Source organism: Artibeus jamaicensis, unplaced genomic scaffold, assembly GCF_021234435.1.
Source record: "Artibeus jamaicensis isolate MK-2021 breed Jamaican fruit bat unplaced genomic scaffold, CSHL_Jam_final scaffold_833, whole genome shotgun sequence".
NCBI classification, from domain to species: Eukaryota; Metazoa; Chordata; class Mammalia; order Chiroptera; family Phyllostomidae; genus Artibeus; species Artibeus jamaicensis.
Window position 1 is genome coordinate 22,317,775 of NW_026522056.1, and position 141,123 is coordinate 22,458,897.

General features: G+C 49.4%; 2 protein-coding genes and 3 long non-coding RNA genes across 11 annotated transcripts in view; 2 read left to right on the forward strand and 3 right to left on the reverse strand.

The window, feature by feature from the left end:
* Positions 1–9,199: 9,199 nt before the first annotated feature.
* On the reverse strand, positions 9,200–22,538 carry LOC119036833 (uncharacterized). 4 transcript variants are annotated; one of them, XM_053660034.1, is made up of 4 exons: positions 20,609–22,530; positions 19,790–20,496; positions 18,916–18,986; positions 12,753–13,626 (listed from the first exon to the last, which is right to left on the reverse strand). In XM_053660034.1, the coding sequence occupies exons 1-4, from the start codon at positions 20,687–20,689 to the stop codon at positions 13,277–13,279; spliced, it is 1,209 nt and encodes a 402-aa protein (XP_053516009.1). In that variant the 5' UTR covers positions 20,690–22,530; the 3' UTR covers positions 12,753–13,276. The 4 variants fall into 4 exon arrangements, with proteins under 4 accessions (XP_053516011.1, XP_053516009.1, XP_053516010.1 ...); XM_053660036.1 differs by lacking the exon at positions 12,753–13,626 and adding an exon at positions 9,200–9,290 and having other exon boundaries at positions 19,790–22,538; XM_053660035.1 differs by having other exon boundaries at positions 12,753–15,510; positions 19,790–22,537.
* Positions 10,428–12,758, forward strand: LOC119036834 (uncharacterized). The gene is made up of 3 exons (XR_005080077.2): positions 10,428–10,818; positions 11,181–11,315; positions 11,497–12,758. It is a non-coding gene; the product is annotated as an uncharacterized LOC119036834 (long non-coding RNA).
* IRF2 (interferon regulatory factor 2) lies at positions 20,129–92,280 on the forward strand. Of its 4 annotated transcripts, XM_037128792.2 has the most exons (10): positions 20,129–20,220; positions 46,870–46,959; positions 57,359–57,454; positions 62,554–62,653; positions 63,858–64,034; positions 64,563–64,609; positions 73,014–73,131; positions 83,478–83,642; positions 89,639–89,685; positions 90,957–92,280. In XM_037128792.2, the coding sequence occupies exons 3-10, from the start codon at positions 57,368–57,370 to the stop codon at positions 91,266–91,268; spliced, it is 1,053 nt and encodes a 350-aa protein (XP_036984687.2). In that variant the 5' UTR covers positions 20,129–20,220; positions 46,870–46,959; positions 57,359–57,367; the 3' UTR covers positions 91,269–92,280. The 4 variants fall into 4 exon arrangements, with proteins under 4 accessions (XP_036984687.2, XP_036984686.2, XP_053516012.1 ...); XM_037128791.2 differs by lacking the exon at positions 46,870–46,959 and having other exon boundaries at positions 20,131–20,220; XM_053660037.1 differs by lacking the exons at positions 20,129–20,220; positions 46,870–46,959 and adding an exon at positions 20,428–20,515.
* Positions 92,281–96,474: 4,194 nt separating this feature from the next.
* Positions 96,475–99,129, reverse strand: LOC119036862 (uncharacterized). Its single transcript, XR_005080082.2, has 3 exons — positions 99,046–99,129; positions 96,813–96,905; positions 96,475–96,687 (listed from the first exon to the last, which is right to left on the reverse strand). It is a non-coding gene; the product is annotated as an uncharacterized LOC119036862 (long non-coding RNA).
* A 40,196-nt stretch (positions 99,130–139,325) lies between these two features.
* LOC119036924 (uncharacterized) overlaps positions 139,326–141,123 on the reverse strand; it is a 5,451-nt gene continuing 3,653 nt past the window's right edge. The window contains exon 3 of the long non-coding RNA XR_005080101.2: positions 139,326–141,123. This exon is cut by the window's right edge and continues 1,298 nt beyond it. This is a non-coding gene — a long non-coding RNA (uncharacterized LOC119036924).

The following is a 141,123-nucleotide window of genomic DNA, read 5'->3' on the forward strand; positions in this document are numbered from 1 at the left end:
AGGTAACATACTGAACGCTCTAAGCCTGCAGCTTTACCCCTGGAATGAGGGCGAGGCAAGGATGTCAGTTCTCACTCTACTGCTACTCAATGTCTATGTCTACTCAGTATTGTACTAGCAGTCCTTCCCAGTACACTAAGGCCAGAAAATGATATAAAATGCATATCAGTCTGAAAGGGAGAAGTAATAATGTCTACCCATTTGCCTATCCATAAGCACAGGAATTAGGTGCTCAGCATTGTCATTAGAGAAATGCAAATAAAACCATAATAAGATACCACTCTATACCTATCAGCTTGGCTAAAACTTAAAAGACAGGCAATACTAAGTGCTAATAAGGATGTCAAGCAACTGGAACTGTCATTCATGGCTGGTTTGTATGCAAAATCGTACAGCCACTTTGGAAAACAGTTCGAAAGGTTCTCATCAAGTCAAGCATATACATACATTTTCTACAATATATGACCCATGACCTATGTGTTTATTTAACCAAGATAAAGGAAGACGGGTTTATACAAAGACCTCTAAGTGGGTGCTTCTAGCGGCTTTATTTATAGTGGCTCCACACAGGAAGCAACTCACCAGTCCTTTATCTGGTGAATGGACAAACCAACAGCGACGTATCCATGCAAAGGAGTACTACCCACCTATAAAAAGGATGGAACTATTGGCACCCACAACACCGTGGATGAAATCAAGGGCTTTACGTGAAGTAGCCAGATACCAGAGTTACATACTATATTATTCCATTTACATGGCCTCCTTTAAAAGTCAAGCGTGAATAGAAAAATCAGAATAGTAATTGCCAAGGCTGGGAACCGGGGAAGGATGCTGACTGTAAAAGGTCAAGCAGAATTTTGGGGGGTGATGGAAACGTTCTGTATCTTGATTGTGGTGGTTATACAACTGTATACATTTGTCAGAACTCCTCAACCTACTTAAACAGGGTCAATCTTATTTTTATAAATTATGCCTCTATACACTTGACTTTAAACTGTATTAAAGGTAAGAAAGAAACTCAGAAGAAGAGTGATAACAGAAGACCAATGAAAAGACAGAAGGGATGAGGCTTAACCTGGAGCACCGATTGCTGTTTGAGAGGCACAGGATTTAAGAGCCCTTGCCTTCGGAGTCAGACAGACTTGAGCTTGAATGTTGTCTATGCCATGTACCAGCTGTGTGATCTTCAGCAAATTGTTCCACTTCCGTAGTCCTGTGTGTTCACCTGTAAAACGGAGTGGTAGTGGAAGTGCCCATCTGTGAGTACCTGGTATAGCATCTGCAGAAGAGATGGCCGCTGTGCCGTTGGAGTTGCGTTGAAAAGGTCAGGCGGTGTGGTGCGGATGGGATCTGGGCAGGCGAGAGAGTGGAAGCAGGTAGGGAGAAGCCTACTCCATGGGTTCAGGTTCGGGTTGGGGCGGCTGGCTGCCTTCAGCTGACACTCAGATCTGAAGGAAAGACAGAAGCTCAGGTTTGAGCCCTGGCGAGACCGGGGTGCTGCTCTGACGGACTCCGCAGCGGGCCTTCCACCGAGAGTCGTGGACAGACATCCCACACTCGGTTTACAGTGAAAGGCTGAAGCCCACGTTGACCAAACTTTGAAAGCAAAGAAATAAAAAAATAGAACCCAACATAGAAAATGGGTTCTATTTTTAATTCAGGCTCATATTTAATATACAGGGCCCGGCAGAAGTAACACCTGCTTGAGTGTGGTTCGTAGGGTAATATGGGTATACTAATTCATAGATTTAATTTGAACATTTCACCTAAAATGTCATGTGGTATGCTTGAGTATGATATTGTTATGTTACAGAAGTACATGCTTATGATTTTATAACAAAAGATTTTGCAATAAACAAGGGGTGTTATTTGTGCCGGACCCTGTACATCTCTGGGTTCTTACTGATAGTCCACTGGTTAATTTTATTGGGCTGATATCCAAGACAACTGTTGTTATAACTCTCCGTGTCTTAGTGCTGAAACATGGAAGGTGCTCAGCAAATATTTGGTGAATGAACCTGTTGGATAACTTCCCCTTTGCAAACCAGGGCAGTGATTGCTATTTTGGAGGCCTCTGGAGTCCCTAAGCTCTGATTGGATAGAGGTGGCCTCAGGATGCAAACTCGGAAATGGCTGCGTCACTGCAGCCTCTTTAAATTCCTGTGTCTGTCGATAGAGTGGTGGGAGGGGTGGGTGCCACGTGCTGCTTGGTTTCAGTGACTTTACACAGAACTGATGGTTTCTTTTTGTCCTTTCTTCCAAAAAAGTTTCTCTTAAATCCAGCTGCAATCCTCCCTATTGTTCATTGCATTTGTTATTACACTGTCAGTTGGAACTGTGCAGGGAAGACCCGAACCTTCTCTGAATTTTTTTTTTTTTTTTACTTTCCTTTCATGACTTTGGCAACAGGACCTGGGAGTGTCGCAGGGAGAGTACAACTCAGCATCACTACTTGGAGACAGAAGACCATTTTAGATCATTGGTACCAGCTCAGTCTAGTTTGGGCACCAAAGTATTATGTTCCTAATCACGCAGGAGCCTGTGAATTCAATTAGAATCTGGAGTGGCCTCCTGAAAACCACCAGTCAGGATGACTACATCCCCTTAATTCAATTGGGCAGGATGGCACATGCCCTAAAACTTGCTGTTGTCTCTTATTAGCAGCTATTTCTTACCCGCCCACAATCCAAGAAAACAAGGCTTTGGTCTGCAGTCATTATTTTTTCTTTGGACCCTTGGCTCCTACTGTGCGTTTTCTCAGCAGACCATGCATAGAGCAGGTTGGGTTTGAATGTCATGGTTATTGAGCAAATTTGAAAATAAGTGGGCTTGCTGGAGTCAGAGTGAGAGGAGCAGCGGACCTAGTGAGAGCAGCAGGGAGTTAACGGACGGTGGGAGGGGTGAGTCACAGCCGCTGCAAACTTCAGAAACAGCTCAGCCTGGCCAGCTGCGGTCACGGCAGGGCCATGTTAGCAAGCGAGAGCATCTGCTCCTTCAAACAGGGTGGGACAGGAATGAGTTGGGAGGTCCTGAACAGGAAACTGCACGCTTCAAACCTGCCCCTTAGTATCTCGGTTCCACTCAGAAACAGGCTCTGAGGACTGGCCCTCCATCTGAGCTCACAGGAGTGACTTCAGGGAGGCACTTTGAGATGACGGGGGCTGGAGGACACAGAACCTCACCTTTGTAAATAGAGGTCAACGGAAGGATGGCTGATACTGCATATTCAAAACTAGGACATCCCTAAAGCTTCATCATTTGTCTCAAGTGTGACTGACAAAATGTTTGCATAAACATTTATGTACCACACCCTTAAATGTGTTAGGTGGAAAAATTTTGTCATAAAAAGAAGCTGAAGAGAAGAGGCACAGCAACGTGGTTGGTTAGGTTCCATTTGTACCACTCTAAGACTAGTGATCTCATCGGAAAGAAGCTCGGAGAAGTCAGAGATGTAGAGAGAAGGAAGGGTAAGTCATTGCAGGCCACAGCCACCATTCAGCACAACGAGGGTGGCTTGAGCAGGACTTGTCCCGAGAGACTCCTGGATCTCACAGGATGCCGAGGCTGTGAGGTCTGGCACTGAAGAGGGGAGCAAGCGGAGGGATGTTTCCTCTTCCTCTCCACGGTCCTCCTTCTTTGCTCCATCCTCTTAGCGTCCCTTACAAGGGCCCCAAATTGTCACTCCCTTCGTGGTTGGCGACTCTACCGAAAAAGGCCCTTCGGGTCCTGGCAAATGCCGTCAGATGAGGAGACTGTGCAGATGCCTGTGAGTGCCCCTCCCAGAGCAGGGCCAACCCTTACAACAGGGCGTGTTTAGAATTTTAAGGAAAAGCTGGAACGCAGACAGGTAGAGTTTGTAAAGGAAATACCCCCTAAGGTGAAATATTATTAAAATTATGGGGTGCACTATTTAACTCATTCAATTAGCATTGTCTATCTACTGTGTAACAGCACTCACTAGTCAGGCGTTTACCTCTTCTAGATGCAAACTGTGGGGGCTAAAGAAAATTAATATTTTCCTCCCATCTTCTAAGTTCTTCCACCAGGCTAACAGTCAATTAACAGAGACAGATTAGCAGGATAAAATTAAATTTGAATACATGTACACGGGGAATTCATGTACACAAGAGAATCCCAAAGACTGTGAGGTGACATTGGGTATTGACCTTTTGGACAAGGAGGAAGGGGTGGTGGGGGGGTATTATATTTCAGGAGTGAGAATGGGTGCTTTGCAGGTAGTTGAGGGAGAGAGGAGCTCACAGGGCAGGCACATTCTTGCCGGGGGACTCGGAAACCGTGGGACCCAGTATCGGCTCACAGGCCCCTGCCTGGAGCCCTTGTATGTACCACGCCTCATTCAAATCAGGCTGAGGCTGCATCCTAAGATCTTCTGAAGCAGGTTTCTCTGTCTGAATCTCTCCAGGAGAAAAGGGGCGAGGTTGAGAGGCTCTTTCTGAGTCTTGTGTCTTCATCAACAGCTTCAAGTCAGCACCCCAAGACACCGCCTCACAGGGCAAAACTCTTTCTGACTGTTAGATAACAGCACGGAAAAATCCACCCGCCTTCCTCTCTGTTTGGCCGGAGGGAAGGAGGGCTTCGCTCCCCCGCTTCCCGCAGGTGTTTCCTTGTTCAGAAAGAGGCCTGAAGGCTGCTTCACACTCGGAGCTTTGTCATCTCAAGACCAGCTCTTTTTTTTTTAAGAGCAACGCTGCTAACTTGCTGTCCCCTTTCTCCTCACATTCAAAACTGACTGTAGGTCTGGAGCTTAATTGGAGAAATATTGTAAATTCCACTGGTAGGTGGCCCTTCCGCTGATTCTTGGAAGTAGAAAATGTTTGCTCTGGTCTGAAGCAGCCCCAGGGACAATGTACAACATTTGGCCTCTTGCACAGAGCAGCCAGACAGCTGCAGGTGACTCCGGGAGCTGGAGAACATTCTTTATTTAAAACGGGATTTGGACACTTTACAGCAATTGCAAAAGCATCTACGGCCCCCGTGGACAAGGGCCTTTGAAATGATACACCCCAGGACCAGGCCCTCCTGACACAGGGCAGAGTAAACTTCACCTGCATCCCATAATCATTCCGTGTGCGCTGTCTAACCAGATTTTCAAATTTGTTTTTTCTCCAAGAAAGTGCAGGGTTTGCTTGCCATGCACCTACTCTGGCTTTTGAAAAAGCTTGTCATGTGCTGAACCATAACTATTAGTGGGGAAGCTCGTTAAATAAAGTAATAGACAGGGTCCAGCAGAAGGAAGGCCTGCTGGAGTGTGGTTGGTAGGGTAATATTGTGGGTGTGACAATTTACAGTTCTACTTTGGACATTTCACCTACAATGACATAGGGTATGCTTGAGTGTGATATTCTTATGTTACAGAATTACATGCTTACGATTCTGTAAGAAAAGATTTGGTAATAGACATGGGCGTTATTTGTGCCAGACCCTGTATATATATTTTTAGAATATCCTTGGTGAACTTTTCTACACTAGTATCAAAATGATTAGAAGGATAAAAAGCCATCAGAATTTCAGATAGGGCTTTAACCCTAAAGCATAGAAAACCCAAATTTGTCATATCTCCAACACACTCACGTGCATACCTCCCTTGCCCAACAAAAACAGTCCTGGTCCCTAAGATCTTACACCTGACATTTCTTTTGATTTAATTAGACACAAGACAGGAACACAAGCCAAATTTCAACACATAAATGTGTGACTGCCTAATTAATTTTTGTTACCAGTTCTCTGCATGCTTTTCTTAACATTTGTGTGGCTTGTCACGTCTTACCCACATCATCCTATTTGAATTCCACAGCCACCTGGGGAAAAAAAAAAACAGGTGACCGAAGTGACTGTCACCATTGTGCAGATGAGGACAGAGGCTCCAAGAGGGCTCAGGGCAGAGGATGGGCCCCGAAAGTAAGGATTTAACCTTTGTCACTGTCCAGGGGGACTGGGGACATTTTGGCGGCACCCGTGTGTACCAGCGAGTGTCTGCGTGTGAGAGTCATGGTCGAAACTTAGGGCAAGGGGAGCCCACAGGTTTACAAAGAAGAAAAAGACTCGGGAAACGGACTAACAGGTGAGGAGAACCTGTTGTGCTAAAGTGTTAGCTCAGTGCAGCAGGGTCAGCCCTCGGTGCCTGAGAACAGAAGCGTTAAATGAGCGACTCTAGGTGCCAGACATCGGGATTTCTCAAAATAGGGCCCACGAGAATTCTTTGGTCGGCACCCCTAACAGTATCTGTTAGCAGATACTGTGGCCCATCCCCAGGGCAACACCAAGACACTCACAACTCTGAGATCAAGTCAACCTCTGGGACCAAAGGAGGACGTATCAAAAGATCATGCATAAGGTCAGACTAAAGAATGGTCAGTAAATGATTGACCGAGGAGGTGGGGGTGCCCTGACTAATCAATGTGTTATATCAGGGCAACTGCACTGACTTACTGAAACCAAACGAAGGAAGTGTTGTAAATCTGGGGAAATGGGAATCAGTGGTGTTCACTTTACCTGGGAGAGAATGACTGTTAATAGGAGGGGGGTGGCTGACCAGCACCCTGTCAAGCAAGGAGCTAGACAGCAGGAATGCAGAAGGGGGGCGGGGGAAGGATATAAGTGACAGTCACTAAGCTCCCCGCTTGGGGGCCAGGATGCATCACCAGCTGCCTCAGGGCCTGGGGACCCCCCTGCTCTGGTCTGGTTTACAGTTCAGGTCTCCAGCCATAGGTGGTATGAGTGTTCTCCCACGGTACAACCAATTCTGGGGGTTCTGGGTCAGCAAAGCAGAACCTGGATCTATAAGAGTGATGAGCCTGCCCAGGCCTTTGTTCATTTTGACTGTCCTGTGTGGTGGACAACCCGTTGCCTTGGGCCATAACTCTGCTGGTCCCCCTCATTGACAGTGGACAGGGTGCTTTGTTCTTCTATTTAAATGAATACTTTTTCTTCTATTTAAATGAATACTTTACGTGTAGCACTGGTCTAGTTCAAGGGCAAAAGAAGACCCATACTGGGGTTGGAAAGAATCGGGGTTCTTGTCTTGGTGTTACCACTAGCCACGCCTTTGACATTCCAAGCTCTTTAATCTCAGTCTAGGTTTCTTCTTCCATTCAGCGAAAGGATTTCATCAGGTGATCTTTGTAATTTGCCTGAGGTCCTTTAGCTGACTGGGGACAAATAGCCCCATTACCCTTCCCCTACCTTACGCCAGCTTTTCCTCCTGTATATTTGGGATGGGGGTGGGGGTCAGGCAGTATGAAACGGACTTCCCTTCTCCCTGACCTGGGTGGATTCTGTGTAGATGGTGCATACACGGAGGCCTCGCAGGAAAGAATCGCCTCCAGCTCCAGCCCCGTTTTCCAACCTTCTCCATCTCGTTGGATTCACATAGAAAATGGTAACAGTGGAAAATGATATTTGTATTGTGAGATGAACAGGGTGGGGGAAGTGCCAGGGCTGCCCACAGCCACCCCAAGGGAAGAGAGACTCAATACCTTGGTCCCCCTGTGACTGCGGACCCAAACACCCTGGCTGAAACGTTCTGTCATGAGCACTCCCAAACCAGGGTGCTACCAGGAGCAAGCTAGATTAAGCTGCATTTCCTTCTTAGGCACTGTCTCCGACTGGTAGAGTACTTTCTTCTCACCCAAAACAGATGCAGCTCCCAAACCCCCTCTGTGGTCCATTTCACAGAGCTGGCTTCTCGGACAAAGGCCACAGGGAGGAAAGAACATGCTTCTTCCGGCTGGTGTCTTCATAAAGCGAGCACACGTTCTGCAGGCTGCTGGCTTCTACTGTATTCATTTTGTTATTACTTATCCCTACGTCTATCACAATTGTCTTCTTTTGGCGTGATTTATTTTGCGGTATAGTGTGCTTTGTTCCTTAACGATCCTCAACCGAACAGACGGTCAGGAAGGCCACTCCATCGTTTGATACGTTCTATCGAGCGTCTTGCATGGGGCGCGGAGAGCAGAGTCACCCTCGCAGTGTCTCTTCCTGGAACAGACTCAACATCTTAGGTCCCACCTCCGAGTCTCATCGCTCGGCCTTGGTAGGAGATAATGACTTTCTTGACCGTGACTGTTCACAGCAGGGATATGTGATCAGTGTACAGTAGTCCAGTTAGCACTTTTTCCTCCTTATTTTAAGTAAAGTGTAGATTACATACAGTACAGCACCAGTACGTTTTTTGTACAACACGGGCCGACTGGGAACTCCACTCACATTTTCATGCCTTCAGCAGGGACTTTTGACATATTTCTCAAGTAGCAAAGACTGTGTGTGGTCTTTGTTTTCCTCATTTTCTTTTCTGTTTTTATGCTTACATTTTACTTATTTATTTATTTTTAGGAAGTGGAAGGGAGGGAGAGGGACATCGATGTCAGGGAGAAATGTTGATCGGCTGTGTCTCATGTGTGCCCCTTTCGGCTACCGAACCTGCAACCCTGACTGGGAACTGAACCGGCAACCTTTTGCTTTGTGGGCTAACACCCAACCAGCTGAGTCACTAGGTCAGGGCTTTTCTTCACATTTTCTGTTTCTCAGCTCATGCTCTTTCCCCTCCCTAACTCTGTGACCCTGTATTTATTATTTTTCTTTTTTTGCCCATTACCTTTCATTTCCTTTCTCTTTGTCTTACTTACTCTCCCCCATTTATCATTATTCTGCATTTCTCCACCACATTTCTCTAGATTTCCATAACGTGACACTTCACTTGGAGTAATCGCACTCATTACCCTTCCCCACTTTCACAGGGGGTTGCCGAACTTCCGGCCTGTCTAGGCTTGTCATTCCCCCTCGTGCCGGGCCCTTTCTCCTGCCTTGCTGGTCCCACGTCTCATGGGTGAGGTCACCTCCGATGGGTGAGCGTGGACCTTGGAGGCAATTCCTAGAGTCCGTGTCTGGGGTACAGGGTTCCCTCGTCAACGAGGACAGCGTAACTTCCTAATGCCCAAGATGAGAAAAGTGTAAATCGCAGTGTGAATACAGCGGGGTGGGAAAACTGGAGGAAACATCGTGCAGGGGTGGTGCTTCCCAGTGGGAGGCAGCAGTGACACTGTTGGACGGAGTCTGAGAGTCGATGAACAAGAAACCAGAACAGCTGTTTTATGGTCCCTGTTCCAGTTACCTGTCGCCATATAACAAACCACGCCAACTTTAGGGACAAGAAACAACAAACATTGAGTATTGTCATTACCTCTTGCAGCTGTGGGCGTTGATTTGCCTTTGGTTTGCCAGACTTGCTTGGGGTCTCTCATCTGGTCACAGGTGGACAGTGGCAGGGCCTGGGACGTGGACAGGCCGGGAGGGCACAAAACCAGAGGATTTTCCTTGCGACCCTCTGTCACGCTGGGGTTCCCACTCCTATCCCTTTGGTCATAAAGAGAGGGTTCCTCTTGGATCTTTCTCTGTGCAAGTTCAGTAGTTCTGAATTTCAGGTTTATCTCTCCTTGAACCCTCGTGGGTGCCTCATCACCCCCAAGCCTCACACTTCCACCTCCTTGAGGGAGCAGTGCCTACGTAAAATTAGGTCAAGTTCTCTATGGGTTATCTGCCTTTCTCTCCCTCTCATCATTGATTTACATCAGTATAGACTCATGGGCATTTATACTTTGCTTTACAATCTAATACTTTATTTGTTCAAATCATTTCAGCACGGGTCCCTCTTGTGTCCCCCTGACACACCTCCTTCACTGTATGTTTTGAGGGCTTCCTCACTGTCTGGCACCGGGTTCACCTGCGTGTCCCCAGGCCCAGCCCTGGAATCCACCAGGTCTCCAAGGAGCCCTGGCTCCTCTCATTGGAGGGCGGATTTAGAAACCAAGGTCTGCGTCTGGGTTCACCCCGGGTAGACGTTCCTTTCAGACAGTGTGCGTTTGTCCTAAAATTTTTATTTGGTTCTTTTCAATATCTTTCCTTTCTTTCCTCATTAAGTTCATATTTTCCTTTAAATAGGTTTTCATAATTATAACAGCATTTTAAAAGCATCCCTCTTTGCTGATCCCAACATCTGTGGCTTTTGTGTCCTTTCCAATTGATTTATTTAGATTTTGATTATTGGTTATATTTTCTTAGTTCTTGCCATGTTTACCCATTTTTTTATTGGATTTTAGACATACATTTTATGTTGTTGAATGTCTGGATTTTTGTGTGTTTGTTTTTTTGTCTGTCTTTGATGGGTTTGGGGCTTTTATTAGGCAAGCAGTTTTACTAGCATATCGGTGCTATCCCTTTAAGACCTATCTCTAACACGGAGGAAGTAGCCTCCCCCCTGCCCGCTCTGCGGGAACCTTGGGAGCATTTAGTTTACCAAGCCCCATTCTTTCCCAGTGTTTTGGAGTGCTGGCTTCCGCAGGCCCAACCCAGTATGCGGTAGACGCCATACATGGCTCTGGAACTCATTTTCTGCAGGACTACACCTTTTTGAGAATTTTGCAACTTACAACTTCCAGCTGCTCCAGCCTCTGGGATGTCTGATGTCTGTCCCCTCACTCCCTTTCTTGGTTCCATTTGGCTTCCCCGATCACTGCACGTGCAGTATGAAAACTGCCCTCTACGGAAAGCATGCGTAGTCACAGGCTCATGCAACCCTTTTCTCAAGGATCACGGTCCGTGCTGGCTCAGGGCCTGAGAACAACAGTTTTTCTCATGTTTTGTCCAGTTTTCAAGGTGTTGACTGCCGGAGGTCAAGTCCAGTCCTTGCTACTCTTCCACGGCCAAACTGTCCCTTTGGTTCTCAGTGGTGATGACAACCGTGATACTGGTCTTCCCATGCTATCTTTAGTCACGTGAACTAGCCATTTGGGATGCTTTGTAAGTTTGAAAAATTATGTTCCTTAAAATTTTGAGATTTTCTTATGCCTTTACCAATTTCCTGTCAACTGTTAATCTCAATTCTTTTTTTCTAGAATTTCTACTAGATGTTGGATCTTTTGGATTAAGGATCCATTTTTCTTATATTTTTTCTATTGTCCACTTTTCAAATGATACTTTATGTGAGCTTCACTTGTTTATCTTCCAATTATTCTATAAAACTAAAAAAATACCTGTCCTATTTCTAATTTCTAGGAGCCTTTTCCTATCCTGTTTCTTTTTATATCACTTTGCTTTTACTTTATAAATGCAGTCAATATCTTCTTTCACATCTTTAATGATATTACTATATTTTTTTTAAGTTGTCTGCACCGTCGCCATTTCCTTGGAGTTCTCTAGTGTTTGCTTTCATCACGGCCTTCAGAGTGCCTCTTAGCACCCTGGGCGCTCACCTGTCAGAGGGAGGCATCCACACCTGACCCAACGGGAAGCTCCGGGTACAGTGTTGGGCTGACCCACGTGGTCTTCACTGAGGCAGTGGGGAGCTACGGCGGGGGGGGGGGGGGACTGGCCAGTATTGTCACTGTGCCCTTCGTAATATCACTGTTTGTATTTTCTCTGGGGTAGCATCTTCCTGTCTCCCCTGTGGCAATGTTATTCTGTGCATTGGTTTTCCAGGTCTGAGCAGTGAAAAGAGGATGGAGATGTTGCTGTTTGGCACACGGACCCCCTCAACCCTCTTGCTTCGGAAGGAGCTCTGCCACCGCCCACCTTGGCCTGGAGAGAGAAGCCCGTGAACGGTGGGGGCCTGGGTGGGCTTAGAGAACTGGAGGGCTATACTAGCTTGTATAGAACTTTAATTTAATCCTGCTGCCTTCTGCACAGGTTTTTTTTTTTTTTCTTGTAAACCATTTTTATTGTATTCTTTCTACTGTTACTTATCCACCTTATACCCTTTTCCACTTCCACCCTCAGTTCTGTTTTCTCTATTCCTGTGTCTTTGCTGGGTTCTGTTGGGGGAATTTGGTTGCTTCTCACAAATACCTCTCGAACTCCCTTTGCAGGCACTGAAGTCTGACTGTCCTTCTCTCTGCTCAGTCTTACTCCTTTTTTGGAATTCTGTCTGCATATGTTGTGGGTACAGACATCTATGAATTCCCCAATGACAGACGCGCATGTCTGTTGCCTGTTCTCCTCGCTGCTTCTTGGTGGACTTTGGGAGGAGGAGTTTGGATGAGTGCGTCTTTACTCGGCCTTCCTGGAAACAGAGGCGCTCATGTTTTTATAGCAGAAAACATGTCTCACCACTACTACGAATTCTTATACTCCCTTTTTAAAAAAATTAAGGCCTAGATTTGGAGATGAACTAAATTTTAATCGAATTTGGGCTTTAACCTGGCTAACCAGAAGAAATCAACTGTGTAGTGCAAGGGTCACAAACACACACCACCAAACATCTGGATAAAATACAAGGTTAGCTAGCTCACAGGTGTTCTGCCTACATGACCACAAACTAAACATGTGGCATGAGAGGTTTTCGTCTTTAGTTTTTACCAGGTGTTTTACATCAGAATAGACATAGCCACGTAATTAAAGCACCTTGAGTGGGGGAGCGCTGTGTTAATAACCCGAGGCTGCTCTTCTCTACATCCTGAAGGTGACCACAGAGAGGCCCATCATGGTCACTGCATCTCTGGGTCACCCCAAGGTCGGCTGAGGGCACCTGCCTGAGGGGTCCAAGGAACTCACACCTGAGGGCACTGATCGGCTGACTCTAGCGCTTCTCTTTCCCGCCTAAGGAACCCGTTCAAGGATCCAAAGAAGTGGTTTTCACTCTAGTTTCAGAGGCTGAAGAGCTGCCTCCGGGTCGTATTAACTGTACATGTTTCTCCCACATGTTGGACCCGTGAGCCCCCCCAGCCCCCATCTCCAAATTTTAATTAAAGAACTATTTTCCTAATGCCAACAGTACAGTGTATAATTCAACAAAACCCCTTTGGCCCAAACACAGGCCTTTGCTTTTACTGCAGGACCAGACGAGTGTGTTAGATGGGTGTTCTCTGTGGGAGGGAGGGCGTTTTAAAGTCTGAAAGCATCTGTTGAGGCTCTTTAAAGCTGGCTGTTGCACAAACACACATGCACAGATCTAGTTTTAGTTTCTTTTTAATTTTACCTATTTGTTGAAGGGCAGCTCAGACCCCACTGCCTGTGGGAGGTCTGCAGGGCCTGTCCTTTTTGAGTCCTTGCTACACTTCACTGTGTTCTATCCGGACTTGTTTACTTCTGGCCTTGACTGACGGAGGCGTCATGCTGATAATGGACACCTACTTCCTGGTGAGTAATTCTTCAGAAGGGGTAGGAGGAGAACTGGACTGAGTTACCGACCTCTCCTGGGGCCGCTGTGCTGGCGTCCTGGACTTCCCAGTAGTGCTGAGCAGCGATGGACGCAGCACTTTGTTCAAGCGCGTGCAGCGAGCCAGACCGCCCAGCTTCCTTCCTGTGGGCACGTCCAGCTGGCCTGGGAGGAAGGTGTGCTGGCCGAGATGATGGAGGAGACATTATCAGCATAAAGCAGAGAACTCTTAATGAGAGCAGACCTCATGCAGGCAAGAGAGCACTGGCCCTGGATACCCACAGGGTTACCCTCTGGGACACTCTTCTTTACCATGTGGCCAGCAGGGCTAAGTGGGCCTTGCCCACGGGGAGAATAGGCAGATCCGCAAGGACCGAAATGCCTGCCTGGTTTACAATGTCTACATCGTGGGTCTGTGGGGTGACTTTGGGTTAAAGCACTCTTGCCAGAAGGCCCTAAAGTGACATAAACATAAGGGGGACAGTCAAGAAAAACTTAGTTATAATTAATTATCCAGGGCAGTTATCTCACAAACAAACACCCCCCCCCAGAAAACAGATGCCAAAGTGGTTTTAACTTTTTTCTTTAATGTGCTCCGTATTTCCAAATTTTTATTTTGTTTTAGAATTATTTTTCCTTGATACAAAGATAAGTAAATAAATTAATAACTTGCCTGGCCTTAAGGCAATCAAGATTAACAGCTTTGTATATACACCTTTACCCCCCGAATTCAATTTTGAGGGGATCACTCTCGTCTTTGCAGAAAGGAGATCATAATATGAACATTTCTTTGCATCTTGACGTTCATTCTTCACACTACATCCTGTTCCCTCACAACAGTCGAGGGAAATATGTCTTGGGCCCACGGCTGAATAGATCTCTCACATTCTATTTTTTCTAAAAAACTTTTTAGTTTTTTCTAAAAAACTTTTTTGGGGGGTTACAAAGAATGAAGTACAATTTTGCTTTATTTGTGGAGATGAAAATTAGAGAGAAAGGGAAAGGAAAATAAATATTTTAACTTAGGAATTCGAATACGGAATATAAACAGACTAAGCTGTTCCCTCAGCAAACTCATCACGCCACCACCGAGAGAGGGCAGTGCAAGGACTTGCACATCCCTCTGGAAAATCCACAAATCAAGAAATCCTTGCATTTCCTCGATGGCAAGGAGACAACTGGGGAATTCAGAGCACAGACTTTTACAATCCCATTGCCCTGCAGCATCTCCCCATTGCTCTTAGAATAACCTCCAGACTCTCTGACCTGACCTCTGCCAGTGTCCCCTGACCCTTCTGACCCTCACTGACCCCCCACTAACCCCCTGACCCTCACTCACAGCTCTGAAGTCACACTCACTTTCCTCCAGGTCCCAGAACATGCCAGGCCCTTTCGCTTCTTAGGGCCTTTGTCCCCCTCCTTCCTTTGCCTCGGGGCTTCTGTTGCACAACCGGGACCCTTACGGGTTGAACTGCGTCCCCTCCCAACCCCCCAGTACCCCAGGATGTGACCCCAGGTCTTTGCAGATGTACTTAGTTAGGATGCGATCCTCTGGAGTGCGGTGGGCCCCTAACCCAACGTGACGAGTGTTCTAGAAAAGGGCAAGTTGAGACACAGACCCACAACCAGGGTGAACACCACGTGCAGATGAAGGCAGAGTTTGCGGGGATGCTTCTGCAGGCCAGAGATGGCCGGCACATGCCCAGCAGCTTGGAGGCATGAACAGAGCCCTCCCTGCCTGCCCTCAGGATGAACCAACCCCACAGACACCCGGAGTTTGGGCTTCCAGCCTCTGTAACCGTCAGACAATAAATTGTGGTACTTTGTCAGGGCCGCCCTCGGAAACTAATAAACAATGTCCTCTCATTTGTCAAGTCTTAGCTTACAAGTCATTTCGTCAGTGGTTCCCTGACCATCTAGACCTGCCAGGGTTTTCTACCAAAGCTCAACCCAAATGGAAATCTGTGGCTATTTCATTGGTTGGCTTGCCTGTCTGTCTGCCGACGTCACCATGCCCCGGGAGCACGGGGCGTGTCCTGGCCTGACCCCTCACCGCAGCTCTGGGTGTGGCCCTGGAGGAGCAGTGCTCCCGGGAGTTGGAGCCAGACCTAGGAGGTGGCACCAATAGTGCACGTCGACTGTTACACACATTTGGGATTTTGAGGAGACATAGTTTTTCCAGGAAGTGAGGGAATTTAAAAATACTCTCAGGTTTTTTTTTTGTTGTTTTATGACACTCTTCCGTCTTTCTGGTTGGCAAACTCCCAAACATCAGGCAGTCTAGGAAAGAGGACACACTCAATGTCAGCCACGACCTTCACATGCTGTGAGTGAGGAGCCTGCAGAAAAATTGTGCAAGCTGTAACAAAATAACTCTTCAAATACGCAGATGCAGCGACTCACGTGGTTTGCTGAGTTTGTTACACATTTGAAATTTATTCCTTGTTTAAAATATTTTGATACTCAGATTACAGTAATTCTTTTAAAGAACTTCAAGGCAAAACTATAGATGCTTTTTCCTTCTGACTTTAAAAGTAATAAAAGCACTACTTTATATTTTATCACCTTAGAGAACTAATGAATATTTCAAAGCCATTAGGGATGCAATAAAGAAACCAGAGCACAACACATTTCAAAGAGTATTTTTTCCTTCATCAGAAGACTAGGACAAACCCTGTATTTATTACTGAGGATTGGGCAATCTCTTACTCAATGTAAATTCATGATTTTTAGGGAATAATTGTAACAAAATGAACTTCATTTCAGAGTTTCAATGAAATGGGAGAAACTCTCACATGAGGTCATCGTCCGGAAGTTCTCCGACTTGATGCCTGTCAGCTTTAACCTTTGACAGCTTCTTCAGCGTCTTCACAGTTCTGTGGTCGCAACTAAGGTCTCGCTTGGCCGTGTGGCTGTTCAGTGTGCACTTCACAAGAGTAGTCCTCGCAATGCAGTGCTGTAACCTACGGCTTTGCATCGGCCAACTGCTCTGGCCAGTGCGGCACACTCGTTTTCCATGGCCATATGGCCCTGAATCCCAGCACAAGGGAGGCGAGCCTCTGTGGCCGGGAGAGAGGTGGCATCAGGGACACGGAGGAGAAAACTCGGGCATCAGCTGGCAGAGGGGTTTAATCACGGCTGTAGGTCCTGGACACTCCAGTACTGCACCATCGCAGTCCACACCCTTAATGCACAGCTGTGGTTACGGGAGGAGGTGCCCTCAGTGCCATGCTGAGATGATATGACAACAGCTAGGGGCCAGTTTACTGGACTGCCAGAAAGCTTCTGGAAGGCCAAGGGCTTCATCTGTCTTGTTCGCTGCTGTATTCCCACAGCCGGGAAAAGTTCCTCGGCATGAATCAAGCTTGGTACCTAAATGATTATTTGATGAAGCTATTCTCATTTATTAGAAAAAAATGAATTAAAAACCTACTTGAAAGGGGTTCACCTTGAATGCATCTCTCAATTTCGTGCTTGAGGTGCATTCATGGAGACAGCCGTCACTCCACAGCCAAGTGACCCCCAGTCCTGACTCCGCTCCCTTGGAATCTGTCCAGGCAGGTCTCCTTTTAGGACGTTCCGTTTCACGGCTGCTGCGCACTCAGAAGCTCACTCTGGTTTCATCAGACAGCTCAAACAATGGTTTTCGTATGAGGCCAAGGTGTCCGGCCAGATTTCCTTCGCACGGCGCAGGTTACTTTTCCCAGAGACTTCCAAATGGTTCTATCTTGCTATATCAATCCACTTTCCCTCCAGAGATTTATGACTATACTCATCTCATCAAAGGGCTACGAAATACTTCTCGACGGTACACATCAATACCATGTGGATCTGAGGGTCGCGTTTACACATTCTGCCTGCAGTGACATGTCATAGAGGGCCTGAGGCCAGAGATGAAGTTCATTCTCTGCTTTAGGAGCCCAGGGGCCTGGAGAATTAGAAACGAGAGCCTTTCCTCAGGGAGCTCCCAGGCCTCTGGAAAGGCCGAAGCTGGTGATGCCTCCCAGTTCCCTGGCTGGTCAATGAAGTGACAAAGACAGGGTCGTAGGGAAAGGTGTTTTGAGTTTAGTTTTAGATACGTTTACTCTGAGGAACATCTAGCAGGGAATGTGCCCAGAGCTCAGAAGTCACCCATTTCGGAGCGGGCACTAACTAAAACTCTGGGCATGGGGGAGGGCATGCAAGGGGAAGGACCGTCGAATGAGAAAATACGAGCGTTGAGGACAGAGAGTCTGGAAACGCCATAATGTAGGGGGCTGGCAACAGAAGAGGAGCCAGCCAAGACGCAGGACAGGACGGAGGGATGTGACATTGTGGAAAACGGGAGGCGTGATGAGCATTTTCAAATGTCACATAAGATATGGAGTGGACGAGGAGTGGAAACAGCATTTAGAAAACTTACTAGAAGGAAATACACAAAAAATAGCAACAGGCCTATTCCTGATTGGGGAGATGGCAGGTGGTGGATTTTCTTCATTCGACTTTTCTATATTTTCTGCATTCTGTACAATAAACATGGGTTGCATTTATATATTAAAAAAATAAGCCCTGACCAGCGTGGCTCACTTGGTTGAGGTGTCCCTCCTATACACCCAAAGGGCTCGGGTTCAATTCCTGGTCAGAGCACATGCCTGGGGTGCTGGTCTCCAGTTGGGCACAGGAGAGGCAACTGACTGATGTTTTTCTCCCTCTCTCTCCCCCTCCCCCTTGCTCTAAAAATCAATAAGCATGTCCTTGGGTGAGAATTAAAAATAATGAAGTCTAAAATAATTTATGGGGACCAAGTAATTATTAATTCACAGATATCTGAGTGCGTATGTGCTGGGCACCACACGAAGGATAAAATGATGAACACGAGGCCGGTTCTGTTCTTCGGAAAAAAGCATGACAGCTGCTTTGACAAGGGAAGGGGTTAAGACTCATGGGGCACGAGAGCAGGAGGCACCACTAGAAGAGTAGTTCGGTGGCAGATTATAACAGACTTTATATGCCTTGTCAAACGATGTGGATTTTACTGAGGGGAGAAGTTGGGGTTGGAAGTGTGCCTTGCCTGAAGTTAATTTTCTCAGCAGTGTGGCTGCTTGCCCGGAGGTGTCCCCGTTAGGAGACAGGGAGCAAGGCCAGTGCAATCAGTGAAGGAAGCCATGCTGTGGAGAAGGAGCTAGGTCCAGGCCCAGGGAGACCTGGGAGCAGCATCGCCTGGTCTGCAGGACACTGTGGATTGGAAGGGCGGCAGGTCCTTGAACAACACTGTTCGGTTCCCTGTTCTTCCGTTGTAACATTGATGAGATGCTACAGGAACTTACCCTTCGTTTCCATCAATTAGCTCACAGTAAAATTGGTTTCTTTGCACAGTTTCACTTCAACTCTCAGAACCTGTCCACGACCATGTTAGTTGAGGGAAAACAGGCATCACTAATAGGTTTTTCGTGTGGGCCCACGGGGTGGGTAGAGTACTGTCCTACAGAATTTGTACAGCGTGGCTCTGATGGCCTGCAGTGGCCTTGCTGTGCGAAATGACCCAGTGAGTGGCCGTGTCAGACAGGATTCTGGGAAAGGGGTGGGACATGTCTGCCTGTGAGGTCTGTCTCTCAGATGCCACCAGACAGAGTCCTGAACCGTCCTCTGTCTCATCCGCACCTCTGCACACTTCGGCACTTTTCTTTTTCCAGTCCATAGAATTCAATACTTCTGCGACCAAGAGGGGCGCTGGACTTACGCTTTTATTATAGAAAAGTGTTTACCTCTAGATAGCTGTGGCCTCCCGGGAAAGGACGTTCTCTGGGTAGAGAAGTTTGGGAGAAGCCTGATGAAACTTCAAGGCGGGGAAAGAAACAGGTATACGCGGTTGAGGATCAGTGCTTTTAAAGCGAGGTCCCAAGTGAATGGTATACCTTAAGGTGACAGGTACTGCACCTGTATTCCTGCATTCTCTCTTTCTCCCCCATTTTACAGCCTTGCAAACTGAGCCCTTATCCAGACCAAGGATGCTCAGCTAGTAAGTAAGTTAAGGAGGCCAAAATGGTCTCTGCCCCAGCCAGCCGCGACCGACATTTTTAGGCAACATTAACGCGCATCCTTACTCATGTCCTTGGGCTGTTAACTAGCATCCTTGACCATGTCCTTGGGCTGTAAAGGCAACTGCTGTGGCACCGGCCGTGGAGAGCGTGCAGGGCGCTACTCCCGACTTCCCAGGGGAAGGCCGTCCTTATCTCGGAGTGAGCAGCAGGTGGTGCCTGCGATAGCGGCAGCCCCTCAAGTGGTTACACCCTCAGCCCCTGATAGGGGCCCAAAGGGTGCAGGACGCCCGCCCTGAGTACTGTTGTTTTGCCAGTTAATTGTTCCTTCGAGTGGACTGGGTTACAAAGTCTCTAAACACCACTTACACCTGCCCCACCTACTGAGTGGACGCCCCGTGCGTCCCGGGACACCCCCTCCTCCCCACCCTTCAGTAAGTATCCCCTAGGACGCAGGGTCAGGTGCCCGCCCTCCCTCCGACAGCCACTGCCCCCGGGCGTGCGCCGCGCCCCCCGCGGACCCCCGACCCGGACCCCACCGCGCTCGCGTGTTCGCGCGGCGCGTGCGTGGGAGCGCCCCGCGTGCCTCCCACAGACTCACGAGCAGCCGCTTGTTGCTCCCGCTGCCGCGACGTGGGGAAGTGAAAATGAAATAGACTTTTCGAGAAATGATGAAAGCCGCCGGGCCTGCCAATGAGCGGCGGCGGCGAACTTCCGCACCTCGCGGCCGCCGCGCGCCGCCCTCCGCCCCCCCTGGCGGTTGCACAAGCCCGAAACAAACACGGGGGAGGAAGGGCGGAGGGAGGCGGGCGCAGCGGGGCGGGGGGCGGGGGGATTTCCAGCCTCGGCTCCTCGGTTTCCTCTCCTTGTTTTGCTTTCGATCTGGACTGTTCTCAGGCAAGCCGGGGAGTAACTTTTAGTTTTGCTCCTGCGATTATTCAACTGACGGGCTTTCATTTCCATTTCACACACCCTAGCAACACTTAAATCTTGCGGAATTGCACTGGTAGCGTGAAAAAGCACACTCGAGAGGTAACATTTTTTTTTCCAATAATAGTTGTGACTGCGCGAGTGTGTTTTTCGTGAGGGCATGTTTATGAGGACCGGAGGGGATGTGTGTGTGTGTGTGTGTGTGTGTGTGTCCAGATGGTCTGACATGATGTTTTGCAGACGGAGAATGCTGGGGCTCATAAATATTAATACCGATTTTTGGAGGAACAGTCCGCGCGGTTCAGGATCATCTGATTTTAGGGGAAGCAGGTTCTGCTGGTGTAGCTGCTGCTGCTGCTGCTGCTGGGTCTGCTGAGGCTGCAAGGAAGAGGAGGAGGTAGAGAGGGAGGAGGAGGAGGAGGAGGTCGGTGGAGGTTTAATTTCACTTTTGGATTTGCAGATGCGGAGAGGTGGCTCCATGGACACTGACCTGCTCAGTGTGACTGCGCGCCCCAGGTGCGGTGTGTGGGGGTGCAGGTCCGCTGGAGTCGGGCCTCCTTTTACAACACATTGATCGTGTGCGAGTGTGTGTGTGTGCACAGACGCCGTCGCCCCCAGATCCGAAGGCGGGGAAGCGGGTCCTGCCCCGTGCCCGGTGGCTGCGCCTGTGCAGGCAGCCTCCGGCGTAAATAAGCAGGCAGCCACCGTCCGCCCGGCTGCCCTGCGCGGGGCTGGGAGAGGCGCCGCCCGCCGGGGCCGGAGGAAACTTGATGGGGCGCCCGCCCGCCGGGATCGGGGGAAGGGTCCCGGGCGCGCGGGCTCGGAGCCGGACTGGGCGCCGGGCCTGGCCGGCGCGCCCGGCTTCCGCGGGGCTGGGCCGCTGCCGCCGCCGCCGCTCGGGAGGGACGTCGCGTCCTCCTTCCCGTCGGCCAGCGCCCGGCCTGGCCGGGGGCTTTGTCACTGCACTTGTCCGGGCGCGTGGGGGGCTCTGGAGGCGCGTCCCGGGGGTGCGCCGCGCCTAAGGGTCATCTGCCCTGGCCGCGGCCTAGCGCCAGGCGCCTCCGGGTCCCCACGGGCGCCCCGAGCCGGCCTCGCGCGCTGGGCCTGACCCGCCTCGACTACGGAGCGGGCGAGGTGGGGGCGGGGAGCCTCCGGGGACCGAGCGGTGCCCTGCTGGCACGCTTGGGGGCCCGCGTCTCCTGGGGGACCTGGGGCCGCGGCGGGCTGGGGACATGACTGCCCGCCCCACGCCCTCCGACCCCGCTCTGGGCGCCGTGGGGCACTCGCCCGCCGGCCGAACGTGGTTGGTGCAAAGCCGCGGCCGCCACTTCCTTTCCGCCTGGTCCGCCGGGCTCGTCCCCGAGCGCTGCCCGCCGCGGCCAGTCGTGGCGCTCGGCCGCTCCCGGTGCCACGGCCTGGGGGGTCGGTTCCGGAAGCCTTTGCAAGTTTCCAGGGCTGCAGGATGCAACTCGGTCTCCTCCCCGGGACACGCCGGCATCCCTCTTTGGCCCCAGGTCTTGGGGCATTGGGCGCCCTCACCCCCTTGCCTCTTTAGAGGGGAAAAGGGAAGGAGGCTGGCAGCTGAGCCAGGCGCAAAGGCGCTGCTACTCCGTTCGCCAGTTAGGGGCCCGGGCGGGGCGGCCTAGGCACGACCCTTGCTCGTCACCTGTAAGTGCGACTCCTGGGACAGGCAGTGGAGGTGGCCCCCTGTTGTTAGCGGCTTGGCTCGGGTTTCACTCGATTTTGAACCTCCCAGGACAGAGTTTGGAACTTGGGGACATTTTAGGCGCTGCCCGCCTCCCTGGTCTCCTCTCTCTAGCGTGGGCCGCGCTCCTGGTCCTTGGTTCCTCGGTTCGGGCATGAAAAAAATGCAGAATCTTCCTATATCTGAGTGGCCTTCTGCCACTGGCTGCCCTGTCGCTGTGACTCGGCCTGTTTTGATGAATGGCTCCGGAGGGTAGAGGAGAGTGACATTTCCTCTGGTCAATTTTCAGGAACCACCAAGGTCGCTGTCAAGCCTGCAGTCATTTATTACTTTTCAGACCGATGGCAAATAACGCTGGAACTTCGCGGCCGGCAGTTTCTGGTGCTCCAGGGCAGGTGCAGATGAGTCTGGAGACTGGGGAGCGCCTTGATGTTAGGCAGATGCTCGCTCCCTTACCGGCCTGGAGGGCCGTCTCTGTTTAACGTCATCAGGCCGGTGCACTTGGGCTTCTCTAGTTTTCTCAACCCCCTATCATCCCCCCTTTTTTTAATGGAGAAAGGGGGGGGGAGAAACCTAAAAAATCCATTTTTTAAGGAAACTTCAGGAGACGGAATATTTAGAATGTAAACTGACATTTCTAAGGGGCAACCTTGGACCATCTATTGATTGACGTGGCAGAGCCTGTCATTTGACTGTAATTAGTGAATGATTATAATTTATAACTTAGCCTGTTGTGTAAGAAGTTAGCTTTTGGCCTCTGAGATCAAAGAGTTCTTATCTGTCATGATTTGTAACTGCTTCTTAATATTAAACATTTATATATTTCATTCTCAGAGAGTTGTCCTTTTTTCCCTGTTAATCTTGAAAAGGTAGAGATAATTCCACGTCCCACAGATGGAATCACCTGTGAAATGTCAGCCTAATCAAAAGGAAGGGTTTGTACTTAAATTGGAAGCAAATTCAGGCAAACGGTTGTCTTACAGCTCTGACAGATCTGTGAACTATGGCCCCACTTTTAGCTTTTTGAAATGCTACCTTAGGCAAATACTCAAAATACCAAGGCTAGTTAAAGATGTTTAAACTTCACAGTGGACAATTTGAAACTTTGGGTGTTGGCATTGGGCGTGCGTTGAAATTCTCATGTCCCCAAGGATATCGTACTTCTATTCTTAGTACCATTGAGTGTAAGCTCTATTATAGTTTTTAGACATTTTTCATACAGTTCCCTTTTGGTAGGGGACAGACCCCTGAGCTCTAAGTAGGGCATGCAGGACACAGTTCCATTATGTGCTGTGTACCAGAAAGGGCTTCAAGCAGACAAAGGCCTTTATTCATTTAATGCATTTCCCTAGAATGTCCAGTCTGCCAAGGACACAGGGTTAGGCGCTGTGGGTTCAGCTGGGAACCTCTTCCCCGCCCCCACCCCCACCCAGGAATACTGCATTCTAGTTAGGGAACTGTCAGTACACAACTGAAAAACAAAGGCAGTAATCATCACCTGGGGTTAGTTCTGCGGAAGGTAATAATAATACTCAACCGGCTATCTGATCGGGTTGCTCTGGCAGACAGGTAAGATACTGTGTTTGAAAAGAAGGTCCCGCGAGTTACTCCAGTCTACCAGTGTGTAAGGCATGAGTTTACAGAATTCTATCAGATTATTGTTTATTTTTTAAGTATGCTTTTTAAATTTTTAAAAGATTTTATGTATTTATTTTTAGAGAGAGAGGAAGGGAGGGAGAAAGAGAGGGAGAGAAACATCAATGCATGGTTGCCTCTCACGCGCTCCCCGCCCCCCCCCCCCCCCAGCCTCCACTGTGGACCTGGCCCAAAACCCAGGCATGTGCCCTGACTGGGAATTGAACCAGCGACCCTTTGGTTCGTAGGCCAGCGTTCAATCTACTGAACTACATCAGCCAGGATATTATTATTAATTTTAAAACGCCAGGAAATCCTGACTACAGATGAAACAAACACTCAATTTCTCTTACAGAATTTTCAGCCAGAAGGGGCTACTTATTTTGAGACTATATAAATAATGGTAGGAAATTTAACAGGGAATGACGTTCCAATAAAGCAGCAAAGTGTTTAACAATGAAATATGATATTGTCGGTGAATTTTTTTTTTTTTTTTGTGAAAAGAAAAGTTAGATGGTGCTCATGGAGACCAAATGATGTAACGACGGTTGGACCAGCACAGTTTCCCTCCTTAGATCAGAAAAAGACCTTCCCAAACTCCATGTGCGTTTGTCTGAATCTTCTTTATCAGTGTTTCAGTCTCAATTCAGTATCTTATTACAGGTGTACCCTTAACTGATTTTAGTATTTTGCTCTTACATCTTTAAAGGGACTCAGCTAACTTATATTGCCTGAATGCTTATTATGTGTCCACTGCTATAGATGTGGAAACAATATGACAACATATGTAAAAATAAATAGAATACATAGTATATGTTTATAGTGTCTAACATAAGAATACATAAAGTAGTATATGAAAATAATATGAATGGCTGTGAAATGTCAGTCATCAGTAATAGAGTTGGTTCTTTTCATCTGAGTGGGGCGGGACCCCCGGTGCCTTCCCCTCCGGGGTGGGAGGTCAGGGCTTTTTGACCCAGCGGTACCTTACGTCGGGCCTGAGTGCATGTGACCAGTATTTGCCCCTGGCAGGGCTGTGAGTGGTCCTCGTGGTGGGAATGGGAGCGAGGAGGTTTGATTAAATCTTGAGTTTTCAGCAAAGAACAGTAAGTTATCCGTAGAGTCTAGATTTAAGCCCGAAGCCAATGTTCTCTGTAAAATATCAAGACGAACACACAGGCAGGACGTGAAGCCCACAGGTCACAGCTGCAGTGGCTGAGTTGTGAGGTTGGCCCCAGGACTCCGCCCAGCCTCGAGGGCTGGAGCCTGCGGCAGGCCCTACCAGCCAGCCTTTTACCTCCGGCGGTTCCTTTGAAAAGATTCCCGATCACCAGCTCCGCCTTCCAACAAACTGTATCTGAGAGGAGCTGCGTTTCGTCAGAAGCCTGCACGTGCCCCTGTTGTCTACTCAGAAACACGCACGCGTTCTGGTCAGAGCTCCTGATACACTTGGGGGAACTAGAGGCATCCGATCTGCTTGCTCTAATTCCAGCCCAAAAGTGGGGTTTTGGACATCCCAGGCAGCTGTTTTCTGCGTGAGTGCGTGGTCCTTTTAGGCTTTCTGAGGTTTTGGAACTAGCCCAGGGCCCTCCCTGGCCCTCAGTAACTTTTGAGTTCTGCTTCGGATCCAGTGACCCCTGGATTGGAACTATTGTGGCGACCCAGGGATCATATTATTAAATGAATGCAAACAGAGAGCCTTTATTTTATTTAATGTAATTACATATTTGTGATAGCCAGCCACGTCCGAAGCTCTGTGGCGTGGGGGGTGCCTGAAGTCAAGGGTCCAGAGGCCTGGAGTTGATTTTCAGCTCTTTTATTAACTGGTCAACCATGTCCCCTTTCTGGACCTTAGTTTTCACACCTGTAAAATGGGCCTGCACAGTTCTGTCATCTTTGGAAGGGACTCATGTGTGCATCAAAATTACCTAGGGGGAGGGGCTTCTGGAAACCACACAGGGGCCTTCCGATTTGAGGCTTACCGACAGCCCTTCTTCTCCTTGCCTCTCCAGCTTTAAGGAACACCCCCTTCTCTCCAGGGAGCCTCTGATCCTCCCTGGTGCATCCTGGATCCCTGTCCCTCAGGTGTGTGGGCCACCGCGCGGTGGAGAAGTGCTGAATCCAGGTTCCCCTCCCAGAGCCAAATCTTTGTTTTTCCATTGGCTCAGAGGCTGTGTCCGGCCAGAAGTAAAGCAGATGGAGCCCGACACCCACATTTTCGACAGAGCTTTGAAGAGGGAGTCTGTGTTCGTCCCCGTGGGCCCTCCCCGTGTTGACCCCACGTGTCATAGAAAAGTGGCAGGATGGTCAGGGCTGAGAAACTTTCAGTTTTCCGTTGTGAAGAGGCCAGAAGGTCCTCCCATCATGGGTCTGTCTCTTTGTCCAGGAAGGACGTACAGAGGTGGGGGTTGGTTCTGTGTGTTTCTGTTTTGGCTGCGGTCCTCTTTTCCATGTAGTATTTAGCTTCAATAAGCAAGGAAGAGTTAGAGTTGGACAAAAACGTCTCTGGGAGCCTCAGGCCCCATGTGCCTGTCTGATGCCCCACCTTTATGAGAAACTGGACGATGTGGTTCTTTCTGAGGGTGGATTCAAGGCATTTTTATCTCAAGGGCAAGGCCCACTTAGTTCAATAAAGTATCTTACTTTAGAATTTTGTGTGGTAAAGTCCTGTCCAGGTTTCATTCAACAGACACTTTTGACAGTTAATTATTTGCTGTGTAATTTTCACCAATAATTTCAGGCGCATGTGGCAGTCTGTTGCTCTCTGTGTAACAGCATGTGCTGCTCACACACCTAATGTGACCAAGGGCAGGATGAGCTTCCACTTTGATTCGTTCTTACTGAGCTTATGACTGTCAGGTTTTTGTAGGATCCAAAGAAAAACCTTCTAGATGGAATACACTGTCCTGACCCCATCAGCTTGGAATCCGAATGACTTTCCTGTGTCGTGAGGTTGGCATCTCGAGTGAGAAAGAACTGCGTGCAAACTGCTTTATTTCAAGTAGTATCTCACGTGTTAGTTTTGAAGATAGCTGGTTTCTTTGTTGTTGTTCTCACCCCAGATTATCAAAGCAATGAGAAAAATGACCATGGTAGGAAGAGTGTCCCCAACCTGGGAAAGGCGCTAGTGAGTGTGAGGAGTGGTGGGCAACAGTGCGGGGGGGGGGGGTGTCACTGAACGGTGACCCTTGGTGGATGAGGTGAAGAAAACAGAACCAGGTGGAGAGTGGACTGGTGCCTCCCGAACTCTCAAGGGAGGGAGGAGGTCAGGCGGAGGTCAGGCGGGCTGACGTTGTCTTGCCAGGAGTGTTGTGGAAAGCGTTCTGGAGGTGGGGGAGGGCTGGTTGCTGGTCACCTGACAGGAACTCAAGGGCAAGTTGAAATGCTGGAGGACCCTCCACTTCTGACTTTGGAATTGGGCTTTTTTGTGGGTGGGATGCTGACGTCTGATGGGGAAACCGCGAGGCTGTGGCCTTCACACAGGTGAACAGCTGGCTCTGAGTGGCTGTCGCCGGGGCGTGGCCAAAACTACCTGAGAGGTAGCATTAAAGCCGGAGAGGATGGAGGAATCCATCTCCCAACCTGAGGCCTCAGACTGAATCCAAAACTGCCCCGGGAGGCGAGCCTGGGCCCCGAGAGGAAGGCACGTGTTGGTAACATAGGTGAGAGTGCTGCCCGCACTCTCCTGCGCCCTCCTCTCTTCCCCCTGCCTGCCTGTCTTCCTGCTGCTGTTTTATTTTTGTCAGGTTGTGGGTGGGGGCTAGGGAATCAGGTGTGTCTGGGTCCTGCGGGTCCCTGACTTTAAAATGCTCCAGGTCACAGTTGGACTTGAGCGTTGACATTAACCTTCTGGAATTTTTAGTGTTATGAACTTAAGGTCTAAAAATGTTCAACTCTCTGTTCCAGGAATTCCACTTCTAGGAACTTACTCACATGGGGTAACCAGAGATGGGACAAAGATTTGTGTACAAGGATGTTTCTTGAACTAGCTTTTGTTATAGTGCAAACTTGGAAACAACCTAAATGCCCAGCCGGAGGAACACATTTGAGTGAAACACAGCACACCCAGACCACAAGTGCACATGTCTTACCAAAGTCAAGGGCTGGCCTTTAGTGACAGGAGAAGGCCTGTGTCATGTGTTGAGGGGAGGAAAAAGAGGCTAGTGAGTTGTGACCTGAATTTTATTTTTAAAGTGTGTGTGTGTGTGTGTGTGTGTATACACCATTAAAAAAAAAAGCCTGGAAGAAAACATTTGGATGGTGGGATTGTGGGTTTTTCAAAACCTTCTTGAAACACTTGCATTTTCCACATTTAATACAGCAGCGTAGTTACTTTTATAAGCAGGAGGATATTCTGGAGTGGACTGTACTGCGTCCCGCACGACCTCACCTCCGGCAAGTGCAAGACCAGGCCGAGCGCCCTGGTTGTGGCCCACGAGGACGTTCTGCGTGGACCAGGCCCCTCCGGTGCTCTCTCTTCTTTGATGCGTGAGGCCAGGCTGGAGGGTCCGGGCTTCCCCAGCCCATGACAAGAGAAGGCCCCACCCCAACTGTTGCTAGTTCCATATCCTTGGATGGATCCTTGATGCGGTTGGGACCCACTGTTTTCTCAAGGCCTGGGAGAGGCCTAGGCGTCGTTAGCCCACTTCACGTGTGTCCTTTATGTGCGTGAAGGCTGCCGACACCCAGGACCCGGGGGTAGGAGAAGAGAGCTCTCCCCCAGCCTGCAAAACCAGGTCGGCAGCCAGAGCGGTGCAGCCGCGCTGGTGGTCCCCAGACCCAGGGGACGCTGTGAAAACTGATGGACATGCGTGTGGGCCGCACACCATAGGTTCTCATCCTGACTCTTCACAATGCAAGCTTTTTACAACCAGGGGTGTCCCTGAGGTCTGGGCTTCATCTCTTTTCAAATAGACGCGTTAAGAGACACGGGGCTTCCTGGCACCTTGGGAATGGAGCTGAGGGACCTATCTGTAACTGTGCAGCCCTCCTGAGAAGGTAGAGACCTTCAAGGGTATGTTTGGACGAGGGCAAAAAGGTTAGGCAAATGGGTACAGATCCGATTGCTGGGGCGTGGGAGGAAAGAATAACTGTTTCCAAAGGCAGCGAAGGCATCTCGGGGTCAGAGGAGCCGAGAGGACCCTGGAGTCGGGGCCCCGCTCCTCCCAACCTTTACCAGGGCCCTGCTGGAGACTGAATTACCTGACTCCGTGTACGACTTCGGACTTTTCATAACTGAAGAAGCCTCTCCATTCATAATGTGTGTCCGAAGAAGTTTTTAGAATAGTTCTGATCCTTTTATAGATACCGGAGCCATTTTGGGGTTGTTTTGAGATTGGGGTTGGGTGGAGCTGTTGGGAGTGCAGAGGCGGGATGCCAAAGCGCAGCCAAAAAGAAACAAAAAGTGCAGCTGAAAAGAAACAAAAAGTGTCGACTGGCCCAGTGCCGTCCAACGCAAATAAATGTGAGCTTCATGTGTGTTTTTAAATCTTCTAGTAGCAATGCTAGAAAAGGAAAGTGGGTGACATTCATTTAATAATATTTTATGCTACCTGGTATGTCCAAAATATCATTTCAACATGTAATTAATGTAAAAACATGTTGTTTTTTCATTCTGAGTCTTCAAAATCAAATGTGTTTTCCGCCCACCGCACATCCCCGAGTTCCGCCTGCTCACATTCCAAGGGCACAGTGGCCTCGTGGCTGCTGTGGGAGGCGGGGTGGGGGACGGGGAGGCCGAGCAAGGTGTGGTGAAGAGCTCCGTGGGGAGCAGCTGTCCTGCGGGGACTGAACCCTGGAAGCCCTGTAGGGAAGCGGAGTCCGGGCGGTCGGTTTGGTTACAACTGCCCGGTGTCCCTGTGCCTCCCCTGATGAACCTCACCGGCCGCTTCAGCCGACAGTGACAAAACGCTTCGAATGGCCTTCGAAGCAACACACTGCATGTGTCACTAGGGCAGTTTGCCACGAGCATCTCGACTCTTTCCTGGCGTCTTGAGCTGTTGGGGAAATTGTCCATCCCTCGGATTTTTCTCTTTAGAACACCTACGTAGCAAGTGATTTGAGAGCTAGGATCGCGTCGGATTTCTTTGCATTCCCACCAGTGCTTGATACGCAGTGAGCCCTAGACAAATATTTGTTGATGTGATTTTTTGCTGTAAAGCAAAGTTAGGTAGGGAGGCTGAATTCCAGCTCGGAACGATGACACAGATCTACTTCAGGGTAGAAACCAAATAGGACATGTGTTGATTGAGCACATAAATACTGGAATTTGTCACTTTGCATTAGGGTTCAACATGCACGGGATGAAAAATTGTTTGGTTTTTCTCTTTTGCACCTAGGCCTTTAAAAAAATCTTTTATCAGTCCATTCCTTTGACATTTATGTTTCAGTGATACTAATGACCTTCTTGGGCATATAAATAAGCTGTGTTTATTGATAAACTGGAGATAAACATTTGGGAGCCGCTGCTTTCTTGCTGGGTTAGTTAGTTATTAACAATAACTGCTATTAAACTCTCAGCCCATAGCCTATGTTCAGTAAAATTCTTTCGAAATCAGATGTGGTGTTTTACAGTTGCCTTCATTCGTTCTCTTTGGCTGTAATTGTTGGGTTGAAGCAACAAACTTATCCACCGCACCCAGGCAGTTTATTTTTACTGAAGTCTACCTAAGAATGCTTAGGTAGCATTTCTCTGCAAGATTAAATACGACCTTCACTGGGTCGTGGTAGCAAGGCCAGCAGCTAGAAAAATAAAGACTAAACCGAACCTTCAGCAAAAAAAAAAAAAAAGTTCCCAGCTGCTCAGTGGCTCGGGGCTCGCCTGATTGCTTTCTTCCAGTGAAAACACTCGAGTTTGGTTTTAAGTGAATTCTGGTAGGTTTGGGGATTTGAAACTGACAGAATAGCAGGCGAGGATAATCTCACTTTGAAGTAACAATCTGGGAGGTGAATCCTATGGACCGTTTTCGGAGATTCTGTTTGTGTGGAAGAACCTGGCTCATGCGCACTGTTTTCCTGACCTTTAAGGTCGATGTCCTCAGGCAGCAGGGTCAGAGAACTAGACCCGAGGCTGTTGTTCCGCCAGGACGCCTGGGCACGCGGGGTGTTCCGGGTCCTCCGAAGGACCCACACTCATGGGCCAGCTCCCCTCTCTTCTCTCCGTCACTAGAAGCACGGTGGGAGCTTGGGGAACCTGGAAGGGAGGCCCCCATTGGGAATGTAGATGAACTGCTATTTCCACTTTTGGGGGCCATCATCCTGGTGATTCGAGAAGTCAGGATGAAGTTAAAATATTATAGGAGAGGATTTGCATCTCTTACAGGTGCTTTTAATGCATTAGGCTTCTTTCTTTCTTTTTTTCTTCAAAGGCTGGTTGCAATTTGGCACATGGGGTAGAGGCGGTCCCTCAACTGGACTTTGGATCATTCATTCAGTCAATTATTTAACAGGTATTTACTCAGGGCTAACTGTGTGTAGAGGGAGACATTAAAAGGTAAAAAGGCACCCAGCTTGGATCCGAGTGGTCTCTCTGCATCGCTTATAGTTAGGTGGGGGCCTGACTGAGAAGCAAGGTGAAACAGGACCAAGTAGTTGTTAACTGGCCGTGGTTCAGTTACCAGGGTGATTTTAGGTACCTGTGTTCTGGGGTTCTTCTAGGTCCTTCCGCAGGCCACGTGGGGTGTCTCAGGTTGTAGGGGAAACAACAGTGCTAATATGACCAAGTTTTGGCCAACTGCATACGTTTCATTTTCTAAAAGTCAGATTCTTAATACATCACATCACAGGCATAAAACAGCATATTGTGGTGGTGTTGCTGTTGCCGTTTTCCTACAATTCCTCTGCCTGTGGCTGGGCAGGTAGAGGTCAGCTGCAGCCTGGTGCCCTTCGACATACAGGGGAACCACGGGGGTGAGTCCTGAACCCGGTACTGCCGCTCCAGATCCCTCCCCGGATCCAGATCCCTCCCCGGAGGTCGGAGGTCGGAGGTTGGCGCTGGGAGGCTTTCTCTTCCTGCACTTTGAGATGAGCTCACCATGAAGGGGAAACTGGCCCTTATTTAACTTTGAAAACCCGTCAATCATTCACAGACTCTGTGTGTGTGTGTGTGTGTGTGTGTGTGTGTGGCCAGTGAATGCTTCGAGTTGCCTAGAATTAAATAGTGATTATGACCCATCACAGGACTGGAGGAGACAGTGGTGGCAAGTGGAGAATACACACAGGTGTGCCGAGTGCCTTGTCTCTTGTTGTGGTGAAGTCACAGCACACACGGTTCATTGTGATCAGCTTTGCACGGTCCATCCCGTGGCGGGCAGTGCACCTGCAGCATCGTGCGCCCGTCGTCGCCACCCACCTCCCGGGCTTTGTCACCACCTCAGACGGAAACTCGGGGTGCGTGGAACAGTAGCCCACTTCCCTCCCCACGACCACCTTCCTGCGCTCTGTCTCTGTGAGAAGTGCAGTCACACAGTGTTTGTCCTTTTGTCACTGGCTCATTTCACTTACCAGAATGTTTCCCAGGTTAATCCACGTAGCAGCATGAGTCAGAACCTCACTCCTTTGTAAGGCCGAATAACAACCCACCGCTTTTTTTATCCATGGGTCTGTTGATGGGTGCTCAGTTCGTCGTTACCGTTTGTGAATCATGCTGTAACGATCATTCGTGTGAAAGTGTCTGAGTTCTTGCTTGTGAGTCTTCTAATTCATTGGATCGTATTGTAAGTTTAACATTTTTAGGAACTGCCAAACTGGTTTCCACAGCGGCTGTACCGTTTACATTCCCATCAGTAATGCACGAGAGTTCCAGTTTCTCCATATCCTCGCCAAAATGTGTTATTTTCTGGGGTTTTTTTTGATAGGCATCTTCATTCATTTAAGTTAGGATCTCATTGTGGTTTTGAGTTGCATTTACCCAATAGCTGGCAACATTGGACATCTTTTCATGTGCTTCTTGGCAATGTGTATGTCTTCTTTGGAGAAATGTTTATTCCAGTTCTTCGCCCATGTTTGAGTTATTTGTTTTTGTTGTCGTTGTTGAGTTGTAGGCCTGAGTCATTCTTTTTGTGGGTTTCCAAAATGACATATGGGTATGGTCTGAAAAAGGAATGAAAATTCTCCCTCATCACAGTATACGTAGCATGAGGCACAAAAGCATTTTTAAAACTTTAAGATGTTGTAAAGCTGTTATGCACCTGTAGAGGAAGTAACTTATTCTGAATGAAGTGCGTCACTGTGGGTTAGTAAACGGGGAATCAGATCAGCAGGCTTGGCCCTTTCACGGAGGATATGATCGGAGGTTTCCTGGGAGATTACAGTCGGCTCCTTCACTTCTTCGGCAGGAGAAGTCAAGGGACCTGGCCAGGGTCTTGTGTCCAGAGTAAGTACTCAGTATGTGGTGTTGGACTCTGTAGTAGAGAGGGGATTTTTATCTGTTGTATTTTGACTCCTAAAATTTCTGGCAGCGCTCGAGCACAGTAGTGAATTGATCCTAGTGGCTGCCGACACGGTGCCTTCAATTCTTGGGCTCGTGGAAAAGATCCCAGGGTTCATCAGGGTCGTGGTGTCAGGATAAAAGGAAGTAGAAATGGTCTCAGAGCCACAGTTGCGTCAGGAGAGTTCACACTCGATACATTCAATGACAGTTCAATGCTAGAGTGGATGGAAAACACTTATTGCTGTAATAAGAGCTGTTAAGTCAAGTGAATGAAAGCATTTGTGTATTTATTGTGAATTATTGATAGAACGAGAAACTGCTTATTCATTCTGATAAGAGCTGTGTGGTAGGTGAAGAAGTTCAGTGAAACATTCTTGGTTTACCTCCATAGTCTGCCCAACTTTTCCATTTCACAGTCCTTTTGAAAAGTTGGTCTTTATTGAATAATACCGCCTGGCAAAATAATATACGGATCACAACTGAGAGTTATAAATAATTGGGAAGAAGATACATAATGTCTGTGTTTGACATAAGGCAGAAGGGAAGGAGGAATTGCAAAAATTTTATTCCCCTCAAACTTGGGGCCAAGGCTTTTTAAAAATGTCCTGAAAGTTGGCCTCAAGTACTGTGAAAACAAATGAGATAGTGATGAAATTAAGTGGAAGACTTCTTTCTGCAAGCAGGTGTGTTAAACTCTCAGGAGGGTCAGTTCCTTCGACAGACAGTTCTGAACCGCTGTGGCGTGCCCCGTGCGGTGGGGACACAGAGATGACGACTTCATGTCCTCAGGGAACGTCTCGTTTTGTTTCCAGGCAGGGCGACAGCCATCCGTAGGAAGAGAAGGAACGAAGTGTGTGCATAAGGGAAGCGCGGCCTGCCGGGAAAGGCCGCGGCTGCCACCGGCCCAAGGAGGAGGGAGTGTCCCGCGGTGGCCCGTTGGTGAGCAGGCCTCTTCCTTTGAAAGAACAGCGAGAGCGAAGGCACGAAGGGTTGAAATTCGTTCCTCTCTCAGTGCAGGGGAGCTCTTCCGTGTGCTGGGAGCGGACGCGGTGTCCAGACAGACCCTGGTGGCCCAGATACTGCCTTCAGAGTCCTCATCCCTGCATTTACCAGTCAGGCAGGGCTTGGCTCTGAGGGTAGAACAAGCTCTCCAGGGAGGTGGTTATTGAGGGTTCGGAGCCTTCGCCCCCTTATATTTGAGAAAAGGGTGGCGGATGACGCTGCAGGTGTCAGCAGGTGGGTGCGGGCGGCAGAGTGGGGTGCCTGCCCCTTAAAGAGGAGCTCCGAGGGGGCTGCCTTCGTCCTCCCTGATGCAAGGGGCTGTGCCTTCCCCAAGAACGAGGCCCATCCTTGAAGTGCTTACACACGTCTCTAGGAGGAAGTGATGCACAGGCACAAAAATATTTTAGTGCTCTCTTTGGTGTGTTTAGATTTGGTTTCTAGAGTGACGTGGTTGTGAATAGGTTTGCAGTACTTGGGTGAGGGGAGGTAGCGACCGCTCTCTTGAATTCAGAGGAGAAACCCAAGTCGGAGCCGAGAGCAGGGCAGGGCACTCTGGAGCCACACCTAGGCATGGCAGGCACTTTCAGGATGCGGGGTCCCAGTGGCTCAGAGAGGGCTTGGGTCTTGCTGGCGGCTGAGCAGCGGGCCTGGCCTGCTGGGCGGGGAGGCTCCTTTCCCTGGGCAGGAGGCAGGCTTGGCGAGGCTGTCTGAGTGACACCCTGGGAGGGCCGGTCCCTGGAGCTGTGGGGTCAGGCCTAAACTACAGGGACTCTGAAAGCCCAGAGGGATTAGGTGGCATCTGTGCAGCACAACTGGGGTGGGAATGGTGTCACCACCAGGTGTGCGGAGCCTGGAACGGCTCAGCCGGCTGGCTGTGCAGGTAGCATTGGTTGGATAGTTTGCTGGGCTCTTCAGTTTGTCCTCGGGATAAGGTTTTAAGGTCTTATCAAAGGCTCTGGATAGTTCGTGGCCATATTTCAGTATACCATGTTTTACATCTGTTATCAGTGACTGCCTTTTTGACTCACACTATTTTGGAGGGCCTGCTCTGTGAGGGTTCAGCAATGCCCAGGACTTGATAAATGTTGGTTGAGTTAAATCATAATGATTGACCCAGTTGTCCATTTGTTATGTCCTGTCCAGACATGGACCCCTCCCTGTCCTAAGGGACAGGACCAGAGAGCAGGCGTGAAGCTCAGCGACCTCTATTGCGACGCCCTGGGTGTTGTCAGACAGCAGGGCCCTGTCAAGGTGCAGCTGTTTCTCTGCCACACGCCCCCGTGTGCCCAGGGCACAGTGTCCAGTGTTCCTGCTGGTTCACACACACCAGGCACACGCCCGTCCGGCCCGCCGGCCAGCTGTGGCTCCTTTGCGTGGAATGTCTTTCCTTCTCAACCACCTGAGACTGTCTTACCTTTCTGGGCCCAGTTCAGCTGCCCCCTCTTTGAAGTCTTCCAGAGTCCTCTCTCTCTCTCTGTTCTGGGTTTTTGTGTAATACGGTGAAACTCTCCCAAAATGCCTTCCAAAAACTTGACCTGTATGAAATGCACGGCCCCATCAGCTGTGAGGCTAGTGAAATGGGGGGTGAGTCTGATGCAGAGAATGAACCCAGACCCCCAAACCATGTTTCATTTGCACAGGGTACATATACCACCATCAAGAGCGTTGTCTGAAGTTCCGGCATCCTCAGCTTGTGTCTCCCCTGTCCGCTTCAGGACCGGCACCCTGTGTTACAGGGGCCATTTGTCACCGTGCAGACCCTCAAGGACAGAGATCGAGTCCTTGCCTTTGTATCCCCTCCGCCCCCCACCCTGCAGAGTGCTTTTGCCTAGTGCTTGGCACAGTAAGGACTTGGCTCAGTAAGATTTCTTTAAAATAAAATAGTGAATGAGTATAATTAAAAAGTTTGTTATCATACTGAGCTTGATTCACCTGGAAAATGTCTTGACTGTGGTAAAAAGTTATTCTTTTTCAGGTTGTGTGTTTTGCAGTCATTTCCTGCTACTTGTTCATCACTTGTTTATAATCAGTTTTATCCGTCACAACATACGATTCATATAATCCGCCTTTTGTCCCCCACTCCTGGCCCCAGTGGGTTCGGTAGGAGACCTTCATCCACCTTCGTAGTAATTACCACATACTGTGGGCAAGGTACTGGGCCTGATGTTTCGGGAGTTGAAAGGTGAAGGAGGCGGGGCACGTCTGTGTTCCAGGACAGGAAGCGGTGAGCCAGGCTGTTTGGAAGGTGAGGGGACTCTGGGGGGACGAAGTGAGACAGGTGGCCTGGGGCTGAGTGACGGTGGCCGCGAGCCCAGGTTTTGTTCGGCGGGTGTTGTGGAGCCACTGAACGGTTCCGACGCAGTGTGTCGGGAGGATCCACCTGGCAGCACCGTGCAGAGTGGAGACGAAGCTCACAGTCCAGGACGTGGACCTGGGCACCCTGCTCCCCCTGAGCAGGGGGTCTGCGCAGTCCGCTCTGCTGTGCGAGATTTCTGGGTGGAGTCTTAGGGGAGACCACAGCCGTCGCCCCGTCCCTCTGCCCCTCGCAGGGACCCTCCTTTACGTCTTTCTCGCAGTAGTTCTGCCGGGTTGCTGTGAGGGTGTCTTTACAGATGAGGAAACTAAGATTTGGAGAAGATGTAGGTTGTGAGTGGGGAGGTTCCAATCGGGGTGTGCTTGACACCAGACCTGAGCTCTCTGCAGCACCCTTTGCTCCCACGAGGACAGGGAAGGACCCGGCGTGGTCCTGGGAAGGGCAGGCAGAGGGGATGGAAATAGTGATGATACGGCGAACGCCAAGTCCAATTTCTGGGTACTGTTGGGGACTTGCTTAGCAGCGGTAAGTAGCATTTAAACATGTTCGAAGGCGGTTCTGCATTGGGCCGAGGAGAGATGGGCTTTTGCTTCACAGGTGTTCCTGGACGGAGAATGTGTTAGCAATTTTACCATCTTTTCTAGTTGGAGATCCTTGGTAATCAGGACGGGTCATCCAGGGATAGAACCAAATTCATGAGCGCTGTAGTTTACAGTTTGTGTGTCTGATCTGCATATAAAAAGTTGAATTGGATGGAGTAGTAATAGTAATATTAGGTAACTTTTTTTTGGAGAGGTTACTGCCAGAGGGGACCACTTGGAGGAAATCCCGCGAGGGTGAGGGGCAATGGGAAGAAGGAGGCTTCAGGCCCAGCCTGGGGCTGTGGCAATGTGCGGGGCAACCGATTGTTCTCACCCAGGGGAAGAGGGCGGCCCTGCCCTTCCAGGTCAGCCTCTCCAGAGCAGCTTCTTTGGGCGGCTGTCTTCTGAGAAGGCACAGTGCTGCGCCCGTAATGGACTTGAAAACGGGTGGCAGCGAAGAGTTTTGCCATTTTATGCAAATAGGTTTTCTTGGAAGGTTCCAGTATGCTGTCCCTTCTAAGAACCCCTGTCACTTGACTTTTCAAGCTTAAGTACCTAAAAGCGTCGCCATTTCCTCTTTCCTTGTCCTCTCATCTTTTCTGTGTTCCTGGTGGGACCAGACACACCCCCTGTGGGGCTGGGCGTGGAGAGGGAGCGGAAGGGACGACTTGGGTGACTGGAACAGCTCAGGTCCTGCCGGTTGCCCGCCACGCCCCTCCGCCCCAGGCCACTGTGCGTGTGTCGTCTGTCCGAGTGATTGTCCACACTTTGCTCACACATGCCGACTCCTCTCAATTTCCCCACCCTTCCCCAGGGTCCATGAGGACTAAGATGTTTTTTTCTGGGCTTTCAAACTGCTGACTTTGATGGATGGCCCCAGGGATGCCGACCTATTTGTGGAAAGAGGGACAGTCTTGGTTTCGTTTTGTTTTTTTAAAAGATTTTATTTATTTATTTTTAGAGAGGGGTGAAGGGAGGGAGAGGGAGAGAGGCATCCATGTGGGAGAGAGAAATCAATCGGTTGCCTATCATATGCACCCCCTGCGGGGCACCAAACGCACAACCCAGGCATGTGCCCTGACCGGGAATCCATCCAACGACCCTTCACTTTGAGGGACAGCACCCAACCAGCTGAGCCACACTGGTCAGGGCAAGAGGGGCCGTCTTAAATGGACCCTCCGCTTAACTCCCAAAAGGAGAAGCTTCGTCTTTCAGAGTTTGCTTTACCCTTGAACTGCAAAGGGAGTCTCCTAGGACATGCTGATTCAAGGACAAACAGGGCCCCTTCCTTTCCCATTGTCCACGTGGGAAGAAGGTCTGAACATGAGGTATGAGTGTGGGTCCATATGCTTTGAAATCTGTGCATGATTCTTGCTCTGCTGAGTTGCAGAATCTGGTGTCGTCTAGGGACTGAGGCCCCAGCGTGATTTCAGATTTATGGAATGTTCTTAAAAGTCAGTCTGCCCTTTTAGGTCCTTACTACCTTTGATGAATTCTAGAAAATGCTCTTAAGAAGGTGGTGATTTAAACATGTTGTTACATTTTCATAACCGAGGTATATCTGGACAACCTCGTAAGTCTTTCTCTTCTTTTTTATAAGACAGGATATTATATTTGTATCTGCATCAGATTTAATGACCTTTGAAGTTTGTTTTTTTGTTTATTTATTTGCAAATAAATAGGGGAAAGGAGGGAGAAAGAGAGGGAGAGAAACATCAATTGGTTGCCTCTTGTCTGCCCCCAGTTGGGGACCTGGTCCGCAACCCAGGCGTGTGCCCTGACTGGGAATCAAACCAGTGACCTTTTGATTCCCAGGCCAGTGCTCAATCCACTGAGCCACACCAGCCAAGGCAAAGATTTTTTTGTTGTTGTTTTTTAAAGAAAACATGCATCCCTCCCTGGCTGGTGTAGCTCAGTGGATTGAGCGCAGGTCTGCAAACCAAAGCATTGCCAGTTTGATTCCCAGTCAGGGCACATGCCTGGGTTGCAGGCCATATCTCCAGTATGGGGTGTGCTAGAGGCAACCATACACTGATGTTTCACTTCCTCTTTCTCCTTCCCTTCCCCATCTCTCTAAAATAAATAAAATCTTAAAGAAAAAAAGAAAACATGCATCCCACATGATTAAATTCCTTGGGAAACAGTCTGGGAAGTGCTATGGCTGGGTCAAAGGAGGTCATTTAAAATCTTTGATACCCATCGCCAAGCTGCCGTCTGGAAATTGTGTACCTGCTTATATTCCAACCCACAGAACCGGGGAGAGAGGAAGTCCTGTTGTAGATGTCTGGCCTGTGTCTTCATCTGGTCCCGGTGCAGCCCCTGGGGACAGATAGGTCAGTAGCCCGCTTGAAGCCTCCCTGCTGGTAGGTGATAGGCCGGGCTTGGGACCCTCAGTGCGCCAGGGCCCCCGCTGCTGCCTTTCCTGCCCCTTGCTTCCTGCCAGCAGGGTCTGAGGAACTAAAACAGGTCTGCCTTGATGAGACCCTCTTTCTACTTTGGGTTCCTGGTTGTGGATTTGGTCGCTTTTTAACTCGTTCTTGATTCATCAAATAGGGGCAGAAGGGTTTCTTGGGGCAAAACCTGTGGCCTCTTCATTCTTTATGAAAACTTGGCCGCTGCCTTTAAGAGAGAGGCAGCAGCAGTCCTTTCAGAGAGCGGCCGCTTTCCTCCAGTCTTCCGCACCCCATTCTGCTGCCTGCAGGCTGAGGACTCGGAGTCAGGGTTGAACCTTGTACCTTTGTGATGTTCTCCCTACCTAATTCACTGGGGTGTTGTGGGAACTCGTGCCTGCTGGGAATCTCAGGTGGTCACCAGCATCCCTGTTGGGGGTGGGCGGAGGTCAAGTAGAGATGGGAAGGTTTTTACAAAGTTTTGCTTAGGAACTTCGAGTTTTCAACTCATGCTTATCTTTGCTGCTGGATTGGGTGAGATCAATCACTTAAAAAATAAAAGTGTTTTCTTTAGTGCAGCCCCGGGGTCATACAGTGTCAAAAGACTTCCTCTTTTAGGAAAAGCCCCGAGGGCCACTTGTGTCCCAGTTCCATTCTTGTTTGTGGGGGATTTGTATTCTTAATAGCTGCCTCTCCCTGCACAAAGATCGGACCGAACAGAAAGTGTCGGGAAATGCCACATCTCTGACCCGTAGGCCTGGGGGACTTTGACACTCCTGTTCCCGAAATGTTCCAAACACGAGGAAGCAAACGTCAGAGCTAGCTTGCTGTCCAAGTGCAGGTTGGGAAATCCACCAGTTTTCTAACATTCACATTTGCGGACCCAAAGGGCACATGGCGGTGAGTACTGTCCGCTGGAGGTGAAAGCCCATTTTTAGACGCTTGTTTTCATGATAATGGAGCTGCTACGTGAAGGGGAATCAGCCTGGGGACAGACTGAGCCACAGCTTCCTGCTCTTCAGACTCCGCAAATAGTATTTATCTGGGGGTTACTGTGAAAGTTAAATGAGCTGATGTATAGGAAGCACAGAGCTCAGTACTAGGCGCCTCTTGACGTTCTGCAAACCATTACCGCCATCCTTATCCCCACTGCTACCCGTAGCTCCTGAGCAAGCAGGAGACTGCTCTTTGGGGAGCAAGTTTTGCCTTTTTTATGCATCTGTTTATGAACAGTTCAATGCGTGTGATGTAAGCGCTGGTTTACGGGTCTTGGCCCGTAGACAGGAAGGTAGGGTCTGCGGGCTCCTTCCCCTGGACCATCACTGGCCTCGGCACACTTCCTTTCTTCACACCCGCAGGCACGTGACCAAGGATCTCTGAACTGAATTTCTACCCAAGTCCCCTAAGCAGTTCAGTGTGTGTCCTTCTTCCCACACGGCAGTGGCGGGAGCGCAGGGGCCCTTTTGTTCAAAACTGTTTTGAGTAAAACATACGTATTGCTAGGCAGACCTAATTTAAAGTCAAGACTAATTTTTAAACAGCAATTTATGATTTCGAGTTTTATAAAAATATTCAGCGAAAGCACTTCCCCACTTCCCAATATGAAAATGCATATTCGCATTCAACCTTTCCATTACAGGACTAAAAATGCGCTGTTAATTCACTAATTTAAGCGTAGTGTGTGCCAGATTGACTTATAATGGAAGTACAATTTAAGGAAGAAGACGCTGATTTTCTTGTATAACATGGGAACGATAATAGTTGCCAAGGATAGAAATAACTTGAAATCAATGACAGATCCCACATGTCTCATGTGCCATCCAAACAGCTCTGAAAACTGGAAGTTCTTGTGGTGGCGGGGTGAGCAGTGTTGCCTGCCTTGTATCGGCACAGAGCTGCTCGCTGATTTTCTTAATTCCAGTCAGTGGGAGTGTTCATGTTTTAGGGCAGAAATGTTGCTGGACTGGATTGAAAGGTTCTGCTCTAGGTGTTGCTGGGGGTGGTATGTTCTATGTGATACATGCACCACATTATCTCTCTAAAATCCAAACATTTCTGAATTCCAAAACATATACGGTCCAAGCATTTTCGGTAAACGGTATTGAGCCTGTACTCAGAGCAACTGTTTCCTGTAACCAGAGGACTGTCCCATTCTGGGTTTTCCAGGGACAGCCCCTCTTTACACTGACTTACAGGCAAGGTATAAATAATTACAGATAAGGCCCCATTCACATGCGAAGGAGGGCCATTTGGATATGGTCGCCATGGTGGGCATTCACTGAATTCTGGGTAAAGGGCAGCACCATGTTGGTCAGCATCAGTACTTTGAACTGATGAGTTCTCATAGATAAGCCTTTGAAATAAGCAAGATCCAGACGATGTCTTGAAATCCTAAAATAGTAGACTGTGTTGTTCATGGGAAGTAATTTTTTAAACGTACACCCCACTCACTGCTTTCTTAGACGGAATTTCCTTGGTGTTTATATACACCTGTTCTTTCTCATGCTATGTCTTCATTCTCCCCACGGTAACTGCCTTACCGGGCTGTGCTCCCCGTGGACGGTCACGATGCCAGCACACACAGAAATGCGTGCTTTGTTAATGAAGCACCGGCCTTCACCACGCTAGGCCCTGAGAGCAGAGGGGTGAACAGACAGAACTGGCCTTGGGCCTCACGGATCAGCATTAGCGTCTAGTTGGCGCTGGGCGGGCTGCGGGGACTGAGGAGGCTTGCTGAGGGAGTGATTTTGAAGCTAAGACTGAAGAATGTCAGAGCTAACCAGTGAAAGGGGACATTCTTGAGGCTAAGGGACAATGGAAGCAGAGGCCCAGTACAGACAGCTAACTGGTTGGAGGCTTGGGGAGTGAGGACAGGGAGGGAGGTGTAGCTGGCATGTGCCACCCGTGGGCTTTGAGCGGATCACGCGTGTACTGTTTACACGGGCACTCTGGCTTCAGGGCAGGTGACACAGCTGTTGGGGGTGGCTGTGTTGAAGGAAGGAATTGTTTTTGACCCGCTGGTTTCACTTTCTGTTCTTACAGTGTGCTGGTGACTCTCTGGAGAGCAGTAAGCATGTGCTCTGTATGTTCTCCCAGGCCAGCGTCACTACTAAAATCTTCAGCCAAGTTAGAGAAAATAGAACTGAAGGTTATTCAGGCCCTGGACTCCACCAGTGGAGGGAAAGTTGTCAGCGAGAAACAAAAAGCAGAAACCCTTGCTCACGGTGGGCCTTTTCTCAGCCCAGCTCTTGAAAGGCTGTGGCAGTGGGAATATTGTCATGAAGGGAAATGAAACTGTGCTGGGAATGCCAGCTTTGGGAGCTCTGGTGACGGCTCGGAGCTGGCCTGAAATGCCCCACAGAGAGCAGCCCGGTGGGGTGACTCGGGCCTCGGAAGGCAGAGTGTCTAATGAACGCGGTCAGTGGCGGCCCAGGGATGGTTCTCCCCCCCCCCACATTTTTTTTTTATTCTAGTAAAGTGCACATAACATAAAATTTGCCATCCTAATCATTTTTTGTACTTTTTAAAAATTAAACTTATTGGGGTGACATTGGTCAATAAAATTACGGAGGTTCCAAGGGAGCAATTCTATTGATACATCGTCTGTGTGTTGCGTTGTATGTCTGCCACCCCAAGATCAAGTCTTCTTCCCTCATCGTATCTTTGACCCCCTCTGCCCTCCAGCAGCCCCCGCCCCTCCCTCTGATGACCACCACACTGTTGTCTGTGTCTTTGAGTGTTTGTGTGTCTGTCTTGTTCGTGACAACATGGATGTGTCTTGAGAATATCATGCTAACTCCTTTCCTTTGCTCGAACTGAGCCTGTGAGGGGAGCCCACTTCTCTTGGTCACCAACCTTGTGTTTTAAACTTTGACTGTGATTAGTGCAGAAGTCGGACGGGAGGGGATAATCTCTGATGCCTGCCTCTGAGAGCCTTGCTCCAAACATGCAGGGGAGCTTTCTGGTCGTCTCATTTCCAGTTTCCCACCTGACCTACAATGGAAACGAATCAGGGGCCGTCGCTCCTCATCCTCCCTGGGAAGCGAGGCTTTGCGGCTCCTGGTTCAGGTAGTTGCAGCTCGACTATGCGGAGGGCTAAGGCGATGGATGCACTTAGTACCGTCCTGGAGCCTCGCTTCAGAAGAAACTGCCAGCAACGGCATTTGAGTACCACGAGAAGGGATCTTCTGGAGGTTGTTGTGTTTACCGATATGGAGCAGTTTCCCCCTCAGAACTGTAGGTGTAGCGTTCATGTACTTTGCTAACATCTTCCTCTCCAGGGCTCTTTCTTTGCAACTAATTTCAGTCTTACACTAAAGTTGCAAAAATAGTACAGGTAATCATTTTTCTGAACCTTCGGAGAGTAACTTGCCAATAGGAGGTCCCATCACCCTTGAATACGTGAGTGTGCCCTACCTGCAAACAAGGACACACTCCAGTGTGGCCACAATGTGACTGTCACAGTCAGGTCATTAACACGGGTGCCGTCTCATCCCCGGGCCCCATCAGGTTGGCCTGTTGTCCCTCCCATGTCCCTCGTAGCAAAAGAAATCAGTGCAGGCTCAGGGGGTCATGCCTCTGTAATCGCTGCTTAACGCCCATGGCTTTGACGTTTTTGACAGTGACAAGCCACTTGTCTTCTAGAGGGCCCATCAGTTCGGGTTTGTTGGTGGCTTTCTCATGATTAGGTTCAGGTTCTGAGAATATCCCAGATGTGCCTTGAGGTTCTTCCTGCGTCCTTTCGGCCGGTGTGTGACTGACTTGTTCCTCAAGACCATTTCCTTAAGGAGCTGTCGGGCGGGCTTCTCCATTGTCAAGTCACACTTTTCCCCTTTGCAATAAAAAATGATCTGTGGGGGGTAGGTTGCGACGACGTGAGTGCCCCATTTCTCGTCGGCCTTTCGCCCGCTGGTTTTCGCGTCTGTGGAGGTTCCTGGCTGAATCGTGACAACTCTAATAGCTGCCAGACGGCGATCTCCCGGTTCAGGCGCCTTCCCACGTTCATTAACTGGCATCGACTTCACAGAAAAGCTTTCTCCTCTCCCTGTTTTCCTTTTCCGTAGCCCCTGCTTTACTCAATGGGCTGTGACACATTTTTATCATTATTTGGATGTGCAGATTAACTCAGAGCTGGCCAAGGGGCAGGCCCTTTACCTTGGCTGCTGTGTCTTCTTGCTGTGCCCCCAAGTTCTTTGGGCACTTCCTTGATTTCTGGCCGAGCACCCCCCCCCCCCCCAGTGGCTTGGGCTCATCTTTTGCTCTCCTGGCCCCAGCCCTGGAATCAGCCATTTCCCAAGGAGCCCTGGTTCCTCTCAGTGGGGAACGTGACTTCAAAGCTAAGATTTGGGCACTCCACATGCTCATCACCCTTGGAGTATTGCTGCCCCCGCCCCTCTGAGTGGGCCGGGTTAGGGACTGTGTGTACCGACTTACACGCATAGGCTTACACAGACACATGCTTTGTCGTATCTGGGTTTTTTCCTGTATTTACTGAGATGTATGAAAAACCATGAGTTCAGTTCTATTCTAATCCAACACCGGGGTTAATCTAGTTTTGTTTTGTTTGTTTTTTTTTCTGTATTTGAGCTCCCTTCTCCATCCACGGCTCTCATTATCCTCAGTGTATTATTAACTCAGCTGCCTGCATGTGCCCAATCTCAGGTCCCCACGGCTGCCCCACCTGAATGAGGATGCCTTCTCCCCCCACTGCTTGGGCTCCTACCCCCAGGTGGGGCTGTGTGCCCCTGCACTGTTCACTCAGCTGGGGCCCTGACACCCCACTTCAGTCTGGTCTCCCTCCTGCATCTGTCCTTGCTGCCCCGCACGGGCCCGAATACTCCGCACGACAGATGCTTCTACCTCCGACCCACAAAGTGGACACCCTCTTTATGCCAGTCCCCCATAGGAGATGTCACTGTCCCCCTCCCCTAATGCCCATGATGTTATGTCTGTCGTGGCTGCCGTAACAGTGCCCAAAGTCAGAAATCACCGTGCGGGCAGGGTTGGTTCCCTCAGGTGACTGAGGGGGGGTCCGCTCCATGCCTCTGCCCTGGCATCCGGGGCAGCTGGTGATCCTTGGCCTCCGTGCCTTGTAAATACGTCACTTCAGTCTGCGCCTCTGTCCCCAGGTGGCTTCTCCTCTCTGTGTGTGTCCCTGTCCAGCTGTCCCTCTTGGTGTCAGGACACTGGTCATGCTGGAGTGAGGGCCCATTCTAATCCAGCGTGGCGTCATTTACACACAGGTACGTCTGACCTGTTTCCAAATGAGGTCACATTCACAGGCTCCAGGTGGACATGGACTTGGGGGAAGATTACTCAATCTAGTATGTCTCCTTTGCTCCATTTCACTTACTGGGCTTTTGGACTAAATTATTCATAAAGGGAGGGAAGGACAGAGGGATGAAGGGTAAAAGGAAGCCTTCTCAGTTGTGTGGAGAAGAACACTCCCTACTGCCGTGTTGTTCTTATTTTCTAACCTGAAATGAGAGTCCTCGGCTGACATCAGCACTCTCGGAAATCTCAGGGCTTGGAGTGAACTCAGGATGGCACTCACCGGTTCCTGCTCCCTGGGGTCAGGGTGCCCATCCCCCCCCAGCTGCCCATCATCAGTCTCGTTCTAGGTGGTACTGGCCGCCTCTGCGAGCTGGCTGCAGTGGCTGCAGCTCTCTGTCATCTGCATTGTCCAAGGAGCGCGGACTGTGTCAGCGCCCGGACTCAGCGGCCGTGGGGCGGCCACCCCTGGCCCAGCAGGTCCTCCAAAGGTGTTGCCCTGATGATTGACATTGACCCCTACTCCCTGCTTTTTCTCTATGTATTAACTTGTATTATAATCTGGACTATGCTAACTTACATAGTACTAATACGGAATACAAAAAATGTATACATAGAGTATATAATTATATATATTCGTTCTGTATTAGCTTATCTATTCTGAGCATTTCCCCTCACAGTTGAAATCGTCTTTTATAGTCTCAATATTCCATTATTTGAATGTACCACATTGTATTAGTCATCTTCCTACTGTCTGGTAGTTGGATTGATTGAAATGTTTGGCTGTTATAAGTCATGCTCCGTTGAACATCCATGCCCATGACTTTGTGTCTGTGGGAAGCCCTGGCCTTGGCTGGGGCCCCTTCAGGGAGGACTCTGGGTCAGACTGGGAGGCCTGGGGCCTCCATACCTCATTAAGGAGACATCACTTTGGCCTCAAAGGCCACAGGCTAAGACTCCCGTTTAAATCTGAGCTCTGCCACCCAGTACCTCTGTGGCCTCGGGGAAGTTACTTCACTTATGTGCCTCAGTTTCCTCACCTGTAACATGGGGATTTATCTCAGTAGCCCCTAACTTGTGGGGCTGCTGTGAATCAAATGAACTAACGGTCATAATGAGCTTAGAACTTGCCCAATGCCTGTACGCACTTAACACTTGTTGCTACTGTTCCTGTCGTTATGGGACGTGTGCCCTGTGCTTGCCAGCTGCCGTTGTGTGTGGGTCTGGACCAGGGTGGGAATTACTCTCGCAGAAGCTCACCAATGGGACACCTTCCAAAAGGGGATTAAAATCGCTGGAGGAGTGTGAGCCAGGCTTTTAGAAACCAGGCTATTCTCGAAATAGAACAGTTTCAGTGTTGGGTGGGGAACTGGCCTCTGCAGGGACCCTGCAGGGTGTTCAGTGCAGATACTTTGTTTTCACAGAAACCCGACCACTCGCTGTGATTTGCAAGGACGAGAACCAGCCTTGAAACTGGGACAGACGGTTCCTCATTCACACTGGCCACATTTCAGGTGCTCAGGAGCCACACGTGGCTAGTGGCTACCTCGTAGGGCTGCGGAGATGGAGAACATGTCCAGTACAGCTGGACAGGGCTGGTCTGTGTTTACTGGGTGCCTGCTGGGTGCAAAGTACAATGTAGTCAATGTATGTGGCATTATTGGGTTTCCAGTAGGTTTGCAGCTGGATGAGAGTGTTTGTCCCCGTGGATTAAGGCAGGGGAAATGACAGGGAGACAGCGTAAGATACGTGTTAGAGGCAGTGTGTGTTTTGAATTCAAGGAAGCTTTGTGCTGGCCATGACAGGCAGGGGGAAAGATGGCATTTGAACAACATGTGAAGGGGCGCTTGGCCATTTTCCTGAGCCTCACATACCTCATTGCCCACCCAACCCCTCTCTTTGGACACTACAAACACATTTCAAACTCAGCAGATCTGAAAGGAATCCAAGCATTCCTCCTCTTCATCCTGCCCCACGCCCTGTTGCCGAGAGCTGTCACTGCCCACCTGGTGGGGAGAAGGGCAAAGGAGGGCACAAGAGTCCTCGTGGGTGTGAAGAGGGAAGGGCGTGAGAGGGTCGGGAAGAAGGGCCTGTGGCCTCTAGTTTGCTCTCTGAAGTTGGAGGCAAGACCATCCGCAGGGGCTGATGACTGTGGGAGTGAGGGAGGGAGGGTGAGGGTGGGGAGATCGGAGACGGCTCCCGTGGGGACTGAGGGCAGGAGCTGGTGAGGGAGAAGCAGGGAAGGGCTGCGGGACCTGAAAGCGCAGGAGAGGAGACGCTCCCCGAAGAGCCCGTGGTCTTGGTGTTATGACTGGGTCTTGCCTTGAATTGCTGCACATGAGCTGTGAGAACGGGGCAGAGAGTGGGCCTTCCAGGGAGCGGGGCAGGGTGGCCGGTAGGGTTGGGGCCTCTGGGGAAAGGGCACGGCCCCCCAGATGGCACGCACTCCCTGGAGGGAGCACCGTTTCCTGGAGAGCCCATTGGGTCACCACGGCTGAGCTCCCGTGATATTTTGGTGTCTTTGGAGCATACATGTGGAGGCCAGATGTCAGTTTCAGGGTGTGGGGCCGTGCAGTTGCTACCAGAGGCTGAATTGCACGGTTTCGGGTACCAGAGTAGTTTGTGGTCAGAGCCAGGGTCATTTTGGTAAAGTAGCTGCGGGGTAGTGTCTTCTAAACGAGTATAGAAAACATGCCTAATGAGAGCACAGGGGGTAGAATGGCAAATATGCAAAACTCTCATTTGGGTGATTCTCAATTTGAGAAACTTGGTCTGCGGTTTTTAAAGGCATTTTAGAATTTAATTTAATTTAATTTTTTAACTTTTTAAAGATTTTATTTATTTACTTTTAGAGAGAGGGGAAGGGAGGGGGAAAAAGAGGGAGAGAAACATCAGTCCATTGGCTCTCACATGCCCCCATCTGGGGACCTGGCCCACAACCCAGGCATGTGCCCCGAATGGGAATCAAACCAGGGACCTTTCTGTTTGCAGGCCGGCGCTCAATCCACCGAGCCACAGCAGCCAGGGCTAAAGGCATTTTAGAATTTTAATTTCATACACACTTATATCCATTCATAACGAAATCTATTTGCCATTGCTCTCCCTGTTTGTCGTGACCCAACAGGAGGCATTTGTTAGCCGTCAAATTCGGAAGACCACCAGGCAAGTGGGCACTGAATGGTAGCACTGCCCCAGCAGCAACCAGACTTTCCCTGGGACAGTGAGTCATTCCTGGTTTCTAAGCCCGGGAGGTGCTTATTCCGTTCGTCTAGGAGAGGGCCATGGAGTGTTTTTGTGATTCCCCAGGTAATAACATTGCACGTGCAGTTTCGGGATGCTAGTTTAGGTGAACAGAGGAGTGTAATAACTGGATTACGATATATTTAGGGTAACCATTTCCGGCAATCCTGCCACATCATTCAAAGTTGGGTTTCTAAAAGATCCACATAGTAGGAGAATTCATGCCCAAGGTGCTTAGAACCTTGAGCAAAATTGGGTTAGAGACTGACATGCATCTTTTTAAAGGTCCAGTGAAAGAAAACAATACATGTGTGAAATAAGCATCACATCAGGGAGGGAACGGATATCATACAAGTGGTTCCCATCGTTCACTAACTCTCCTGAGGCGCAGTAAAGCTTTTAAACCTGCTTCTGCATCAGTGTGGACAGTGTGCACACTGAGAGGTGGGCCTTCCTCCATGTCCGGCGTGCCCTTGAAAGGTTCGATGTCTCCCTGACTTCGTGACTTCGGCTCGGTGTTGGCTCCGGCCCCCAGGGTCCCCGGGGGAGCATGTTGTGATCTGAACACTGTAGGCAGAGAAGTGCTGAGTGGAGCTGGCTGGGCAGGTCCCAAAGCCCTCCCCTAATACACAGAGTGATATTACTGTATCTCAGCTCTGAACATGCTATTAGTCTGCTCATACATTTCACTTCTGTCTGCCAGGAGTCAGTACAGCTCTGAGTGTTCGCTGCTTCTCCTCCGCTTTCCACTTCCACTCGCCACCCACATGCTCACACACATCTGTGTACACATCTGGCAAGCAGTTCTGCCCCTCGCGATGCGCGTTGTACGTTTTTGACCACAGAGCCAGTATAATGTAAATTTGAAACACAACTTTAATAAAACCAGGCGCACTCTTGTTTGGGGGCCTCTCATAGTTTCCAGTCTGTATTCTCATACGTTGAACATTAAAGTGCCAATCATAATCCAATAAATTGATTTCATGATGTCCCGTTGGGTTGCAACGTTGGGTTTCAACCTGTTGGGTTGAAAAACATGCCTCTGCAGGGTTGGGGCGTGTTCTCCAGGGTTTGGTGATCTGGGTTGGAACCCAGACTTCACCAGGTCAGAGCTCTGAAGCTCGGGGAGCAGCTCCTTCGCGTCCTCACCTGCAGGCAGGAAGTAAGCGACTACACCTCCTGGAGCCGGTTTGAGGGTTAGATGGAGTAGGCGGGGGAAGGCGCTGGGCCTGGTGCCCGATGCCTAGGCAACACTTGAATGAATGTGATGGTGGCGATGATGATGAGGGTGATGGTTTTTCAGTTTTCAACTCAGTTCAGTTTCCTCTCAGTTCACATAATTTTTTTTGCTGAAACTCTTGCTTTTGCTAAAAAAAAAATGCACAAAAATCCGTGGGAGGGGTGTAGCATGTCGTGTAAGAGGAATGTCTGTTTGGGGAAGGATTTTATGTTCTGGAGAAATGACTGCTGAAAATTGCTACTGCATCCCTCCAAGGGTATTGCCATTTGCATTTTCCCCGGGCGTGCCCACAGCCTCGATCCCGGACCAGAGCAGCAGCGTCTAACTTATCTCCTTGCCCGCACTTGCCTGTGTGTGAAGTGCTGCTTGGTCTGTGGCAGTGAAACGTGGGCATTAGGACTCTTAGTGGTCACCACGATCGAGCTCAGTCTCTAGCTGGGCGTTTGAGACCTTCCAGAAAGATTTGGGTTCAAACCTTGGTTCCCCATCTGGGGGCTTGGACACATTTTTCTGTTTTTTTTTTTTTTATTGTTGTTGTTCTAACCTTTTCAAGCTATACGTTCTCTCGTCTCCAAGCTGCGGGTGATAACATTGAACTGATTGGGGCTGTTGTGAAGCTGAGAGATGATTTAGGTAAAATATCCAGGGTGTGCTTGTCTTGCATGCCAGGTGCCTTTTTCAAAACCCCACCGACACCGGCACCTTTGTCGCCTGCTATGCTGACATCAGCACACACATCCTCCTCTGCCCTGCTCTGGCTGTGTCCATCGACCTTCACCTTGCCTGGCCCACCTCTCTTACTTTGTCTGGACAATTCCTCTCCACCCTGTAAGCTCTTTACCACAAAGCTTCCCCTTACAGATGCATCTAATAATGTTTATGTATTCTTTATGAACTAGTTTTCTTAATTGGCCATTAATCATGCATTGCCTTCTGATCTCCGTTGCAGTCTTTTATTATTATAATTGTAGCATTAGTTATCTTTATATGACTTATGCCTCATATCCCCAGTTACCTTGTTAATTCCCTGAGGATAGTGATCATGCTGTACACATTTTTTAATCCTTCCTCCACTGCACTTAGCACAGTTAAAAAAATTGTTTTGTATTTATTGATTTTAGAGGGAGGAAGGGAGAGAGAGAATGGGGGGGTAGGAGAGAAAGAGAGAGAGAAACATCAGTTCGTTGTTCCACTTACTTACGGATTCACTGGTTGTTTCTTGTGTGTGTGCCCTGACTCGGAGCTCACACCCGCAGCCTTGCAGTATCAGGACTGTGCTCCCACCAACTGAGCACCGAGCCAGGGCCACCGGTTTTCTTTTGTAACAATGATGTATTTAAGGGACATTTATTGACACTCTGGATGACTGCATCCTGCAGCTAATACCTGCTGTGGGAGAAAAGGCCCTGGTGGCTAAAGCCGTGAGGGAAGTTTTCATGGATGAAAATGGACTTGAGCTAGCTTCTGTAGGGAGGGCAGCCTTTCTGCAGGTGGGTAGTTGTGGTGGTCCCATGGCCGTGTAGGGAGGGCCATTAGGCAACAAGAAAGGGCTTATTTATAACAGATAGTGCGATTTCAAGAGGTGGGGCCGAGCACTGCTGGGGGCAGCTTTTGAGGCGCAGACTCAGCCTTTAGCCCTGTGCTTAGCATCCTGGTGCCCGTATTTTCGCCTTCTCTCGCGCTCAGTTTTGACCTACCTCCTGTGACCCTGGGAGCATGACCTTCACTAAGGAGCTATAGGGCAACTGGTGGGAAATTCTCTAAGGTTTTCTTTAGAGAAAGAAAGATGCCTTAATTTCCTCTTTATTCGTGAAAGAGATGTTCACTGAATATACATTTTTTGAGTAGCAGTTACTCTCTCGCAGTACTGTAAAGACATCTTTCCATTGTCTTCCACCTTCCATTGTTTTTCATCGAGTAGTCATTGTAAGGTTCTGGGGTTGTACCAGAAGCCTCCCTCTCTCACCCAAGGATTTTGTTACCTTGAATCCAGAGGGACGTTTGGAAGTCCCTTGAACAGAACATTAACATGTTTTCGGAGGTATCTTAGGAGGATTGACATGTCAGTGGCAAGCCAAATAGAGAGGAAGCTAGGGAAGGCTCAGGGGGGACAGCGAAAAGGCCCTGCGGACCGCTTCCTGAAGTGAGGTGAACGGAGGGTTTCTGAGCTGGGCATTTCAGACAAGCCCGAATGAGAGTCGGGCTCCCTAAATTCCTGCCTCCTGGGGCTGCAAGAATGAAATGAAAAGCTCATAGAAAACCCTGGTTTTAATGCCTAGCATGTACAAGTACCCAATAAATAGTCGCCATTACTGTTACTATACCAAGATCCAAGCCTCAGTGTTTAAGGTTAAAATTCAAGATCACTGTTAGTGCCACTATTCAACTTGGCAGGAGAAGTGAGCCACACCCCGAGAATCACAGCTGATCCAGTTGCGTGTCTGTACGTAGCGGCCCCGATGCCAGTGAAATTCTAAGTAGCTACCACGTGCTGAGTTGATTTATAGTACATGCCGTGGTTTTGAAGATGACCCCAACCCTGAACTCAAAGGTGTCACTGTAGCTGCTTTTAGAAAGCGCCTTCTGTCAGGCTCGAGGGTAGATACTTGCTGTTTTAGATTTATAGAATCATAAAATGTTAGTACTTTTAAAAACAGCACAATGCGCAAGACTAAAAGCTCACAAAAAAAGTGCAATTGAATAATGAGCCTTCATGTGACAAAAGGGTCCCTAGAATCTTAGGCAACCTCCAAAGGTATCTTTAGGAAGCTTCTCACTTTTCTAGATGATAAAAGTGTGGGTTTAGAAAGATTTAGTGACCAGCCAAGGACACGCCATGGTAATGGCAAAGTCAGGACTGGCACAGATGTGCCCTGGTTTCTAGTGTATTTTGATTCTCTGTGTCTTTTCCACCCAGTTCCACGCCTCCTTCAACTTTGTTCGAGTTTCATGTGGCCGGGGCATGGGTGCCTCTGACCAACTTGCCTTCTAGAAAGAAGACCAATCTATCATTTTGAATCCCATTGGTGGGGGTTGGAAAACACACGCCAAGTAATTAAGCCTCTTCACGCAGCGCTCAGTACTCAGTCCCGCGGCCCTCTGTGACCGTCATCCCAGCCTTCTCGTCTCTGGAAACGTATTTTCGGTGCCAAACTAAACGATGAGTTTCTGGCACTAGCGCCATGTAGAATTCCACCTTCGCTTTCTTTCACAGAATTGTAAGTGCACACCCAAATTCTGATCATCACAAGCAATCTGTGTCAAACTACCCTTTGTCCTGTGTCATGTGCCAAGACCACTGGTAGTTCATTCCCTGTTCAGTGAGGGAGGTGGGACTCACTATAAAGTCAAGTGGAAAAGAGGAAGTGCCTTCATGTAAAAGGGTTGGCTTTTCCTTGTGTATCAGCAGGCGTGTCCTGGCTATTAAAAAAAAGAATCTGAAATAAGTGAAGCCTTTATACGAGAGTTTCCCTTTTCTGCTAAGATACTTGCTGTAGTTGCTCTTCCTAAAACTCTGCTTATAATTAATGGCAGTCCTGACTACAGGCTGAGAACACATTTAGCACGTGTGATTTCCATAGTCTTTTGGTTGGACAGTGACCCGTCGTCAGGCCCAGCTGAGCCACATCCTGGTTAGAAAGCTCAGGATGTGCGCAGGGGTTGGGCCAACATGCAGACGATGCAGCCAGATCTGACGCTGACACTAAGGAGGCCTGTCTGCCGGGGGGCCAGGCCTCGCACAGCAGCGCCAGGTGACTCGTCAAAATGCAAGTTAGTCTACAGCCTTGCTCCTCAGTGTAGACCACGGACCTTGGAGCTTGTTCATCGCAAGGCTGACCCAGACTCAGGGAACTGAGATTTGTCTGCACATTTAAGTGGGTGAAGCACTGGTCTGGATTTTGTAATCAGCACTTACCTTTACTGTTAATAAAACCCACCCTCTCTTTCATTCACGTAATTCTCCGGTTTCCTCTTTAGCCTCGGATGACAGGCATCGTCCTCGACGTGGGTCTCCGGACCCTGCAGGGCCTGCCTGGCTCCGGCTCCCGGTTCCTGACGTCTTCTGGCAGCAGGCCCTCCTGCCCCGGGGCCTTAGCCATGTCTTCCACTTCTCCTCACAACCTTGGACGCCTTCACCTGTAGTCCTGGTTGGGACCCTGTGACCTGATGCAGAGTGCCTTCCTCGGGCTGCGGTAACAACAGAAGTTGGTTCACTTCGCAGCTCTGGAGGCTGAAGTCCAAATCAAAGTGTAGGCAGGGCTGCCCCCTCTCTGAAGCCTGCAGGGGACGGCCTGTCCTTGCCTCTTCAACATCACTCCAGTCTCTGCCTCGGACCTCACGTGGCCATCGTCCCTCTCTGTCTGTGTCTTCACCTGGCACTGTCTGTGTGTGTCTCTGGCCAGATTTTCCTCTTCTTACAAAGACATTAGGTTCCCGGGAGCTTCTGCTCACAGCCCTGTCATCCACCAACCGGTAATCTGGTTTTACTTGCTTTCCCTAAGAATCTGCTTATTTGATAATGGTCGATTCAGTAATGTTGAACTCACAGCCAGCAGCGCGGTGACTCATGCCTGCAGCGCACCTTTTCCCTGTGAGGTGCACGAGGGGACAGCCTTCTCGTGCTTAGGGACGCTGGTCCGAGCTTCAGACTGACTGTTCTCGCTGGTCATCTTTAAACAGAAAAGTCACAACACAGCAGAAAAACGAGAGAAATGTTGCACGAACTAGACAGTGAAAGGGACATTTGTTTATACTGTGAGCTGACATGAGGCAGAATGTCATCTTTTCGGGCCGCAGCTGGGAACCTGTGTGTCGGATGACCCAAAGTTTTCACCTCTCTGTGCACATCTGCCGATGATGTGAAAGCACCCCGAGTATTGATTGGGGTGTCACAAATACATTTTAGTGATCAGGCGACTTTGGGATTACGGAATCCACAAATAATGAAGTTGACTCTAACTCCCATGTAAGCTCTTATTTTAAAGACACACGTTTTTGAAATATTTCAGGTGACCATTTTTTCTACGTAGGTCATTTGTAAAAAAAAAAAATACAGGAAGAGACACACGATTGTAACAACGCATCGGAAGTGGGGCTGTTTCCACATCCCTTCCCGGGTCCATGTTACTAAATGTAGGGGCGCCAGGTTGGTGGTGGTCCCCACCAGCTCTGCTTGCCACGTAGCCCCCTCAGAAGAGCTTGTGACTGCTGTAGCCACTCCTGCTCCTCCCTCCACCTTCACTGCTCCCGACCTCTCTGTCCCCTCTCTGGGTTCTGAGGTGTGGAGGTGGGGCTGGGGTCATCACCCTGTGGGGCAGAGCCCTTCTGGTGGCCAGTCACCCAGGGGGATCTTCTGTGGTCAGCTTTCCCAGTGCTCCCAGAGCTCAGCTGTCATTCCTTGTCGTTCTGTGAACAGGGCTCTTTGTGTGGGACAGTAATTCTGTTTTTTCCTATGTTCCGTTAGGCCAGAACTTCCTAGGTGGCAGGGAATGTCTTATCTCTTCCTGCTCCTGAAGTGTATTTTTTAGTAAATGACTTTTGAACAGGTGGATGAATGAATGAGTGGAACAACTTGGGAACCACCAAGAGCTGCTGTGACGCGGGACTCCCTGTGGCCACTCCGTGTCCTTTCAGACTGCCCTTGAGGTCCCTTCCCCCCCGTCAGCAGGGTGGGGAGGGAGCCCACCTGCAATGGCAACTCACCTTCGCTGCTCTTCAGAACTGGCCTGGTTCTCGAATTGAACGTCTCCTGGGTGGAGGGCAGCATCTGGGTTCCATGGAATCATAAAAAGACCTGTGAGAGGTGGAGTTCCCGTTCTCAAAGAGCTTCGCTTGGTTAGGAAGGGAGAGTGAACACAGCTGAAAGTTCATTGTGAAGGCAAGAGTTAAACGAGAATAAAGACAGCTTATAGTAGCTTCCCGGGAGCCAGGTTTGATTTTCAAGTGAGCAAGTGTGTGAGCTCAATGAGTCTTGTGGGGGCTGGAGGAGGAGGGATTCCTTCAGGCTGGCGTAGTCTGGCCAGTCCTGCAGAGGAGGAGGCGGGTAGCAGCTGGGCCCTGGAGGATGGGTAGGAGTGGGCAAGGCCAGGAAGGAGGGGAAGAAGGCTTGGTATGAGCAAGGAGCAGGGGGCGTCTGCAACAGTGAATGTATTTGCACCGGGAGAGATGTACAAGGCAGAGGTGGGCTCTGGAATTTAATTTTGGAATTGACAGGCCTGACAGGCGGAGGGCCCCACACGGTTCACACAGTGATGCTTTCGTTCAGTGATGCTTTCGATGTGAGCTGGGGGCAGCCCACAGAGGAGGGAGGAAGTCCTTTTCTAACTGGAAGATGGAGTAAATGAGACTTTGATCCTCTTAGCCCAAACAGTATTCATCTGAATAGCATTTTCAGAGCTCATTTTTTTTTTCCGAGAGGAAATGCGTAAAAGAAAGAAGAGACAGCTAAGGGCAGAAAGAGGATTCTGTCATGCTGTCCACAAAGTCCTGTAGGACGGAGGCTAGAATTGGCCTCATCCTGGCTTTTGAATCCGCAATAAGTGGAAATGTGTGTGTCAATAGGATGAAGATGAGCAGTAGATAGCACTTTATTAGTGATTCTACTCTGGATACACTTCGATGGGCGGGAAAGACTGTTCTAGAATATAGATGGGAGGAGGGACCAGTGTTATGTGAGCTGGTAGAGGAAAGGTGTTTATCCCAGGAAACAATTTTCAGAGGGAAAGTAGGTTAAAAGGGAAAAAGAGGAGAGGAAGCTGTCAGGCTGGAGGCAGGGGAGGCGTCAGGAAGGAAAGGCCCCTGAGGGAGGGAATGAGAGCGAGCACTCACGGAGAACCGGGCGGAAGCCCAGCAGGATGCCCTGAGAGCAGAGGACCCAGGAGGGGGTGCGATTTGGTGTGGGACCTTGCACCCAAGGGAAGTGATTTCTCTAGAGCTTGAAAGTGGCAATACTGGGGGTTCGATGCATTTCTGTAGCCCAGACACCCCCAAGGAATGAATTGGTTATAGTACACCTCTCCCAGGATGGTCTGCACTGTCCCTGAGAAGGAGCGCCTGGGGCGGTGGAGGTGTTTGCTGTAAACACAGGCTGGTTGGGAGGGCTAAGGCCTAGCTCTAGGCAAGGTCACCAGAAGGTGGCTGGGCCCTCCCGGTGGCTGAGTCCCTGCCAGTCCAGCCACGGTCCCTGGGACCCTGCTGAGAGCAGGCTCAGGCTGCAGGGACAGTGCTCTCCACTGAGACCGACTGCTCACACTGGGGCAGAGGGCTGGGGGCAGAGCCCTTACTGTGCCCCTGTCCCACCCTCCATGGACACATAAGCTGTGCAGTGATGAGGAAGGGGTCAGTAGAAGAGGGTTGGGCCGGGGCGTAGAACTCTGCTGTGTGGACAGGACAGTTAGCGATCTGAGTGCCTGATGGTGACTTTCTCTCCACAGAGGGGCACCATGCCGGTGGAAAGGATGCGCATGCGCCCATGGCTGGAGGAGCAGATAAACTCCAACACGATACCAGGGCTGAAGTGGCTGAACAAGGTGAGTGAGTGAGTGTGTGTGTGTGTGTGTGAGATCCTTATAAAGCTTGTGCCTGTGGATCTCCGAAAGTAGAAGTGTTCAAAATCTTCCATTTATGAATTGTCAAAAAAAAAAAAAAAAGGAAAGATCAACCAAGCAAAAGTGATGGTAAGATGACAGTTATTGTATAAAGATTTTGGTCATCATCTCGTACTGTAGCCTCCCACTGACTTACGGTGCCAGCTCACCGTTCTTTTGCACCACTGTTTACGGGAAGCTTCTGGCCATATTTTTCTCACCCTCTTCCTTTTCTCCAAATTCCTCGCTTGCTTCTCCTGGCTTTGTGGGGTCGGAGGACACGGAGGCCCTAGGGTTTGATGCTGGGAGTGGAGCATATGGGTGGTTTTCCAATATTCATTTTTTGGGAAGAACACTTTTGTATTTTAAAATAGTTTTCTCTTAAAATTTTTTTCACTTTTTATTTTTGAATTACAGTTGAATTTCAGTATTATTTTAGTTTCGGGTGTACAGCATAGTGATATAAAAATGTCTTCTGTTTATCTTTACTGTGAAACCTTGTTTGGGTGCTCACCTGTCCTAAAAAAGAAGCATCATATCATTCCTCCCCATCCCCCATGTAAACATACACTCCTTACTTTACCCACCTCAACCTCTCAGTTTAATTGGTCCTTCCTGGCAGGGGTGAATAAGGAAGACAGTATCCCTAAAAATAAGGAACGTCTGAAATGATGTAGCTGTAATGTAGAAAAGCAGCTAAATGTAAGACTGTGGCTTCCTTCAAAGGGCCAGAGGGAGTTTTCTCCCCGACCAGCAGGAATGTGGCAGTTCTGAGCAAATGCCTTTTCCTCTTCCACCTCCCCCTCATTTTTAATCTGAAGGACCCAGTGAATCACGTAGCGGGTCAGGCCTTATCGCTGTGTCACGTGCCGAGAGCTCAAAGCCGGACTGTGGCTGCTTCTAACAAGCAGACAGGTTATTGCAACTCGATCTTTAAAAAGCTACTATCACTTCTGGTGTCTTTGGATCACTTCAGATATCTCTTGGATCTGATTTCTTTTGGCTCCTTTTCCTTCAATCACCTTATTTTTCTTCACTTATTTTTAATGTAAAAGTGGTATTGGATTTGAATATATTTGTTTTCCTTCTTTCTCCTATTTTGAATAAATTGGGGGCAAGGTGGTGAGGAAAGGGGTCCTTTGGATCCCTCAGAAGGACCAGTGGGGAAGTAGTCCTAGCAGCGCTGTAACTCATGAATGTGGCCTTGGCCGGGGCCGCCTACTTTTTACTGTGAGTGTTTGCAAGTATGCACAGATTGTTTGAACAGCCTCAGGACCAGAAAGCGTGGTGCAACAAATTCTCATCTGGATTTAGCCATTCTCGACATTTTGTTTTACCTTGTGTGTGTGTGTGCATGTGTGTGTGCATGCGTGCATGCGTGGTATTTTAGAGCAACTCCCTGACCATGTACACCTACAAGACTTCACGTTTTCTCAAGTATTCAGAATACTGTGTCAATTAGAAAACTCAGTCATAAGTTCTCAGTATCATCACTGCCCCTTTCATATTCAAAATGCCTCGCATATTCCCCAGACACCTTTTTACAATTCATCTCATCAATGAGAATTTGAAGACGGTCCGAGAAAGGTATGTCTGGTGGTTGTGACTCGGAGTCTCTCCAGGTTGTGGACAGCACACCCCCCTTTTTGGCCTTCTTCCCTTTGACTTGTTGAAGGGACCAGGGCGGTTCTGATTTGGCCCAGATGCTGGCTCGTAACTTTCCTGGGCCACTTCTAGGGGAGGGAAGGAGGCAGCCATGTCCGGGTCATCGTTTCTCTCAGGGCCCCGATCAGAGCCCACACTGGTGTTCAGTGTCCTGCTCTCCCCACTGAGGTCTGCCTGGACCCGGCCACGCCACTCACCAAGCACGGAGGTCAGTGGCCAGGTCTAGGCCTTCCCCTTCTCTTCCCTGAAAGCAGGCTCCTGCTTGGGTAAATATCAGGCCATCTTGGAACAGGGTAAGGAATTCAAACAAAAACAGCAAATGAAATCGGAGAGTCCTGTAAGTATTGGGGAGAGAAGAGGCAGAGGGAGATAAGAGAACTGACTTCCACTTGGGGCCAAGGTGTGTTTGTTCTGCGTTACTCAAGATAATCTTCAGTGTTCCTCTCAACTCAGACAGTGCTTACCTCTCCTGCTCTTGGATGCCAGCATGAGTGGACTGTGGCACATGAGTCCTTCCCTGCGTGCGGGCTGGGCACTTGGGGCTTCTGAGGGCACACGCTGATGTCACAGTCTGCACAGATGCAGAGCAGCGCCATCACCACCCTATGGGACACAGTCACCTACGACCAGAATGTTTACTGGTCAGAACCTCTATTGGTTGTGAAGTGAATTTCACCTTTACCTTTCAGCATGGTCTTTAAAAAAATATGTGTGGGATACGTTCATTAGTGGTTTCTTTCTTTCTTTCTTTTTTCTGTATGAAAAACTAGTTAACAGTTCCGTGCAGTTTTTTTTTTTCAGTTTACCATGTTGAAGTGTCCAATTCAGTGGCATTTGGGACACTCACCATGTGATGTAACCATCGCCACTGGCTAACTCCAAACTCCTTCATCACCGAAGAGGAAACGCTGACCTCATCGAGTGCTCACTGTCTGTTTCCTTCCCCTGGTTCGTGGCTACCACGAGCCTGCTTTCTGGGTCTGTGGATTTGCCTAGACTGGACACTTCACCTGAATGGAATCACATAACGTGGCGTTTTCCGTCTGGCTTCTTGCATAATATTTATAAGGGATATCCATGTTACAGCATATACGTGTCAGCACTGAATACTCTTTTGTTTTATACACACACGACATTTTCTTTACCCATTAGTGTTGCCATGAACTTTCATGTACAGGTATTCATTGGAACACCTGTTTGTAATTCTTTGGGCATCTATCTGAGAGTAAAATTATTGGGTGGTGTGATAACTTAACTGTGTTTAACTTTTTGAGTAACAGCCAAATTGCGTTCCACAGCAGCTGCCCCCTTTTCCATTCCCACGGGCACTGTATGGGGGGTCTGGTTTTTCCACATCATCACCAACACTTACTATTATTATTTTTTGACCCTAGTGGGTATGAAATGGCATCTCGTTACTGTTGTGCTTTGCATTTCCCTGGTGATACTGGTGCTGAGCATCGCTTTACCTGCCCACTGGCCGGGTGTTTGGTCTTCTCAGGTCCTTTGCCTGTTCCAGGAGGGTCCATGCTGGAAATTTGCCAGGTTCCATGAGCACGTTCGTAGCTGGGTAACGTTGGCAAGGTCTCTGTGACACTAGATTAGCTGGTGTGTGTGCGTCAGCCTGCCTGTGCGCAAACACTGGGAAGATCTACCTATCGGGGGTCTGCTCTGTGTCTCACAGATTTCAGACTGCGGCACCCTGGGGCTCCTTTGACCTAGAAAAACGCACAGCAGCCAGTTCTTTCTGAACCTGGAGGCACAAACCTTTAGATTCGGGTTGTGCTGTCCAGGGGAAAGTCCTTTCATGGAAATAAGTGTGTTTTCACTGTTCTTCATTTTTCACGTGAATGTCAAAAACTGCAACAGGTGATTTCCTCTCCGATTTTCATCTGCATTAAAAATGAAGTCTCTTTCAGCCCTTTTCCGAGGGCGGCTCTTTTGAAAATGGCCTGCCCGACGCTGCCTTGTTGGTGGGTGCTGCCGAGGGAACAGGGCGGGTTTATAAAAAGCCTCCCACTTTCAGTTCTTCTTCACTTATGGAGTGTTAGACACAGCAGAATTTTCCCTTTCAGCACTTTTTGGGGAACTCTCAAATGTCCTGACATACTCTTAGTTCAGGCTGTGTAGTGGGTTCTGTGCACAGGCCCCTTTCGGTTCGGCCGGGACACGCTCTGCCTTGTGCGAGGAGACCGACCTGGCAGAAACTCCCAAGTGAGTTTCTTCCCTTCCCCAGTGGGTTGCGCAGGCATCCCCAGACCCGGGGATGATCAGAACGAGCTGGAGAGCTTTAAAAATACCCATTTTCCTGGGCTTTTGTCACTGTAGAATCCAAGTCAACAGATCTGTCAAAAACCCGAAAACCTTGTAAATCTAAACCCTGGGAGACAAGGTGCGCTGTGACGAGCGAATGAAGATGGGCTCACCTGCCTCGCTGTAGAATTCAGACGCTTTTCTGCCCTGTGCACCTGCGCTCAGTAACCCAGTCCTGTGCCTCAGCTGCTTCAACTGCGACGTGGAAGTAATAACATAGATGTAGCTCGTGCGGTCGTTACGAGAAGCAGAACAGACTGTGGGAGCACGTATAGCCACACGGAAGGTGCCGGGACCTTGGCGACTGCCGGCGCTGCTGGTGGAACCAGGCTGCGCACATGTGGTTTTACCACGTGTGTGACCTTGTTTCTGAAATGCTAGTGTCTTCGACACATGAAAGACGGGAAGGCCCAAGGGAAGACGGATTTTATGGAGGGGCTTTGCTCTAAAGACAGAGCGTCCCGGCTGCGTAATCGATGGTCTTTGTACCGCTTGCTGCCGCACGCCGGGCAGTGGGCACACAGACGCTAGAACACCAGGTAGGATCTCCTGCTTCCGGGGGCCACCCACACCCGGGGACGTGTTGGTCGCCGTGACCTTGGCTTCCTGGCCCCAACTTCCCTTTCACAGCACAAATGGGTGTTTTGGAGAGTTGCCTACTTTTTGATTTACTGAGGCAGCTGGAGTTTCTCTTTACCAAATAATGGAAATAAAGGATAAGAATAAGCATGAGACGTTTCCGTCAGGTGCCAGTTGTCTACGGTTCTTTCGAGAAAAATGGCACAGAAAACAGAACACAATGGCATGTCCCAAATTGTCCCCTGGGACCTCGGACTGCATTCCTGTTCTGCCGGACGCTGCATGACTCTGAATCTCAGCCAGGTCGACGGTCAAGATTTGGGGTCCAGTGGGGAATGGGTTGGTTTACAGTAGATTTTACCATGGAAACTCAACAGGCCCAGTGATCCTTAGTGGGAATCCTACTAGTTAGACCTTAAGAACCCTCCTCAGTGGTGGCCTGAAAGCTATGGGTACAGTTCTTACTTACTTATTTTTTTTTCCAGGAAAAGAAGATTTTTCAGATCCCCTGGATGCACGCAGCTAGACATGGGTGGGACGTGGAGAAGGATGCACCACTCTTTAGAAACTGGGCAATCCACACAGGTACTGACACCCCTGCGTCACTTACAGAGGTGGCACCGTTGCTTTTTGTTGTTGTTTTCATGCCTTCTGGCTCAGTGGGTCGGGCATCACTCCACCAAGTGAAAGGTTGCTGGTTTGAGCACATGCCTGGGTTGTGGGCTTGGTCTCATCAGGGTGCATACGAGAGGCAGTTGATTAATTTTTCTCTCTCACATTGATGTGTCTCTTTCTCCCTCCCTCCCCTCTCTCTCAAAACAAACAAATACAATCTTTTAAAAATTAAAACAATTAATTGTGGTATAATTGATAAATAAAACTATAAGATATTGAAAGTCATGATTTGATCTAAGTGAGCCTTGTGAAAAGATGCAGCCCCTTCAGTTGGTGAATTCACTTATTGCCTCACCTATTTCCTTTCCATTATGAGGTTTTTTTACTGGGAGCATTTAAGTTCTACTCCCTCAGCAAATTTCAGTTGTACACTACAGTGTTTATTTTTGTTTGTACTACATATATTGCATCTGCTGGATCATGGTCTCATGAAGACAGCGCTGGAAAACCTGTCCCCAGGCACACCCAGGACACGGGGTCAGAATTCATGGCTCAGAAGTGATGTTCCACCCTCCCCACAGAAACCTAAGCCCTCGTGTTCCCTGTGGTGTAGAACTCTGTTCCCCAGGCATGTACCAGGGTAACCAAGAACTTTGTTCTGCAGCTGTGAACTTGGGTTGAATTTGCCTCCCCCAAAAGTAGCCAAGAATTTATTTATCGACAATAAAATGTAAGTAGGGAGCTATTTCCAGGAGTGGACTTTTTACTTAATATTTGAGAATCACATGGAAAAGAGACACCGTGACCTGGGCTTATTGGCCTTCTTGTCTGCCAGCCTTCTATGGTACTTATACTGATTCCCCATTCTTCTCCCATTATTAATTTTTCTCCCATTATTAATTTTTTCTCAAGCTCTTTGGCAAAGTCAGGGTGACCAGCTTGCACCCACTTACCCGCAACTGTCCAAGTCTTAAAACAAAAATTCCCACATCCCAAGAACCTGCTCCGTCCTGGGCACGCCAGGGCATAGGTTGCTGCAGGCACAGCCTGGGGCTGAGAGGGTGCTCTCTCGGCTTGGCCAGCAAGCAAGCCTGTGTTCCCAGAAGTGTTTACTCTGTGTCTCCTTCCCCAACCCCCTCTCCCCTAACCTTAATTCTTTTGGCTGTTTTGTTAGGAAAGCATCAACCAGGAGTAGATAAACCTGATCCCAAAACATGGAAGGCGAATTTCCGGTGTGCCATGAACTCCTTGCCCGACATCGAAGAAGTCAAGGATAAAAGCATAAAGAAAGGAAATAATGCCTTCAGAGTCTACCGGATGTTGCCCTTATCTGAGCGGCCTTCTAAAAAAGGTAGATTAAGAGATTTGCCGACTGCCCTGGCTGGTGTAGCTCAGTGCATTGAGCGCGGGCCTGCGAACCAGACAATCGCGGTTCGATTCCCAGTCAGGGCACATACCAGGTTGCAGGCCAGTTCCCTGCAGGCCAGTTCCCAGCAGGGGACCCACGAAGGCAACCATACATTGATGTTTCTCTCCCTCTCTCCTTCCCTTCCCCTCTACGGATAAATAAATAAAATCTTAAAAAAAAAGAGAGAGATTTGCCGACTAACACAAGGACCACTTAATATATATTGTAGTACCTTTGGGATTTGTTTCTGCGTCTGTAATTCACCCCGTGGATGATAATTCTGCCTTTACCTGGCTGGGGACCATGACTTTCAGGTCACCGAAGGCAGTAACACATTCGGAGTTTTGGCCATGGACAGATTTAAGCGCATCCAGGTTCACAGAGAGTTCTAGAAAGCCTTTAGCTTAGGGGAGATTGTTTCTCTGTTACGTTCTTTGTGGGTTAATCCCAAACTATTTTCTGTTGCCACAGGAAAGAAACCAAAGACAGAAAAGGAAGACAGAGTGAAGCACATCAAGGTAATCTTCGGTTGTTCGGGGCGAAGGCCAAACTTGGGACCACGTTAGTGATTCATATTCCGTTTCCTAAAAACGAGTAATGTGACCCCTGGGAAATACTTAATCTCTCTTCTGCTGCTGTTGTGTTTTGTGTGCTTTGCACGTCTCTTCGTTGGCCTGCCCCCACCTGCAGACGCATGTACACGTACCCCTGCTTCATCCAGTTTCACTGAGAAATTTAGGAATGAGTCCCAAACTCACACGGAGCTGGACGGTCCCAAGCCTCCCCCTGGTCCCCACATTACCGCCAGCTGGTCACCTAGTACCACCTCCGCTCCAGCAGCCTGCTGCTACCTGATGATACGAAGTACATTTTCAGGCTATTAATTATATTTTAAAGTACTACGTGAAGCACCATCTACTTGTATTAGAATGGGTTACCTGTAGGTTGTAGATACAGTCCGTGGTGGGCTGTTAGGTGGGGGAGCTCGCTGAGATCCAGCACTGGGTTAGCGTGGGGCTCTCAGGAGTTTTTTTCTGCTCCACCGTGAGAGCAGCCTTCCCCAAGGTTTTCCATCAAGGGGTGTGTGTGTGTGTGTGTGTGTGTGTGTGTGTGAGCTTTTCAGGAGGCTGTGAGGTCTGAGATCCCCTTCAGTACGTGTGCAGGTTGGGTAGCCCCTGCCAATGAGCCAGAGGGCAGTCAGACGTCCCGTGTAAAACAGACGATGGGCTTCAGCTGCCAGGAGGGGGGCAGACGCTGCGGCCCCAGGTCCCCAGACCGGTAGAGTCGGTGTGCTCTGTTGGCAGACGGAGAAACTAAGGCTCCAGGGAGCTGAGTGATGTCTGTGGGTCACGTGGCCAAGGTCACACCATTACTTAGAACTGAACTTAAAGGAGATGCCAAGGATCCTGATTTCTAATCTAGAGTCAACTGTTGAAGGAAAAAAACCAAACTGTGCAAGACAGTACAGTGTTTAAAAAACTAAGCCAGTGTGTCAATCTAGGAGGAAAAAATGTTTAAAAACTTAGTTCAGATACAAAGTTAGACTTGTGAAGGTAGAGTTTGAAGGAAAACTTAGGGAAACAGTTAATGTTTCAGACATACTTTCTCTAGAACGGAAAAAAATATTTTGGGCAGAGAATTTTAATAACCATACCCCCAGTTTCATTTTCAGTATTTTTAGTTTTTGACTCATTTTTAACACAGCAACGTAGGAAGGCCCACTTTGTTGTAACTTTTTATTGTAGAAAAGTTTTATACACTCAGGAAGGGGAGAGACAGGTAAAATTTATTCCTGGGCTGTCCCCCCAACTTTGGTATTAATCATGTCTGACCTACGTAAACAATGTCGCGGGGTTTAGCTCAACATTTTGAGACAAATTCCAGACATCCTATCCTTTCTTCCATAAATATTTCAGTATCGATCTTTCAAAGACAGGCAGCCTTTAATTCCCCAGTACCACCAAACATCCGGTGTTCAGATCTGCAGTTGCCTCATCAGTGTTCGAATTTTGGTGCCGTCTGTTCACTGGAATTGAGGTGCGTGTCAGGTGCACGCTGGTGCCGGGTGGGCGTGTCTCTGCAGCGCTTTGTGATACACAGGTCGCCCCTACCTCACTTTTAAAAAACTTTTATCTTTCGTTGTAATTCAAGAAATGTCGTTATTTCTTGTATCAGGTCTCCCAGAGTTTGGAGTTTTGATTAGTGTTGTCCAGTCAGAAAAGTGTAACTTCCCCACCAGTTTGTGACTTTGAAGAAGTTGCTGTAATCTTCAGGGTGACGCGAGATCCTGCTTCCTGCTGCTCTCATGGCGTCTGGCGTGGTGCCTGGTGCAGAACGAATGGCCGCTGCGTGTGTGACCACCGAGTACACGCCCGAGTGTTCGCTGACACAGTAGATGCATAGACAAACACAGCACGTGGGGCAGGAGACGGTTTTACTAGGAGGTAGTTAGTGGAGAAGTGATAATGCAGTAACAGATGCTCGCCTTTCAACAGTACTTTGTGTATCTCTCCAAACAAGAAAAACTGCTTCCAACAAAACCACAGCGCAGAATTGATTACAAGGCACATCCCGTTTCAGGGAGGTGGGCAGGTGCATCGTAGACTAGATGACACGTGGTGTTCTCCTAAGTAAAGGACACTTGGGTCATGTCAGCAGTGGCAGTGTCTTCCACATGGCCCCTCAGATGAACAAGTCATGGGAGGCACAGCCCTGCGGAGCCTCGGCCACAGCAGCCCAGGAAAGCAAGGGACAGGCCCCTCTTAGGTCAAGTCCGTCTCGGCCCAGTGCACACTGTGACATCTTCTGTGAAGATGAAGATGTGGCTAATGCCGGAAACTGTCCTCTGACAGGGACGTTGTCCCCTCAGCAGGAGGCAGGTGATTTCATCTTTTGAATTGAAATTTGTGGGCACCTGTCCTACAGTGGAATGTGGACGAGGGCCCCCAGGTTCTGTGGCTGGTGGCCGCCGATGCCATAGTGTTCTCTTACTGCTTCTGTAGGATGTCTCCAAAGTCCACTCCGGGGAGTCTGGAATCGTGCCATCACACGGCCTTATCTGTCCTCAGCCAGTAGGCCACTACTTTGGTGGTGTTCGAAAACAGCTAAGCTCGGAGTGCGCGTGTCCTGTGCGAACCTGCTGCCGAACGTGCTCCGTGGGTTCCTTCCGCTGAGGGAGTCTGGCGTGTGTGATGTTTCGAGGTGTGCAGTCGGCTGTGGAAGCAAGCTCTTCCCAGTCCTCGTTCAGTGCGAGGTGGACTGAGGTTTCAATAAGCAAAGGGTGTGCAGGGCGTGCAGACCAGTGGTCGGCGTTGTTCTGGGTCCCACGGGCGGCTTGTCTCCATGCCGAGTGCCCTCTCAGCAAACGGCCTCCCTGAGACAGGGAGGCCCGCGGCCCGTTGGCCACGTCACAGGTGGGAGATGCTGCTGCCGCGTTCCCTGGCTCTCCCCCAAGGAGTGCCTCCTGCGTACGCTGTTCTCGCTTGGCCCACCTGCGTGGAGGTAACTAAGGAAGTTAAAGTAAAAGGAGTATAGGAAGGAAGTAAAAATCAGGAACACGACAGTGAGTCAGTACTGGATTGTACATTACCAGTGCATATATGTATTTCAAAAGTGCCACAATGTCAAGATCAACGAGGATAGAGATGAGTAAAACACAGGCATGGTCGCTGACATTTGTGGGCCTTTGCCAAGTGCGAGGCTCAAATGATCATCTCATTTGGGCCCCTGTGATGGGCAGGTTATCTCCCTTCTGCACACGAGGGGGTGGGGGCACAGAGAGGCTGAGTGATTTCCCTGAGGTTGCACTGCTTTGCAGAGCTGGACTTTTAACCCAAGTGAGTCCAACCCTAGAACCTGTGGTCTGTGACCAGGCTCAGGGCCTCCCAGCTGCTTCGAGGCCCCAGGGTCTGAGCCGGGCCCCAGGGGGTGGGTCAAATAAAATGGAGCCCGTTGCCTAGCACCCAGGGGCGTCCTGCACGAGGGCCTGGAGCTTGGAGTTGCTGTGTGGTCTTCTGTGGGTGAGTCAGGAAACTGGCTTCGTCACCGCCGGAGGTGGGTGGAGGGGACAATGGGAAGCAAAGCCACATAAGTAGGGAGGATCAGCAACTAATGCTTCCTGCTTCTGAGGATTGTTCTCAGATGAAAGACGCATGCTTTGAAATTATAAAGAGTTTTCAGATCAAAGAATTGGTGTTATGGTGGAAAATAGAGTGGGGGAGGACCACTCGAGTCACTGGGTCGGGAGTAGGCCTGGCCCGTGCTGGTTCTGAGTGCGGATCCGGGGAGAAGGTGCAGAAAGCAGGGAGTGGTTTAGCGGAACTTCCTAATGGAGCAGTTGGTTCTAACAGTGACTGCAGCTGGATTAAATAAAGACAACAGCTCCTTGTCCCTGTCCCAAGATAAGCCAGATGACCACCTGTCAGGGCAGATACTAGAGCGGTCCCTTCCCTGGTTGCAAGAGGTCTTCAGTTTTTACGTCTTCACCGGAAGGCGACTGCTCAGAGCAGGTGTGCAGACTGGTTGTCTGAAAAACCTCTGTGGGTGATCTGGTGAAGCAAGCCACGGCCGAGCTCCCTGGGGAGGACGTGGAGTGTGATGAGATGGGTGTTTGAGGCCAGTGTTTCTCATGGAGCGAGGAAGGGACGAGGCAGGAGAGGCTGCCGTAAGGAGCTCAGATGAGGAGGGTGGCAGGTGGGCTGGGGAGGAAGGGACGTTGCTCCGCAGGAGGGAAGGGAGTACAGAGGACGAAGACAGGAGTGGGTCAGCGGGGGTCCCGAGTTTCCAGCCCTCCCAAGGGGCTTGTCAGGAATGGCGCATGTTTTGTGAAGGGTGAGTTTAACTTGGAACATAGTGAGTTTGAAACGCCAGGGAGCCTCTAAAGCGAACGTCTGACCGGCGGACAGGTGTGTGGTCATGTACTCAAGGACGCTGTCAGAGAGGCCTTGCCCCCTCCAACAGAGAAGCTGTATCATCACAGACGGAGACTGAGGAGGAGGCGGGAAGAAAAGTGAGCCAGGAGTAAGGTCAAAGGGGAAGTTTCAGTGAGAGCGGGGAGGACAAGAATGAGGTCGATCCAGTTCCCAGGAAAAGAAGGGGGGGGGCAGTTCTAGGACCAGGAGGGAGGCTTCAGCGAGTTTTACTAGAGCTCCTGTTCCCAGTGGTCTCGTGGCCTCGGTGGGCGCACCGTGCCTCCCCCGGACTCCTTTTATGAAGCCCAGCTGTCAGCTCGAAATTGTTGTCAATGAGAGCCGTGGGGAAGCTCTTCAGTGTGGCTTCAAGGAGACTGGCTTTGCAGAGGTGAACCAGGGTACTCAGGAGATGGATTGGGGTGGGAAATGGGCTTATGGCCATTATATCCGGCTTCGGGGATGGGACATGCAGACAAGGGATGGTGGCACAGGGACGAGACAGATGGGCTTGGAGCTTGCTGTCCTGTGACCTAAGCATGTATGGCCTCAAGACCAACCAGAGGTGCGTTATTTGAAAGGGTAAGAGAGGCTGCCCTGCCCCTCAACTCTCTCTGATGCTGGTTTGCTGTCTTCGGAAATCCCTTAACCTGTAGACCAAAACTTGGATTTTATAATGAGAAAAAAAGGTTGTCGGGCATAAGTGTTTGGCAGAGTTAATGCACCAGGGAGGACTCTGAACCCAAGTGCCATCTTTTCCTTTTGGTTTTCTTGGGGTGAGCTGAGAGGGTTGCAAAGCAGGACAGCCTGATTTAGGGAAGAGCCCGTATCTGAAGTAGGAAGGGAACTGGAAGAGGAGGCCGGGTGAGGGTGAACCAGGCCCGGTTAGGGTGCGTCAGGTGGGGACAGGCCGAGTGCACACGTGGGGGACCGGGAGGCACTGTGGACGAAGGCTGTTCTCGACCCGTGGGGTCTCCGAACACATGTTCTGTGGGGAACTGTACAACCCGGTTTTGTTTTGGGTTTCTCCCTTTAAATGCGGAGACACAGGGTTTGGGTTTGGGTATTCCTACGCCAGTCATTCCACAACTTCCCACTGAGTGTAGCGAAGGTCCCTGGTCCTCTGCACCCCGGATGGACACCTTTCTAGGGGAGCCCTGGGTCCAGCTCACTGCGCAGCTGACGACATTGTCCTTCCAGAGTGGTTGTACCGAGGAACTGGTAGCCCTGGAGACTGTGAAGCCGACAGGCTGTGTTTGAAGGGGGGTGGGAGGAGGCTAGTCACGCTCGGTCTCCACCGGGAGACTCTGCTGTTCCGGTCCGGACGCAGGGCAGGGTTCAGGGCAGGGACGCACGAGGGAACCGCACTGGGAACAGTCTGTCCGGTCTCTGCTGGAATTAGGGTGGGACGTGGGCTCGTTCACATGGAAAGCTCCTGGAATGGGACCGTGTCTCACGATCAGAGACAGAGTTTAGTTCCAGTGTCTCTTTGGGCTAAAAGAAGTATGACCTTGGAAAATGAATTTCGTCTCTGAGTCACAGTTTTCTCAAGTGTGAAGTGATAACATATCACTTGCCTCTAATTAAACTATAGATCCTGTGGAACACTGAGAGGTCTTCCGTTGAGCAATCAGAATAATTTAGGTTTTTGAGTATATGCACGTCTGACTGGCTCATTACTTTAATGAGAAACCTAGCAGCTGAGTGAGTAAACAATAACAAAAGAAACCCATAAAAACGAGCAGTTCTTTCCATAATTCCTTCACATGTTCTCTAGTTGCTTTGGAGGGAATTGAGGAAATGGAAGTGAGTGAAACACAGGGTGTGATTGGGGAAGGGACGTGCAGAGGGCACAGCCATCGAGGAACCGGGTGAGAAGGAAGGTGCCATCGGAAAGGTGGGGACCCGCGGCCGCGTCAGGTGTTCATCTCATCAGGAGGCAGCTCGCAGGTCTGCCTGGTGGGCGTCAGAGTCCAGCATTACGGGAAAGGGCCTTGAGGAGACGGCAGTGAACTTGGGCAGGCAGAGTTTTACTGGCAGCAGCACAGAACAGCGAGCACTTTTTTAAGTGAGTGCCAGGTGCGTGTTTATCTCGTTTAGTCTCCATATCTCATCTTTATGACATTGGTCCTGGTGGGTTTTCCTCTGTTGACAGCTGCCCTGCAGGCCCTAAGAGAGGCTGAAAGAGGTTAAGAAAGTCCTGAACTAGTGAGAGGTGGCGGAGCCAGGCTTTGAGCCCAGGCCCACGTGACTGCAAAGCCAGGCCTGTCTTTCCCTGCACCACCCCCCCCCCCCCCCCCCCAAGCCACAGGGAGCCAGACGCTTGAATCCTCAAGCGCAGAGGCAGCGGACTCAGCCTCTAACCAGGGTGCCGGGGCGAAGGTGGAGAGGGCAGATACTTACTCAGAAGTTTGGCTCTGAAGGAAGAGAGGACGGTGACTCAGGTCACCAGCCGGTGAGTTTTTTCCCAGAAAGGACAGCCTTCTTATCTGCAACTTGTTCAAGAGGGGAAGATGTGAGAGGCTGCAGGAGAAAGGGGGAACAGTTCTGCCCAGCAAGGCTGTCCTGGACTCTCCTAATGTTCCCCCTTTGGCACATCGGGCCAGCCATGCAGCGTGTGGTTTCTTTTGTCCGTGTTTGGAACTGAGCTGTTACAGTGAAGTGATGTCTTTGACGTTGCAGCTGTGGTGGTAGGAACTTGCCAGGTGGGATCGGGAAGGAGGAGGACATTTCTCCTTCTTCCCTGAGTGACTTCCCTAAGTCACTTTGGGTGGGGAGGTTCATCGTTGATTCCAAGTAGCGCATAAATAAATTGATAAAAATGCCCCACGTGCCTTAGGAGGTGTTCAACACTCTGGATTTTTCAAAGCACGGTCATACCAGCCTCATGTGATTCTACGCTCTTGTCTTGTGTTCTTTCTGCTCCTCCACCCTCCTCTCCATTTTGGTTTCCTAAAGGACTTGTCCTGTGTGGCTCTTTTTTTTTTTTTTGTCTGGCTCCATCGCTATCACAGACTCAAGTGCAGTTTTACAGAATGTTGGAAGTCACAGCGCACCTCCGGGCCGGGTCTCCCGGGGTTGGCTGGCACTCTCCGAGACCGGAGGGTTATGGCACACAAGAGTAAAGCAGAACGGAGAGGACTGTGTAAGGAAAAGGAAATCTGTCTCATTGTTCCTTCAACGTGAATGTGCGGCCTCTTGAGCTGCGTGGGACATTCGGGCCCTTAGGAGGCATCTCTGTGAAGCCGTGGGTGTGGGTTGCTCGACTGGACTCCATCAGGGGAGGGAGACTTCGGCTGTGAGTCTGGCCCGAGTTACCAGCCGCCTGCCCAGGGCAGGAAGCTCGAGTGGCCAGAGTCCAGGGCAAACCGTATCTGAGGAGAATTCATCCACAGTGTCCTCTGGGTTCCTGTCCTTGGGCCAGTGGTTGAGATCACTTTCCTTGGAAATGCAGGGAAGAGCTCTTCCTCAGACGGCATTGTAAAAGAGGTGGCGTGGCTCCCCCTTTGAGAGAAAGCCAGGAGTCTGCCCTTTGGAGCACCCCCTCCCTTCCAGAAGGACATGAAATCTAGGCGCCAGGCACTTGATATAGACCAGGGGTGTCAAAGTCATTTCCACCGGGGGCCCCAGCGGCCTCCTGGTTGCCTTTCAAAGGACCAAATGTAATTTCAACTCCTTAACAGTTAAGGAGTAGTTCCATTTAGACAGTCCTAAAATTATTTCGGCCTTTTGAAGGCAACCGCGAGGCCAATGTGACCCCCCGGTGGAAATGACTTTGACAGCCCCTGACCTAGACACTCACGCAGCTCTGCTGAACCCAGGCCACTGTGCGCAGGTATAAGCATGTCAGAAAGGCAGGCAGATGTGCTGGTACCACATCCTCGGAGGAGGGACACTGCGCAGAATAAGGGGGTGACCCTAACCTTAAAGAAAGTAGACAGAGGATAGAGTTTAAGCTGAGGAAAGGGAGGGAAAAGGAAGTGTTCTCAATTCTTTTTTCTTTTCTTCTTCCTAGCAAGAACCAGTTGAGTCATCTTTGGGGCTTAGTAATGGAGTAAGTGATCTTTCTCCTGAGTATGCGGTCCTGACTTCAGCTATAAAAAATGAAGTGGACAGTACGGTGAACATCATAGGTAAACTGCTTCGGCATCTCCTTTTCTATACACACGAGCAGCCCTCTGGGGCCCCAGATTTGTGAAACATGATTCAAAAGGACATACTCAGTGGGAGGGGGTCTTGGAACCATCTCAGACCGCGCGTTCCAGCCCCCAGATTTCAAGGTTGGAAAATAAAGGTCTTTGAGGACCAGATCAAGGAACCCTGATGGTTCAGCCTCAAGAAAATAGGCCAAGGGTGACGGAGCATCCAAGGAGACCAAATGGTTTTATTTCCCCAGTGGCTAATGATTAGCACCTCTCAACCTTTCAGCAGGGGCTCACGTGGACAGAGTTATTTGTTTAACTTGGGAACAGGGAGAGGGAAGCCCGAGTACCGGCTCCTGGCAGATCCGCCACCACGGTGGCACTCTTCTCCAGAGGAAGAAACTGAGGCACAGAGGCCTGTTGCCAAAGCGTACACTTCGGTCGAGCAAAGACTCTTGAGCACCCCTCGCTGTGCCAGACTCGGGACTGTGAGCAGGAATTAGGTTGGGGAGCAGCCGCCGGTTCCCAGTTTGACGGGAGAGACAGTAAACAAAGCCACACGTAGCTACGGCTGCCCAGGAAAAGAATGGAGACAACAGAGAACCAGGGGCCGGATTCAGGCCTCTCCAGGCAGTGGTGTCTCCCCTGAAGCCGGGTGGGTGAGGAGGGGCGGCGTGGGGCTGGCGTGGAGGCCCAGAAGGAAGGCAGTGTGGCCACATTGCGCAGTGGCCGCACGTGGTTCCCCTCGGGGCGGGGGGCAGGGTAGGGCAAGGCGGGGTTTTATTTCCAAAATGCTGGAAGGTGTTTTACAAAAAAAGTCGTTCTTAATTCAAGTGTGACAGTAAAGTGTACAAATGTTGGACATACAAGCACAGTGTAAACACCACTTGGGCGGGTTTAGGCAGGAGGGTGACAAGTGTGCACTCTTATCTCAATCTAGTCCCACTGAGATGCTGCTGTGAGTGGCGGGTGGGGACCCTGAGCAACAGTGGAGGCCCAGCTCCAGCCCCAGAATCCACCGGCAGGGCCTCCTTGCTCTCAGGTACCTTCGGGCCCATCAAACTTGCTCCTCGTTGTAAACAGTGTGATGCTGGTAGGAACCAGCGGGATCAGCAGGGCTACAAGAGCCAGCCTCCCACCTGGGCGCCTTCATTCCTGCCTCTCAGTTGGGTGCAGACTGAAGGCCATGGCTCTGCAGACGCCAGTGACCCCTGCTCCCCTGGGGTTGGAGTTTTGGAAGTGGAACCACGTATCCAGGGGTCCCTCAAGCACAGAGGAGCCTGGCAGAAGGCAGAGAGCAGGCTGAAGCTCAGGGCAGGCCTGGCCTGGCCGTCCCCCAGTGCTCACGTCACAGGCGGCATTTCTGCATGGGGCCCGTTTGTTTTGAGCTGGGAGAGGTCATCGAGATCTAGCGTTCTGGTCACTCAGTTCTGGGGTTAGGCGTCGTGCCGGACCAGAAGCCCAAGCTGCTTCCCCACCCTGGTGTGGAGGAAGCAGTGGGCTTTCATTTATTCCGGTCCAGTCTCAGTATGTAACTCCTCAGGGCAATCGTCCTTTGTCCCTGCTGTGAGGGTACTCACGTAACAAGTCGTTCCTTCTGGGGCCACGGTGAATGCAGGTTGGGTCAGGAATCACCTGTTGGATTAAGTGACTCTCTCCCTTGGCTTAATAGTAAAACAATAATGGATGGCGGGAAAATGAGTTTGAATACGTCTTGCTTTCTAGTTGGTGGCTGTTAACGAAGGTTCATAATTACGTATGAAGTGGTGCCATTCAAGGGTTTAGAAGGATGGGTCGTTCGTGGTCATTGCCAACAGCCGCACTGCCTCAGGTTATAAACCGCACGGAGCTGTTGTCCACACGCCCCCTGTGACCCTTAGTGAGCGGCCCCTGTCCTGGGCATTTGGGAACAGGGGTTCTGACTCCAAGATCACTGTGGGATCTGAGTCTCCTTAAAGACTTTTTTTAAGTGACACCGTTTCTCACTTTCAGTTTATTTGTTTCTAAACTCAAGAGCTCATTTCAGTTTCGTGCTTAGGCTCCGAGGAGCTCTGTTCTGCTTTTATGAGCAGATGTTCAGAAGGTTAGGATGGGAGCAGACATGGGTGGTTGTAAGGGCGGTACTTCTTCACCGCGTCTGTAGGCCCTTAGCGGGGGCAGGAGGTGGAGCATCATTAACTCAGTCCAGTGTAGACACCCCGCACCTTTCATTCTGGACAGCGAGGCTGTTTTGTGAACAAATCCAGTAAGTGTGCAAAACGTGAAGGGTGCCCTACCCTGACAAGTGCATTCTTCCCACAGATCAGGGCAAGAAGACAGTGCGCGTGTGCATGCGCACACACACCCACACACGCAGGTGCCAGCAGGCTGCCTCCCGGCCTTGCCTTCTGGCCCAAAACGGCTGCCGGTTCTCTCCCAGGGGCTGGCTGTGCCCCGAAGAGGAGTGTGCCCTCTCAGTGTGTCAGACACGCCCTCCACATCCCGACTTTCCTGTAGAGTTACACGCACAGGTTAGCTCCCCCAAAGACCAGTCCCTGCGTTCCTTTGAAGGGGAGGGAGAAAGCGCCTTACTTTTATTTGTACTTTTCTGTAGCATCGGACCCCCCCCCCTCCGGCACCGTGCCCGGCCTGGCTGAGCTTTTGCTGAGCTCTGAGGGCGTGGTCTCCAGGCCGGGGTGCAGGTGAGCAGGTGCGGGCGGTCAGTCTGAGTCGCCCGGGTGATCGGCCGGGCGGGGCTTTATAACCCATTGTGTGCCGTGATAAGGGTAACCCCACCCTCCCATAGAGCAAAGGTCGCTGCCGAACTAGCGAGGCTGTTGGTGGTGCTCTGTGGTTCGTCAAGCCGCCTGGAGTGACTAGGCACCCAAAAATTAGGAAATGGTGCGATTTGGATTTTGTCTTGATTTTGGCTGCCCAAAATACGCCTCGGAGGATGTACTATTTTATTTTTCTTTTGGTAATTGTTTCCAAATCTGACTAACTTTAAAGTATACTCTGCATAGCTGTTTTAGGCCAGCTTGGACACTCAGATGTCTGCGGGGAGGAGTGAAGTCTCAGGAGAACCCGATTCACACCAGGGAGACCCCCGTGGGCCCTCCACACAGGCCTCTGGGCCCAGAACTCGTGGTGACTCCAGGGTGGCCAGAGGCGACCCAGGCTGCGGAGCTCTGTCTGTCTGTTCCAGCGCCTTTGTTCCCTCTTCTTCTCGCCATTTTTCCTGGTGCTTGACATTCAAAAATCTCCATGTGCAGGATCATGGGGCTTCAGGTGGATCTTTAGATGCAAGGCACTAGCTCTTAAGAGGGTGCACAGAGGGTCGCCCATGCTGGTTCTCGGCAGGCTGTGCCCCCTGCCTTCTCTTGGCAGGGTGGGGGTGCTAAGCCGCTCACCCCTCGGGAGTCGGGGCCCCAGGCAAGGCATCCAAGTTTGCTGGGACCCCTAGAGAACTCAGAACAGCACGAAAGCCCACGTGGAGTGTGAACCAAGAGACCACAGTATATCCAGACTCAGAGCCGACGAGACCCTTACTCTTCTACCACGGACTGGACCCCGGAAAGCCTGCTCACAGCGCTGAGACCGCAAAGGACGCGCTCCTGGCCGCCGTGTGCAGACAGCGCGCCGGGCGGTTGGACTCCGGCCGTCATGTTCCCAACCTTAAGAACTTTTTATTTACCCAAGAAACTGGCCATTTTTTTACGAGGCTGTGCATATTTTCTCCTTTTCCCTCTCTCATGCCACGCCCCCACTGATAATTAACTACGAAATGCCATCTTCCCGAAGCGTATTTCTCAAATCCGTCCCTTTCTTTCTATTCCTGACGCTGCTCCCAGGCACCTCCACCTGCCCTCCCCCGCGCTCTGCTTTCATTCGGTCCCCTCCCCATCCATTCTCCACGCCGAGTGGTTTCAGAAGAAGAGCCCGTCTCACCCTGTCCCCATCGCCCCCAGGTCAAAGACCCGGAGTCTCCCTCCTGGCCCCCCATGGTCTTGATGACTGGGCTGCTGCCCACGTCTCTCACCCAGGTTGTTGGACCGGGATGATTCTGAACCGTTCGTTCAGGGAGAGCACAGGGCCGGCCGCTAGAGCGCTGCAGACACAGCTTTGGACGCGCAGCTCCTCCGGCAGGTCCGGCAGGTCTGGCCCGAGGAGTCCCACCTGCATTTCTGCTCCCAGACCACCGACCCGGGAGACACAGCGGTGAACTCCACTGGGCTTGGCTGGGATACCTTATTTGCTCTCCAGTGTAAGACACTGTGTTCTCGGGTCAGGGGGAGAGTGTGCCCTGGGCATCACCCCCCTCCCAGCACCTGCACCAGCCCGTGGCTGTGGGGGGCAGTCTGCCCGGCCAGCACAGAGCCCCTTTCTCAGAAGTGAGTGGCCCGCAGGCCCTGCCATTGCTCTTGGGGTGCTAGACCAAACCGTGGTCAAGGTTTATCTTATTACTATTTTATTTAAAGTACACTAGATTAGAAGTTAAAAACACTTGGCTTCTAGACCTAGCTCTGCAGTTTGTATTTACCCTGTGACCTTGGGTGACCTCCCTCACCTCGCCGAGACTCAGTTTCCTCATTTTTAAAACAGAAGTGACTGTACTGACCCTGCCTCCCTCACAGGGTGGGTATGAGGATCACAGCAGAGTAATGGAAAAACCGCTGTGGTTATAAGGTGGGAAGCTAATATCATGATTATGGCTATGACGTCATCACAATACATTTCGTCAGAAAAGTAGCCTCCTCTGTGCTGTGTCATCAGGGCTGACGGTAACAGTTCCAAATCTCAAACTTCCAGATTGGACCAAGAAAAAACTCCTCTCCACGGTCCTGCAGGGTGGGCCTCATTTTATATGCCCCCTAGTAAATAAGCCTTATCCTCAACCCTGCAGCTGCCCATGACTTTGACAGTTTTCCTTTTTTCCCACCCTCTCTGGGTTTCAGCTGCTTTCAGCTGTAAAAGAGGACCCACCCACCTTCACAGACCTTTTTGCTTCTGAAAGTCTCTGTTTCTAATGAGATTTCTGCCCTGGCTGGTGTGGCTCGGTGGGTTGAGTGCCAGCCTACCAACCAAAAGGTTGCCGTTCGATCCTTTGTCAACGCACGTGCCCAGGTTGCGGGCCAGGTCCCTGGTTGGGGGTGCGCAAGAGGCAACCACACATTGAAATTTCTCTCACACACCTGATACATCGATATTTCTCTCCCTCTCTTCCTTCCTCCCTTCCTCTTTCTCTAGAAATGAACAAATAAAACCTTTTTAAAAATAAGAACTTTCTCTGAGGCATGGGGGCAGCTGCTTTCTCCAGCGGAGCCCTGTGTTAGGTCAACAATTATTAATAAAGTCAGAATGACCTTTTAAGGAATCAAACCAGTTCCTCAATAACCAGCCATGAGTAATATTGTTGTAATTCTCAGCAACGAGGTCCAGATCAAAGTGCATTCCTGCGTGTGGCTCCTTTCCCCATGTGCCGACCTTAATAATCTGGAGACGCTTAGTGGGTCTCTAGCTCCTCTACCCTTTGGGGACTGTACCCTGGCGCCCCATAAAAAACTGTTACAAAGCAATTCCATTATTGTTATTGTCCCAGAGCCTCATTAAGGTGAGAATCAAGTGTCTTTACCCTACGAGGGGCTTAGGAAGCCGAGAGTCGCTCAGTTTCAACTTAGTAACTAACTGCCTGTTAGGGAAACCATGCTGTGAGGCCCTGGAGTTGAGCTTTGGGGTCAGGCGAAGCTGAACTTGAATCCTGGTTCTGCCATTTAACTGACTGTCTGGCCTTGAATTGGTTATTTCACTCCCGCTGATGTCTGCCCTCACGTCTGAAATGAAGATGAGAACCAAATCTTCATTGTTGGGTGTGGGGGCCTATGAGTGAGTCATGGGGGAGGCAAAAATGTTAGGTTTTGTTGTTGTTATTATTTATCAATTGAGATACTCGAGCGCCTAGCTGGGTGTCACTTCTAACCTTATTTGCTGGAGTGGATTGCTAAAACATTTGCCATTCTGGTGACCTTTCAGTTGTCATGAGTCGTTACCTAATGTGTGGTCACTCGGGGCAGAGATTGGGGGTCCAGGGAAATGAGTTGTCATGGAGACAGAGACAGAGATGGACTAGGGACCGTGGCAACAAGCACGGTCAGAGAGCATCTCAGATTTGGGGATTCCCCTGTTTCTCTCTAGGGCTCGCGACTCTGAGTGGGGGAAGTTTCTCAAGTGCCCACAGTCATGTTCAGGTGGAGAGAAGTGGCCACCCCTGCCCGAGGCATAAAGCAACACGCTCCAAGGGGACGGCTGGCTGGAGAGATGATGTAATAAAGTTAACTGAGGGTGCAGGTTGTAGCCTGGGAAACAAAGACTTAACTTGTGGATCCCGGCCACCAGCAGCCGGAAGAAGAGAGTAAAGGAGGTCAAACACATGGTGAAGAAAGGAGACGGGGCTTCCTGGGGGAGCGCGCAGTAGAGTAGGCAGGTGCGGTATTGTGCGGTCGGACGCCTGAAATTCACACCAAGTTCTTAGCCAACGTTACCCCAATAAATTTAATTTTGAAAGCCGAGCAGAGGGGCTTATCTGCTTCTGTGTCTTAAGGCACACGTGTGAAGCGAAATGCAGTATAAAACGAACCCATCTTAGGCGTGCAGTGCTGTGAATTGTGACAGACGGGTCCTCCTGTTGTGTAAGCACCACATAGTCGAGACATGGGGCCCTCTCACCACCTGAGGCAGGTCCCCCCCTACCCGTGGCCTCTGGAGCTGTGGCTGACCACAACCTCTCCACCTCAAAAAGCCCACTGGCTAGGTGTCTTGAAGTTTTCCACAAAATGTGCGTCGTCACATCCGGTGTTGAGAGCGGCCAGGCCTCTGGCTGCTGCCAGTGAGCCTCCTCCGCCCCGCCATTGCTTCTTCTCGCTGTTTGTCCAGCAGGGGCTCATCGCACTGCTGTCTGAGGCGAGGTGGGAAGACCCTCTGCCGTGTGTGGGCACAAAGTGTCCTCTTGCGTGTCCTCTGCTCTTTTGGGGGCCCTGTTTGGGTCGGAGAGGACACCCAGATGAAAACTTAAGTGAGGATGTGTGGAATTAACTTGCGCTGCGAGGCAGAAAGTCAAGACATGTCACAAGGTCCTGTCACATTGCAGTTTTGGCTGAACAGCGGGGACAGCGAGCGAGAGGCACACAGGAAAGAGAGGGCGGGCTGTTCAGGAAAAGGCTCCAAAAAAAACGGAGGCATTGTAAGGACCGCCTGTCGCTCTCCTCCTCGCTGTCCCCTCCCCAAGCCCTCATAGAAGCCTTTGATTCCTCCAACTGGAAAGAAATTCCACTTCCTCAATTCACATCACGCGGCCTCGCCCCCCACTTCCCTCCCCCTTCTTTTTCTCCTCACTGCTGTGCTCAGCTTCCTCTCATTGCTGTGCTCCGTCCGGCCTGGAGTGCTCCCCGGCACCTGGGGCACCGGGGCCATGACCACATCAGTCTTCCTCTGCCCCTCCCAGTACTCGAGAGCAGTGTCTTGTACAAAGTAGATGCTCAATAAATCTCGGCTTGTTGCATCACAGAGTTGCGCATTGGGGAAAAAACAGCAAGGGGGAGAATTCTTGGTCAGGAAGAAGGGATAAAATTAGAAAGATGCTTGAACTGCTGCCATTGTTTATACTCCTAGTTAGCTTGCTGTTTCGGTTCGGGATGACAGTGCAAAAGAGAAATGCACTTTGCAGTATTGGAAGTTAGCGTGGCTTTGGTCTAAATCAAATCTACGTAAGCCTTTAATTGCCTGAGACTGGGTATGGATTAGACGCACCCCCCTCCTCACACGCACGTGCACGCACACACACACACGTATTCTCACACCCTGTTAGGCTTCTGTCTCTACCCACTCACAGCTCCTTAGCACTTGGAAAATCTTGTTTTCCTGCTGTTTCATTCTATTTGGGAGAAGAGGCAGAAGAAACTTGAGAGCGGGCCATGCCGGGCTCCGTCTGTGTCTAGTGAACTGCGTCATTGATGCTCTCATGCTGAAGTCGTCCAGAGGACGGGGCAGGAGTCTGGGGGCCGCCTGCCGGACTTCGCCTGCCTGCCTTCTCCTCCTTCCTCCCCCCTCCAGGGAGACCTGGGCAGCTCCCGCGTCCCCTCCCACAGTGCACTGCGGCTCTGCGGACTCTTCCATCCCCAGCTCTCCTCTTGTAGCCTCTGCCTGCCCTGCCTCTCTTCACTAGAGAAGCAGGAGTTCTCACTCCTTCTCAAACCTTCCCTGAGCAGAAATCAGGTAGTGTTCTCCCTGCCTCAGGCTGTTCATTTCACACCCCCTCCGCCCCACCCCCCAAAGCGATCAAAACAGGAGTCCATGTATAAACAGAACTACTTGAGCAGTTAAAACGCTCGGAGCAGTGGAAACAGGAACTGGTCCCCAAGGGTTGGCTCTCTAGAAGGCTGACCTGTGGCCGCCGTCCTGCCTGACCTTCTAATGTTGCAGATGGCCAAGAAAAGGTCAGGGACAGTACACATAGCACGTAACCATAGCTGTGTGACTTTGGATGAGTAGTTCTACTTCTCTGTGCCTGAGTTTCTTTATTTGTAACAGGATAACCATGGTGTCCCCTGTCAGTTTCACGGCAGAAAATACTCAAATCACTCACACACGAAGCATGAGTAAAACATCGATTAGGATGTCAAAATGCTGCGGCCCTTGGGAGAGCGCCGCGGTGCCTGTGCGGTTATTGGTGCCAGTTCCCAGGTGCCTAAGTCACCGCTGCCTGAAGCTCAAGGTCAGCTCCGTTTCACAGGAGAGCAGGGCACTAGGGGCATGGACATTGAAGCCACGACGAGCTCTTACTCCACACCTGTCCGTCACCGTGGCTAAAGGGAAACCAGTGTGAGGACACCGACGCTGGCGAGGATGTGCATCAGAGGGACCATCCCCGCCCGCTGGCGCGAGCGTGAAATGGTACAGCCACTCCGCACAGCAGTTTGTCGGTTTTTTGTATAACTAAACATGCAGTTGCCGTAGGATCCAGCAACTGCACTCTTGGGCATTTATCCCAGAGACATGGAAACTTATGTTTACACAAATCCTGTACACAGATGTTCACGGCAGCCCTGTTTGTAATCACCAAAGACTGGAAACGACCCAGAAGTCCTTCGGAGGGGTGGTGGTCAGACTGTGGAACATCCCGCCGTGGAATATTACTCAGCAGTGGAAAGGGACCAGCTGTTGACCCCACGACTCGCATGGATAGGTCTCTAGGGAATTATGCTGAGTGAGAAAAGCCAGTCTCGGGGGGTTGCTGCGTGAGTCAGTGAAGGACACATTCTTGAAATGACAAAAATTGCAGAAACCAGAAACAGATGAGTGGATGTCAGGGATTAGCAGCAAGGGCGGGGGGAGGTGGGGGTGGTGACCACAGAGTAACGTGGGGGGTGCTTGTGATGACGAGCGTGGTAGCAGGTACGGGAAACTACATACGTGATGAGATTGCGTAGAAGTAAGCACACACACACGTAACTGCGTGTAAGAAGAAAGGCAAGTGAACTGGATGACGCCAAGCAAGAGACAGGGATGGCTGTCTGTCTGCTCGCGTTGTCCCGTGGTTCTCCACACTGCCACCATTGGAGGGACCGTGGGTCAAAGGCACACGAGATCTCTTTGTATTATTTCTTACAACAGCTGGTGAATCTACAGTCTCACACGTCAAAGTCTGATTTAAAATGAGGAGGCAGGATTCAGAGCCAGGAGGTCAGAATTCGTCCTGTCGGCATTCTGGGGAGTCGCTGCTACTGCCCTGTGTTAAAACTGGAAATTACTGTGCTCCCTTGTTCTGATATTTCATCCGGTGGTCACATGGCCTGCAGGGCAGGAAAAGGGCCGGGAGAGTGGAGCATTCCACAGCCGGGAGTGACGCCGTGGGGCAGTGCGGTGGTTCCTCCTCTTACCAGCATACGATAAAGTCTTTCCGAAGCCCAGAACATAGCACCAGAATGAGCAGAGAACAGAAGGGAGTCGGGGTCAAAGCACAGTGTGTCTGGCCCTGGGGCTAAGTCTGGACGCTGCCCATGGTCCTACAGCCTTGACCATGACTGGGTTAAGTCTGGGACACTGTCACGTGTGAGCACCATTGGCAGGCCCGCCGGAAATAGCCCTGCGTGCGGAGCCAGGTCTTTGGCAAGCTGCCTCTCTGGAGACGTTAACCCAAAGCTAAGGCTTGTTCTTTGGTTTCGTGGCAGATGGCATGTGGTGACTGAGAATTGGACTCCTGGCTCTTTGGCCTTTTGTGGGGGAAGGTTTTCTGTTGTGAGAGTGTGTTTTAGAATTGGGAAATCAGGAGGTGTTGGTGCATGATGGCTTCCTTTTCTTTGAAGTTGTAGGACCGTCACCTCTGGACAGCAACATTGAGGATCAAGAGATTGTCACTAATCCACCAGATATTTGCCAAGTAGTGGAGGTGACCACTGAGAGCGATGAGCAGCCAGTCAGCATGAGCGAGCTGTACCCTCTGCAGATTTCCCCCGTGTCTTCCTATGCAGGTAAGGGGGGCCAGGGCAGCTCTGGGGCTGAGCAAGGAGTGAGTGGGGCGGGGGCTGTCCTTTAGTCCAGGGTGGCCCATGTCCCTGCCCAGCAAAGGGCCTCTCCTCTCTCCTGGGAACTGTTCTTGCTTTAATTTTCTTGACCAGCATAACTTGGAGACCATTCTTCACAGAGGAGACAGTCCCGGCATTTTTTTTTTACTTGATCACCCATAACGTTTTCATGTATCACTAACGAATAATAATATTCCTTTGGGGAAGTAGTTCACCTGAGTCCATTATATTTGCACAAATTCTTAGAAATTCCGAAGGGTGTTTGGCATGGAATCTGAGTTGGACCAAGCTGGATAGGACCTCAAGGAACACTTCTTCCAGTTCTTTTGGAAGTGAAGGGACTTGTTCCAGGTCACATGGCCAGGAAGTGTCTGGGTCGGGACTCGAACTAGCCCTTCGGACCCCACAGCTCATCCCATTCCCCCCGGGTTACTTGTGACTCCCCCATCTGTTCCTCTTCTTTTTCGATTCGGTCCGGCTTCCCGTGGGGCCTGACAGCTGAGCCCATCTCTGAGCTCCCAGGAGGCGGCTGCAGCCGTGCAGGGATTGGCTCAGACAGTCACAGGCCCGGAGCCCGACCCAGGCGGCTTCCCCTCCTTACAGACCACAGTGACGGCCCCTTTCTTCCACCAGCATCACAGGCTGTCCTACTCGGCGCTCTCCGTTTGATCTGGGGGCACTCGACTGTAACTAGGAAATACAGATTCCAAGTCGGTGTTGTTGCTCGCAGACGTCAGAAACACAGAGCACAGGCCCCAGCTTGAGTAGCTGCAGTCAACTGAGTTCTCCCCGGTGTCCCTTCTGCGGGCTGCCACACCGAGTGTGCTTCGGTTAGGGTGCCGACCCAGGGACAGGTGGTTTGTGACTTACCAGTCACTGAATCCCCCAAACCCCAACTTTCTCTTTTAACTTTTAAATAATGGTGGTAAAATACACATAACGTGAAATATACCAGCTTTGCTCCTCCGCTGGCATCAAGTGCGTTCACGCTGTACAGCCATCACTGCTGTCCATCTCCAGAACGTTCATCACCAGCTCACTCTCCCCGCTCCCCCCAGCGTCTGGGAGCTACCATTCTACTTTCTGTGAGTTCGGCTGCTTCAGATACGTCATCTGCGTGGAAGTGGAGAGTATGCGACCTCTGTGACTGGCTTCTTTCACTTAGCACAAGTGCTCAGGGCCCTCGCTTTCCTTTCTGCTTGGACAACTAAAGCCGTGTGAGAACGGCCTTGGCCACAGGAGGCTTATAACCTGTTGAGCAGGACAAGCTTGTCATCTGTTATTTAGGCATGAAGCCTGTTTGGATCCCTACATGGGAGTCCCTCGCTGTGTGTTTCCTGTGCCTGGGGACCATGCTCCTCTTGGAGCTCATCGGCGTCATCGTCATAAGAGTAATCCCGCTGGCCTAGGTGCCATGATCATTCCCTCGTTGAAATCGGGAATCCAGGGCCCATGTGGCCAAAGCGGTGTGTCCAGGGGCGGAGGACAGGGCAGCACAGTGAGCACCCACGTGGAGCTTAGGCCAAGGGCCCACTCTTACCCCATCACCCCAGTGCTGCCCGGGCCAGCTGGCCACATGGGCTCCGCCATCAGAACACGTCACCTCCCATCCCCCCATGATCTCGGAGAGCCCCCGGAATGAGGCCCAGAGACAGTTCCTGCCTCAGTGTTACAAGCAGAGATAATTGAAGGTTGACCACAAGGCTCCTCTGTTTCTACTTACAAAGCAGCGTGGCTGCCACATGATGCACCATTGTCACTCCCCACGTGGTCTTCGTGACGGGCTAGAGCTTTAGGGTGGGTTTTTCCATGCGTGCGTTCAGTGCGACTTTTCTGGCGTCTCCTCTGGAACGACCTCTGCTGGCGTGTCCGCCCGCAGTGGCGTTTTGCTTTAGCAGAGGAATCCCGAGAACAGCTGACTCACGCAGAGAGAGATGCAAGTCTCATTAGCCTTTCAGGCATTTATTTGCATGGGTTTGAAAAGCAGGCCTTCAGTGCCAGGCCGCGGGGTTTGGTGGGAGGCCGGCCTTGAGTTCTTTCTGTTGTTTTCACTGTCTGAATTCTCCAGAGCCCTTTGGAGGGAGGCCTGTCGGTTGGAGCCAAAATGTTTCATCACTTATTTTTTTCATAAGTCCGTTAGTGGCGATGGCGAGTTCAAGTTTATTTAGTCAGGAATTCTAGAGCATGCTGATAGGAAAGGCAGTTTTTTTGGTCCTTGGTCAACTTTCTACCTCTGTTCCCTGGTGGGGTTGGCTCTTTGCCCGTTTTCCGTGACGGGTTTTTTTGTTGTTGTTTTGATTATTCCACTGAATTTCAGCCCTTTCTAACCACTTCCATTCATGTGTTGCAGAGACTGGTATTTGGAGGCCGCCGTTAGCTATTTTTTCCCCTGCTGGTCACTGAAATAAAATCCCAACAGGATTACAAAACCGCATTCAGTTTTGCAAATCTATCTTCTCTCTAGTCTAAGTAGATGGTGAGCAAGCAGCGATGGGGGTGGAAGTCTTTGCATGGGGTGTTTTTAAGGCACAGCATCAGATTCTAGTTGGATTCGTAAGACTTTCGTCCCAGGGAGGGTTGTCCCAGAGCCCAGCCTTGGGAAACGAGGGGAGAGTTGTTTTGTTTTTAAAGGTCCCCTGTAAGAGGGCCTCTTGCCTGCTGTGTGACACCAGGGTGTCATTAGGTTGTTGATAGTTTCGTAAAAGTGTCACAGGAGCCTGTTGGAGGGGCCTGGGTGAGGGGATGGGGTCGAGCTGGGGGAGGAGGCACGGTACAGGGGATTCACCGCTCACAGCCGAGAGAACGGAGACCGCCTCCCCACCGACAACCGGCAGTGAAGGTGCCGAGTCCCCAGGGACCCCAGTGCCTTCTGTTGGGTGAGGCAGGGACAAAGCTCCTCCGAGATGAAGGTGACTCTGATTTGAGCCTTTTCTCAAGCCTTCTAGTGAAAGTAACTGAGCAAATGATTGAGGGAAAGAAATTCTGTCAAGCTTAATACGACTTGTTGTACAAGAACCTTCCAGAAAAGGTACCAGGATGTCAGAGGGCAGAGAGGCTTTGCTGGAAAACGTACTGTCCCCCCGGCCCCTGAAGTTCCTGAGATGGTTCGACAGTGAAGACTGGGCTGCATCGGAGTGTGAGCCAAAGGTGAGCGTCGCCCGAGCGCTGCAGACCTGGAAGAAGAATCTTCGAGAGCATCTAATCTGAACGCCTTCCCAGGTGCTTTCAGGGAAACCGAGGCCAGAAAGATGAAATGAGTGACTCATATACCTGTTATTACTCTCAGAAATTATTCAGACCATGCTGGGAAGCACCTCCCAATTATGTTTTATTCCACTGTGTTCGAAGTAAATAAAAAGCCAGATCTGAATTAATTGGAAGGAAAAATGAAGTAACTCATGTTGCTATTGAAAGTGGCAATAATGGTGAAGTAAAACCAGGGAAATGGGCCCAAGTACCCCCCCCCCCAAAGTGCTGTGTGCCAGAGCTCCAGGGGTGGCCGTGGGAACCAGTCATTCTGGAGAGAGTGTCTTGGGTCCTAAGGCTGGAGCTTCAAGCATGAAGCTCTTAGGCTGAAGGCAGCCAAGGTCATCATCCTCTTCAAGGGCGGCATTGGAAAGCTCAGTTTTCCAGCGTGCAGAGCCTTCATGACCACTCCGGAAGCATCGGCCCTCATTTAGAGACCATGCTCTCTCAGCCAACATTTGTGTCAGCTGGAGCGTGAGTTCAGAACACGTGTGTCTTTGCGTGTCTCCGGCTGGGTCCCTGAAGCTGAGGACTGGCTGCTCCATGGCCGTTAGCACTCTGACCGCGTGCATGGTCTGTGCCAGGTGTGACCAGGGAGCCTCACCCAGGCTCTGCCCTCCAGCCCCTCCGGAAACTGCCTTGGGCTGCGGTGGGATTCCAGAGCCTTGGTAACAACTGCGCATTTTTGCGCATTTCCAGCCCCGAAAGCACACCTGTTTTGTTTTTCTTTGAAGGGGACAGTTATTTACAGAGGGTAACTGGGGGGGAAGGGCCTAGACATACAGGAAAGGAAGAGAAACCTTGGTCTCTGCAGAACACAGACAAAGCCAAGCATAGAAATGGAAAAGGGGATCTTGAAATTTCGTCAGACACCAGAGCAGCAGGCGTGATACTGAGGCTGTTAGCAGCCGACGGTCTGTGGCTCGTAGTCAGGGAAGCTTCGGGGACACCTGCTCAGTCTGAGGAGAGCACAGGTCATCCTCTCGTCATTCACAGTCCCCCTCGGCTGTCACTCACAGCCTGGAAATCACCGGAGAACAACGGCTGAGAACCCAGCAGAAAGGCTCCAGGTGGGGCCCCTGTGGCCGCTCGCTTGCTGCTTTCTCTGTTAGGGAGAAGGGTGGCTCAGTCTGTCCCCGTGCTCCCCCGCCTTCAGCTCACAGAGGGCCTGGTCTGCGCCCAGGGCTCTGGGCTGCGGCTGTGCCAGCTGCGCCGCCGGCAAGCCGTGACCCTGGAAGCCGGTTCCTCAGTGGGAGGATGACAGCGCCGCCTCCCAATGCGGACTCCCGGGGAGGCCAAGGAGGCCTGCGTCCCCAGTGTGGCCCAGCCCCACGCACGTGGCCGTGCGTGACCGTGTGCTGGGACGGTCGCTCTTCGGGGCCCAGCCTCGGGGGTCTCTGAGGGTCTCTGGGTTTCATAAGTTCTACCCTTGGTGCTTTGCTTTCCCAAAGCTGTGAACTTTGAACAACTTTAAAAAAATCTTGTGTTTTATGTAGATTTGTAATCAAAAAAGTCAATTTGGCATTGACTTTGACGCTGTTAATCTAGCATGTGCAAACTGACCGAGGCACAGTTCAAAGGCACAGCAACCTGCACTGAGTGTTGTTCAGTGAGGCCCCTGCCAGGGCCTGTCCAGACCTGCCCCGTGCCTCTCACTCGGTCAGCACGTAGCCCCGTTGGGGAGGTGTGACCCTGCCATTTGGCAGATTGGGAAACCGCAGCTCCGGGAAGGGAGGTGACTTGTCCCGCAGCTCCCGGCTGGCAGGCTGAATCCGGATGCTGACAGACTCTAGTTTTGCAGCTTCAGACAACACGCATTTCTTATCCTGCCATTTCTGAGGCTCAGGAGGGCAGGCCTGGCTGAGCTCAGAGCAGCAGGGACCGACGTCCAAGCTCAGAGCGCGTGGGCTCCTCGTGTTGTCCCACTGAGGGCCTCCATCTCTTGCCATCTGTGGGCTGGAAGCAGCCCTTAATTCTTCGTCCCACGAACCTCCCCCTGGAAGAACCTCCCCAGACTCAGGTTCAGCCTCGTGTTACATAATCACACACACCTCATCCCCATCGCGGCCGTGTACTGTTGGGTTAAAGCAAGTCACGGGTCCCAGTCACCCTCCCAAGGAGGGAACCCCACAGGAAAGTAATCACCGGGATAAGGATCATGGTGGCCACCCCGGAATATGCCCACCCACAGTAACTGGGTGGGAGATGCAACTTACAGATCCAGGACATACACACTGGGGGGGGTGTGAGGTAAAGAAGGGGTCTGTCTGGTCGGGGTGGCGGAGGAAGACTCTGACACGTGGTGAACTTGTGGACTTGCACCTGAGGAGTGGACCCGTGGGGGCGTTGAAAGAGGGGTGGTGAGGACCAGGCCTGGCGAGGAGGCAGGTGTGAGCAGAGAGCGTGGGGAGCAGGAAGCAGGTGGCACCCCAGCGATCGTCACCCCATCCTGGCCAGTGGAGAGTGAGCTGCCCCTGAACCCTTTCTCTTTAGGGCCAGTGAGAGTGCCCCCATGCACGCTAGCATCTCCCAAGCACACGAGTTTGACCTGACAAGGGGGACAGAAATTACGAGTTTTAGTTACCCATTTCTCTTGGGAAAAAAAGACGTGCCGATACCTTTTTTAACACTGCCCGAGCCCCGAAACCGTTCGTGTGGCAGGAATGATGGCCCTGTGTGTTTCTCTCTCTGCACAGGAAGCGAAACTACGGACAGTGTGCCCAGTGACGAAGAGAGCGCCGAGGTAAGCACGCCGGCCACCACGCCTCCCGATGGGCACCGGGTCCTCCCTGCTAGTGAAGGTTCTTTTCTGTTGGTCGGGAGGGTTACTCTTGGATTTTTGTGTGTGTGGTAAAGTACACGAAATGTGACTTTTACCGTATTGCAGAGTTCGAAGTGTAAGATTAAGCCTTGGGAAGTGCATGGGAGGGAAGGGAGCCCGAGGTCACCCCTGGGAAGAGAGGCTGTGATGGCGGAAGAGGAAACCGGACCGGGCCAGGCGCGCTGTGCTTCTTACCGCTGCCCACAGCTGCGTTTGTGTGCAGAGGCAGGAGTCCAGGTGGCCAAAAGCAGTGGCCGGCCGTAGTCCTTAGAAAGTGCCGACTGAGCAGAGGTGGCCCCCTGTGCACCGGGGCCCCGGCCCACTGTGCTCGCGTCCCAGAGGCCAGGTGTGTGTTCGATCTTGATCAGGAGTCACCTGCCTCTGGTTTCCCTCCGGGCTCACATGAGGGCAGGGAATGGCTGTAATGGTGATGGAAAGCACTCCTGCTTCGTGTCTGTGTCAGAGAGGGGGGGAGACAGACAGACAGAGACACACACACGCTAATGGTGGTTTGAATTAGTGGTTTCCCAGGGTACCAAATACTTCCAAGTACAGTCCAGGAATCCCGAAAAGACAGAACTAGGTGTAGAAACTCATGTACATTCCGACCCTGTTTCTTCAAGGTCAGGAAACCAGCTCCTTCTCTGAATGATGCCACCCTCGGGGCTGGCCATTGGCTTGGCACCCCAGAGCCCTAAGCGTCACCCGTTTGAAAGCAGCCAAGGGGGACTCCCTGTTTGGTACTGAGTTTCTCACTTCCTTCCCTCTGAAAATGCAAGTTGTCTCAAAGATCCGATGGGGCCACCCAGCAGGAACCAAGTCACCACGACAGACCGACCATCGAGGCCTAAGACCCGTCTAATGATCAGGCTGGGCAGCCAGGGCAGAGGGGAGCCGGCGCCATGGGGCTGCCTGTTCTCCTGCCTTTGTAGTCCAGTCCTGGCTGCATGCCTGCCCCTGTGGTAGCAAATGGGAGTTGGTGAAAGGGAGGAGAGACCACTGCGTGGGGTGAGACTAGCTGGACCGGGACTTCGGCTGAGGGATGTGGACTCCCTACGCTTCTGTCCCTTCCACAACCCTTAAGAAATCCAGTTAAACACTAATACATGGGAACGGTAGTCCTCTTTTTTTTTTTTAAAGCTATTTCCTAGAAAGCCAAGAAAATAACATGTTTTCATTATTTCCTTCGAAAGGGACGGCCACCCTGGCGGAAGAGGAACATTGAAGGCAAACAGTACCTCAGCAACATGGGGACACGGAGCACCTACCTGTTGCCCAGCATGGCGACCTTCGTGACCTCCAACAAGCCGGACCTCCAGGTCACCATCAAAGAAGAGAACTACCCTATGCCCTTCAGCAGCTCCTGGCCCCCTTACCCAGACCACCCGCTCGCGTCCTCCGTCGCCCCCGCCACCCCCAGCGGCAGTCGGCCGGACCGGGAGACTCGGGCCAGCGTCATCAAGAAGACGTCCGACATCGCCCAGGCCCGAGTCAAGAGCTGTTAAGCCGTTGACTTCCCCTGGTGGCCGTTGGGGTTTTCTTGGCTTTGTGTTGTTGTTCGTTTGTAGTTTGTTTTTCTCTCTGACACCCGTTTTAGACAAATCTACAGGAAAAGCCTTGGCAGTAGAACACGGACCGCTGTGTCCGACCCCAGGACTGGAGCGTCGCTTTAACTCAGGACTCCAGCCCAGTGGCAGACATGTGTCTCTAAGAGCCTGCTGGATCTCCCAGGGCTGCTCCCTCAAGTTCAAGGACGTCATAGGACCAACACCCACACGGGCAGTGAGGTGCTGCATTGCCTGCAGTCAAGGCCAGCATGGTGGAGTGGATGCCTCCGAGTGGACGAGAAAATGTGAACTAGCTGGAATTTTTTATTCTTGTGAATATGTACATAGGGCAGTACTAGCGACGTTTGCAGTCGGCTTCTGCACCTTATCTTAAAGCACTTACAGATAGACCTTCTCGTGACCTTGCCCTCCTCCCCAGCACATTCAGCACCCCTTCCCCACCCTTCCCCACGCCTCCCCTCCACCCCTCCCGGTTCCTTTCCTCCTTCTCCTCTCTCAGTGGCTGTGTTCCACATCCCTGGGAGGGGAGGAGAAGAAAATGAACTTCTCCACAGATGTCCCATGTTAAGACTGCTTTAAAAAAAGACAAAAAATCTTTCTAATCTGCTATGCTTGAATGCCACGCGGTACAAAGGAAAACTATCATGGAGACCTTATGCAAATTCTCAGATTTGAAGACAAAAAAAAAAGTACTCTAATTCTAACCAGAGCAAGCTTTTTTATTTTTTATACAGGGAAATATTTTATTCAAGGTGAAAATTCTAAAGAAAATATAATTGTTTTTTATCTTTTCTACAGCAAATTTATAATTTTAAGATTTCTTTTCTTGTTTATCAGCAGTTGTTATTACACCCTTGTGGCACATTTTTTTTAATTTTGTAAAGGTGAAAAAGCTTTTATGAGCTCATGTAGCAATCAAATTATCCTGTGGATTGATAATAAATGAATATGATATATAGTTAAATTTTTAATGGGCATCCTGCCTGCTCTGTCTGGGTCTGCTTTGGAGCACAACCATGGGGCAGGGCCCACAAAGCACCATTTCTTCTTGGGGACCAAACAATTTTCCCTTCTTCAGCACGAGACACGCCGGAGGGCCGTACCGTGAGCACACGGATGGCTTCCTCCACAGAGGGCTCGCCCTGAGCCGGGTGCTGTGCTGAACGTTCTGTAGGAGTTACCCCCAGTCGAGGGGGGACACACACAGGGCGGGGATTTACCTCACTTCCCGCGGAGGGAACAGAGGCTGAAAACGGGAGCCCCCTTACTCCAGGTCACACGGGTGGTGAGAGGCAAGGCCGTGAGTGAGGCCCGAGTCAGCTGTGACAATGGGGCGAGTCTTCCCCGCCCCGCCGTTCTGCTCTGCCCTGAGTGCCTGCCACTTGCTTCTGTGCTGCCCCTGTTCTCACTGGAGGCTGCACCTGTGACTAAAGTTCTGTATTGAGTCACACGCTGGGCCCATGGACAAGACGTCTTCGAGAGCCAGCAGTGCTTGCTGGGGTCCGACTCTAAGCCCATCTTCTTTCTAGAAGCCGGGGACTTAGACATAGGTCCCAGAACTTAAGGGCGTGTCTTTTCGAGTAAGAAGCATGGATTTGACGACCCCCGATGCCCCCACCCATGTGGTACTTCAGGGTGTATCCCTGACCTTGGGGGAGCCCCTCCGAGTCACCTCTCACACTCCCATGACAGCTGTGAAATCGGGGAACTGAGACTTAGCTGCCTGCCTCCGACCTTGGAGGTTGTGGAGGAAAGTGTGAGGTTAACGTTTGAAAAGCCTCCTTCGGGTCAAAGACAAAGGGCTGGTTTTAGGCGTCTCACTGTCTGGCTGCGGGGCTGACCGGTGGCCGTAAGTTAGCCAGCCCTGCACAAAAATTAACAGGCATTCGACCCCTGGCTGAGTCGGCGTTGAAGCGCCACAGGTCGCTGACAGCCTGGCCCCGGGAGGAGCGCTTTGCTGACCACGTGTTTTCCTCCATTTCACAGGAAAACCTCCCTTTCTTAGTCACCGGGAGGAAAGGGACGCCCTGGCCTCCGGGCACGGGGCTCGGAGTTAAGCCCCCTTCTCCCAGTTCCCCGTGACTGGCATCTGCGTCATTTTCTTTAGTCGCCCTGTTTTAAGGTAAATTTAGAGAAACAGTAACAGGGGCCCTGAGTCCCAAGGTCAGGCTCTCGAAGGGTTGGGGGTGGCCCCGTCCCCCACCCCAAGCCCAGAGAGAGCACTCGGCTCACTTCCTGCGCGGGTCAGCAGTCCTGCCGGTCCCCAGCGCCATGCACCTGTGCCCTCCGCCCCTCTGGTTGGAGCCGGACTCCCAGAACCTTGCCCAGTGAAGGAAAATTCAGGATTTAGAAACGCAAGGTCGAAGTGCCTGCGATGCTCCACAGCTAATCAGGCCGTGAGAACCAGAAGCACGATTAAGTCATTCCCGAGAAAGGCGGTTTCGTTTCTAAGGGTTACTGGGCAGTAGTGTAGGGAAACCAGCTCTTCGGGGGACAGTGCAGTGCTGAGGGTCGGCAGGAGGCAGCGGAACCAGCGGGGCGTGTCGCGGACCCACGCCTCCGACCTTGTCAGTGACAGGAAGTCCCAGGGACATGTGCTTCCTCGGGCTGGCATCTGAGCGAGCTGATAATGCTTTTATGATGGGCTTGGCTGTGCGCATGTGTGTGCGTGTTAAGTAGCCAGCGGTGTGACAACCACGGGGACAATAGTCTCCATTCTCTGCAGCCGGCACCGAAGCCACTCCCTGGTAATGAGGAACCTGGCACAGCTGTGAACTCTGACCCCAGTGACAGGAATTTCCGCCTCAGCGCAAGGTTGAGAGAACCAGCACAGGCTTCCAGAACACCATTTGCAAGTCTCTAAACAAATCCATGTTCAGCTGTAACATATTTTCCATGTTTGGGTGAAGTCGCTGCCAAAAGAGGTGTTTAGTCTATTTAAATGTATTTATAGAGAAGAAGAAATAGGCATGGATCAGAAATACACACAACACAAATCCAGTGGAAATTAAAACCCCCAAATAGAATCTTCCCCCCACCCCCGCCAGAGCTCAAGTGCACTAAACGATCAAGTAACTGCTACTGAGACGAAAATGTTAGGAACGAGTAAGATTGGTGATTTGGCATGTGCTTTTGTAAGTATTTTGCAAGTGAATGAAAAAGATATTAAGCCCCAAACGGCCTCCCGCTCTGAGCTAGAGAGATGGAACCTTAGACATTCCATTTGCTTGAGGCCATTCTTTGAACTTCGCATTCATTCGGGTTTCAAAGCCCTGTTATTCTAGCTATGGACAAACAGACCCAGATAAAAGGTGAAAATAAGAACCCCACCGTTCAGCCAAATGTCTGCTGAAGAAAGACAAAAGGCATGCTGGAAAGAGGCTGGCAGACAGGTAGCCGAGCCGCGTCGCTGGCACACGGGGAAAGCTATCCAGTGTCTCGGTAGCAGTTCAAGTTTGGAAGGAGAGTGGAGGCAGAACTGGATTATACCTGGTGGTGTCCAGCTCCCTCATCCTGAAATTCCATCCAGTGCCACACCCAGGGCCAGGTGACCAGAGCCAGTGGGACCATCAGCCGAGGGCTGGGAGCCAGCACGCTCGCTCCATCCGTGGTTCCCGAGGCCGTGGGAGACCCCGCCCCCGGGGTTTCACAGTCCGCAGGACTTCGAGCTTCTCAGGGCTGTGTCTCAGCCACCTTTCCTTCCCAACCTGTGGGCCGAGGTTGGCTCCATAGTAGGCAGTCATCCCAGGGTCTCCTCCCCCCCCACCCCGGGATCATCGCATCAGTGTCAAGAGCAGGGCAGGGACCCTTGGCAGTGCCCCTCAGGAACACAACCAGCCGTGGAGAGGGGAGCCCTGGGCTGTGTCCACGCAAAATGGTGGTGGGTAGGACAGTGCCCTGCCCGGCTTCTGGGCCCCGAGAGCACCCCGTGCCTTGGTCATTGCTGGCCCCTCTGTGCAGGCAAACACGGGTATTGTGAAGGTTTCCCTCCGAGGCCATGGCGACATCAGGTGCAAGGGCTCCTGTCTCTCTCTGCTACTGAAAATACTGCCCGGGAGGAAGGAAGTGGCCAGGCCTAAGAGCCGCTTTTAGCAAAAATGTTAAGTCTGTCCAAGAACTTGAGTCATGCTGTGGAAGGATCAAGATGCAGGGTGTTCGCATCAAAGTTCGCAGGGTCTGAAAAGAGCATTTTCTGGAGTCCCGCGACTAGTTTCTTAAGGAGGGAAGCCGCGGGTGCTCCCGTTGCTCCCAGCGAGCTGCCGGTTGGAGGGTCAGCAGTCTCTCTGTTCTGCTTCATGAACGTGTTCAGAGAGAGAGACCACTGGCTCTGTGGGAGGCCTGGTGCTGGACTGTGCAACGCCGGTCCGTTAACCCCTTACACGCACGGTTGGGGAAGTGCCACCATCACACACAACAGCCTGTGTGGCGAAAACAGTTCATTTTAGTAACATGACTGTTTTTTGCAGGTGCAAAAAAAATTTCCCAGGTGACAGCATCTCTAAGTTTCAGTTTTGATTGAGAAGAGCGTTTTGAAACCTAAGTGCCAAACATCCATCCACGTGAATCATCAGGAAAGAGAATGCCCCAACGTCCCTTCCATCTTCCAGAAGCTTGGGTTGAGGATCGGAGAATCCTCGGATTCTACAAATTCTCTCGAATGCACCAGCTCAAAGGCCTGGACATTGCAAACTCAAAAATTTTACCCGAACACACTGCCTGAGACGTCAGGAGAATGTTAGCAGCTACAGGGGTTCCTCACGGTTACTGGTGGCTGAGGCTTTATTTATTTCTAGAACTAACATCAATGAGAGTGAACTCGACAAAAGTTTCCTCTTCTGTCTTCCAACAAGATTACACACTTAAACTGCAGCATTTCCTGTGGGGAGCTCATGTATCGTGTTTTTAATGTAATTATGAAATACAGAAGAGATTTCTCAGGCTGAGCCTTAACATACTCAGGGTCTAGGCAAATAGAAAGTTTAGGAACAATGTGAAATGCAGCCCCGTGTCGTTGCTCAAATTTCACCTGATGGCTTCAGGGGTTCTTTGCAGCTTGGCTGTGGCACGGGAAGGAAATCGCAGGCTGGCTGAGTGATTCATGTTTGCAAACCTTTATTTGCTAGATGGATTTAAAGTGCTGTAATTCCAAATGCCTTGTTTGAGCACCTTGTGGATTTAATCAGGGAAACAATCATCTTGCTTTGCCCAGGACTGAAGGGGGTGTTCCTGGGACTTGGGACTTCAGCGCTAAAAGTGGGAAAGTCTCCTGCAGACCAAGAGGAGCCGGTCACCCTAAATCCAGGACTGAGTTTCAGAGAACAAATGTCATTCTGTGTCCTTTGAGGATTTTCTAAACCTAGGAAAAAGTTTTACAAGGAGGCGTTATTAAGGGCATATTATTGATGAGTCTATTACCGATACCTTAATTTAATAGCAGGATTCTGTTTAGAAAAGCGGATCTATTGGTTCAACTCTACTTACCGAGTTCCTTCCATTTGCTGGAACTGTCCTAAGTATTAGAGCACTTTTCGGAAGTGAACAGAATACGGCCCTGGTTCTCACGGAGCTTAAATTCTAGCAGAGATGGACATTCAACCAATGAATGTTCTTTCCGTGACAGTAAGGAGGATGGAAGAAAACGAAGCCGGAGAAGGCAAGATTAGGAGTCACAGGGACATGCACAGCCTTCATTTTGGAACTTGAAGGACCAGTTAAAGGGCTGGCAGTTGCAAAGACTAGCAGTTAGTGGGAAAGAGGAAAACCGTGTGTATCAGCAGGGTTCAGTTGCAGGAAATAGAAACCACTCTTGCTATTTTAGGCAGAAGGCACCGAACACAGAGAAGCTGGTGTTTACAGCCCCGCGCCCCCTCCATGCAGGTGGGACATCAGGGGGCCGTCGCCGACGGACAGACTGTGGGAACACACTGCTTTAGCTGGAGTCTGAGAATCAGGAAGCCCCTGTCATCCCCACCCTAACTGATCTCTCGACACCCGTTAAATTACTGACCGAGCATTGAGACACAGATTTAGAAAGTCCCAATTTCTCCACAGTCGTGGCTGCCCAAGGTCACAGCCAAACCAGCAGGGAGGTGGCTTTTGCTCCAATTCTCACGTCCCGTCCCAGCAAGTGCAAGCAACTAGTTGAACGGAATTCATGGTTGGAAGCCTCACTGCAAGAAAGTCTAGGAAACATGGTTCCAGATTGTTAGAACATCCAGAGAATGAAGTCTTCTTCCTGTCCACTCCAGGGGAGTGGAGAGGGCTAGGCTTTCAAAGTCAAGTAAACCTGGGTTCAGCTCTCCAGAAATGAGAGAAAATATAAACACCGAAAAGGCCCCCTAGGAAACTGTATCTATAAAAACAACTTTGAGACATCATTCTTGTGAACTGTCAGATTTAAAGACAGACACACAGACAGACACATACAATCTTTAGGGCCTGTATCAATCTCCTAGGCTTGCTGTCACAGTTTACTGTAAACTTGGTGACTTGAAACAACATAAATTAATTTTTTTACAGTTCCTGGGGCCAGAAGTTCAAAACCAAGGTGTGAACAGGGGCATGTTTCCTCTGAAACGCCTGCTTGTCTCCTCCAGTCTCTGGGCCCCTGGTGCCCTTGGGGTGTGGCGACACCCCTGTACTGTCTGCCTCTGTCTTCACACGGCTTCTCCTCCACGTCACCATCCCGCCGTCCATCTCAGATCTGCCCCCCATGTCTATCTCTCAAATGAATGCTTGTCCTTGAATTTATGGACCACCTGGATCATCCAGGATGATCTAATGTGATATTCTTAACTTAATTACATCTGCAAAGAACCTTCTTCCAAATAAGGTAACATTCACATGTTCCAGGGACTTGGACATGGACATGCCTTTCGGGGGACCGCTATTTACTGCACCACAGGGTCTCCAACTGCAAGGTCAAATTACTAACAAGGGCAAGAATGTTAAATAAACAAGCATCAGGTTTCACATGAGTCAAGTTATAAACCTAGTTAGTAATGGGGCAGCATTCTGAAGAGGCTGAAGAGCAAGAACGTGAGCCAAAGATATTCTGTGTAGCCAAGCTGTCCTTCAAGTACCAAGGTTAAAGAAAACAATTTCCACGTGCAATAACTCGGGGGATACCATACACATGTCCAGCAGGGCTCTTCCGGGGGGTGAACTCTATCTGTCATGTGACAACTGGAAGAACTTTAGCAAGAGGGCTGGTGGTGAAAATGTGTTTTATGAGGCAATTGTTTGAAATGTATTATCACATAACAGTTTATATTATATTATGTATATATGATGTATTACATAATTATGCCATCATTTCTATACATATATACATATAATATCTTATTACATAATTATATATTAATTAGATAGCTAAAGCCTAAAACAAGGGTGAGGATATGAATCGTAGTACCTACATAATACACGTTCTGGAAAAGTAAAAATCATACAACTGAAAGAGAGGGGAAGGGAGAGAAATGGAAGCCACAACAGTAACACTGACGGTTGCACAGACAATAGGTGAAGGAGGAGAATATAAATGAACACACCAACAGAGAGTAAAGCCTCCGTAAGAAATAAGGGAGATTAAGGGCCCTGTAAATGGAATGACTGCAAAGGCAACCACTGGAAGAAACATATAAACATTCTGAAATGCCAAAAGGGGTGAAATAGTGAATAGCAAAGAAAATATGCCACATAAAGAAATATACTCAACATAGTAAGTGCAGCCCTGGCCGGGTGGCTCAGTTGGTTGGAGCGTCGTCCCGTACGCCAGGGGGTCGAGGGTTCGATTGCTGGGTGGGGCGTGTACCAAGGTTGTGGGTTTGAACCCAGGTTTGGGTGCTCACAGCAGGGAACTACCGAATCTCCTCTCTCTCAGAAGGAAGAATAATACAACACAGGCAGTAACTGCAGCAGAAAATAACGTGACAGTCTTGAGACTAAACATATGAGTCATCTCAATAAATGGAGTGCATTTTGCTGTTTCTTCTCTTTTCTGGTGATAGTGACAAATGAGCCAGTTCTCAAATTGGCTTACAAGGCTAAACTTGACCCCCGTGCTCTAGTTAATGGACGCACCTCCAACACAGAGATTCAAAAGACCAAAAATAAAGCAACGGGCAAAGGTACACTAGAAAAATGACAACAATAGAGGCGAGGCAGTGACTGCTGGATCCCAAACAAAGTGAATTCAGGCCAAAAAGCTGTGAATGAGACAAAATATGTCAGGCTGGAAACCACAATTCACAATCAAGGTAAGTTATAAACATTTATGGACCAGCTAACGCAGCAACCACCAACATAATGCAGAAGCAGCACGAGATGAGGACAGAAGCGGGTGGAAACCAGTAATAATAAGGGGCTTTTCGCCACACGCAGTGTGGCGGGTCCGATGGAACCAATGGAAAGGAAATAAAGATATGTGTTCTAAACAATTGAATAGATGAGGTAGAAGTTATGTGTATATATATTCGATACTTTGCCCTAATATCTTCTTTTCAATTATAATGAACATGCATCATTTTTCAAAGTTGGCCATAAATTCTTGTTGATGGTCACATTAACTTATCCGAAATAAGTTCGGTCCATCTCTGCTTTCTTTGTGGTATTCCCCTGGTCTGATTCAAAGTGTGAGTTGAAAACAGTTCTCCCTTTAACTTGCATCCCTGGCCCTTTCCAGACACAGCATAACAATGATCTCCTTTTTCAGCACAGTGCGTGGGTTGCTTAGAGTACAGTGAGCTTTCAGACACCAGCGTCCAGAGACAGCAGGAGTCTCTCGGCCTCTGGGGAGAAATCTGCGGCAGCTTCTGCCTGCCGTGGGGCATGCCCTCCCTCGGTGCTGGGTGGGTTGTGACGTGAACAACACCGTCACCAGCCCCGTGGCCAGGTCGGAGGGAAATCAGAGGTTAGCCACACTTGAAATACGTGCAGAGGACAAACGCTGAGCATTCTGAGCATTCGTGCCTTCTGTAAGGTGTCTACAAAGTACCACAATGCTCCTGCTGCAGCGAACACCACGTATCAGCCATTTATTTTGGCAACGTGGTTTTTTAAAAAGCACTTGCTTAATGTAAAATGTATTACTGTGTTTTTGCGTCTCAAGGAAGTAGATGATGAAGATGTAAGTTGCACAAAATGTCTGTTGACATTTATTTTCCAGCAAGGGTCAGTGGTAGTATCATGGACCACAAGAAAACGTGTGGACAAAATCCGCAAAAGAAGTACCAACATCTATCTCAAAAGCTGGTAGTTATGTTAGGATTATGTTAAGATTAACCGAAACAGCGGCCAAAGATGCATTTACACCACCCTATCATGGGAAGCGGTGATGATTTTTTATTTAGATCAAAGGCCATTCTTTTAACTGAATTCTTTTCATTTTCAACGGTGGTGGCCCAGGTCCTTCCAGGAGCTGGAGAGTCCAGTCCTCCAAGAGTACCATGCAGAGACAGTTGGGAATGGGAAATGAGGCTTTTCCCCAAAAATCAACCTGAAAAAGTGAGATGTACAAAATCTGAAAGTTTGGTGATGAGTGAGGGGGTGCAGGTGGAGAATTCCATGGCCAGAAATGAGAGGAAAGGGTTTCTAGTTGCCCCCAACAGAGATGTTGCCCTTTCCTGTCTGGCACAGGAGTGAGGGGCGCGGTGGGGGAGCAGAGGGCTGGAACCCTGTTTGCGGGTCCTCCAGATGCTGGGTGGGCAGTGCTGTGTGTACCCGTGGGGGCGGGGGCTGCAGACACACACATGGGCTTCGCTCACCCCCGCCCTGGGCTGGCCCCACTGAAGCAGACACGGAGTCCCCACGAGGCGACTTTTTTTTCCAGAGCTTCGGGGAAATTCCATGTGGACCTGCGCATCTTGGCCTGGTTTGGCTCCATCCTCCTGGGTACGTTCCGGTCACCGTTTACAGGCTGGGGACACGCTCTTTGTCACAAAGCTGGGGATTTTGTCAGAGGCAGCCAGACAAAACGGGAAGGGAGGGGCTTTGCCCTGTGAGAATGTCTAACCGCGATTAAAAGGTGGTTTGCTTTATAACTTTATTAGAAAGAAACAAAACAAACACCCAAAGCAAGAATGAACACACAGGAGAGCATACAAAACTGCAAAACACTTTTATAGGATTAATTTTTAATTCCAGTATCAGATGTGAGGGTGTTTCACAACAGCTGCGTGTCCATACACAGTCAAATGGGGATAAGAGCCCTAGAACAGGGAGCTTTTCGCCCTTGTTGGGAAAACACACATTGGCCTAGGAGCCTTCAGGAAATGAAGTCTGATCTGGAAGAGATTAGCCTCGGGGTAGTTCAGGCAGGAAATTGAAGCAAAACTATTGTCTTCTTCTTCCTTTTTAGGTTAGTTTTCTCTCCAGGCTGGGACTTGAACTCTGTGTTCTCTAGGGTTGTTTTGGGGGGGTGGGGCAGAGCTGGGGCGGCAGGAAGGGCAGAGGTCAGCTCAATTTGTTAGCTGGTAGACCTGCTCTAGCTCTGTGGCTGAAGTAGAGTTCTCCAGGCCTTGTGATTTTTGGAAACTGCCGATTTCCTCTAGATGAAGATTCACTCCGTTTCTTCACGTGTTAATATTTAGGAAATTAGGACCTGCAATGTCGACAGCTGGGCAGAGGAGCAAGGTGCCATCTCGGCTGGGCCTGTTTGTGGCCACACAAATGTAGCCAGCCTAGGAGCGACTCATCACCTTCTTAGCCACTTCTGTGTCATTATCTGCATCGGTGGCACCACACGCTGTTAACCTCTGACCCTGGTGGCCGCTGAAAATGTCTTCACAGAGATGGCACTGCTGGACGGTGTTGAAACAGAAGTCACTGTGTGCACATAAGCTGCCCGGCCAATGCCAAGCCTTGCAAATCACCTCATCACACAGAATAAAGTTCTCAAAGCCAGGGGAAATGGGTGTGACCACTGTGTAACAGGGCGCAGCCAGGAGGGGGGTGCCCAAGAAAAGGATTTGGAATGATGTCCAGAACTCAAGGTGTATAGGAATATTGGAGAGACATATAAGATGTCCTCACCTGCCCCAAGGGACAAATGGAGCAGGGCCATTGAGAGCTGTTTTGCATAGCAACAGTTTCGCAGCTAACCTCTAGAATGGGCATTTAACATATCTACAACCCTTGACTGGTTTCATAGATATGTTAAATAGCTGTGGCCATGCTTTGAGCCAGGGGGAAGGAAGTGACTTCTACCCAGGATGTAACTGGGGGCTGGTCCCCTGCCCCCCCACCCCCAGTTACAGCGCCTGTGTGAGAGCTTGGAGAAGATTGGCTCTAGGACATGGGGCCATACCTGCCCAGACTAACAATGGCAGCCCAGTAAACTTGTAATAATACAGAAATACTGGCAGGTGTAACTGATCGTGGGAGGAGTTGGAAATAGGGATACAGAGGAAGATTGGTGTGGGGATTTAAACCCAGACATGGCAGCCATTGGGCAGAGAGCCACGTGGTTTTGGGCAGAGTTAGGACCCCCTCTTGGCAAGGTGAAAGAGTGAGCCACGCAGCTTTGCCAGAATAGAGATCCCTGCAGTCAGGTGAAGAAGAAAGACACACGCTTTTAGTGGAGTGCAGACCCCTGCAGCTTTGGTAGAAGAGGCCCACACGGCTTTGGGGGTGCTCCCTTTGGCCACGTTGCCTGGGAAGCAGGAGAGACTTTGCCTGGAAAAATAGGTACAAAAAACTCTTGCCAGTGGACCGTGAGAAGGTGCTACATGGCTTTGCATTAACTAGAGATCCTGCCTGACATGGCTGACAGTCGCAGCAGCTTGAAACACAGACGTGTGCTGCTTTTCCTGATTTACGGTACCCAGAGTTAGGACCAGGGGAGAAGGGAGCGCTGTGGGCGTCTGTGGTTATCCGAATGGCCTTTGATATTTTTATGGGGACATTGGATCACTACTTTAAGTCTGTATAGCTTTAAATAAACCTTTCCTTTCCTTTTCACAAATCTCTGGCATTGAGAGATGTCTTTCCTCGGGCAGCGGACAGATTAGCCCAGTAGGTATTAGTATACCATCCTTGGGAGGGGCCCCTGTTTTCTGTAACAGTTTTTGGAATCCCCAAATATTGACCCCCTTGGACCTCTGTTTGGCAACAACTTCACACACCGTAAAAAATTAAGCAGACTCCCAAGCTGATCAAATATTTCTAGTGACTTTCAATAGAAGCTGCTTAATACTTAAACACAAAGGAAAAGCCAAATTGTAAGTTTGAATAAAGAGGATTCTGCAAGATGCCTTCAAGTGACCTTGTCAATATTAAGAATATGTGGCAAGTGGCCATGCTCCTAAACATGACCAGAAAGCAGTGTGTCCCTACAAAGCTGTGGGTAATGCATGTGTCCAGAATGATATGGAAGACTCTTCAGTCTCTGGTTATGAAATAAGCAAGGGGTTTGCAGTCTGAGTCAGGTGACTGGGGGACAGAGCGTTCTCTTCTTCCATGGTTACATTTCAAAGAGGGGCTGGCAAAAGGCTTCTTTGGCCATTGAAAAGATTTACCCACATCGGAAGAGGACAGAGAAAGAAATTTGGAAAGAATGGGGAGAAGGGGACAGCCTCTTCCCTTCTTTTCAACAGGAAGAATTCAGTCACTCATTTTTCATTTGCCTTTACACGCCCCAGTATCTAGAACAGCGCCCGCCGTAGGTGTTTGCAAAGAGCTGCGAGATGAGGAAGTAAACGAAGCATCGGTGTGACTGTCCAGAGGCTTAATCCATGACTGCAGACCCCATTTGCAAACTGTTCTGTGGGATGGCACCGTGGTTCCAGCAGGTGGGAATGGGCTTTTTCCATTTTTAAAAATTGTTTGGCGCTTGTTCTGTGTCATTTTCTTCTTTTATCCTCATGTAAGACAATGATTGAGATATTGCTTACACGCAGCCAAATTAATCTTTTAAATGCATTCAATTCAATTCTGACAAAGGCACAGCCCTGTAGCCTCCAGCGCAACCAGGACGTAAAATATTTCCTGCACTGTGGAAACTTCCCTCCTGCCTCTGTGGAGTCATGCCCTTGTCACCTCCCAGACTTTGGCAGTAGCTTACCGGCTTTCTGGTCCTACAAGTTTCGCCTACTCCAGGGTGTCATAGGAATGATATGATACAACGCACGGCATTTTGCGTCTGGCCTTTTTCTCTCCACATGACGGATTTGATATTCAACCATGTCATTCAGTCATGCATCAGTAGTTCATCCTTTTCTGTGTTGGGAGCAGTATTTCCTCCTATGGATGGATCCCAGTTTGTTCACCTGTTCAGCCACTGACAGGGTTGGGGAGGAGAGAACCCCTTTTCCTTCGCCCTCCTTGGTTCAAGTCACTGAAGCCCTGGAAACTGAACTGATAAAAGACAGATGAACAGCAAAACGGGGCTTCCTTCATATGCATAAGAGACAGACCCGCCCAGAAATCAAACCCCTACCAAAGGCTGTCAGACGAGGAGCCGCGTCTACCATTTCAGGAAAAGGGCCATACAATTGTGCAGAAGTGGTAAGACAAAGAAAAGGTTTCAGGCTTTCAGGGACGGTAAATGGCGGGAAGGCTCATGTACAGGGGAATGGATGGATGGAAGATAGTGTTCCTGCGTGAGGTGCGTCTGCAAGGGCCCGTGTTGGCGCCAACCTGCCATCTTCTTCGTGGTCACAAAACTCACGAGAGAGGATTTGTGGCCGTCCCGCTTTCTCAGGGGCTTCTGCTCTTAGTCAGATAAGGGGAGGCTCCGAGAAGACGCCTTTCTTCATCTGCAGATTCTCAGTTGACTTCAGCTCAAAATAATCCTTATACCAAAGTGGCATGTTTGGGGGTGACAGAGTCTGGTCCTCTTCACAGGACAAACTGTTTCCAGTTTGGGGTGATGATGCGTAAAATACTTTAAGCATCTGTGTGCTAGTTTTGTGTGACGTTCACTCGGGTAGGTATTTAGGGATGAGATTACTGGGTGTTGGGTAAGGGTATGTTATAGGCTGGATTGAGGGCGGAGAAGAGGTGGCCGTCTGCAAGCAGGAAGAGAGCCCTCACCAGAAACCAGACCGGCTGGCATCTTGACCTTGGACTTCCAGCCTTCAGAACTCTGAGAAAAATACACATCTGTTGTTTAAGCGTAATGATATTTCGTTATGGTAGTCCACGCTGACTAAAACAGTGCGTATTTGACCTTCTTGTGAAAAAACACGGCCACCCCATTTCTGAAAGTTGTGCTGCCATTTTGCACTCCGACCAGCAGTGAACAAGAGGTCGGCCCCTGGCTGGACTATCGTGGGCTGCTGACCGCCAACACAAGGGTTTGCTGGCTATTGGTGGCTGTTTCCCAAGGTTTCATCTGACTCGAATTCGGAGATACATCTCTCAGGCCCTTCCACCTCGACCTTCTGGCCAGGTTGCTGGTGACACCCCTGCTGATCACATCTCCACAGGGCGCACCTGGCCCCCTCCGGTGACCACTCCCACCGCCAGCCTGAGGGAGGGGCTTCTGTTCTCTAACTGCATGGGCTCGGATTTTCATCAGTTCCCCACGGCAGGGCTGAGACCACATTATGAAGTTTAACTAGCAAGTGTTTGGGCAGGGCTTCGAGAAGGTGTGATCCCTGCTCTGACCTCTGACCTGGAGCCGGGGGATCGGAGAGGCCCCACTTGTCCCCCTGTGTTTGGAACGGGTGCTCTGCTTGCTTTACCCACAATAGAATCTGCCCAAGGACACAGCCTTGAGGTGGTTGTGTGCAGATGAAAACATCTGGCCTGGGCACGTGACTAACCCCAGTCCAGGCCTCCACTGGATGTGACTGACCTCAGTTAAAGCCGCCGTATAAACTTTTAAGATTCTGGCGGGCGGGTGTGGGAAACTGCTCATCCAGGGCAAGCCTCGTAGGGAAGTTTCCTTGTTTATGAAACCTGCCACCTACCGAGCTGAAAGGCTCGGCTGTTTGCTTTGGCGTCTCCCTGCCCTCTGCTCCCAGGAGCCAGGTTTCACCCCGGAAGCTCCCAAAGAGATTGCAAAACAACAGGGTTTACTTGAGGTTCAAGGGTAAAGGAAGCAACATAAAACCATACATATACATAGATACAGGCAGAGATGTAGATATAAACCTAGATATAGCCATTCCTGAGAAATCATTTACAAATATTGCACTGACTAAGATCAGCCCTGGGTTTTCGCACCACGCCACCGCCTGGTCATCAGGGCTTGCCCGCAGGTGACCAGGGACAGCCACACCCACTGCCAGAAATACTCCCCTCCTCAGACTCAGCACCAAACTAGGCTATGGCTTCAGAGAGGAAGACGTTGTACCTTCGCCCCAGTTCAGGGTCCTTATTTCCTGTCCCAAAAATGGTCTCTTGCCAGGATGATGGATAGTTGGGACAGTAGGACCTTCAGGAGACCCCCATCCCCTCCTGCAAGAGGCTACTCAATCGTCACACAAAGAGGAGATATCAACCTGTTTGCCAAAGCCTGGTTTTGAGAAGCCTGGGGATGCAGGTCCATCGATGGGCTTTTTGTGACAAACGCTTCACAGAGATTTCAGTGACACGAAGCTCTCAATTATTGATGTGCAGTTGCCACTGTCTGTCTCGACAGAGCCTTGCGGACTGAGCCAGAGGAGGGGTGTCCAGCAGCTCTTCACACAGAGCCCAAGTCATTCCCCTGGGTCCTGCGTGGGTTTAGGGAAAGGGTGAAAGAGTGATACTCCGTGGCAGGTGCACCCTGCAGCCATGAGTTCTCTGACACTCTCCCCATCGCGGGGCTGGGTGTGTGCCCTCTGCCCTGCACTTTGGCTGTTTTGACCATTAGAGAATGACAGAAGTGATGCCCTGTGACTTCCAAGACCAGGTCACAAAAGGCCATTCCCACAGTCCCATCATGTTGTCTAGGAATTTTTGGAGCCCTGAGCAACATTGTAAGTAGCCCAATGAGCCTGCAGCCGGCGTTCAGTGGTGGACACTCACCGGTGCCGCAGTCGACAGGCCCAGCTGAAGGTGAAGAGTCCACGATCCAGGTGTCACCAGGGCCGTGCTTCCTTCTGAAGGCTCAGGGAAGAACCCTTCCTTGCCGCTTCCAGCGCCTGGTGGCCCCAGGGGGTTCTGGGTATGTCTCTTCCTCAGTCTTCCTCTGGCTGTCTCTCTCTGTGTGTCCCTGGGTCTTCCCCTCTGACAAAGGCATCTGCCACTGGATTTAGGACACCTCTTAAAATCAGGATGATTTTATCTCAAAATCCTTAACTATCCTTTACATCTGCAAAGCCTCTATTTTCAAAGTTGCATTCTGAGGTTCTCAGATATGAATTTGGGGGTACACTTGGCAAATAGCAGCTTTCATTTTTTTTCTGCAATTCAGCATGATCCCTCTGTCAAGCCCTCTGTTCACTTGATGGCAGAATGAAGCTTTCAACTCGGCCTCTTTTGGGTCCACTGAATTTTAGGGTGCTCCCCTCTGTCTTTTCTTCCTCGGGTGGTCCGTAAGTCCCAGAGTCGTAGGGGTGAGGCAGTGCCCAGCAGTGCGGAGGACGGAGGACCACGGGTCCCACAGAGCCCTCTTGGTGCTCTGCTGAATTTTTTGAAATGTTACTGCCTGGGGCAATTCACCAGGAAGTGCTTGAAGTTTAAGCCCCATGGCCCTTGACTAGCTTGGACCTCTTCTAAGTCCCCAAGAGGAAGCTCAGAATCAGTTCAAAGGTCATACATTTATAAAATTTGCAAAAGTAAGACATTTAAGCCAGTCGTTAAGACGGCTGGTTTTTCCCAGTCTGACTTCTCTCTGTTTCTGTTTTTCTCGCGTCAGTGTTGGGAGTGGTCCTGGGTGTTGTTTGCATTTGCTTTACTGGAGTTGGAGTTGGAGATATATTTGGTTTGGGTTAAATGGGGTATATGTGTGTGGCTCTCAGACCATGTGGTTATTAATAACTTTCCTGCTGAGGAATGACTTCCAAGAATACTCCCCCAGCCCACTGGGCAGGTTCGCCCCAGCGTGAGGACACGAACGTGCGGCGTTAGAGAATGGGTAGTGCCGGCACGCCAGCGCGTGGGGAGCTCGGGAGAAACTAAGTCTGAAATCTGCGGAGCCAGAAGCTGGTCTGCGGTCAATCCTTCTAGTCCTCCACGAGCAAACCTGTTCGGTAGAGGATGATGTTCTCACGGACACTTACTCAAAGGCTAGTTCTCCCTACTGGGAATGCCCTTGGAAATGAGGAGTGTTTCGTTGTAAGTTCACCATATATATATAATTTTTTTACATAGAATTTGCATGCAATAGAGCATGTCAGACTCCTCACATTCCTGGGGCCCCAACCACAGTGACTACGCCCGATACAGTCCTCTGTGAATGGGAGACCACAAAGGTTTCCCCAAACTCAAAAACAATACCAAATTTTGATAAGATGTCATCAGTAACAACTTGTAAAAGGCTGTATTATAAGTATATTTCTTCTATAAAATAAATAAAAATAGGTAGCTAATAAAAGTCTTTTAAAGTATGGTAGGGGTATTTTAAGCAGTGAAAAACCTTAATTTTCTGAACTTCTTGATGTTTGTGTCACTTGTCAGTTTTAAATTTATATCTCATTTTTATTCTTTTCTCACTTTGTTGACACTCATCCCTATTTTATATTTATAATGTTGCATTTTTTTTCTTCAAGGGGGCACCCCACATTATGTCAACTTCAGGATCTCACGAAACCTGAGTCCACTTCTGTCTTCCTCCTCTTTAATCTGCTCACACCTGTCTGGACTCTCTATGAATTCCTCCTCTGCTTCTCCCTACTGAACACCTGACCTGAGGAGAGGAAGCTGCACCCCTTACCTATTCTTCTTTCCAGCTGTAGCCCAGGGCCAAACGTGAAGAGGGCTTTCTTTGGGTTTGGCTCTTTGAAGCTCAGAGCAGCAGTGAGCTGTCATTTGGAGGGAGGCCATATTCCTCGGAAAGAAAGCTGTGCCTGGTTCAGTCTTTAGTTGGGAGAAGGGGACAGTACATAGGTGTAGAGATAATAAAGGGGGAGATGATGGCCCTGAGTTCTTGGACTTGACAGCAGCCTGTTGAAACCACAGTTATCGTGGGTGTTGGGTGAAGGGAGGGGACTCCTCTTTCCTGTCTCTAAACCATCTGTGTGTCCATGACAAAGGAATACGGACAACGGGGTCTCTTGGGAGTTGCAAACACCAGAAGTTGGTTTTATTGAACATTTTCAGAAATAACCAGGGATTAGGATTTTACAGTGACATTTCCTAGTCTGTGGTCTCAGGTATTATCAAAATCTGTTGAGAACTGAAGGTCAAGACTGCAGAAAGGCCCACTAGGATCCTGAGAGTGGCCGAGAAGATGCTGGCTTCCCTTCGCCCCAGCTGGGATGAGGGCCGTGAATGAGGCTGGCTGGCTCCAAGGGGCCGAGAGGCTCAGTCTTGAAGTCGTGTGTCCAGATAAGAGACATGTCAAGGGACTGTAATAAAGGCTCCAATCCCACAGTGCATAGGAAATTATGGGCAAATTCTTGGGGCTCCACATAAGTGACCTTCAGACTGATGAAACCGTGTGTTACTTCACATAATGGATAGTGGACTTTGGGGAGTTCGGCATGTGAATAAGAAAGGACCATGCGTGTAGAACAAAACAGTCTACAGGTACATATAAGAATCACCTACTTGCTATTCTCCCAGATTCTTATGACGCTTCAGAGAAATAGGAAGTGTGGAGAGATGCCAACGTCCTGTAACCGCTCAGATGAGGAGCTGTGTGATTTCCCTAGAACGTCTCAGCCTGTTATTCAGAGACATGATGAGAGCCTGTCTTTGAAAGCAGTGAGACCTGGGTTTGCATCTGGGCTCAGCTCCTCTGGGTTCTTGAGAAAAACCTCTATCCTCTCTGACTTTCAGTTTCCTCGTGGGCACTGTGGGCATGAGAGCCCTGTCCCCAGAAACCCACCAGTGCTGTTGGGATGAAATCATAAACATAGGACTCAACTCATCTGTACCCATAATGTCCTAAAGACTCGGTTACAGATAAAATGTGATAAAGTATCTATGAGTTTTTTCCATGAGCATTTTCATTTGAAGCAGTTGAAACGTTTCTGGAGGGAAAGGACCTTGGTCTACTCGTTTATTATGTGTGAAGGGATATGCTGGCAGGAGCCCTGCACTGGATCCCACCCTATTGCTTCCCCCATGAGGGCTCACAAATCTTAAATAGATGGCATTGCAATTCACTGTGAATGACCAAGGCCAGGCGAGCAAACCTAGTGAAAATACTTTGATCAACAAAAGTCAGCTTTGGAGCTTTCCTTATAAAGGCTAATCCCAGTCTTCCTCGAAATTTTTAAATAGCTCAACAAGCATTTGAGGCTTGACAGAAGCAAAGGAACTGTTGGCTCAGGAAGAAATAAACTGCCTTACGTGCACAGACACTTGCAAAACTCGGTCATCGCTCTCTACACTTTTTCAGCATTTGGGAGCCAAGCTGCCTTGTCAAATGGAACACAAACGCTTTTTCTGGAATCCAGCTTCAGCAAGGGATTAGCACTGGTTTTGAGAGATTTCATTTGTCTTGTTTACATTCCTTGTGCAACCTCAGAACACTGTGTTCTGTCCCTTAAAATTGCACAACCACAGTGCCACTCAGCACTGCACCGCCTTCCTCTCAGGCCGGAATTGCTTCTGGCTTCCGCTCCTCGCAAGCAGCTGAGTCCCTGGGTGCGCTGGTCGGCAGGGAAGTCCATGGGCTCTAGGGATAACCAGACACACCCAGGCTCAGGCTCCTGCGCTGTCATTTGTGATGCACTGAATTGGACTCTCACCGAGTTCGTGCTTTCTTCTGTGAAAGAGAAGTGAGACTGTTACGGTCTTGGTAGGAACATCAGAAAGGCTGAGTAAGACAGCGCGTGTACCGCGTCCGGTGCGGCGGCGCAGTGCCTGGCCGTCTTCAGCACGCCAGTGAGCCAAGTCCTTGTGGTAACAGCCGCACTAAGGGAGCACGCGGAGTTCTTTTCTTTGTCACGATCTCCAACACCAGATTGCTGTGCCTTTGCTCAAAGTCTCCACAGATGCGCACACAAAAAAATGTTTTATTCAAGAAAGTGATACTAAGTCGTATGGATTCTTGGCTTCAGTAACTCTGGTTTAAAATGTTCTGTGGTGCCCTGCCTGGTGTGGGTTAGTTGGTCGGAGGGTTGTCTCATACACTGAAAGGTTGTGGGTTTGGTCCCCTGGTCGGGGTGGGAGTGGGAGGTGGAAACCTGCCAAGTTTCTCTCTCATATTGATGTTTCTCCCTCTCTCCCTTTCCTCTCTCTCTAAAAACAATGAAAATAAGTAAGTAAATAAATAAAATGTTCTGTGGCTTGGCTAACAGGCTGTCTTGGTGACCAGTTGGCCACTCCCTGAGCTGATGTTGCCCTTGTGACAACATCTCTGGAGGTAGGGCAGGGATTCCTCCCTGTTCACTATGGAGAGCACTACGTAAAGGAAGTCAGCCTCGGACGACAATGAATCTAAAACACCTGCGTCTCCGTGGCCCCCCTTGATGTGGGTGTGGCCACGGACCTTATGCTACCGTCACGCACAGTTACGTACACGAAATCTCACTTTCCAATGAATACACTTTCTTTGGACTTTCTGCACATTGGGGATGACTCTCTCAAGGTGAAGGCAACAGGCGGGCCCTGAGCAGGTTGAGAAAGCACATTTGGGTGAGTCTGGCCAGGGAGGAGTGAATGGACTGGGGTTTTCTTCTGTGTGCGAAGCGTTTGTTCCTGGAAGCTGGTGGAGAGCGCCCCGTGGTGCAATGCTGGGGGAGGTGGGGATACTTGTCAGATGGCGCGGAGAGCAGATGGTAGAGTTACCTTGGGCCAAATTTGAATCTCAGCTCAGCTGCTCATCATTTACTTTGAATGAGCTACTTAAAGAAAAAAAATTCTATTTCTGCCCAACTTAAAAAAAATGCACGAGCTACTTAACCTTGTTGAGGTACCTCAGTTTAAAGTGCAAACTTGATTTCTATCTAGCAGAACCATTATTACTAGTATAGATAGGAAGTTGTACTATACTCCGCACAGTGCCTAGTCTGATGGGATAGCAACAAATGATAATTTGCATTCCCAGCCTTAAAAACCATCTAGGTCTCCTTACAAGGAAAGCAATGGGGCCGCAGAGGAGGCCAACTTGTTACGTAAGTGACTCTCTACACAGGCACATCTGCCCTGGATGTGACGTCAGTAGTAGGTGCTGGCAGAAGAACAGGGCAGTTAGGATCTGTTACGAAGTGAGATCCAAGCCAGGGCCTAGCCCCATAGCAAATCTTCTTATGCCTGGTCCCAGCTTCCCAAAGTTGGATGGTGGGGGGGTGCCCACCCACCACCGAGGACCAGAGGAACACTCTCCTCTTTCCCGAGGTGTTCCCCGTTTGGTAGCCTTCCTGGGGTGCAGGAACTCTGGGAACATAGAAGGCCACAGAGCTACTGTGCGCGAATGTGAGCTGGGCCGGCAGAGCCTCATCTGTTTATGTTCATGGGAAGGACCGTCTCTCAGCTCCGTAGCACTGTCCCAAGCTAAATGTAATGGAGACTAAGACAGCAGAGTGTGAGTCTTTTGAATCTTGGTGAAACTGGTCTTGACCTGCGGCACTGGCCACAGGCCGAGGGATGGGCAGAATCCGCAGTGTACACGAGCCACGTGGTAGAAGGGTTGGTTTTTCACTGAAGAACTATGCTCGTTTCTGTTGCTGGGAAGTCGATGCTCAGCCAGGGATGACATTTCCCAGAAATACGTGCATCTAATTCAAGCCGGGTCTGAGTTCTGGCCATGGGAATGTGGGTGAATGGATGGAGACAGTTCCAGGCCTGGCCAACACGATCCTTGGCTCCCTCTCTGTAGGCCGGCTGGACCACCCCTATCGCGCGTTGAGAATGGCACTGCCCTGTACAGCTGGGGTCTCCACGGGATTATAAAGACTGGAGCTCTGCCTTCCCCTACCTCGTGTCACTTGGACACTACACGAGTGGGAAATAAATTTCATAAGCAAAATTTTGTACTTATAAATCAATAATGGTATTTTGCCACCGAGCTTTGGGGGTTTATGTCTGATAGCAGCTAGCACCCTGTTAACAAATACAAAATAGTGGGACGGACTTTTCTCTGAATGTCAGTCCAGGACTGCTGGAGATTTTGCCATGCAGTGATCGGGTCCTCAAGGGTGCCTCGTGGGTGATTACACTAAATAAGACCACCATACCTTAAAGCAACCATCAGAACATGTTTACACCCCTCAGGACCAGAAGAAAGAAGCCTGATATTTAAAATTCAAGTCTGGAGCCTTGAATGTTGAGCAAATGTATAACACACAATAAGCCCCAGCTAATATAGAAGGAAACATCTATTTATAGATTATTAAAAGTTCCTTCTTGGAATTTCTTTCTCTGAAGAAACATATTTGGAGTTACCTTCTCAGTGATTATTTATTGATGAATTAATTTAATTGGGGAAGAAAACATAAACATTTTGTATTTCCATCCTGCTTTGTACAAAATTCTTCAGATGTCTTAAGGAAAACAATAGTCCAAATAATAACCCTTGGATTCCTAAATGTCTCAACAACATCTATGCATGACTGTTAACCGCCGAGATAATATCACAGGATCCGTTGTTTTTTATTGTAAACCTTCCCCATACAAGGAAGTATCTTGTGAAAAGACAGCTCACTGTAACTTCAGTCACTTTGGCAGGGGTTATTCTGCTTTCCTTATCAGCCTGTCGCCTAGACTTCTGACTGGGACGTTTGCCAAGTTCCTCACATTTCAGCCACATAAAGCAAAACTCACCGGAAGCGGGCACTTCCCCTCTCTTCTGAGCAACAACTACTTTATCCAGCCACCGGAAGTCCTGCTGCTGTCAGCTGAGCAGAGTGTGTGTGTGTGTGCGCACGCTTCTGTGTGCGGCCCACCATGTGGTGAAAAATAATGTCTGTATGTGAGGCAACAGAAAGAGCTTTTCCCAGACTGCCTGGAAACCCCTCACCTATCCGAGGAGCTTCCTTGGTTGCCTTCTTCCCCCAGGGCCTCTCGAACCAGGGCTGGGTGCCGGTCTCTCCCACTCCAGCCCGGCAGTTCACCCTGGAGGATACCAGACAAAGGGTGCTGCGCCTGCCTTCAGGGGTCTCTGGGCACCTATATTCTGCTCATTTTCTCTTCTATAAAAGTGATCTAACCCCCAAAATATTTTTCTTGTTCCCAGTGAAGGAACTCTGAGCGCTGGTTTTTGTCATGATTTTCTCTCGCCCAGCACTGCGTCTGAGACTTGGTGAAGCCGATAATTGTCCTCTAACTGTTCGAGGTGTGACACTCCCAAGCAGTAAATTCAGTGGAAACAATGCCGGTTATTCATCTCTGGTGCCTCAGCTACTATTGCTGCATAAGAAGTCACACTCAAAATGTAGTGGCTTGAAACAATCACCTTATTATGCTCATGGGTTCTGTGGATTTGGAATTTAGGCAGCAGAAAGGCCCTGCCTCTGTCCTGTGATATTGGGGATCCAGACAACTGGGGTGAGGCAGCAGATGGGGGAGAGAGTCAGCTGAAGAGTCCTTTGCACACATGTGTGGTGTTGGGCCTGGGAGCGTTTGAAGATGGGTGCTGTTGGCTGGGGCACCCTTCCCAGGCCTCTCCGTGGGGTGTACCTCCCTCTCAGCACGGCAGCATCAGGTGGTGGACTTCTAACACAGAAGCTCAGGGCTCTGGGTGTGAGTGCACCCACAGCCAAGACCAAAGCCCAACAGCCTCTATGCCCAAGACGTCTGTAGTATCATTTCCACTGCATTTTCAATAGAAATTAAGTAACCCACTAATTTTTGTATTCCACAAGTATAATTTTGGAAGGGTTATTAAACAAATTTCACCAATAACTACTAACTCAATGGACATAGTCAACTGAAAAAGCATTTATTTAAAAATAATTTTTATTAAATTTAATCAGGTGATATTGGTTAATAAAATTATAAAGTTTCAAGTATAAACCCTTGACCCTTTAATACAGAGGAAGTGTCCTATTGTATCACCAATGATAGAGATGCAGGAACAGAGTCAAGGGCATATTAAAGAAATTAGATGATCTCTTCCAAATGCTAGTTAGTTGACAAATACTACAGTCTAAACATGGATGAATGGTTATCATGGCCGCCAGTGGTTTGCAGAATAAAACACGTGAGTCACAAATTTGCCCAGATCAAAGGAAGGGAATTCAACTCTATGTCTTCACAGAGTGGTGATGAAGTTCTAGAACAGCCTGGATAGGGGATGTTGTGATCTTTTCATCTTTGGAAAATACAGTCAGCCACCCTGGATTCTGCTTTGAGGGGCTGTAAGGGGAATTATGTTGCAGAAGGTGAAGCCACACATGGTTGTGAAACCAGAAAAGCCAGCATTCATGCCACCTGTAACTACCAGAACCAATAAGTAGAGACAAGGATTGAATCTTTGTGGGTACTTTATACAGATGCCGGCCATTTGAGAAGATGGCAGGCTATGTACCCTAGAAATCATCTTAACATCTTATCTCGAGCTGACCTTTTTATAAGGAGAAGAAAAGGGTACTAAGGTGTTTGGGGCTAATCAGATAAAAGGTTAAAAAAGTTAATCAGATAAAAAATTGCAGTATGGTGATTAGCCTAGCCCAGCCTCTGTTCATCTGCTGACCAGTGACTATCTGCATTCTGGTTGGAGGGCCGTCCCTCCCTGAAGTTCAAGGGCTCAGATAACCTCCACCACTTGCAGTCCTCCTAGGGCACAAAAATCGAATTGTTTTCAGGCCTCCTGGAGTCAGGGTAGGTCCAGTCATGCATTCCAGTTCCTGGAACAACAGCTTTTTACAGGCATTAATCACCAAGCCTATTAAGTATGACTAAAGCTAAACATGATTAACTCTCGGCACTCTGCAGTTTGCAAACAAAGAGCTCTGGAGTTTGGGGGGGGGAGTGGAATCTTTCCTCATCAGGAAAAATCTGATAGTATTTTATCTAAATCTGGCAATGTGTGGCAGATGGTAGGGAACACTAAGCAGAAGAGACTGTACTTTTACCTACAGTGAGGTAGGGAAGTGTGGAGCAATGTCACTATATCATTGTACCCACAGTATTAGAGAGGGCTGGGGTGGAGGGAGATAAGCTTGAAATGTTGACGGAGTCCAAATTTGTTTCAGCATTTGACTGACAAAGCACAGGACCCCAGGTCTGCTTATATCAGTCCCTCCCACTCTCCCTCAAACCCTAACAGTCTCTCTACATTTCTCAGTTTTGTTCTTGTCACTTTCAATAAGGTGAGAACTCCTTTGCTCCTCTGATATATGAGGTCTGTCTAGAAAAAGTCCAGCCATTGTTAAAATAACCTGGTGGCCAAGGAGAGTGGACTGGAATGTGCATGTATGAACAATGACAACTTCACTGTACTAATCAGTGGATGCTGTAGACATTGAGTGAGCAAGTATGCTGTGTGGCTGTCACATTCTAAATAGAGCAACAAATCTCCGTCAAATTTTCATTAAGCTTGAACATTCCTCCATGGAAACTATTTGGATGATTCAGAGGCCGCAGCTGTGGGCAACTGGTGATTGGCAGCTTCATCACGACAACACACTTGCTCATGCATCACATCTCATACAGAGGTTTTTGGAAAAACATCAAATTACCCAGGTGACTCAGCACCCCTATAGCCCAGATTTGACACCCTGTGACTTCAATTTGATTTTCCCCAAACTCAAATTACCTTTGAAAGGGAAGAGGTTTCAGACTGTTGATGAGATTCAGGAAAATATGAGGCAGCCGATGGTGATCGGGAGAACTGTGTGAGGTCCCAAGGTGCCCACTTTGAAGGGGAATAAGGTCATTTTTCTACATACAGTGTCTCTTGTATCTTCTTCAAGAAATGTCTCTATTTTTCATACTTTGTGGCTGGATTACTTTCTGGAAAGACCTTCATATTTAAGTATAAACACAGTTTACTATTTTGGGGGGGTTCTCATTTTTATACTATTGCATCCTTTCACACTTTTTCTTTTATTTATTTGGCACTTCCCATTACCTTATTCCAAACGGAGAGAGAAGGGGCCCACCCTGACTCTCTCTCTCTCCGGTTGACTTCTCCACTACTCCCAGCTCTCTCTTTGCTCTGGACGGCTGCACTTGCTACAGTAGCACACTTATGTCTACCTCCAGTTGGGCGTGCTATTCATATTTTAGTGAGCCTACACCCTGGATGCCAACCACTTATCTTGAAAATTTTGCCAGGCAAATTTATGGAAACTGGGGGCAATATTTAATTGTTTTAGTGTTCTTTGTCTAGCAAGATGGGAAGATGCCGTGGTTGTCAGCTCAACACAACGTGTGCCTGGAAGCACAGCTGGGAAGTGTTTAAATCAAGAATTAGGAAGGAAAGTTAATTAACGTACCCTCTGAGTATCTGAACTGGGCAATTGCTGTGGGGAGTAAGAAGACAAAGAAGCGGTCCTTCCTCTGGGGGTCGAGGAGGCTTTGCGTCAATTGGGCATGAACTAGCATGGACACAGGGAAAGGGAAGTAAATAACCACAGGCTGGTAGCAGAACAACAGTGTCCCCCATCCCCTAACGGTCTACACCTTAATCCACAGAAACGCTGAATATGTTACTTTACATGATAAAAGGGACTCGGTGAATACGATGAAATCCAAGATCTGAGGAGATGGGGGATTAGGCGGGATTATCCAGTGAAACCCAGTGTATCCCCAGGGCCCCTTATAAATGAGAAGGAGGCACGAGAATCAGGCTTATGAAAGGTGAGGAAGACCTGTTGAGACACTGCCACCTTTGAAAGCTGTTGGCCATGAGCCCAGGAGTGAAAGCAGTGCCTCGAAGCTGGGAGACACAGCCCTCTCCACGCCTGGATGTCAGTCCAGTGAGACCCATTTCGGGCTTCTGATGCTTAGACCATAAGATAGCAAATTCGAGTTGTTTTAAATTCAAGGCAAAATCTTATGGCGGCAATGGGAAACTAATACAGCAAAGTGAACTGGGACGAGAATCCAGAAAATAGGTCAATAAGCCAGAAATTGCCCAATACTGATGTTTCTATTGTAATGTCATGTATGCTCCCCCCATCCCACCCCCCCCAGAAATTAAAATCTTACTTCTGCAAAACCAAACATAACAAATAATTGGGCTTATGAGGAAAAGGAGGGCTGGGACAGATCATTAAAAAATTGTGGTATTTACAACCAGAGCTCTAATAAAATTCATAACAATGTTCATGAAAATATGAATACAGAGATCTGCACCAGTACTGCCTCTCCATCGGTCAGCGCATTCTTGGCAGCTCTGTGCCCTGGCTCTTGCTTTCTTCTGAAGAATGAGGTATGCATAAGGGCACATGTCTCTGAGAGTGAGCCTTTCATCGAAATTAAAAATACAATCCTAAAATAGCCATCTTGGTCAATCGTTGCTTTCCAGACACTGGGGGAAGTGTGTCTATGCATCCTTCATCTTCACTACGTCCACAGACACACTGGAAAGTCCAATTTCTCAAAGTCAGGAAACCAGCTCCAACTGGCACTCATGGAAGACACTTCTGCAAAATACTGATTTTTTTTTTCTTAAAGTTTCCAGAGTGCTGACACTCTCTACTTCATCCTGAAAAGCCCTGCTTCTCACCGCTTCAAAGAGCTCCTCTGCAGTGTGGAGGGACTGTGTGAGAGCAGACTGTACCTGGTGGCAGGAGTGGGTCCCCACGGGATGGCGGGGGTGCAGTCAGAGTGCCCCGAGGTAGCAGTCATCCCGTACATGGGGCTACTGCTCATGACCTCGGCTGGTGGGCATTTAGCAGCTTCTCTCAAGGAGACGGTCCCGCCCTTCCGCTCACACCTACGCACACTGCAGCTTTCTCTCGCCTCCTTCAAGCCTCTGGACCCTGTAATTTCCCCTTGAAAGCAGCCTCCTGTGATTCTGTAGCATTGGCACCCTTGGAGGAAATGAAAATACAGAAAAGCAGGTTCCAGAGATGCACCCTTCCCCAGTATTGCCAGCCAAGGCCCTTCCAATGACTTGAATGCCTCTGCCTATCACAGAGCACGGAGAGAAAAGCCTCGTCTACCCAGCAACTGGAGGACAGGGAGGCCTGCCCATGCGCGCCTGCCCGGAGCTGTGAGTTCCGTGCGTTTGTATCTGTTTCTCAGCCCTGGAGCCGCTCCCAGGCCGGGACTGTTCCTCCTGCTCCGCTCACTCCTGGGCAGTCGGTTCGTTCTCCCCTCTCCAGTCGCTACTCCTGTCCCCCCTCCTTTCTCCTCTTCGCCCTTCAAACCCACCCTCCACATTTGCAGGTGACACTCAGTGGGAAGGGTGCGTCTCCAGCTGCAGCTGCAAAGCCCTGCGTGTGGCCCCCCGGCTGCTCCTCCCTGTGCCCTCGAAGACCTCTGTGTCTCACTTCTGCCTTTGACATTGGCCGCTCCTGTCCCATTTCTGCTCTGCCTCCTGGACTCAGGATTGGCCTTGGCCTTTGTTCTCGAAGGGCTGCACGTTCCTCACCCTACCCCTGCCTGCTGTTTACTCAGGAGTCAGCCTGGGCTGCTAGGGTGGGGTGTTGGCTAGGAAACAAATCCTTAAGACAGTTCAAAGGACAGCTGCGGAGATCAGGGAAACTGAGGCCACACAGCTTGGAGACAGGTGCTGGGGGTTTGTGACTGGGGGTCTTCTGCAGAGGATGGGAGGCCCTTTCTGTCTGCACTCAACAAGAACAGTCAGATTCAGGGGCTGCTCCTGAGAAGTCAGCTGTGAAGAGCTCCAAAGCAAAAGGAACGAGAGCTGCAGAGGCAGCCGGTCACTCCCGTACTGGAGAAATCACAATGAGAAATGACTTAGATTGAGCATGTAACTGAGTTAGATTTAAATTGTGCATTAAGGAGCATTACGAAGGTCAATGATGAACCCTCCTCCAGAAGGCTTTAAAAAGAGACTCCATGCAATTTAGTGTCAATCGGGCAACAGGAGGAAGGAGCTACTTAGAGACCTTCCCTTGGGCTTGGCCCCTCAGCCCCACCCGCTGGGCTGCAGCCCTGCAGGGCTAAATGTTTACTTGCCAGTCGGTCCAGCCACACCTACCTGCTTCCAAGGTATCCGGTTTTAAGCTGGTTTAGTGAGAACGGTATTGGCCTTTGTGTTCTAAAGGAGGGGTTTGAAGTACAATGGACCTTGAACTTCAATGAACACCCCAGAGGAGTGAGCTCCATAATCTGCTGAAGTCCAGTCATCCCACTGGATTGGCAAAACCAGCAAGCAGTATTTTCCCAGGTGCCAATTCCAGGGCCAGGCTCTACAGAAAAGCAGGGGAAGTTGGTCCTAATACAGCCCAGGGCAGGCTGGGGATGTGAAGAGAAAAGAAAGGACTTAGGTTTTTAAAAAATGCTGCCAAAAGATAAGGTTGTTTATGCCACTTCTGACACTAATGGGGGGTGGGGAGAAATCTGAAACCAGGCGAGAGAACTTGAGTCAGCAAATAAATACACAACTCATGTCAGCCAGGGGTGGTGGGGAGCAGGGTTGGGAAGGGGCTGAGTCTATGAATAAAGATAGTTTTGAAGGCCTATTTAGGGATAAATGTCTGATTTAACTTCGTTTGTATGGAGTGATGATTTGGTTGTTACGTTCAGGTAAAGCATTTATCTAAGGAAGTGCCAGAGTGCAAATAGAGGTCTCTTAATAGACCCAGATGATCTGTGGATTCAAATGATGACTTTCCACATCCTGGGTGCCAGATGGCTCTGCCGTTGGCCTCATTGTGACCCCGGGTATCAAGGCATCAGGAAAGGCGCTGAGACTCACTGGGGAGTTACAGAAAGGAGCCAGTCATCCACAGAGTCCTGGCTATTACCAGGAAGTGACTGGAAAAAATGAAAATGAATATGTATATCAGAAGTAGGAACACCTTTTACCAAAGGGCAGTTTGGAAAAGTGCATTCACTTCAAAGTATTAAACCCACTTTCTCTCGGGGTGGGGGTGGGGGGCGGTACCAGACACTGGAACCTCTTCCTGGCTGCTCTGGGCTCTGAGTGTGACCACACCCAGGGACCTCTATCAGGCAGGACAGGACCCAGGGGAGGAAGCCTTTGTTTGAGTAATTTTGTGGAAGAACAGGACTTCAATGAAAGTTCCTTTGACTCAATGACAAGCTATTTCATCTACCATTAGTGTTCAGAAGGCAAGTTCCAAGGAACCTGAGGAGGTTTGTTGACATTGTCCTCAAGCCTAGGAAATTTATCCCCATGCAGATGGACAGGGGAGTGGGCCGTGGGACTCAAAGCCAGCCATGGGCACAGTGTTCTCAGCAGAGAACACCACCACAGGCTCTGCTGGGGCAGCTCTGGCGGGAAGATGCAGCTCAGAGGAAGATGTCAGCCAAGTGTCGGAACATCCATGTGATTGTTGATGACACTGAGGAACACTGTGAGACTTCAGATTAAGGTTTATGTGTTGGCTGACAGTTTATGTGTGAATTTTATTTTTAAGTTGTGACTTCCTTCCTGTGTATTGCGGCCAGTCCATAAGCTAGAAGAAGGAGCATTGCTTATCACCCTACAAGAGAGGTTTCCCTAGATTTCCAGGTGGACTCTTGAGTCAATAGAAGTCTGACACTGCTGAGAGGTAACTAGCTCCTTCAAGCACAGGCTCCTGGAGCCATAGACAGAGAATCATGTTCATCTATCCACATATGCATCCATCCATCCATCCATCCATCCATCCATCCATCCATCCATCCATCCATCTATTCATCCACCCACTCATCCACCCACCCATCCATCTATCCATCCACCCATCCATCTATTCATCCATCCATCCATCCATCCATCCATCCATCCATCCATCCATCCACCCATCCATCCATCTTTCCATCCATCCATCCATCCATCCATCCATCCATCCATCCATCCATCCATCCACCCACTCACCCATCTATCCACCCACCCACCCATCCATTTATCCATCCATCCATCCACCCACTCACCCATCTATCCATCCACCCATCCATCCATCCACCCACCCACCCATCTATTCATCCCATCTTGGAGCTGAAGACCCCAGAACAGTGGGAGAAGGTAACTTCTGACACAGCATTTGCTGGTCCACAGCTGAAAGAGGAACTAAAACTTAAGTCAGGAAAGGGACATTCGGAAATGCCTCCGGAGTTCACTGAGAGTGATAAAGCAATCTGTCTCTAACTCCTCCTAAGAGCCATCGCTCAGGATGTCGTTTTTCAGACCCTCGGGGTGTCTGTCTTGTAGCTGTTGTGAAAGGAGGACTCGCCCAGCACCACTCTTGCCTTTCTGATTACCTGATAAAAATGCGGTGGACGTGAAATACCAAAAGCAGATCCAAACTCCTTGCCAGAGGAAATCCCTTCTTCATTGCCTCCCAAAATTGTTTTTTTTTTTTTTCAGAAAGTGGTGTTTAAAAACATTTTCCTGTAGATGACATTTACCTAGAATGGAAAACTAGGCTAAAAGAGTTTATTCTACAACCTCAGATTGTCCAAGTTTCTTTCTCGCACTCCACTCTGTTTCTGAGCTCTGTTTGGCTCAAGCGTGTGAAGTTTTGACCACTGAGACCTTTCGCAGAACTAGGTTAGGAGGACAAAGTGCTGAGATAGAAGGAATTTTTAGCCAGCAATTTCCCAATAGCACGACTCCCCCTCCCCCACCCCCCTCCTCCTCCTCCTTTTCCTCTTCATCAGAGGAGGAGGAAGAGGAGGAGAAGGAAGCAGAAGGAGAACAGGGCATGTGGGATGAAGACATGACTACAGGCTGCTGGGGCAGGAAGATTCTTCCCTGTAACACCAAATTGTAGAAGGAAGAGATCTGACAAACGATAATGTATTTATAGTTTACTTCTTTCCTTCTGTTTGATGCCACTGACATCTTCATGCTGTGTAGTTGCTCAAAGTGTTGCTGGCAAATCCCATCGTGAGCCCCGGAAATTGACTTGAGTGCCCTCACTTTTCATAAAATGCTGGGGATTGTTTTCAAGGTTAACGCATGTTTTCAGTTGGTCAGGAGATATTTATAGGCCACCCCCTGGGTGCCCCGTGGTGTAATGGGTCCTTAGGGGTACCAATTAGAGAGCGGGCGTGGGCCCTGCCCAGCTCTATTTATGACCTTCTGAAGAAGAGGGCCTCTTAGTGATGAGAGGAGCTTACCCTGTGGAGCCAAGCAGACCCGAGTGTAGGCAGAGGGAGTGATGGGCGGCAGAGAGGCCCGCTGTGGGGGAGATCAGCAGAAACACCTGGCTGGGACCCAAAATTCCAACTCACACTAGGTTCTGGAAAACAATGAGAGGAAGTGGCCTAGGCCTTTCTTGGCCTCTGAGAGATGCTGGCAGGGGAGAGGGGCACAGGGGGTAAGACAGCTGTGACCAGGGCATGGCCATCCCAGTCCCCAGGGCTCTTTTCTCTCCTCTCTGTTTCTACACATTCCTATCCAAACCAGTCGCCCAGCCCTTGTCCTCTGCCCAGTCCACTTCCGGATCTTTAGATGCTTATATCTTCACTCCCAAAGTAGATCGGGAGGCTGCTGGTTCATGGAAACAATGTGGCTTTAGAGTAAGTCAGGTCTGGGTTCAAATCCTCTTTGTGTGCACATTTATAATGTTAGACTTTCTGTTCCCACCCCATTGACTGGGTGTGTAGACTGTAGCTCGGGCTAGCTCGAAGTCACACTTCTACAGTATTTTACTCTTCAGGGTACTTAGGAAGAGAAAAGTACTGTAGATAATGAGTGTCAAACACATAGCACAGGGCCTGGCCCGCGACAGGGTCTCAGTGAAGGTCACTTGTGCCGCAGTCCTGGATTGTACTGAAGTGTGAGTGGAATAGACAGGGCATCAAGTCTGGCTACATTGCTTAGATGTGAGGTCCCCCTAGTTTCCCTGTTGGTAAAGAGGAGATGATGTCATAGGGTTGTTTGCAGGGTGAAAATGACAAAGTGATAGAGTGTATCTGTCGTGCAGCAGGACGTCCACAAACACTGGTTTCCATCTTCAACCTTCTTCGGAACATGCCATCCTCTCACCCACGTGGACCGCACTTTCCGCTGCATCCCTGTTATTACCTTAGATGGAGGCCCTTGGGTGACTCAGCCAGGTATAGAGGCTGACTTGAGGCTCCGTGGGATCGGAGCCTCAAACCAGCCTCCCAAACCAGCCTTTCCCAAACCAGCCTCGCTTCGCTGTCCATCTTTGCGACTGCCCTTGCTGTCTAGCGTGATCTGGTTTCTCCTGTGAAGCTAACTGTGGGACAGAGTTTTTCCTGATCCCTGGCTGTGTCTCATTTGTCACAGTGGCTCTGACCGACCACATCTCTCCTCTCTACAGCTTGCCTTATAGACAACAGCATGGTTTGTACCCCTGAAGGAAAAGCCAGGCTCGATTAACCTGAGGGAAAGGCAAGGAGAGTCTCATGAGTTCAGTGCCTGGGTCTGAAGAGGAAGGGACCTTGTCTCATAGCAGATAGTCACTGCCGGTTCAGCAGAAGAACCCTTTGCATTACTGTGGAACCCTTTGCACATGTATAGGGGAGAAGAAATAATTTTCCCTCCATCCGAGCCGTTACCTGAAACCCCTGTGATAAAATTCAGGTTAACAAGAGAAAAACAAACACAATTTTATGAATGTACACACCTCTTGTGTACATGGGAGAGACCTGGGGGAAAATGAGTAACTCAAAGCAGTGGCTTAGAATTCAGGCTTAAGTGCCATTTTAATGGAGAAAGGGGATGGGGAACACAGGCCCCTTACCGGAGAGGAAATGGTTTTTAGGAAAGGTGAGTGGGCCCCTAGAAGAAAAGACGAGTTATGACAGTTTGTGACAAAGCATATCTAAGTGTGGTATGGACATCTAGACTCCTCTCCTGTGACAAGTGTCAGACCTCCCTGGTTGATGAAATGTCCAAGACGGCATTTGTGACCATTGAGTTCCTCTTGGAGGTTCTGTTTTTAGACAGATAAGGGGACTTTAAAGAAAGCCTTGCCCTGCATTTGCTATTTTTCAAGTGCCTATGGTTTAAAATAATTAATATACTAAAACAGCGTATTTTTGGAGTGGCACATTCTGAACTCCTGCTGTCCTGTTTTGGAGGAGCATATTTTGCTACTCTGCACACGCGGTCATCAACAAGGGATGATGAATGCTTTAGAAGAGAGAACCAGAAGCATCTTGCGGGCCCATTAAAGGGAAAACAAGAAATCTGCCAACCCTCTGTATAAAATGCCCCATCCAATGTACACAACGCATCAGTTATTTGATGAAACCCTTTTGAGTTGATAAGAGACAGGAAACTAGAAAGATTCCACTTGTATTTTGCAAAGTGGAGTGTGAAACGCAAGTTTCTGCCAGCATTTACGTATCCCCTGCCAAACCCGAGGAGGAAAAGGAGTGAATGGCCAGGAGCAAGAGGGGGTGTGATCACCGGATGGTTAGAATGTGTTCTGATAGTGTTCTATTAGAAATTTCGAAACATCCAACATATGTTCTCTCCGCTTCAGACAGACCCAAATAGAAAACATCTGGAGATACCCGCACACGGCCACGCCGTGTGTGAGACATCTGTGCCTGGGTCGCACACTGTGCTGGCTATCTGTCTGCTGGCTTTCCGCTCTATGCCACTCTCCCCAACCTGCTCTGTAGGGGCTAGACGCCTGCAAACTACACTGCCCAGACCCAGCCCGCTGGCTCCCCATTAGCTTCTGCTAATGGGAGACATTGGTGGGGGACTGGAAGGCGGTTAGAAGGAAGAAGCCTGCAGTGATGACGTAGCAGCAGCGCTGGGTGAACGTGGGTTTGTGCTCAGGGAGTCGGATTTCAACTGAAAATCCGACAGCCCGGTGCTCCTGCAGCCTCTGCCCCGGCAGGATTTCTGGGGTCTGGCCCTGGCAGCAGCCCCAGCACCAGGGGCAGGCACTGTGGATGGGAATTCAACCTCCCGGCTTCCCAAAAGATGTTCTAACGACAGCAGGGAAGCGTGGGTTTTTCTTTTCTCGGCTCCAGCCCTGCAGTACATTCATAGCCAGTCTCCTCGGGCACAGGCCCTGCTACTCGAGATTCCTGTAGTAGTTCCGTTTTGCTGACTGGACACCGACCGATACACACATAATAAACTAAAGACAAAAATTGCAGGTGAACCAAATTAAAATTTTAATGTGTTTAATCCCTTACTCCACTTGCATTTTGAAGCTTACAGAAAAGAAGTGATAAGCAAGACGTTGTCCCAAAATTTGACAACAAAACTCAGTTCCTTGTCCCGTGAACTTCAGCCTTTGCCAACCAAAGAGGTTCACACATACATTTTAAACAAGAGGCTTTCCTTTGAGGATTACTTACCTACAACGTTAGTCTGTAAGGACATTTATAGTAGATGTTCTTTCACCAAGTGCTTTTTGGTGAAAAATACCTTTCAAATATGTTATTTTATTTAATCATCATAATAACCCTAGAAGTTGAATTTTATTGTTCTCTTTTTGTGTGTGAGGAAAATAAAATATTTGTAATGGCACTGGTTGCTTGTTCAGTGGCGACATATCCCTTTTTTAGCATGCACACTTTCTGCAATGTGACGTAGCCATTCCTCCCACCCAGGAGTGCAATTTATCTGTTCCCTTCCTAGAGTTTGCAATGACCTTTGGACTGCCCGAAGAATGTTCCAGAAGAGGTGTGTGAGATCCAGAACCAGGCTTGAGCTGGCTGGCAGGTTCTGCCTTCATTCACTTGGAACACTGTCCTGTGATGTCCATAAAGGCATCAGGTCTAGCCCATTGGAGGATGAGAGGTCATGCAGAGAAGAAATAAGATGCCTTAGATGATAGCCAGCACCTTCTTCCAGGCGCAAGCATGGCCATCTTGGATCTCCAATCCATTGTCTTGCACTGAATGCAGCTGCACACACAAGCCAAGCAAAACCAGAAAAGGAGCTGCCCAGGTAACCCACAGGTTTGTGAGAGACAATGAGTCATTCAAAGCCACTGACTCTATTGTGTGCAGTATATAATTGGTAAAGCGACCATTTGTTTTTGCAGGAAGCATCTATTCATCTTCATTTGCTGGCAGTATCCCAAATCCTTTCAGCGTACTTGCTAATAAAATGCTCATCTCTCCCCTAGTCCAGGGGCAGGCATGGGGCTCAAAATGATCCAACTGGATGCTCTGTCTCTGGACTTTAATTCAGGACCCGAGGGAGGAAAACTGTGGGTGAAACTATTGAGCCCTGCTGTTCAGATGCCCTGGCGCTGCTGGTTCTAATCTGTTCTACATCTCAGCCCGAGTCAGTTTCCGGTGACCAAGTGCTTCTAAGTAACACACTATGACAGATTAAGAAATGTGCTCGAAGTCACACCTCTCTAAGCACCAGTGCTACCCCTGGAACCCACATCTGTCCTATGCACTTTCCACCGATCCATGTGGCCTCCCTAATTCCTTCCGATCTCATTTCCTCATTCCTTTTAGCATCTTGAAGATGCCTGGCCTTTCTTAAGAAGCACTTAGACGGGCCAATAATCAAGCTGTGGGCCGTAACTGTACCTCAGCATTGAATCTCTCACCCAGTAACCACGTTGGCAGCCACCATAGAAGGGACTTTCTAAACTGGAGGAATCGTGTGTTGAGCACAAAGTGGTGAACTTTTCTGAGATTTGTGGAAGTGTAATTGGCACATGATACTGTGGAGGAAACGAAAATTTCCCCTTGTTTTCCTCTTAGCTCTTCTGGCTGCTCTATTAATCAACTTGACACGAAACAGATTAACAGGAGAAAATAGCCAAATTTAATTGTGTGTGTACATACGAGGGTTCCATAAGAGTGTGGGACCCTACGACAAATCAGTCAGTTAAGGCTTACGTGCCATTTTTGAGCTAAGGAGCAAGAGGGGGTGGGTGCTGGTTTGGGGCTTCCAAGGGGAGGAAGGCAATTCCCATGGAGATTGGAAAGCAAATATTTAGCAAATAAATGCTTGCTGGGCCATTTTTAACAGGGGGAGACAGAGGACTGTGGTTAAAGGGGCCTTGGCCTTGGCTGGCTAGCTCGGCTGGTTAGAATATGGACCAGAATACCAAGGCTGTGGGTTTGATCCTTGGTCAGGGCACGTGTGAGAAACAATCAAGGGATGCATAAGTAAGCGGAACGACAAAGCGATTTCTCTCTCTCTCTCATCAATTAAAAAACGGGCCTTGCTGGGTCGCCCCGGTCTACTACACCTACTTCCTACTAAACTGTAGTTATTTAGGACCATGGCCCCTTTTCCGGAGCAGGCACTCGGTCAAAAACCTTTTAGGCAGTTGAGGGAAGGTCAAAGGTTTTTCTTGAGTCTTTGTTTCTTAGAAACGACCAGCTTGAAAGAATCAATATCCCAAAGAAGCATACTGCAGAGTGGCAAACTCTGACCCCCTTCAATAAAATGTGTGATATTTAAGTGCACGCATTTCAGGTGAACGATTTGGGGAGGGGCGTAGGGTGTACACGCCCGTGAAACCCTCCCCACAGTCAGGGTGACGAACGTACCATCGCCATCCAAGTTTTGTTTCCTGGGCCCCTTTGTGGTTCGACCTCCTCTCTCCTGCCCACCCCTCCCCCCCACATCTGCTCTCTGTCACTGGAGATGAGTTTGCCCTTTCTCGGATTTCACATAGAAAATCATACATTAGACACTCGTTTTCTCCAGTTTCTCCTACTCAGCGTAGTTCTGAGAGCCACCCACAGTGTCTCGTGTATCCGCAGCTTATTCCCGCAGGTTGCTGAGTCCTATTTCACTATGTGGATGAGCCACAGAGTGCTTATCCATGCATCTGCTGACCGGCACTTGGGTTGGTCCCGTTTGGGGCCATTACTAGTAAAGCTGCTATGAACATTTATGTGCCAGTGTTGCCTGGACGTCGGCTTTGTTCCTCTCAAGCAAATACCTAGAAGTGGAATGACCGGCAGCCCAGATCTGCCACAGAGCAGCCATAACATGCTTCCTTTAAGTGAAAAGGTGAATGTTAGTGACTTAATGAGGCGTCTTATCATCTCACGTCACCAGAAGGGTGTGTACGGTCCAATAAGATATTTCAAGAGAGAGACCACATTCAAATAACTTTTATTACAATATATTGTTATGATTGTTCTATTTTATTATTGTTGTTGTTCACCTCTTACTGTGCCAAATTTAGGTTAAACTTTACCGTGGGTATGAGTGTAGTGTATGTAGGTTTGGATACTATCCGAGGTTTCAGGCATCCACCTGGGGCCTTGGAATGTATCCCCCTGCATAGGAGGGGACTACTGTATGTGAGTAGGTTAAAAACACTCTGTCAGACCCTCCTGCCCTGGCTTCGACAGGGTGTTATGATCTAGAAAGCCTCGTTAAAAGCGCACATTCTTCCAGAGGTCGTCTCTCTTTCAGAATTGGAGACGGGGCCTGTGGCCACAGCTTGCGGGAGGGTTCTTCCACCTGCCTCTGACTCGTGGTTAGCTAAATCTCGCTGCCACAGGATTGTCGCATGCACCCAAAGTGAGTCTGTCACGCAAGGCCTTTGTCAAAGCACCAGTAGAGAACTGGTTCTTCACTGAGTCCCAGAACCGGTTGGACAACTTCTTTGTGCCTGCTGGCTCCCACCTGTTTATTTTATGGCCGACTTCAGCCTGAGGCTTGCTTCCGTTGTCACATGTCACTCGGTAAGGAAGTTGAGAAGAGGTCACAGGTGGCCCTGATCCATCTCTGCTGCAGGCACCTGGGCCCACCTCTGCCCACATTTGAATGTTTGTGTCCCCCAGTTTAAGGAAGTGCTCAGAAGCTGGAAGGCTTGAATAAAGCAGGGACCTGTTGTCGGGGACTTTTGTTGTAGCGGGTGCTTTTTACTTCTATGACCCTTCTATTTCCACATGTTGCTTCGTCACTGTTAAACTCTTTCATATCAGCTGCCTCTGTTCTTTTGTTGGAAGGACTGAAAAAAGTAACTAGATGGTGCTGAGCTACAGGTGAATTAAAGGGAGAACCCTGCCGCTCCAGGTACCATTTTTCAAAAATGTGTGGTTTGTGTTAACTTGTGTGGATGAACCAGTTGGTTTTTGAATGACCCTTAAGGATGACATCCTGGTGCCTGCAACGCCTCCAGCCCTACCCGCCCCGCACGGCTCCTTCCTGCCTCAGCTCAGTGCTCTTTTTACTTACAAAAGACACAGAAAAACTGCCCCGCTCCAAGTTGCTTTTTCATGGAGTCAGTTATTTCATTTGTTTGTCCCTTTAATATCTTTAAGTGCCATCCCCAGTGGAGTTTGCTTTTGTTCTGCTCCCAATCTCACATCTTTGGTTTTTTAAAATTATATTTCATTGATTATGCTATTATAGGTGTCCTGATTTTTCCCCATTTGCCCCCCTCCACCCAGGACCTCCCACTACCTCAGGTGATCCCCACACCTTTGTTCAGGTCCCTAGGTCACATATAGGTTCTTTGGCTGCTCCATTTCCCATACAGTACTTTACATCCCTGTGGCTCTTCTGAAACTTCCTGTTTGTACTTCTTAATCCCCTCACCTCTTCACCCATCCCCCATACTCTCTCCCATCTGGCAACCATCCAAATACTCTCCGTATCCATGATCCTGTCTGTGTTCTTGTTTGCTTAGTTTGTCTTTCAGGTTCGATTGTTGATAGATATGTATTTATTGCCATTTTATTGTTCATTGTTTTGATTCTTTTTTTTTTAAATAAGTCCCTTAAACATTTAATTTAATAATGGTTTAGTGAGGATGAACTCCTTTAGTTTTTTCTACCCGGGAAATTCTTTATCTGCCCTTTGATTCTAAATGATAGCTTTGCTGGGTACAGCAATGTTGGCTGTAGGTCCCTGCTTTTCATGACTTTGAATATTTCTTGCCAATCCCTTCCAGCCTGCAAAGTTTCTCTTGAGAAATCAGCTGACCGTCTTATGGGAATTTCCCTATAGGTAACTAACTTCTTTTCTCTTACTGTTTTTAAGATTCTCTCTGAAGCTTTAACCTTTGGCATTTTAATTATGATGTATCTTGGAGTGGGCCTTTTGTATCCATCTTGTTTGGGACTCTGTGCTTCCTGGACTTGCATGTCTATTTCCTTCACCAAATTAGGGAAGTTTTCTTTCATTATTTTTTCAAATAGATTTCCAATTTCTTGCTCTTTCTCTTCTCCTATGGTACCCCTGTGATGCAGACAATAGCCCTCTGAAGGTTGTCCCAGAGGCTGCTTATACTATCCTCATTTTTTTATTATTTTTTTTATTTTTGTGTTCTGAAGGGTTGTTTTTTCCTTCCTTCCGTTCCACATCATTGATGTGATTCTCAGCTTCATCCACTCTACTGTTATTTCTCTGTAAATTGTTCTTTATTTCAATTAGTGTATCCTTCATTTCTGACCAGATATTTTTTATGCTGCTATGGTCCTCACTAGGTTCCTTGAGAATCCTTATAAACAGAGTTTTGAACTCTGCATCTGACAGATTGCTTATCTCCATTTCATTTAGCTCTTCTTCTGGAGTTTTGATCTGTTCTTTCATTTGGCCCATGCTTCTTTATCTCCTCACTTTGGCAGCCTCCCTGTGTTTGTTTCTATGTATTATTACCTAGAGGTACTTTGGCCCTGTGTCTTGATAGTATGGCCTAATGTAGTAGGTGTCCTGTAGGGTCCAGTGGTCCAACCTCCCCTATCACCCAAGCTGGGTACTCGAGGTGTGCTTTTCATGTGGGCTGAGTACACCTTCCTCTTGTAGTTGAGCTTTAGTTGCTGTTGGCAGGTCAATGGGAGGGATTTACCCAGGCCAGTCAGCTGCAAGGATTGGCTGTGACCACTTACCATCAACCTCCACCTTCCATGGAGGATCAGCTGTGCAGGGGCAGGGTGGTGGTGGTCCCAAGTGGTCTGTTGCTGTCCACTGGGTGTGCTGGCCCTGGGTTTTCCTGGGTGGTGCAGGCCAAGGTCAGCCTCCACCTGTGTTTTCCCCAGGGCCACCCTGCTTTAGATATAAAGCAATCTGAGATGGCTGCTACTTGTGCTGGGCTTGGAGATTCCCAGGTGAAGCCAAGCTGTGAATCTAGGCTGGCTGCTTCTAGTGCCATGCCTGGGGCTGGCTGAGGCCAGCTGTTGCTTGCTTGATAGGATTTAGGAGGTTGTGCAGTATGAGCCAAGACCCGCCATTTATATGGAAAATTGGCTTGGGTGGGCCTGTAAGTTGGGTCCTGCGGAGTCCCTGGGGATCTCTGAGGTGGGCCAAACAGTATTAGCCAGGTTGATAGAGTCTCAGATATGGCACTGGCTTGCCAACTCTGTGACTCTCTGGGTGGAGGATTCAGAAAAGGGACAATGGCCTCTGCTCTCCTTGATGCCAGACACTGCAGTTCCTTGCTATATGCCTTTCAAGCTGCTACCCCACTGCTGGAGCTCAGAGGAAGTGCTCTGAGTATATGAGTTTGTGCGTGGGTTCTTTAAGAACTGCTTAGGGCTCCCACCATTTTCTTCCACTGGTTCAATCCCCTATGGTTTTTGCAGCCAGAAGTTGTGGGGACTTATCTTCCTGACACTGGAACCCTGGACTGGTAGCCTGGTGTTGGGCTGGGATTCCTTGCTCCAGAGATATTCCTCCCAAATTTTTATCCACCACACATGGATATGGGACCAGCCCATTCTGCATCTGCACCCCTCCTACCAGTCTGGATGGATGTGGTTTCTTTAATTCCATAGTTGTCAGACTTCCATTCAACTCAATTTCTGACAGTTCTGAGTGATGATTGTTCTATATTTTAGTTGTAATTTTGATGTGGTTGTGTGAAGAGGTGAGCCATGTCTGACTAGGCTGCCATCTTGACCAGAAGTCCCCCAGTCTCACATCTTGGTACCACACACGCCCCACCAAATGACCCTCTAACTTGGTGCTGGTTGGCTTTGGTTAAGTAAGAGGATGGATACTACTGCTGTTAACTACACTGTGGAATCCCTCTTTGTAACCCCATGAATAAAGGAGTGATACCACTGGGAGTTCGTAGGCTTGCTCACACTCCAGACTTTCCTGTCTCATCTTCACGCGAACAAAAGGATCAGTGGAGAGCTACCACGTTACTGTGGTGTGAGCTGTTTGGGGTGTTATCTACATGATGTTCAGAGTGACCTAGTCCCTGTCTGCATGGACTCCTCAGTGAGAAACTTCTGTTTTTCTGATCTGCACTTGGAAATGCCACATAAATGTGTACATGTGTGACATGTGTGTGCATGCACACCACAGAACGAGAGAGAAAGCTGACAGTTTCGTGCCATGACAATGAACAGTCATATAGAGGAAGCTACTGTCAATTTAACTATTTTTCCCTTTGGCCTTCAGCTAAGCTTTGGGACCACTCTGTGAAAACAAAGCCAACCAAACCATGAAGGTATCCTGGGTTAAATGATTCCATGCATAGAGGAGTTACTGGCAGTGAACAGAGTTTGCTGAAAGGGCCTTTGCTCTTTGTTAGGGGGGAAAGAAGACTTTCCGTAGGAAGGCAGTTACCTCTTCCTGAAAGGCCAGAGGATGGGGACGGGGGAGGGAGATGTCTGCCTGGGACGTCTGCCAACGGAATGCAGAGGAGTTGTGCTTATAAGGCCTGATGTTACCCAGCTGGGAGCGGTGCTACTCCGGAAAGCCAGGGAGAGCTTCTGGGTGCAGCAAGCTACAGGGGTGACTCCTTCATAAAAACTTGGAATATTTATGGTTAGGTTTGGGGCAGTAGAAAGATTCCTGGATTTTGAGTGGGAAACTCTGGGTGGGAAACCACGTATCTAGCTCCTTAACCATTCTGAGCTCAGCGTGTTCCTTGGCAAGGAGCAGATAGCGTCTTCCACCTTCCAGAGAAGTGGAATCGTGGGGTAAAGGAAGGTGCCTGTGTCGGTACCTCGAACAGTAAGTGCTCTGGGTACAGAGGCTCCGTAAGTGCTAGTGCTCTCCAGCTTATCTTAAAATAAAAAATATAGGTGTCCTCTGTGTATGTCTCTATTTAATTTTTATGTTTGCCTCCCCAAGCAGGTCATAAAATCCTTGAGGGTAGGTTCCTAATATTATGCTTTAAAAAAAATCAATAGCAATAAGCATAAGGAATTGGTACATATTAATGGTTTTGTCAAATGAATGGCACTTCTTAAAAGTACTTAGAAACAGCCCAGTGTTAATAGAAGGGATCTTCCTCTTAGTTCTGGAGACAGCTTACAGGTCACCCTTTGACTCGATGAAGAAAGCCCCCGAGTCCTGAGGCGGGAGCAGCTGAGCAGAAGTCAGGAATTAAGAGCTGCTGCAGGAATCCGCTGTCCACCAGGGCGTTTGAGGCTCCCTCTCTCTGACCTCCATGGCAGAAGTCAGAGTACACGAGCTCTGCTTGTTTTCGTCACCTAATCAAGGCACAGGCTGCCTCTTCGCTCTTACTCCAGACCCTGGCACCTGTGCGGGGAAAGAGAAGAAAAAGGGGACACATCCTTCAGGCTTTCTCACCCACCCCACCTGTCACGTTTGTTAGTAACCAGAGTCTGGAGAATCCTGTGTCTGTGTGTACAGACGCATGTGCACGACCGAGTCCCCCTTGGGTCCCGGCAGTGACCGCAATGTGTTACACACTCTCTGAGGTCTGCACAGTTGAACCGGAGTCTGACAAAACGTCTCGTTCCATGGGCTCACCCAGAACTGTTGTAAGGTTGGCAGGGTGGAGTGGCTCTGGGTCATGGACACCAGCCTCCACTTTGACCAGCTCGTCACCTTGAGTGCGGTCAAAATTCAATTTATGCTGGTGCACAGGGACATGGGTTTTTTCTCTCATTCTCCTAAACACAGAATTTGGCACAAGTAACGCCCCCCCCCCCCGTTTATTACCTGAAACTTTTATTACAAGGTCATGAGCATGAAATTCTGTAATATAATGATATCACACTCAAGCACACCATGTGACATTTTAGGTGACATGTTCAAATTGCTGGCCATCTCGTGCGAGACATGCACGTATCCTACCAACCACACTCAGTGGCGTGACTTCAGCCCGGCCCTGCATAACTCCCTTCCTTTACTAACACAGAGGTTGGAAATGTACCTTGAAGTTCAAATACGTCAGCAAGCCCTCACAGTCAGGAGGCTCACAGTATTTCTGAGGCTCTTTCTGGAATTTTTCCGGAATAGTTCTCTCTCTCTCTCTTTCTTTTTTATTTACGCAGTTGCCTGTTACCATGTAATTCTGTCAGAATCCATTGTCTTTGTCCTGGATTCATCCATCCAGCCTGGGCAGGGTAAACAATTTTGTTTCAGTGACTGTCAGCCATTCACCTCCCTGCGTGAGCAAAGACTCCAGCATTCCCTGGGTTCCCCTTGGGCACCATAACTGAGTTTTACAGATAAGCAAAGTGATGCTCGGGGCGTATATCCGTTAATGACCCTTCCAATGCCAGCAGCTGCCAAGAAGCACAGCTGATACTTGACCTTGCTTTAAAGGCCCTTCGACTTTAAGCCCCATGCTTTTTGTTAATATAATTTCAACATCTAATCTAATACATCAAAAAGCTGGTGATAATCTACCTATAATTGTGGATCAATTCGCTCTTTTTTAAAAATTTTATAGCACTTTATTAAAACCTTTAGTGATACAAGCATACAAGCTTTTTTTAAGGTTCTTTTTTTTCTTGTGGTTCTATTACAGTTGTCCCAGTTTTTCCCCTGTTGCTCTCCCCTGCCCCGCCCATCCCCCCGCCCACTGCTGCACTCCGGCAGGCCACCCCACCCTGTTGTCCATGTCCAATGGGTCATTTAGACTTGTTCTTTAACTAGGCCCTTGCCCTTCTTTACTCCCTTATCTCCCTTCCCTCTCCCCTCTGGTCTCTGTTAGTCTGTTCCTTATTTCCACATCTCTGGTTCTATTTTGCTCATTTGTTTTGGTTTGGTGTGTTAGGTTCCTGTTGTAGGTGAGATCATATGGTATTTGTCTTTTGCCACCTGGTTTATTTCATTAGCATAATACTCTCTAGTTCCATCTGTGCTATTGCAAAAGGTAGGAGTTTTTTCCTTGTCTCTGCTGCGTAGTATTCCATCGTGTAAAGGTGCCATAGTTTCTTGAGTCCCTCATTTACTGGTGGGCACTTAGACTGTTTCTAGAAATTAGCTATTGTAAACAACGCTGCTATGAGCATAGGGGTGTATGACCTTTCCATCTGTTCTACCCAACTGGTGGCCGGTGTTACCTTCCTAAATGTCTTTGCCTTTGTCTTCTCTAGGTAAATATATTGTCAGTTCAGGACGAGAGAAATAGGTTTGCGACTGGAGACTGGGGACATTGCTTCAGAGTAGGCCAAGGCTTCACTGCAAGATCTGCTATGTTTTTAATGATTCTGTACGTGAAGGAAAATATTTTTCTTCTACCCTCCTATGTTCAGTAACTGGGAGCCCTGTGAATTAAATTGACAAAGGACAGATTAACAACAGAAAAAAAGATTTAATTGTGTCCTTATGCATGGGAGTTCACAAAGGAATGTGACTCAAGGAGGTGGCTGTTTTTATTTCATTTTTTAAAAATAACTTTATGGGCTTTTATTGAAGGAATGCTTACAGAGGGAGGGCACGGCAGCTTTAGGGGACAGTTAGCACCGAAGAGAGACGGTCTCCTGGGAATTTCAGGAAGGGGCCAGAGAGTCACCCTTCGGAGAGTATTTCAATAATCATTAAAGAACACATTTGGAGTACTGGTTTTTTCCTCGTTTCTCTGAGGCATTCCACCATTTTAATTTTTGTAAGAATTTGTATTAGAATGTGGAGGCTTATATACCATCTTAGGCTAGACAAAGGAAAGGGTTTGGGATTTCTGGAGGTAAGTTATGGGGAGGTGAGGAGAGGAAAAGCATGTAGGTTTGTTTAGTAAGCTTTGTTATGCAAATAAGAGTCATGGGGGTGGGGCTAAGAGTTGTCTCTGGAATAATTCTTCCTGGTAGCCAGATGTACACACCTGTCCAAGTAGAAATGTATGTCCTGCTTTTAGTCAGGGGGAGGGCAGAGAGCTAATGGCCTTCAGCTCAGAACAGTCCTAATGTGGGAGTGTGGTGGTCTGGGCTGGTAAATTCCAGTCCTCCTCATGCCCGAGAGCACAAACCTATAGCACTGATTCTGGGGTGTTGGCATGCGCCGCCTCCCATTGTTATTATGTCTCTTGCAAAGGTGTAATCTACTGAAGCAAGAAAAACAGTTTCTTTAGTTTCCTGTTTGTAGTGCTCCCTTGTAAAAGCTACCTGTACTTAGCATCCATGACTCCCCAGAACACTCCCGGGTAATATAACGCTCTCTGCTTTACAGACAAAGACTCGAGGTCAATTGGTGTGTGGAAATCATTCTGCAGCTGTGTGAGAAAGGACACAGAATTTGTCCCTAGATCTGTGTGTTAGTGAGGGTTCTCCAGAAAACCAGAAACCAAAGGATGTGTATGTATATATAAAAAGAGATTTATTTTCAGGAATTGGCTCATGCAGTTATGGAGCCTGGCCAGTCCAGTCTGCAAAGTGAGCCAGTAGACTCAGGAAGGAGCAGATGTTCTAGTTCAAGTCTAATGGCAATCTGCTGCCGAATTCTCTCCCACTTTTGTTCTACTTGGGCCTTCAACTGATTGGGTGAGGCCCACCCACACTATAGAGAGCAATCTGCTTTACTCAGTCTACTGATTTAAATGTTAAATCTTATCCAAAACGGCCTCACAGAAACATGCATAAGAATCTTTGAGCAACTCTCTGGGTACTGTGGCCTAGCCAATTTAACACCTAAAATAACTGTCATCCCTGGTGAACTGCAAACTCCACTCACCTGCTTATCACACCACGGTTCTTCTCTACAGGGGTTAATTGTTGACCTTGAGTCAAGTTCAAGCCATGCACACTAATCTTCGGCAAAAGCTTCCCTGTGTTATGTGAAATGTGTAATCAGTGCTATTTAAAAGGTCTTTGTTTTCAAAGGAAATCCTTGAGGAGTTTTCTGCCTCCTGAAACTTAAGAGGCAAACCTGACGTGGGTGGTTATAAAGAAGGCAGACATTGTCTCAGCCTCCTAGCTACAGAGCCATGGTCAGGGAGGTCTCGACAAACTGTTGAATACAAGCAGGGAAGCAAGAGGAGAAGAGAGGAGCTAGGCTTTTATATTTAAGCAGAGCCATTTTATTTTTACTTTCTGAAATGAGAGAAAAGGAAAACAAAACTTGATTACTCGTGGGCTAGCCATCAACACCATGTATAATGAAGTTTCCCTAAAGTTTCAGTTATAGTTCAGCCTTTTTAAAATTGATTGATTGATTGACTGATTTTAGACAGAGAGAGAGATCGTTTTGTTGTTCCACTTATTGGTTGATTCCAACCAATTCATTGGTTGATTCCTTTTTACAATATATGTATTTTTAGAACTTATTTATTTACTTTTAGAGAGAGGGGAAGGGAGGGAAAAAAACATCAATGTGCGAGAGAGACATAAACCGGTTGTTCCTTGCTCCCCCCCCCAATAGGGACCTGGCCCCCAACCCAGGCATGTGCCCTAACTGGGGATCAAACCAGGGACCTCTTGGTTTGCAGGCCAGCGCTCAATCCACTGAGCCACACCAGCCAGAGCCACTGGCTGATTCTTGTATGTGCCCGGATGGGGGGTGGAGCCTGTAACCTTGGTGTATGACGGCAACCCTCTAACTAACTGAGCTGGATGCCCGGGGCCTATTTTAGCCTATTTTACATAGCAATTTTGCTTTTAAGATATTTTAAAACTTCTGATTGAAACCAAAAACAAAGGCTTCAAACAAACTGATTCCTCAGAATGTGTTTCTCTGATTCTGGAAGCTTCTCCCGATGGGGCCGAGCCTAGAAGCAGAGCTGTGAGCTCAGCAGGAATGTTTTGGGCGGGGGGGGGAAGTCCAGGAAAAGCCTTAGAAACACGGTCTTGTCAGTTTTTGCAGCAAAAGAGTCCTATGAAACTCAATGGCCCAAAGTGTCCCAACTTTTTATTCATTTTTATGTTTCGTATTTTTTTATTGTGGCAAAATATAAGTAACATAAAATTTATCATTTTAACCATTTTTAAGTTTACAGTGGAATGGCATTAATTACATTCACAGTGTTATGCAACCATCAGCACTATTTCCAAAACTTTTCATCGTCTCAGACAGAACCTCCGTGCCCATGAAGCAGTGCCTGCCCAGTCCTCCTCCCTTCTGCCCCGGTAACCTCTGTTCTACTTTCCACCTCTGTGACTGTGCCTGCTTCAGGTACCTCCTGTAAATGGAATCACACAATTTTGTCCTTTCGTGATGGGCTCTCACATAGCATAATATTTTCAAGGTGGCATGTGTCACAACTTCATTGCTTTTTACGACCGGGCATTTTCTTGCTGGGCGATACATAGATTTTCCTTCCTGTTGAAGAGGAAGGACGTGGTGGGTAGGCATCAGTGTGAGGCTGTTCGCTGAATTCTTCCAAATGTTCCGTTAGGTGGACAGGGATGAGACTTCAACAAGCACACAGAGAGCATCCCTCTGGTTGCCAGAAGAACCGAATTAAAGTCCTTCTCTGCTCCGCCTGTCCCGATCCAGTTAATTTCCCTGTGCCCAGGGCTTCAACTCTTCCCCAGGCCCTGGGAAAATCATATTCCCCATGTCCCGAATCTCGTGGGGGCGGAAAACATTTACCTGATACAATGCTCCCAGCTGATTACACTTTGGGGGCCATGAATCATTTTTTAAATAAAAAATCTACACGAATGAAGATCTAGTCTTTAAAAGTCAAGTAGAATGCCTGGAAGTTTTAAAACACCCACACCGAGAACATTCTAGAAGAGATATGTCCTCTTTTCTAGCTTGAAGATCCACATGATCCTGGTTCCCTGGAAGCCCAGTGACATGAACAGATACCCTCCCTTGCTTTTTCCCTCTGATGATTGTGTTTTGTCCTTTGCTACAGCCATCTGCCACCTTCTTCATCAGTAGTGCATCAGTGAACCAACAAACATGGCGGAGTGGATGGGTAATTGATCATTATAAGTGAATAAGCATATTACAAACAAGTACTAAATAATTAATGTTGTTAAAGTGAATCAGCTATCTCTAATCATTAGTATCATAAATAGTTATTTAGTAATTAATACTGAAATTAAAGTTGACTAAAATTTGTCATGTTTATTCATGATTCTCTAAAAGGCCTCCAGCCAGATATTACTGATTAACCAACTGGCCGTCTCCTCTTGGCATCCTAAGAAACCAGCCTTTGAATCCTGGGAGCGTGGATCGGACTCGATGGCCATGGCGCAGAGACATAGAATGAGTGTTGCGGGAGGGTGCAAATGCCCAGCTCGCTGTGAGCTCCCAGAAACTCGCGTGCCTCCTCCGTGCTAGTCGGTAACTACATGAGAATTTATAGTGGAGTTCTTCAGCACTGGGTCATTATTTGGCCTTAACGACAGCTTCAGGCGGAGGGCCTGGGGCTTCGCAATGCTTAGCTGAATCAGCTGATGAAAGTTCTTCCGGGCTGAGAAGCCCGTGGCTGTTTCAGCCCTGAGTTCGCCTGGCAAGGGCACAGCTGGCCTCTGTCAGAGCAGTGAGGGCCCGGCGTTGCCACCTGTGTCTCTAGGACAACTACCTGGGCTTCGTGCCTGGAGGTGCTGATTGTGTTGTTTGCTGAGCAAGGACGCCGTGGTCCGGCTGGGCACACCTGGTCTTTGGCATGGACGGGCTTTTCTGTAGGGCATTACTGTGAAGGGGCAGGTTCTCAGACAGGAATCCAGGACTCAGGAGGCGGGAGGGCCT

Excerpts from the sequence above, each read along its gene's own strand:
- LOC119036833 (XM_053660033.1), bottom strand. The coding sequence starts at position 20,598 with ATGGAGCCACCTCTCCGCATCTGCAAATCCAAAAGTGAAATTAAACCT. Across the intron at positions 18,987-19,789 it reads GGAGCAACAAGCGGCTGCTC|TTTCATCAGGCTTCTCCCAA; the intron begins GTGAGTCTGTGG and ends CCCGCCTTGAAG. Across the intron at positions 13,627-18,915 it reads GAGGCCACAGCTATCTAGAG|GGCCTTCTGGCAAGAGTGCT; the intron begins GTAAACACTTTT and ends ATGTCACTTTAG.
- IRF2 (XM_037128792.2), top strand. The coding sequence starts at position 57,368 with ATGCCGGTGGAAAGGATGCGCATGCGCCCATGGCTGGAGGAGCAGATA. Across the intron at positions 64,610-73,013 it reads ACAGAGTGAAGCACATCAAG|CAAGAACCAGTTGAGTCATC; the intron begins GTAATCTTCGGT and ends TCTTCTTCCTAG. Across the intron at positions 89,686-90,956 it reads GTGACGAAGAGAGCGCCGAG|GGACGGCCACCCTGGCGGAA; the intron begins GTAAGCACGCCG and ends TTCCTTCGAAAG.